The 144,179-nt window shown below is 40.4% G+C and overlaps 4 protein-coding genes across 10 annotated transcripts; 1 reads left to right on the forward strand and 3 right to left on the reverse strand.

The window, feature by feature from the left end:
• Positions 1 to 8,328: 8,328 nt before the first annotated feature.
• On the reverse strand, positions 8,329 to 14,402 carry ABRACL (ABRA C-terminal like). Its single transcript, XM_044448908.1, has 3 exons — positions 14,250 to 14,402; positions 10,515 to 10,581; positions 8,329 to 8,848 (listed from the first exon to the last, which is right to left on the reverse strand). The coding sequence occupies exons 2-3, from the start codon at positions 10,573 to 10,575 to the stop codon at positions 8,664 to 8,666; spliced, it is 246 nt and encodes an 81-aa protein (XP_044304843.1). The 5' UTR covers positions 10,576 to 10,581; positions 14,250 to 14,402; the 3' UTR covers positions 8,329 to 8,663.
• A 5,751-nt stretch (positions 14,403 to 20,153) lies between these two features.
• Positions 20,154 to 79,288, forward strand: REPS1 (RALBP1 associated Eps domain containing 1). 6 transcript variants are annotated; one of them, XM_044423623.1, is made up of 20 exons: positions 20,154 to 20,611; positions 27,148 to 27,271; positions 28,970 to 29,166; positions 41,156 to 41,312; positions 44,707 to 44,834; positions 45,308 to 45,470; positions 46,128 to 46,191; positions 48,200 to 48,354; positions 51,308 to 51,444; positions 60,078 to 60,158; positions 62,605 to 62,692; positions 65,532 to 65,633; positions 67,015 to 67,087; positions 68,725 to 68,843; positions 70,523 to 70,587; positions 72,691 to 72,873; positions 74,341 to 74,436; positions 76,415 to 76,520; positions 77,437 to 77,542; positions 77,987 to 79,288. In XM_044423623.1, exons 1-19 carry the CDS (start codon positions 20,459 to 20,461, stop codon positions 77,514 to 77,516), a joined length of 2,271 nt encoding a protein of 756 aa, XP_044279558.1. In that variant the 5' UTR covers positions 20,154 to 20,458; the 3' UTR covers positions 77,517 to 77,542; positions 77,987 to 79,288. The 6 variants fall into 6 exon arrangements, with proteins under 6 accessions (XP_044279558.1, XP_044279535.1, XP_044279521.1 ...); XM_044423600.1 differs by having other exon boundaries at positions 44,707 to 44,771; positions 76,415 to 76,563; XM_044423586.1 differs by having other exon boundaries at positions 20,155 to 20,611; positions 76,415 to 76,563.
• ECT2L (epithelial cell transforming 2 like) lies at positions 79,289 to 117,241 on the reverse strand. Its single transcript, XM_044423575.1, has 21 exons — positions 117,004 to 117,241; positions 114,608 to 114,720; positions 112,804 to 112,966; positions 111,481 to 111,733; positions 109,521 to 109,657; positions 107,396 to 107,523; positions 105,246 to 105,315; positions 103,080 to 103,248; positions 101,911 to 102,039; positions 99,864 to 99,956; positions 99,238 to 99,420; positions 97,904 to 98,007; positions 95,861 to 95,983; positions 93,943 to 94,157; positions 89,817 to 89,964; positions 87,595 to 87,668; positions 86,914 to 87,070; positions 86,247 to 86,312; positions 84,718 to 84,806; positions 82,906 to 83,078; positions 79,289 to 80,501 (listed from the first exon to the last, which is right to left on the reverse strand). The coding sequence occupies exons 1-21, from the start codon at positions 117,175 to 117,177 to the stop codon at positions 80,362 to 80,364; spliced, it is 2,901 nt and encodes a 966-aa protein (XP_044279510.1). The 5' UTR covers positions 117,178 to 117,241; the 3' UTR covers positions 79,289 to 80,361.
• A 7,000-nt stretch (positions 117,242 to 124,241) lies between these two features.
• On the reverse strand, positions 124,242 to 133,641 carry CCDC28A (coiled-coil domain containing 28A). Of its 2 annotated transcripts, none has more exons than XM_044423633.1 (6): positions 133,534 to 133,641; positions 130,810 to 130,996; positions 128,972 to 129,135; positions 127,464 to 127,618; positions 126,727 to 126,749; positions 124,242 to 124,694 (listed from the first exon to the last, which is right to left on the reverse strand). In XM_044423633.1, exons 2-6 carry the CDS (start codon positions 130,965 to 130,967, stop codon positions 124,640 to 124,642), a joined length of 555 nt encoding a protein of 184 aa, XP_044279568.1. In that variant the 5' UTR covers positions 130,968 to 130,996; positions 133,534 to 133,641; the 3' UTR covers positions 124,242 to 124,639. The 2 variants fall into 2 exon arrangements, with proteins under 2 accessions (XP_044279568.1, XP_044279578.1); XM_044423643.1 differs by having other exon boundaries at positions 130,810 to 131,001; positions 133,534 to 133,630.
• Between the last annotated feature and the right edge of the window lie 10,538 nt (positions 133,642 to 144,179).

The following is a 144,179-nucleotide window of genomic DNA, read 5'->3' on the forward strand; positions in this document are numbered from 1 at the left end:
GCAAAAGATGACATAGTGGCATGTCAAAGCTTGATTTGGTGGGTGGGGTTCTGCTGCCTATCAGCCATTCTGCTAGCAGTTATTAAGTGCTTCATCATATCCTTTGGCCTGCTAAACTAAATGCAAATCAACAGCTGTATTTGACAACAGATGCTCAAAAAACTATTGCTTTTGCTGCCTGACCAAACATAGGCATTTATCTAGCAGCATCAGTACCTGTATTTTTTCCTCCCTGTAAAGAAATGATTTCGATCAAGAAAAATTTTCTCCTGCATCAGAATTTGAGTTTTGAAAAGCAAGGGGGTCCAACACAAATTTTGCACTGGTGTGTCCTTCTGTCTTGGAAGAGGTGTGTATTACAGCTCCTTTGCCCGAGTGTTCTCAGCCATGTTCCAGTTTTAATTTCCAAGATGCAGTATCAGGAAGAAAGGACACCTGTCTTTGCTGGAAGCTTGTTAAGGAAGACACCTCTTGGGAACATCTTTGATTTGATAGCTATTGGTTTTGCTATCAAATCCTCTACACAGTTATTTCCCTTAATTCTTTAATGTCCACAAGCAGATTCCTAAGATCCCAAAGCCCTTCTTTCGTAAAAAAAAAAATGATATAATTTTAAGGCATATAGAATACATGCTGCATAAAACCATCTAAAAATGGGTCGCTGTGGTGAGGGTGAGAGTCAATCATTGACTTAAGTTGGACATTTAAAAAAAAAGTTTAATTCATCATGGCCCCAAAGTTCATTAGATAAATGGAACATACCAGTGCCTTGTATCCCAAAATTTCTTTCCACATTATCCCATGTGGGAAAAGATGTGAATGTCTTTTCTTTTCTTTTCTTTTGCCTAGTTAAGAAATCTATTTCATAACTCAGCCCAAAGTCCTTCACAGAGATCGCTACTACTTCCCTTTGGACCAATGTTCAAAGCAGCAAGTGTCTTTTTGAAAAACCATTATAACCCTCTTTCCACATATCCCACCCTTTTACAAGACTTTGTTTGCAAGAGGAGGTAAAAATTGGAGTCCTGGGGATCAGGGTGGTTCAAGAGCACAATCAAGACAGAGAAGCCATGTCCCCATACCCTGGATCAAGGAAGTCAAGCATATACAGCAGCTTTCACCAAGCGGCTGCCCTCCAAATGTGTTAAACTACAACTCCCAGCATAGTTGGTTTGGGGGTGATGGGAACTGTAGTTCAAGACATCAGGATGTTGGGTTGACAAAGGCTGATACAAAGGGCTGCATTCCGTGTTACAGAAGCAGATGGATCATCTCATTACAGAACCTCCCATTCCACTCCACCGCTCTGCATCTCCCTACACAACTCCAAAAGTCCTCCAGAGCAGACCTGGGATGTATGAGGGAGGTTTGGGGGAACAGCCAGTCCACTTGCAGAGAGTCAGCACTAGGTACAGCCTACCAATTATTTTTAGAGACCCTGAGTCTCTTAAAACAATTGAGTTTAAGTATTACTTTTGCATCACATGCCCTTGTCTTGTAGATCACTCGCTTCATGTGCTACATTTATTATTGCTTCATTTTCTTGCAACTACATCAGTCCTATGCTCTCAAGGCTTTATTTTGGTTTTTGGTTTTTATTGCCATTTGCTAGCAAAGGCAGCCAACAAATCCCTATTATTAAGAAATCCATAAACATACATTATAGCCTGGAATGCAAGAATAGTCTGGTTTTGATCTACATGTTTATGATTTGTTTTCATTATAATGGGTTATTTTTACTGTTCTGTCTAAGCAATAAGTGGACACAAACTCTTTTTACGATTAGTAGAATGGTGGTTTGTACATTATACCTCATTACATTTTTTATTGTAGATCCAGGATAGTCCAGTGGTTAGAGTGTTGGACCAGGTTCTAGTCCCCACTCAGCCATAAGTTCATTGTGTGATTTTGGGCCAGTCACTGACCATTCTTGTAGGGATGTTGTGAGGATAAAATAGAGAGGAGAGTGATATACACTGCCTTAGGTTTCTTGAATGAGGAAGAAGGCAAGATATAAATGTAATAAAAAAAATGAATTTTATTCAAATTGCAAAAAAATACTGTGGATTTCAAATTGTTCTTAAAAAACAAAAAGAACCATAACCCCTCTAATTTACCCTTGTTCTGCTTTAATTATCTGTGCAATACCACTATCTACTTATACTGGCAGTACATAAGTTCATTCCTCTACCATTAAGCACTGATTTTCTGTGCATTGAAAAATATCTTCCCTGCTACTGATGGCCTTAGGGAGGGAGGAGGAGGAATAGTTCTAGCTGTCACTAAGAAATGATCTTTGAGAACTAATCCAGGGTAATCTTTCTGAAAATGCACGTCATATATAGGGTCCTGCATGTCTGTACAGATATTCAATGCATGTCCTTAATCTGTTGCAGACAAGCTTGTAAAGTATCTTCTGCATATTTTCATATCATAAGGCCAGCCTATAGTCCTAGACAGAGGCACAGTTTTACTGCAGGCATATTTTGGTACCAACTTCAATTATTTTGTGCCTATAAAATGGGGTTTGAAATAAGTCCTTGCCTCCTTTTTGCTTGAAGGCTTGTACAGATCTTTCCTTTCTAGACATCTGGAAATACTACCTTGGCCTTCATTTTGTGCCACTGCTTCTGTAATTCAGTCAAGGGCAATTCTGATTAAAGCAGAGGTAAGCAAGTTGTGGCCCTCCAGATGTCGACTGAAACGCCCATCAATCCTAGCTAGCAGAGCTGATGAGAGTTGCAATCCAGCAACATCTGAAGGCTCCCAAGTTGCCCACCCCTCAGGAAAGCATGTTGCTCTCAGGCCTGGCTTTTACTATACCACTGCCCTTCCTTGCAAACTGAATTTACTAGACAGGTTTCCAGATTAAGTTATTTTCCATTCATAACCTTCCAGTGTTTTCCCATTCCTTCTGCCTTTTCCTTTCCATGAAAAAGAGGAAACTATCAGGGAGGAAAAGTTAAATAACTCCTCAGTATCCTTAGACTGGTAACACTAGGAGCCCTCCAGCTGGGAACATCTTCTGTCATAGCTGGGGGTCTTTTTCCAGCTCCAAAATGCCCCCGTGTAGCTTCTCAGATTAAGCAGATAATGCAGTCATTACACTTGCAGTGGGCTCAATAAGCCTGAAAATACAGGCTGGAAACATGTTATACACGCCTCATTCTATCAAGTGGCAGGAAAACACCCACTTTATCAATTCTATTTTAATCCTAATATGCCTTGTCTCATGCTTCCCTTGTCACCTGTAATAGCTTTCCTATGGCAAATCGCATACATCACTACTTCTTCATGCTTACAAATGGGTCGAACGAAGGGCTGAAGAGACCAATTTGTGTATGTATGCTGTGTTGTAACTTTGTATCAAAATAAGCATACAAGAATGACTTCACATCTACACTGTGTCCTGATCTTCTAATACAGATGTATGTAGAAAATGTTTAACAAATTAATTTGGAACAGATCTCTGTTAGCTGGCCACTAGCAATGGACTCCTTCATAGCCAGAGGTTCTAGGTATCTGCAGCAGATCTAGAAAGGTCTCCTAGAAAGGAGAAAGGTCTCCAATCTGAGGAACTTTCTCCCTTGGAATTATCCTTCAATGGGGAAAATTGTGTTTCTTTCCATTGCACTTGGATCAAGTACAAACAGCACAGCTTTTTTAAAGGATTCATTGTTTCTTCTAAAACCTATTTTTTCTGGTGTGGAAAAGGATATTAAAAGCAGTAGAAAAATAAAGGAGGGATCCAGACTTTAGACAATGGCATCTGGACCACTTCCGGCCTTGAAATTGTGTGTGTCTGCCCAAAAGCGGTGTGTCTGCACAAGGAGAGCTCTGTCTGGAAGTGCCCATTATTTTCTGGAACTGAAACTGAAAAGCTCCACCCAGCAACTGTTTGAGGCATCAAGATTGCTTCATAAAACCTGCTGAATACTATGGAGCATTACTGAAAGGCACTTGAATACAATCTGATGCCACTGTTTGCTGACTCCGGCAATATGGGAGGACTGAATCTGAAACAAGAATGAGAGGTGGCCATGTAAGCAAAGGAAAGGTGGGATCTATCAGGCTACCAAGTCCTGGAAACTATACCTTGAAGGAAGGTAGCAGTAGTTACACACAGCACACAGTTAGTGGATTGAAGACTAATGGCATAAGTTGGTAGAAGACTGGGTAGAAACAGAAGCTATTCTTGAACAGGATATGGAAACTTCTAGAGAGAGGCAAAAGCCAGAGTTTTAAGGAAGTTAATATGCAATCGTTTTCTACAATTCTTATTACTACTTGAGCGAAGGAGTTAGCATCTTGCTTTCATTGTATCAAATCCAGATTAATGCAATTAAGAACAAACAAGCATTCAGAATGAGGGTGCATGAAAGAACAGTACCATTCTAAACTGCATTTCCTGTGAAAAACATTTAGTTAACTGTAAAGCAAACAAAAGCCCCACCTTAAAATATGCAAGCCTATTTGTGTAGCATACATCAGTTTCAAATCTACAAATGCCTTTATTTCCATTTATTATTCATTCTGTTTATTATTAAATATACTCCTAGTTATTAGCTGCATAGGAAAAGCACATTTGTATAGCATGTGATAATACTAATCACTACATTTAAATTACAATAATGGTGTGCTGGCTAATGTATTGTTCAGAGCAATTCCCTATTTATTCTATTGCTCCCTCAGAATCCTGTTTACTTCCCTCCAGCTGTGAAAGGAAATATAAGCCTCTAAACCTCTCTGCTTCTCTCCTAAGATTTATTTTGAGTCAGTGAATGCAAAGACAAGCATTGTTGATAACATTCCTAAATTCATTTAGTTCTCCTGGCTACAACATAGCATATTCCTCTTGTTAGGAAAACAGAAATATAGCCTAGCACTTCTTTTTGCAGGTGACAATACTGGGCACTTTTCTGCACAGATTTATTGTGCACTCATGTTTCCTTGCTCATGGTAGTTTGTGAAAGCTTCACACATCATCCTCATCCTCTAGGGCCTTTTCAATGGTTTGCAAGTGCTCCCATTTTTTTTTTAATGAGGAAAGTATAGTATTATTTAGAAATTGCACTGCAAGAAGTTTGTGTATTTGCACAATGCTGTTATACTTCAGCACCAGCTAGTGGTTGTGTAATGGAACTTATAGAAAGGCAGAGAAAGAAAACCCTGAAAAAAAGCACACATAAAGGAGTCCGTCTTAATTCTGTAAAAAAACCTGAAGCAGACGCACCAATATAGTGGCAGGTTAAAAGTTTTAGGTAGAGAAGCTCTATGTGAAAATTCAGCAACAGGGTAATGAAGCCAGTTTTCAGGTTTGCCATCCTCTTCACAATTTCCCTGAAGCTTAGCTGGAACCCTCAGAGTAGCTGGGAAGAAAGCGGATTTTCCTAACAATAATATATTTTTCTTGCTATAATGTACTTTTGCACCTCTTGGTTCTGAATGGACAAAGAAGACCCATTAGCTTTACGAAAAACCTACTTGTGGCAGATGAAAACTACTAGGATGGGTTTGCTGATAGGGATAAACACAGCTACCTGCAATTTTGTACTCTCTCTGGGGGCACGACTGTGGAAATGTTTCGATGAATGTCTGTACACCTACACAACCACACTGAACATTGCTGAGCAAATCAAGAGCCAAGCCACACTTCCAGCCTGTATGAATTGTGACACTTTCTGCTCCCGTCAAATGTAGGACATGTCAGTAGGGCCGTGTATCCTTGCCTGTTTCCATCAGAACTTTAAAGGAGCTAACCAGGCTGCTGAATCTATATTGTAGATAAAAGTTCACTCGAAGGATAGCTTCTTAAAAGTTCAGGCTGAAGTGGTACCCCGTTCACAGACACTGGAACTATCTGCCTCCCGTGATGGTAGTCATGTCTGGGAGCCCACCAGGGGCTTCTTAAAGGTCCCTTTTCAGCATATCCAAGAGTGGAAGCAACAGCAATTTTTTAGCACCTGTCAGGTTATGGTATGTGATATGTCCCATGTTCTCTAGGCCAGCTGTGAGGCTTTTAACCTGCCACTTTACTGAGGCTTCTACATCTTCACATCTGGAGGGCACAGGAAAAACTTATAGTTTGTCCCCTGTGTTTATAGTTTAGTTCTTTGCATACAAATCCTCTGGGGACCACCTGTCACAAGATTGCTAGCAGTGCAACAATAACAGCAGGGGTTGTGGGGGCAAGGAAACAAACAGACCTCAAATATACCAGCTAAAACAAGATGTTCCAGGCAACAAAAAGCCTCTCTAGGGACTGCGATTGATTTACCCTACATGCGCACCAGTCACTGCTCTCTGCTCTCCAGCTGTTCTTTTTATTTGCTCCAGCAGGTTTTCTACTACTGAAGTCAGGTCAGCAAGATTTGAAGTCAAACTATTATTTATCTATATGGAGTTCAAAACCTGTGTGTATGAAAGCCTTTTGAGAACAGGTGTGACTAGCATATGAGTAACACTATCATCTTAATCCTCTGCCACTGCGCTTTTGTGGTATTTCCCATTTTTGCTTGCTTCAGAGCTAGTACATGCATTAGTGTTCCACGTTGTTCATAGATCACAAAAAGCTGTCTAGCCTAGATTAAAAACTGCTGATCATTTGACATACCTCCTTATTAATATGATCATGACACTCCTACCCTCATTTCTTCTCTTTCCATTTGCATTTCTCTCCCTGCAAACAGAAAACTAGCCTACCAGAAAGCAGACTGGGTCTTTGTTCCCTGTCTTCCAGTTGATGTTTCGAGGGAAGTAATCCACTTGGTAGAACATTCAAAAACCTAAAGTAGCTCACTCCCAGTCCAACATGGTCTAGTTCCCTCCATCACCTTTCTGGCCTGCATATATAGATCCCAAAACAAGCCAATATACATAAAATACCCACAGGAACAAATTGTTCATGTCACCTAACATCACCTTAGTGACAATACTGTTCAAAAGAAGCAAATCACATTTTCACCTGTTTGTACAAGACTTCCTGTCTTGAGGATGTCAGTCGACATGCATCTGGAGCAGGAAAAGGAAATCTTAACAAGACAAAACAAAAGTGTCTACTACTCAAGTGAAACCCTCAAGTGTAACCCTCAAAGAAACCTTAGTGTGGCTGAGCCTTGTACATACTTTACAGTAGACAAAAACAGTTGTACATGTTTTTGGGCCAAAGTCTGTTGGTGCAAATATACAAAGTCAAGCCTCTCAAAAAATCCTACTTTAAAAAAAATGCAGAATCAGATAGCTGAAAACAACTCACTTCTTACTAATGATGTACTTTAGCTACAGTTCTCAGGACCTTTTCAAGCTTTCACAGAAGACCAATTTGACATTAAATTTGAGGCAAAACTAATAGATTGATCACTGCATTTGAATTGCATGTTTTAATTTTACAATAAGGTTCACCACAGTCTTCAAGCACAAGCAGCAGAATTCGTAAGTGTATAGTATGGTCACTTCATCGGATAGCATTCTGTCCCTGAATGTTGATTAGGACAGAAATGCTATGCCAGCTCACTAAGCAAGTGGCGGTAATGGGAAGGCACTTCAGCTACTCTGAGAAGTGAATCAGCAGATCATAGGATGCTCTTGCCAAATGATTTCACTGCACATCCCTCCCCACTTTTTTTTCCATGCAAGTCTGCTCCTATCCTTCTCAAGCTGGTGTCACATCCTACTTGCCCAGCCTTTTAAAAAAGCATTCACTAAGGTCGGTCCCTTCCAGATATGTTGGAGTCCAACTCCCATAAATAGCCATGCTGGTTGGGAATAATGGGAATTGCTAGTTTCTGGAGAAAACATGTTTGGTGCTCTCCTATTTTTGTACCTTTGCCCCATTCTAAAAAATTGAAATGCCTTCCCTAAGACTTAGTTACTGGTGGTAATATTTTTATGCTGGCCTTTTGTCCCCAGCCACTTCTGAAATGTAGCCTCTGAGAGCTCCTCCAAAAATGAATTTGATTCTTGAACTGAAAGGAAAATAGACGTGGGTTTTCTTACAGAGAAAAGAGAGTCTCTGGTAATATCTATTGAGGACTGTCTTCCCACTCTGCAGTGATTCAAAATGAAAATGTTGTGGCAATCATCTTCCTTTCTGGCCACAGTCTAAAAACTCAAAAGCTTTATGCCCCTCTGCAACAACTCTGAAGTCTTCAAGTTCAGAAAGAGACTTATCACAGGAAACTGCTGAATATAAGATGTGTCACATGTGAGAAAATTCTATTAAATATTGAGTTTCAAATTAATCCCTTTCTAATTCTGATTTACTAGTACATTTTGCCTAGGGCAACTCCATTACTAAGCAGAGAAATAAAAGCAAGTGAAAACCATAAATCTGGCCATCTGTTTTTTATCTTTGCAGCATATAGTAGATTGCAAACACAGCTAAATTATTAGCATAATCTTCTTTTCAAACATAAACAACAATGCAGACCATTTAAAATGCAATACCTGAGACCAAAAAAGGGGAGTTGTTTCATTGTTTGATCTAACAGTCATTTCCTGAAATGGGTTCACTAAAGATTTTTTTTTTAAGATTCCCAAAGAAAAACATTCAATTTTTATTAAAAAGATATATAGGAAAAATACATTTTCATGCAAATATGCCTTGGACTGAGGAGAATTTTGTATATTCATTTACCTGAAAAAGATAATGCCATATTACTGAACTAATCCTGAAGTAACAAAATATCAACATTGTCATGAACTCCTTGCAAAAGCAGCTCTCCTGGATAACTAACAATCTTCCTCCGTTTTGCAGCTTTAAGAGTCCCCACTAAAGCTTCAAAAAGGTTGGCACATTTTTCATCAGCAAAAAGCACTCCAAACTTCACACTCAATGTCCCATCAGGATCTAGACAAAAGAATTACAATACAGTGACATATAACACTGATTCAATCAGGCATTTGTGAAGAGTTCATATTTTTAAATACTTTGTCTTGTTTTTCCATTTTGTATGACTCACTTTGATTTGCGTGTTGAATTGCTGTAAATCACCTTGGTTTACAGCAAAAAGCAGTCAGTAAATGTTGCAAATAAGTAAACATTCCATCACACAAAAGAATCATAGTGGTAGCATTACTAACCATTTAGGGTGAAAAACGTAACACCATTTAAGCTCAATCCAGTTAAGTTTAGTCATGATGAACAGTATGAAACTAAACTGAATTTATGGCCACTAAGAAAGAGCCATGTTTTTAAAGGTTTTTAAATTATCTTCCCTCAAAGGTACAACAGTATATTGAACATATATCACTACTAGCAACATTCTTACACCACCAAGACACTGGCAATGCAAGAGGGGGAAATTTGGCACAGCTGAGGCATCAAAGGAATTGGCAGAGCTAAGGAATGGGGCTTAGCAGGAATCCTACAAATGCTCAAGGCTTGGGCTTGTCCCTGTGCTACAAAATTGGTGGAAGTAAAACACTTTCACTTCATTCAGTGAAGAACCTTGCAGCCTTCCCCAAGCTGGTGCCTCCAGAGGCATTTGGACCACAACTCCCAGAATGCCCATCCAGCAGGGCCATTGACTGGCAACTCTGGGTGTTGCAGTCCAAACTTGTCTGGAAGACACAAGGTTGGGGAAGGCAGTCTTAGACAATTGGCCTTTAGGAGTAAACAAGGAGGAGCGAGTATAAGTTGATATATTTCTCCAAGATCTCTGCAGCTCCTCCATCCCAACTGCCCAAAGTATCCCAAGGAATGCAGAGCACTCAAATAGCCCTGGCGACATAGCTCCACACACCTTAGCTTTGAATGTGGGCAAATAGTGTGCCACTAAACAACTCTGCATTATTCAGCAAGTAGTGGAAGTGTTCCTTACAAAGGAAACAAGGAGCAAGAAGACACTGGGTGAGTTTGCATGGCAAGCATTGGTGTTTGTTTGTTTGCACAAGTTGATCTGTCATGTTCTGCTCCCACTCCTGTCCAGGATCCCCTCTTACAGCAGGAGGACTGGGTGCCCGATCAGCAACTTCATCCTCCCTGCTACATTTCAGGGTATGAGCCCTGTTTGCACACAGAGACTGACAGCTGCAGGAAGCTGAACTGGGTCAGGATCACAGCAGCCACAGAGAGAAGCCTTGTTCTCGAACATTTGTCCGGCAGCTGTTTTGAACTGCTACCCTCATAAGCCACTGCCAGCATGGCCAGACAGTCAGGAATGATGGGGCTTGTAGTCCAAAGCAACTGCAAGGGGAAGGTACCCTTGTGGAGAAGTGCACCTGTCATCAGCTTTCAAAAGCACAGATATCTTAAAAGGAAAAGATTGGCTTCCCCATCCTAAATAATGCCATCAGAACCCCAGAGGCATCTGGTGGGCCACTATGCAAAATGGATTAAATGGACCGTTGGTGTGAATCAGCAAGACTTTCCTTGTGCTGTTCTTATTCAGTTATTTATTTTCAGTAGTTAAAGGGTACCAGATAATAAAAAATGCTTGAGTGAAGCTCTCCACAAAGTTCCTATTGATTACTATTTTTCTTCCTTTTTTAACCACCAAGTTCTAAGTACTTACTTTTGGTCCCCAGCCGCCGAATCTCTTCAACTAAAAGGCTGATTTCATGATCAACATTCATTGTCACCTACAAAGAAATCATTTTTTAATGAGTTACAACTTGTTCCAGTTCATTGCCTTTCACATCTGCACCGTATCTCCTGAGACCTTGAAGCCAGAATCATTTACACACTAGTTAGGCAGCAGTGAGCTGTTCACATGTAGCATTTGGTTTCAACACACAATCAGTGGGAACACATAGTGTGTGCGGTGCCTCTGGTCTTCTGATGCAAACGTGACCACCTTGGCCTGTAACCCAAAGTTAGCCTAAGAATAAACTGCAGGTCTGTGGTGTGTGTCCTCACAATTCATGAAAACACTTCAACCTTTGAGAATGGCAGGTGGCACTACAGGAAAAACCAAGAAATCACCCAGTGATCAGTTGTTGTGGGGAGAGGGGGTCAGGGGCATGTGATGGAATCCCAGGGAGCTTGATTTGGGCTACAGCCTTCAGATTTACCCCCTAATCATGTCTACACTGATTGGCAACAGCAGCTCTCAAGGGTTTAGCAGGAATTTTTCCCGCCCTACCTAGAGACGCCAAGGATCAAGCCTAGGACTTTGTTAGCTACGGTCTTTCCTTCATGTATATTATCCACAGAATGCACTGGGATATATGCAGCAGCTGAATGTTTGGGCAGCAGGAATGATATGTCTGCAGAAAATTTGAGAACAAACCTAAAAATAATGGCTGCCACATTGAAAATGCCTTAGATTGCTTTGATGACAGTAATTACCAAGCCAAACATATTATTACTATTATGTATTATTATTTGTTTTATAAAACTGCCTCCAATAGTCCCATTTGCTGAGGTCTGGCAAAGCCCACCACAGATACCTGCCTTGTCCAATAGGGCAGTAGGGTCTACAAGCCTCCATCTTAGTTTCCCATAATGCACCGGAGTGACACTACATTGGGCACTCTGATGAGGCATTGTGAGAAATTGAAATGGAGGTTCCATCCAAATCACCTGAGAAGCACTGCTGCAGTTGCTAATGCAAAGTAAACCAGAAGCGGGCCACTAAAGGGCACACTTCCCAGGCTGCCTCACAACTGAACCTGTCTTCCTGTCACTCATGTAGCAATGCTGTGCAGCAGTTCCCCATTGAGTCATGCAATGCTGACAATGCTACCATAACAAGAGTGTTCTTCATTGGGGAAATGATGCAATCCGTGTGCTAAGCAAACTGATCACAAATAGCTCTGCATTGCAGAATTGTGTCTCTTCATTATTTTAATATTGCATAGCTTTTATTAGTGCTTAACTGTTTGAGTAACTGTATATAAAGTCTGTTTGAAAAATGTCAGCAAGCAAATAAAATGGTACTCATATCACTCTAACGTCAGGTGCTTTAACAATACCATCTCTTCAAAATGTTGTATCTCATTGCAATCACATTAACTACCTGAAGCAAATTGTTTGCCAACCAATCGCATCTTCATCAGATAAAAATAAGTATAGCTTCTGCATATGAACCACACAGGTCTTCCAGAACTTTCCAGAAGAATAGGTCTTCCATGAACAGGGTGCAATAAACATCTAAGTATCCTATGCATATTTAGAGATTGAAAAGTCCTACAACTACATGGGCATCATCATCATCATCCCATTACATGTTATGATTCAATCACATTTTACTATTATTATTTTATATTACTTTTTTCCTCTTGCAAGGAACCCCAGGCAGCTTCATGATTCTCCTCCACTCAGTTTTCATTTTCACAACAACCACCCCATGAGATGGGTTGGGCTGAGAGTCCATGACAGGTCCAAAGTCACCCTGTGAGCTTCATGGTTGAGTGGGATCTAGATCTCCCAGGTCCACAGCCCAAGACTCTTACTGGCACACCACATTGGGCGTTATAGGACCTTCTGTCTCAGCAAGCATAAGTTCCTGGGCTGTAAGTTCCTGTGCAGTTCATAAACTACCACTGTCCCTGTCTGTATGTCATGTTTCCACAGCACATGTGGGGAAGCTGTGGCCAATATGCCCCATGTGGCCCTTGGCTGCTATCTGTGCAGCCAGCAGTACCTCTGGGAGCCTTAGCACCTACGATCAGCAGTTCTCTTGGAGAGAGAGCTCACCATGACCTCTGGGAGAGGGGAGTGGATTTGCAGCAGGGAGATCACAATCTTGTTCAAGGATCACAAATGGGCAGGGTAGGTTTCAGTCTCAATCTCTCCCACACTAGAGACTTTCAAAAAGGCCATCTGAGTGGGATGGTGTGACCTGGTGTCCTGCAACAGCAGGGGGTTGGACCCCGATGGCCCCTTCATGGCTCCTTCTAGTTCTACTACTCTATGATTCTATTATTCCCTGCAAAGCCTGCAAGCAAGCAAGATTGTCCCCACGACACGCACCCAAATCCCCTCCCATCGCTTTCCATGCTAGGGTTCCAATCCAGTCTGCAGCCCTGTGCCTACTCTAGAGTGAACGAGAAAAGCTGCTGGAGCCACATTTTAAATGCCTGTTTTGGCCCTCATAGGTGAACACACATGTGCTCGTGGGCTCCTGGAGAGGAGGGTGGACCTTCTCCCCAGCGAGCGAGAACGGGAAAGCTGGCAGAGACAGGCAGGCCCGCAGAACCTGAAGGCGCTCCTGTGGAGAGCAACCAGAACGCCTGGAGCTCCCCGTCAAGGGTTGCCAACACATCCTTTCCAAGCGGGTGACTGCGATGCTCTCTACGAACGAGTCGCGCTGGCGCGATTAGCAACTTCCCGAGGCGGTCGCCACATTCACACCCTAATTTGGTCACGCTGCCTCCGAGTTCAGACAATGCAAAAGGCTTCGACCGGCTCCCGCAGCACGCCGCCGGGCCTCCATCTTCCCCGCGCTTCAGGCGGGAGCGAGCAAACGGCCCCCGTGTCCTCGGCGGCAGCGCCCACTATTCTCGCGTTGCGCCCCCGAGAGCGCAGCAAGGCGCAGGTCGCAGCACAGCGAGGATGCCGGAGGAGGCGGCAGCCGGCTCGACAGGAAAGAGGGCCACGCGGGAAGAGCCGGCGCTGCCCTCCGAGCACCCGTCACGCGTCCGCCCGACGAGTCCCAAGCACGTTATGCGGGGGCACAGATCTCATTGTTTTTAGTTGGAAGCCCGTTCAGGATTGCAGTCTTAGTAGACTCAGGGATGATAGGCAAAGCACCAGCACCATTAGCATGAGCGCTATTAGTGGGCGCTAGGCAGAAGTTCAGCCCTAGTTAAATAGGAAGCCCCAAGAAGGGAGCGTGGCCGCTCCCCAGCACCACCAAGCCGGCATCAATCCCATGCTTGGCCACTCGGAAGCAAGCCTCATTGAGGTCCATGGGACTTATGCCCGTTAAGGCCGTATAGGGTGGCGCCCTGCGCGTGGCAACGGTATACCTGGGAAACCCTTTGCCCTCTACCAAACAGCAAAGGGCAGCAATAGCGCTTCCAGAGCGAGATCGAGGGTGGGCTGGAGGCATTGCGAGCCCCCTCCCCCGCCGATCACGCTCTTGCCGGTCTCCGACCGCGTGCGCTGTCACATGGATCCCGGTGCGGAAGTGCTGGATTGATCCCACCTTTCCCTTTTGCAGCAGGCGACGCCTTGCAGCTCCTTCGCGAGCCGGACGCCCCCAACCCCCGAACCCCGCGCCTCCAGCCGCGCCGCGCACAACCTGCTGCCCGAGCGCGCCTCTTCGCGACCTCGTGGCGCGTCCCTTGCGCGCTCCACTCACCTCGCTGGATCCACCACGCCAGCCGGCTCAGGAGGATCTTGACTTTGGGGTAGCCGGTGGGGGATTACACAGTAGCCGCCTTCGGAGGCTAAGTGCAAGAGGAAGTGTGGCTCACGGAGGGAGTGTCAGAGGAGGGAAGCTGATGCCAAAAAAAAAAAAAAAGTGCAAGAAAGATTGAGCGTGAGCAGAATCGTAGGTGTCGCCCTCGTAGAGGAACAGAAGCCGGCGACAGAGGGGCGAAGGAAGAGAGGGAGGGCGGAGGTAGGCTCGGCTTCTGCAGGGTTCTCGGGAGCGGCTCTGCTGACTCCGTTTTCAACAAGTGACGTGTAGCTCTGCGTTAGATGAAGGCTGCTTCTGTCGCACCTGTATGCCCGCTAGGTTGACCCAAGAGCGCCGATCGGTGATTCACAGGTAGGAAGGAGCTTGCCGTACATCAAAACGTGCGGACAGAACTTGGTCCGTCGCCTCTCAGCCACACAGCGCGTTTCAACGGGCAGATGCCACGCATTCACCTACGAATCAGCAGCTGATTTACATCCATGCGGCAACGGGCAAGATGTATTCCATCGGTGGCCCTTCCCACAACATCAAAGCTGCAATCCCATACGCACTTAACCTAGGAGCAAGTTCAATAGGAGTACCGACTAGATAAATACACGGAGGGTTAAGTTGTAAAGGGTTTTCACATCTTTATGGAAGGGGAAATGTGAAAACAATTCAGAAATGTCCATTCTTTGCTTTCACCGCTTTTTACTTTCTAATTAACCTGCCCCTAAATGCAAGATAAAAATGAGTACAACAGGCAAGGGAATCTATGAGAGCAATGCAAGTTTGAATGCACTGTGAATTTTTAACCTTTAAAAACCCTAATCCTTTGCTTTTCTTTGACTATCTGTGCACATACATACAGGCACTTCTAGGTGGAGGGGATCCTAGCACTGCCAGTTAGAAGACAATCTGCACCATTTCATCTTTTTCACAGTAACAGATTTTCTGTGGTAAGAAAAAGGATAAAAGTAGTAGCAAAGAAATACCAGAGGACTGTGAGTGGCTAATGGCCTCCATAAAATTCCATGAATGAGGCAGAGCAATGGCACAGTAAAAGCCTTGTTTGGAAACACCCTCAGTTTAATTCAGGCAGGTTTGTATACATCTCTTTTCAGAGCCAGCTGGACACAGTGAAAGGAAAGCTTTCCGGTTCAACCTTTTGCCCCACATGAACAGATGTGCTCTTCAGAGAGTACAATACATGTTTCTGTTTATGGGAAGTAATCATAAAGGCTGAATGATAAAGGCTGTAATTCTGTACAAACTTACTCAGACAAGTGAGGCTTACTCCTGAGCAAACAGGCATAGGATTGAACTATTGGACTAGAAACAGAAGTCTAGGTCTCAAGCTAGGCCTAGAGGCTCCTAGCTAAGGCTCAGCATCCCCCCTCCTGCCAGTTCAAAATCCCCTTCCACTGTCAGGCAGAAGATCTTAGTGAGTTCCCCTCCAGGAGGTAAGGTGATTGAATGCATAGCTGCAGAGGGCTCTCAACTCTATACAGGTACAGTAGGAATTGACTTTTTTTAAATCATGGCTTTCTTCAAGGCTGCTGATAACAATCAATCAAAAGTGCAGTTCCATAAACAACTGCACAAGTAAAGCATCAGAATGTAAAACCATTTCAGCCCTAAAGCTTTTCTAACCCTGCTTGTGAAAAACGATGCCTAACCACTTAATGTTACTCTGTGCAACTGTTAAAGGTACAAGAATCTTGTCTTCCTCCAGGCATCTTTAGCAACAGGTAGTTTGGCAGAGCCCTTCCTTGGTTACACAGCTTTACTGTGTGCTGCTGGCAAAAGAGCTCTTTAACCCCTCCTGCATCAATAGTAGAAGAGGCTTAATCAGAACTGCAGCCAGGAGGAATTAGGGGAAACATTTGTCAAGACCATACTTCACTAACTAGGCACAGGTAGGGAGTTAAAGAATCTTGAATCAGTATGAGCAGGTACATAATATAAGCAAATGCCTAAAACCAGGTGCTTCAAAAGCAGAAACATTTTGAGCAAACAAGTGACCAGGTTACTTATTGTTTCCTTGCCATGCTGTTTCTCCACACAAAATCCAAAAACTTGCTAGTGTTTTCAATAAAACCTCAAATCTTCAATAATTTCACACAGTATTTTCTAAATCTTTGGAGTCACAGAAGTCCCATTTTGATTAGCCACACAATCACAAATTTTGTTGATATTTGGTTGACCTAATAAAGGTATTACACTAATAGGTATTTTGGCACATTTTTCCATTCATTCTAGCAGGATGATCAATGGTCAGGAATGCTGTGATTTGTAATCCAAACATCTGGAGGACACCAACTTGGAAAAATCAGTAAGATGTGAGTTGTTGGTTGCCTATGAAGTAGTTTAATGTTTTTAAATTCAAGCAAACACCTCAAATATAGTACTCCATGAAGTTATGAAGAGATGCAAGTGGTAATGACATACCTAACACCAAAAGACTGAAATTTTGCTTCATGCATTCATTTCTAAAGGAAAGTACATTTCACTGGGTTTTACGGTTTATCCAAATTGTTTCTAAAGTAAGAAGAACATGTATGAGAACATTCACTGAGGTCAAAGGTCAGGAAGCAGATACCACATTTCCTTTAGAACAATATAAGCAGATAAGTACACGGAAATTGCTCTAGCTGTTTTTGTCATAAAGCTTCCTATTTACTCTTTAGCATAGTTAACTTAAAGAATCAAGTTCTCACCCTTTACGTAAGTTGGTATACTATGGATATGTTCTAGGAAGTCTGTATCGCTGAATAAACATGGTGGTCCAGACAACTTAAGGGGATAACACAAGATGAAATCACTTGGTGGCAAAGAATAAAAATTCAGATTTGTATCTTTTAAAAGTAGCCATCATTTCTAGTCAGAAGATCAAACAAACATAATGCATAGCATAGTAATATATTTTTTAAACAGTTTACTAAAAGATAAGTCCTATGACTCAGTAACAGAGTATATGCTTTACGTACATGCAGAAGATTCTAGGCTTAATTCCTTAATTTCCATATTAGGCCAGGAAAGGCCTGTGAGAAGACTGGGAAAGTCTCTGTCAGTCAGTATAGTCAGTAGTGAGCTAGATGGAACAAAAGCCAGATGTGATGTAAAGCAGTTTACTATCTCTTTCAGAAGTGCTTGATCTAAGAACAGGCATGATATAGCTAGAACCCCTCACTGTTCAGTAATACCAAATTTATTAAATAGCCTGGGAAATTTGTTATGGCTCCCACAGTGACTAGACATAATGATGGTCCCCAAGTGTACAGAGATTGCCCAAATTGTCCATCTGGAATGATCTCTACAGTGCAATCCTATGCATGTCTACTCAGAACTAAATCCTATTGAGTTCAAAGGGTTCTTTCTTCCAGTCAAGTGTATATTGCAGGTATAATTTTAATAGTCTGCAGCTGCAATCTTATATAAGAATAAATTCTCCTGCATTAGGGTGGCACTGTGAGTTGAAATGTTAGAAAGGAAATAATTAAGGAATGATAAAAGTGTGTACACAAATTATGCAACAGAAACCAATGGAGTTGATAGTTCTTGTAGACTCTTTTTTTTAAACCCCTTCACAAACACCTGCTTTTAGTGGAAATGGTGACCTGACTGCTGCTGGGGGGAAGGATTGTGTCTCACTTCCTTTTTATGGTTCATTCTGTCTCATCAACCTTGAGAATATTGTGGTTAGTCAAGTCCTCTAGAAAAGTTGATAAACACACAGCTACCTCTGATGCATTGGTGGGCCAATGCGGGGTTTCCAGAAAAGGAAACAAGAAGCAATTGGTGTGCAGGTCTCTGGATACTTCCCTTTTGCCATGGTAATCATATGCATGAACTAACTTGGCACACCATCCACAGCCAAAACCAAACTATTGTAATCCCTCTTCCCCTCCACAGTCTTAGAGTCTCCTTCCAACAAGCCCTATCCTCATTCTTCAGAAAGTGCCCAGGCCCCTAATCTGCCTAAACCTCTGCAATTCTCAGAACAATTATATAAGCCTTCAAACCCAAACTCATCATGTATGCCTATGGTCTTATCTTCTATGCTCAGCAGTCCTCAGTTTAAGGCACTGAATGGGCCTTGGTGCTAATCACCCAAAATCCTGTGTGTGGATGTCTACCATATTTCGTTTTCTGATTTGTATGATTAATAGGTCCAGGACTGTTCACCTTATACAAGCTGGATGAATCCACATTAGACTTTTTATAGTGTCTTATTGCAATAAGTTAATTCTGCACAACTGATCATTTATACATTTTAATTCTTGTGTAGACAATAAGCAAACTATTTTTGAATCAGACCAATGTCTGAGTCAGTGGGATAAATATGCCCAGAAGTGCTCTGGCCAAAGTAAAAAAATCCATTAGAACAGCTATCTCGTAAGGTGTGTACATGTGCCCATGGAGGCCATTCATTAATAAAATTTTAAAAATATTTTTGGCCTACCAACTTCTATCAGCCCTGTCAGTCATAGGCAAGGGATTATGGGAGTTCTAAGCCCAAGCTTCTGAAAGCCACAAGTTATTCACACTTGGCATAACTCTTGAAAGTTACTACTATAGACCATTTTGGACGTTAAAGCTGAAAACCTATACAGACTTACCTTGGCATAAGGACCATTGAATTCAATAGTATTTACATCTGTGTAAACATGCACAACATTGTACCTTAAATCCAAAGTACATGTACTGGCAAGTAAGCTCCAATAGGCCTTGCTTCTGACTAAGTATGTATACAATTAAAATAGTGCTACAAAAACTGTCAGTGAATTTCAAGCATGCTGATCATTTCACTTTTTTCAGTGTCATTTGTCTCACTTACGAAGCATTATACTGCAATACAGGATTTAATCAGCCCAACTGTGTGGCTGTTTAGTCTGAAGCTGAAACCAAATGAGAATGAGAATTCTGCTCATACCTTTTAGCTGTTGAAGTGTACAATGAGGTTGCAAGCTTTGAAGCAAATAAAATGAGTTAAGTGTTACCAGGACAAGAGTGCTAGTAGTCTTCACAGACACAAACCTTCCATAGGCCATAAGCATGTAATATGACATCAACACAGAACCTTAAATATATTAGCAATTGATAGCCTGGTTTGACCATTATCACTGAGTGAAGGACTAGCAGAGATAAATAACTGTGGAAACCTGTGTAAGCGAGCCATCCAGACACTGTGGTATTGGACGGCACATAAAAACTTTAAATAAATACATTCATATACTCTAGTTGAAAATGCACTTGCTTCAGGGATAACAAATCCAGTATTTCCTTCTGTACTTTTTGCTCTACTCGCTTCTCCTTAAAAAAAAAAACAACTGACCAGTACCGCGGCTTAACTTATTTATTTATTTTACGTATATTTATTTCATGTTTATACCGCCCCACAGCACAAAGGCTAGCCTATCAAAGGGTGAGGCGGCCAAAAACAAAAAAACAAAACAAAACAAAAAAACAAGTGGGACTCGGCCTTTCCAAGAGCACCCGCCCACAGCCGTCCTCCGAACCGACAGGGGGAGTCCAAAGGGCCTCCTCCCAGTAAAGTATTTATTTGATTTCCGAGTTTTTAGTCTGGGAAACCTTAATGAAACTCTATAGTAGCTTAGCTTCACATCCGGGTCCCGCACACGCGTTCCCTTGAGCTGTTTCTTATAGGAACAGAATGAAACCGAGTTAGCCGACATTGGACCGTCTGTTACGCGTGACTTCTTACGGAGGCGAAGCGGGCGTGGCTTAGAGACTGGCAAGGGTGACGTACAGAAACTTTTTTCAGATCTTACGCACGCACGCACGCACGCACGCCGTGTTCTCGCGCGCGCAGGCACGCCCCCTTCCTTGGGGTCGCGCTTCCTCCAAGTCGTCCAACCTTCTCCCTGAGCCCCCCCCCCCCCCCCCCCCCCGCTCTCCAACGGCTCCTTCAGGCTGGCTGGGAGGCTTCGCGAGATTAACAAGCAACAGCTGAGCCGGCGCGGCGGCGCGCACAGGCGCGCGCTCAGGCTCGCTCGCTCTCTGCGGAAGGCCTCCCCTGCTGCCCAGCCGCCACCGGCGCAAAACGGCGGCAGTGGCGGCGTGCGAGCGCGGTCCCGCTTCAGTCCCTCCTTTCACCCCACCCAGTCGCAAGATCGATTCCCGGGGCAAGGCCGGGCTAGCGTAAGATGGAGGGTCTGACGCTGAGCGAGACGGAGCAGCGCTACTACTGCGACCTCTTCTCCTACTGCGACACCGAGAGCACGAAGAAAGTGGCGTCCAACGGCCGGGTGCTCGAGCTCTTCCGCGCCGCGCAGCTGCCCAACGAGGTAGTCATGCAGGTAATACGCCGCCTCTTTCTCGGCTCTGCTGCCGCCTGCCTCCTCCGCACGGAGGAAGGCCGGTCACCATGCTTAGGGGAGCGGGAGGCGAGGAGGCGCGTCTCGTTCCCCTTCTCCCTCCTGCCTTCCCCAAAAGGCCAGGACGTCGTTGCAGCTGCTTTCCCCAAGCACCCGCTCACACAGCGCCCGCCCAGGGCCTCTACTGCCGGCCAGGGAGTTCCTGCCCCTGAGATGTCGTGTGGAGGGTTGAGGGACGTCCCGGTGGAACAAGACGTGCAGCGAACGGGGAAAACGGGAGTGGGGTCCCATCTGTGGCTATGAGAGCCTCTAGCCGTACAGCGTTTCCAGTAGATACTGTACTGCTTTTTCTAGACAACAACAACAACATACTCCTTACAAAACTTAAAATACTTACACAGCACAAGGTTTGTGTGCCTTCCCCCCCCCTTTAATACTTCAAAGAAAGGAATGCGTGTCATTGGTAACTTGGGAGAAAAAGATTTAATCTTTACTCGATTTATTCCCAGGGGATTTAGAGGTAGCTTGGGCACCACATAAGAAGGGAAACCTCTTAACTAAACTTTAGGATGAAGCATTGCTCAGATCCTGGCATGATGGTATACGAACAAGTATGATAGCTGTCTACTTAGTTAAATTTGTAGGACCAGTATCCAAACTACAAGGCATGCTTTCATGAAAAGAGTAAGATTAACTCCTTAGATGCCTTGATGCTCTGCTATAAGATTAATTTTGCAGCAGTTGAATATTCCTTTTTCTGGGATTCTGTGACGGTTGCACCATGCTGTTTATTAAAAGTACTGTGCCTCAGACTGAGTTCAGTATGGTGAACTAAAAGGTAGGTAAGCATTGCTCATTTTCACTTACGCTGCAAACTTATTTCAGTAATTTAAAACATAATCTTCACTTGCAAGTAAGCATTGAAATATTGGGATCGTCCATGGTTTGTGTCAGCATGCAGCCATAGACATAAGACTTGATTTTCATGCTGATATTGGATCCCATAGTATTATGAGCAGTTATTGTGAGACACTGTTCTCAAATGTTTTATTTATTATTATCTTGTAGTACAGATATTTATAAAAGTGATTAGAAAGATAGTGATTAAAAAATTCATTTGGCTTGTATGCTGCTCCATTAGCCATACGCTCTCTGGGTGGTTCACAACATAGCAATTAAGGGCGAGATGTTAGTATGCAGTGGCAGAGTTCTCATGAGGAGAAACACTTTCAAGCTAATGGATAAGGTTGGGATGTAAATGGGTGTGTTACATTGTTTCAATATATTTGGAGGCTACAGTATGAGTTATGAAGTTGTTAAAAACCACATACTGGGCAACTTTGCTAACACTATCAGGTTAGTAGCATCACACCTTCTATAAAATGGGCATGGCCTTCAAGCTTGACACAACTGGAGTTCATCTAAAAGATAAATGCTTTGGCAACGTTAATTCTGTTTGCCTATGAACACAATTGTTATGTCTAAAAGGACTCTGTCTTGAATTAGAGTTGAACAAGACCTCAGTTATGATAGCTTGTGAAATGAATACAGTTGTGTTTGATCTTTGCTTAAAGTGTGCGTGGTTTGGTACTGAAGTGTTTTCTGTATGGTTACCTCTTTGATAAAAGTAATGAGCTGGAGGTTCGAGTAACAGAAAGCCTTAATATAATAACAACATATACTATGAAAAACAGCACTAACTATTTGGTTATGTTAATCACTATTTATTGTAATTTCCATTTGTAAACTTAGGTTCTCAGAGTTTTTGAATGATGCATGACTCTTGTTAATACAATTTGAGGCAGCATTTCATTGCAAATGAACAAACCATGATTTATTTTGTGAGCATAGGTAAGAAAATATGCTTGCTCCCACATGCTCACAGTGCTGTTTTCTAATGTGTGAACCCAGAATTCTGAGGTGTTTAGAGTTAAGCAACCTAGATCTTCAACCCAACATTGAGTTAAAATGCTTTTTTTAAAGCTCTAAACAACCCAGCATGCTGATTTCACATGTCATAACACAGAAATAAGGGGCTTTCCTGGGTTGTTTTGGAAAGCAGAAGTGGCAAGCAAGTGGGACAAAATGCACTCGCTTCCGTATGTCTATTCTAATTTCTCAGAATTACACACAAATAGATGCTTTTCTAGAGTAGTTGCCTCTAAGATCTAAGGTAACACTTATGTTTCCCATTGATGGTGAAATTGTTCCCCCAAAGTGCTTCAGGCACTCCCTGAAGTCTTAAAAGTTCTGCAAGTCTAAACTTCTGCAAAATACAGTTTTTTAATGCCATACTGCAGATAAACACTTGATAATAGTGTAAACCAGTAGGAACAGGTGTTGAAATGGAAGTCAGAGCTACTAACCCTTGTTAAAATGGATTGGATAAATGTGTTGTTTAACCCTTGATTAACCCACAGTGGGTGAGTCACTGCAACATGTCACAACCCGTAATTGCCCTGATTGGAGCTTTCATATTCAAAATGGTAGCCATATGCACTGGAACTAATTATGGCTTACGTAACTCATGCAAAACCACCATATCATGCTACCTGGCCTGTCTTGCATCTTTAGAAAAGCAGGAGGATGTCATGGAATGCCTCCTATTCCCAGAAAGAGTATTGAATAATCTGTAGTACTAGTCCAGACAATATTGCCCTGAAATTGGTATGTATTACATAGATCACCCAAGTAGTAGTCAATATAGCTAATGTTCATCCTGTCAACCAATTCCGGCAGTGCAAGCCACCTTTGTGACCTTAAGTACAAAGATTCATGGCTAAGTCCTTTGGCTGACTGCTTTAGTATCTCATTTGTTTCTCTGCTTCTTGCTCTAAATAGCTAAAGAGGAATTACCAAATGCTGATTTAAATTCTGCTGTCTTAATTTCTCTTAGGATCCAGCTTCAAATAATATGAAGCCCATTATCAATAAACATGGAAGTAAAATATTGTCAAGACAGACTGGGAGGAAAGTGGTGCAGTAGAGATGAATATTAGTAGAATAGTTCAGGAAAATTCAAGCAATAGCACTGTTTTCAGAATAAAAGGAATGACTGAAAATTAAAATATGGGAAGTTGAGACTAGCAGAGATGGATGTTTATCATAAAATTCAGTCAGGAAATGGTAGAAGCTTGGTTAGGCTGTTCATTGGGAGATTGCACTTATCCTCATACAACTCAGCAGTTGATTTAAAGCAACTTGTTGTGATCTAGATGCCTTGGCTCCAGTGCCCAGCATCTCTAGTCAACATAGCCAATGATGAGGGAAAATAGGAACTATAGGCTAAGATACAAGCACATGTCATATACTTGGTGTAAAGCCTGCTGTTACTGATAATAATCTAATGACTATGATCAGGCAACTGGGCATATAACAGCAGACTGTAAAATCACAGTATCAGGCTATTTAGAGGAAGAATAGTGTTGTAAAATGATTGCACAAGGGCTGATATTTGGTAAGTCTTTTTTTTTAAAGCTCTGTCTTAAATTCAGTTTTTCACCATCTTATCTTTGACAGTATTTTTAGAAAATGATGTAATTTATAGAGAGGTGGAATATGAGTACATCTGGTGCAGTAAGTAGTCTTTTAAAAATGCTGGATCACGTTTAGCTGCTATTCATTGAATGTGAAGTTTATGAGCCTTGCTTAAGTGGCAAAGAGGGTTCACTTTCAGTTATTGGCATAATATTTCTATGGCTGTCTCAAGCCACTCTTAATTAAAGCTTTTAAAAACATTGCTCAAAAATACTTTCCCATGATAGAGTAAAAGTGATTGCTAGCCTACATACTTTGTAGAGCTACAAAGGGAATTCAAGAAAATGAGACATTGCTGTGTCTATGGAGTATTCCCTAAAGCATGTCAACTGTTAGTGACATGCTTTAATGGATGCTATAAATGACACATTTCAAACTTGGTTATTACTAAAAGGAGCTACAAGAATTGGCAAAGTTAGTATAATTCAAAGCATAACATTGCCAGTTGTGTCTGTAGAAAGTTATGTGGAGACTTTGAATCTATATTTAGTATTTACAGAGAATCGCTGCAACAGTGTAGCTTTCCATCAGTAAATATTGGGGAAGTATTGGTTGTACAGTATTCCTTTTTCAAACTGCCTACTCTAATAAAATCTGCTTCTGTCTGTTACTTTCTCCAGTCCTGTTACAGCTGTAGCTCAATGCAGACAGCTCAGAACTAGTTCTAACAGAAGAAGATATCTCCTTGTAGTTTATTTTCATGCAGTGCCATAAGTAACAGAGCAGGCTTTAGCACTGAGGATCCTTACCTTGAGGTAAGGTCCTCACTCTTGAGGACCCGATCATTGTCTCCTTGAGGCTGGAGTTGCTCGTGCGTGCATCATACTTGCACATATGGATGTGCACACCACTGTCTCAGACTGTGCTTGTTTTCTATTATTTTATAAATCCTTACCCATCTGAAAGGTGGACAAACTTTTTTTTATTCCTTCAGGTATAATCTACCAGGGACCAAGATCTTCATGGGTCCATACTCTAATCCACTCACTTCTTCCTACTCACATATATTTATGCTCATTCATTGCTTTAACCCTTTACTACTTCTGCTACTGCTGGAAAAGAAAAGAAAATACTGCAAGAATGCGCTTTTATTCTTACACGAAAGTTTCATTCCTGTAGCATTCTTGGAAGCTAGCAAGAATCTTCAAACACTACTTTCAAAGACATTTTAAGAATAATACTTTTGTATTAGAATTTTAGTCTCTTAGGTTTCTTTCAGCAACAGCAGGTGCTGTGTGTCGGGGGAGGGCACAAGACTTGCCAAACTTGCCTGGACCACTGCCAGTGTCAGCAACTCCAGCAATGCCCAAGAAACACTTTGGAGCAACCTTCGCTGACTAAAATCACTGACTGATTTTAAAAGGAACCCTTTCTTTTGACAGCTGTCGAAACTCTGTGCTGTTGTAAATAGGATGGGATGCACTTTCCCTTTACTGAATATCTAAGATTCTCTGGAAAGGGTGAAAAAGGTGAAGGACATTAAGAACTTTCAGGCCCACATGTCAGAATAAGAGAATCTAATTGTAGTATCCATTTCACAAGCAAAAACCTTTTTGTGGCCTTGCTTTTTGCTTGACCAAAAAAAGTTGCAAGCTATTGACTGTTGTTCCAGTGTGCTTTCTGGGTATTTTGGCAGACCTGTCAGTGACTACCTAAGGAAGAGATCATGAAAAGGGATGAACAGAAAGCAGAGTTGGAGAGCTGACAAAGTGGCTTCAGCTGCTGAGTCACCTGGAGTACCTGCTGAGGGTGGGGGGGGGGGGAGAACAACTCACAAAGAAGCTTTTTGGCCAGTTGGCACACTATCAGTTGTTTCATGTACAACCCACACTACATTGCTTATTTGCAAATTATATTTCTGTATCATGGAAACTCACCCATAAAGTATCTGATTACATTTTATGTCACTGTTTTAAAGTAGTTCCTGGTTTCTAACAAATTCTAACTGCAGCAAAATTAGTAATAGCAAAGAATTGGAAAGAGAAAAGGGATTTCCAAATAAGTGAATGATATAAAGAAATCTGGAATATAGCTAATGGTGATAAATTTACATGTGGAATTAAGGTGAAAAAAGGGCTGATGAATAAGAATGAGTTTGATAATGTTTGGGGATTGTTTATTGCAGACTTATTAATAAAAGGAAAAGGTATAAAACCTCTGTGTGACTTAATACAATTTTGAATGGAAGAGGGTAGTGTTCAGAAGAGGGGAAACATAGAAGTAGTTGAGGAGAAGGAAATGACTAATTATGCAGCCAAGGTCCTGGTCGGGGTGCACCAGTCATGTTTGTAAGCTTTGAGGTGGAGGTTGTTTTGCTGTTATATATACGTTATTGTTATTAATAAAATTAGTTCTGGAATTGTGATTCTATGTTATTCATCTGAACGTTAGTCAAACTTTACATTTAGTTTTCATAACAGTCATGGTTCTACTGGTATTCAGAATGTCAGTGAAATTAAAAGAAAATTCAGTGTGCAGGTAATGTGGAGTTGTTCTTTTTCCTAAGTGTACTTAAGGCAAAATGTTGAATAATTTGCATTCAAGAAGTGTATCTGTAATAATCTAACATAATAGTTATCAGTGTTTCCTGCTAGGCAGGATTGTAAATGCATGTAGATTATAATTGAAAAAAATAAGTTTGTTCATTTCTCATAAGTAGACATTCCACTACAGTTGCTTAGATTTCGCTTCACTTGAGGTATCCTACAGTATGCATTTAGAATTGTCAGCTTAGTCATGCACAGAAGAATTAACCCTGTGTAATGCAGCATATTAAATTATATATGGGAAAGCTAGTAACAGAAAAAGCAAGCTCAAAAATTGCTAAATTGTGTTAATACAATATGCAGTCTTTGATCAACACGCTATCACAGGGCCACTACATTAGGTCTGATTTTGTAGCTTTAGTAGAAGTGCTGACTTTAAATCTATGAATTAAGTTTGGTATTAATCTCACATTAGGTGTTTTGTTTTGTCACCAGATTATGGAACTTTGTGGTGCAACAAGACTTGGTTACTTTGGAAGAAGCCAATTCTACATTGCTCTGAAACTAGTTGCAGTGGCTCAGTCTGGGCTTCCACTACGAATGGAAAGCTTAAATTCTGGTAAGCCTCAAAATATTGGAATGTATTTGGCTGATTTATTAAAAATATGGCTTTTGTTTGACACTCCAGTATTTTCCTTTACTGCTGACCAAGAAGTTTTCTAGAATATTTCTGCTTTTAAAGGAATCCTTGTACTCTCAGAAGAGCTTTTCTTACATGACTGATACAGGGTTTTTTTTACAACTATAAGCTGCTCTGCTTTGAAGCAGAAAAGACAATAGCTCCGAAGTAGAAGTCACAGTGCCCTAGCTCTTCTACAGTTTTGGGTTACAAATGTCAAGTTATGTTCGGTATATGTCCTATGAAAATATATGTGTATTTACAGAAAAAAAACCTATGGTGATATGCTCAGGGCTTTAGGATTACCATTCATTTTAAGTGCTAGGAAAATATGAGAAGCTTCAAGCTGGATGCCAATTAAATGTTCATCTAAGTCTTTCAATTATTCCAGTATTTATACTATTCATTTATGCTATACTGTTCTAGTGGAAACTAGATAAAATGGCACGCTTAAACAGAACCCAGGCAAGAATAAGTTAATGATATGTGCATTTATGTTTTTTGTCACTTAAGTTGATACTTTTCAAGTTCTGATGGATTTATTACTGTCTGGAAACTAATAAGAAAGTCTAAGGTCTAAGAAACTCAGATTGTTGCATTTATCTGAAAAAAGAACTTTTAATAGGTTTAATTTTCCCTATAGTAGTTAAGTTTATATTTCCTGAACACCAACTTCCTGAACTTGTGTAATGCAAGAAAAATTACACTGGTATATGCAAACTTATTTGTGTCCCTTCATAGTAGGCATTCTGATCTTGGTCATAACCAGTTTATTTCACCAGCGCTGTTTGACAAGCAGTCCACACTGCTTTATGTTAAATTTACATTTGTAGACTGCTCTTCCTGCATTTGTAAAGTCAAGGATAAGTTGCTGTAGCTTTTTTTACCATGTCTAATTGTTTATGTGCAGTTACAGAAACCAGCAGCCTGATTTCTGATAAAAAGTGGCCACCATAATCCAGTTATTTTCTTGCTCCAGCAGTTATGCTACTTCCTGGTATCTTCTAAATATCTTTGACCCATAAATCTTTAAATGATTTAGCTTCTATTTCAAAAGCATGAGAACTTCTGAAAATGAAATGAGTATTCAAAGAAATAAATCTTTTGGATTGTTGTTAGTCTAATTTTAGGAACTATTAACAGACAGTTGTTTTTGAAGCATTCTTCACAACCAGAGTGATTTATTTTTCAAAATTAAGCAAGGATGTTTAAGATTATAATGTTACAGATTTCCTAAAACAGCTTCAAGGTGACAACGTTCATTTTCAGGTTGTAGACTGCCAGCACTATTTTGTGGTCGCATCTTGTACCAGATTACATTTTTACCAATCCTAACATGAATAAATGGATTAAAGAGAAATTTAAAAGTTGTTGAAGTTGAAAAAAATACTTTACCTAACCAGAATACCTATTTTACCTACATTTAATAATTGATGTAGAAAATACAAGCTGAATAAGTCATTCTCTAAAGGAATTATCACAATCTTAATTGCAATTTTCATTATTATCTTGATATGATATGCAATTATGAAATATTAATGTTAAACAACTCTTTAAAAAGAACTTTTTAATTGATAGTCAAAGCATTTTGTAGCTTAAGTTGCATATAATAATCACACGCATTATCAATTTTAACAGTCAAAGACCTCCCCTTGCCCAGATTTGCCTTGTCAAAGAATGAACAGGAATCAAGGCATTCATCCCTGTATTCTTCTGATGCTGATAACCCAACCTCATATTCAGGTGCCATTCCTCCTCCTCCGGGCAGAATACAAGTTAAAAAAGGCTCTGCAAGTCATGATGTGGCACAGCAACGTCCGACAACAGATCAACAGGTAATAAAATATAAAGACTGACACAAAGCTGGATTTTTTGGTGTCTTACAGTTTTGTGATATATTCAAATAAAAGGAAAACAGTGCAGGCTTAATAATGTCTCATTGGTTTTATAGAATCCCAGAAATTGTGTGAAAATCAAAATAAAATTTGTCTGACCTTATGTTAGAACCTCAAAGTATTTTACATTTACTTCTGATATGTTCTAGTTCAAAAAGTATAATTGTTACTGGATATTTCTGATTAAACTAGTCTTATATCTAGCTCTGTTTTACAATTATATGAACTAGGAGTTCTATCTGTTTTCTCTGTGTTGTTCTTTCTTTTAGAGGAATTGTGCCCAGTTTCATACACTGTGCTTAAGTTAAAAATAATTTTTGAAAGGGTCTTGGTTCATTATTTAGGAAGTTTAGATTTGTGTTTTGTCAGTAAGTGGTGTCAGACCCTTCATGACCCCATGGGTAACATTACTCCAGGCTCTCTTTGTCTTCCATCCCCTGGAGTCCACCGAAACCACACCCACCACCCCAGTGACCCCATCTAGCCACCTCAACTTCTACCATCCCCTTCTTCTTTTGCCTTTAGTCATTCCCAGCATTAGGGTCTTTTCCAGTGAGTCTTTCCTTCTCATTTGGTGGATAAAGCATTTGAGTATCTTTGGTATCTGACTTTCTAAAGAACAGTCAGGGTTGATTTCCTTTAAAACTGACTGATTTGATTTCTTTGCAGTCTAAGGGACCATCTGGAGTCTTCTCCAGCAGCACAATTCAATGGTGTCAATTCTTCAATGCTCAGTTTTCTTAAGGTCTGACTCTTACAGCCATACATTACAACTGGGAAAACCATAGCCTTGATGATACAAACTTTTCTCGGCAGGGTGATGTCTCTGCCTCTCCGCCTTTTAGTACGATGTCTAGATTTGCCACAGCTTTTCTCCTAAGAAGCAAGCCTCTTTTAATTTCTTGGCTGCAGTCACCGTCTGTGGTGATCTTGGAGCCCAAGAAAATAAAATCTGTCACTACCTCCATTTCTTCCCCTTCTATTTGCCAGGAAGTGAGAGGACCAGATGCCATGATCTTAGTTTTCTTAATGTTGATTTTCAAGCCAACTTTTGCGATCTCCTCTTTCACCCGCATCAAGAGGTCTTTAGTTCCTCTTCACTTTCTGCCATTAGAGTGGTATTGTCTGCGTATCTGAAATTGTTGATATTTCTCCTGGCAACCTAAATTCGATCTTGTGATTAATCTAACTTGACCTTTCGCATGATGTGCTCTGCATATAAGTTAAAAAGGCAGGGCGACAATATACAGCCTTGCCAAACTCCTTTGCCAATTTTGAAACAATCAGTGGTTCCATATCCTGTTCTCACTGTTGCTTCTTGACCTACATAGAAGTTTCTCAAGAGACAAAAAGATGGTCTGGCACTCTTATCTCTTTAAGAACTTGCCACAATTTGTTGTGATCCACACAATCAAAGAGTAGTCATTGACGCAGAAGTAGATGTTTTTCTGGAACTCCCTAGCTTTCTTCATGATCCAGCATATATTGACAATTTGATCTCTAGTTCCTCTCCCTCTTCCAAACCCTGCCTGTACTTCTGGTAGTTCTCAGTTCACATACTGCTGGAGCCTAGCTTGTAGGATTTTGAGCATCACTTTGCTAGCATGTGAAATGAGTGCAATGGTGCGGTAATTTGAACATTCTTTGGCATTGCCCTTCTTTGGGATCAGAATGTAAACTGACCTTTTCCAATCCTGTGGCTACTGTTGAGTTTTCCAAATTTGCTGGCATATTGAGTATAGCACTTTAACTGCATCGTCTTTTAGGATTTTGAATAGCTCAGCTGGAATACTGTCTCCTCCACTAGTTTTGTTGTTGCCAAGACTTCCCAAGGCCCATTTGACTTCACATTCCAGGATGTCTGGCTCGAGGTCAGTGACCACCCCATCGTGGTTATCAGGGACTTTAAGCTCTTTCTTGTATAGTTCTTCTGTGTAATCTTGCCACCTCTTCTTAATCTCTTCTGCCTCTGTTAGGTCCCTGCCATTTTGGTCCTTTATCATGCCCATCTTTGCCTGAAACGTTCCCTTCATATCTCCAATTTTCTTGAAGAGATCTCTGGTCCTCCCTATTCTATTGTTTTCTTCCATTTCTTTGCACTGTTCATTTAAGAAGGCATTCTTATCGCTTCTAGCTATTCTCTGGAATTCTGCAATCAATTGGGTGTATCTTTCTCTTTCTCCCTTGCCTTTCACTTCCCTTCTTTCCTCAGCTATTTGTAAAGCTTCCTCAGACAGCCATTTTGCTTTCTTGCATTTCTTTTTCTTTGGGATGGTTTTATCTATTTATTTTTATTTTATTAAAACATTTCTATGCCGCCCCTTGCCGAAGCCTCGGGGCGGCTCACAACACAAAATAAAATACAATAAAATACAAAAATAACAATATAAAATTAACAATAAAAAATAACAATGTAAAAGAAGTCGCCCTGGCCAGGTAAATAAGCAAACATTGTTAACAATTAAAATGACACTTAAATAAAAAGGTCTTCGCCTGGCGCCAAAAAACAAATAACGACGGCACCAGGCGGACCTCTCTGGGGAGCGCATTCCATAGATTGGGCGCTACCTCAGAGAAAGCCCTCCTCCGAGTACCTACCCTCCTAATTTCTTTCACGGAGGGTTCCCGGAGAAGGGCCTCTCCCGCAGATCTCAAGGGGTGGCTGGGCATATATGGATGTAAGTGCTCCTTCAGGTAACCAGGACCCAAGCTGTTTAGGGCTTTATAGGTCATCACCAACACCTTGAATTGAGCCCGGACTTCAATGGGGAGCCAGTGAAGCTGACGGAGGACCGGAGTCATGTGAACAGAACGCCCAGTCCCCGTCAGCAGCCTGGCAGCTCTATTTTGAACCAATTGAAGTATCGGACCATCTTCAAGGGTAGCCCCACGTAAAGCGCGTTACAGAAGTCAAGACGGGAAGTCACCAGCGTGTGTGTCACTGTCGCCAGGCAGTCGTACTCCAGGTAGGGGCGCAGCTGATTAATCAGCCGAAGCTGAAGGAAAGCGCTCCTCGCCACTGCTGTCACCTGAGCTTCCAATGAAAGCTCTGGGTCGAGGAGCACTCCCAAACTGCAGACCTTGTCCCTAAGAGGGAGTACAACCCCATTCAGGACTAGGTCAAATCCACCCTCTCCGAAGCCCGATCCGCCAACCAACAGGACCTCTGTCTTGTCTGGATTGAGCTTCAGTTTATTGGCCCTCATCCAGCCCATTACCTCAGCCAGGCACCGGTTCAGCACAGCCACTGCCTCACCTGGATTGGTGGAAAACGAGAGGAAGGGCTGGGTATCATCAGCGTACTGATGATTCCGCAGCCCACACCTCCTGATGACCTCTTCCAGTGGTTTCATGTAGATGTTAAACAGCAAAGGGGACAAAATGGACCCCTGTGGTACTCCATGGCATAGCTGCCATGGTGCAGAGCCATAGTCCCCCAGCACCACCTTCTGGAATCGGCCATTGAGATAGGAGCGGAACCACTGCAAAGCAGTGCCTCCGACCCCCAATCCCGCTAGTCTATCCAGAAGGATACCATGGCCGATGGTATCGAAAGCCGCTGAGAGGTCCAGGAGAACCAACAGGGACGCACTCCCCCTGTCCTTCTCCCTGCACAGGTCATCGTACAGGACGACCAAGGCAGATTCAGTGCTGTACCTGGGTCTGAAGCTACCTCTTGTACACTGTTGCAAACCTCCGTCCATAGTTCTTCAGGCACTCTGTCTATCAGATCTAATTCCTTAAATCTACTTGTCACCTCTACTGTATATTCAACAGGGATATGATTTAGGTCATACCTGAGTGGTCTAGTGTTTTTCCCTTCTTTCTTCAGTTTAAGCCTGCATTTTGCAACAAGAAGCTTATGATCTGAGCCACAATCAGCTCCTGGTCTAGTTTTTTACTGACTGAATAGAGCTTCTCCATCTTTGGCTGCAGAGCCAAAGACATAGTCAATCTGATTTCTGTGTTGACCGTCTCGTGATGTCCATGTGCAGAGTCGTCTCTTGGATTGTTGGAAAAGAGTGTTTGCTATGACCAGTGTGTTCTCTTGACAAAATTCTACCAGCCTGTGCCCTGCTTCATTTTGTACTCCAAGGCCAAACTTGCCTGTTATTCCAGTTACCTTTTGGCTTCCTACTTTAGCATTCCAATCCCCCATGATGATAAGGACATCATTTTTTGGTTTTAATTCTAGAAGGTTTTGTAGGCCTTCATAGAACTGGTCAACTTCAGCCTCTTCAGCACCAGTGGTTGGGGCATAGAGTTGGACTACTGTGATGTTGAATGGTTTGTCTTGGATTCGAACTGAGATCATTCTGTCATTTTGGAGACTGTATCCCACTACTGATTTTCCTACTCTTTTATTGTGTATGATAGCTACTCCATTTCTACTGAGGGATTCTTGCCCGCAGTTGTATGTATGATGGTCATCTGAATTAAATTCACCCATTCCTGTCCATTTTGGTTCGCTGATTCCTAAGATGTCGATGTTCAGTCTTGCCATCCCATATTTGACCACATCAAGCTTATATTGATTCATGGATCTTACATTCCAGATTCCTCTGCAGTATTGTTCTTCACAGCACTGGGCTTTCCTTTCACCACCAACTACATCTGCAACTGAGTGTCCTTTTGGCTTTGACCCTGTCACTTCACTCTTTCTGGCATTACTTGCACTAGCCCTTCGCTCTTCCCCATTAGCACACTGGACACCTTCCGACCTGAGGGGCTCATTTTCCGGCATCATATCTTTTAGCCTTTTGATACTGTCCTTGAGGTTTTCATGGCAAGGATACTAGAGTACATTTTGAACCACATACGGTTCTGTGGTTAGACACATTTAACTTAAAAAAAAAGCTTTTAACTCAGTGCATAAAATTCAAATATGAATCAAGCAATTAGAAAAAAATGTAAACAGTAAAACTAGTCCCAATTGTGAATATAAAATTCAATGACTCTTTGTTCCTGCTTCTCTTTCACAATTTTGTTAAAACGTGGAACTGTCTTACTAATTGTGCAAGTCTGCCTGTGGATTCAGACAAAAGAGAACTGAGCCCAAATTCGAATAGAGTAATAATAAATAATTTTATTAGTGGAATAATTTAGTTGAAAAAAGACTTCTTTGTTGCACCTCCAAAAATGCCATCTTGTATCCTGGGAGCGGATGTGGGCACCCCAGGTTGGGGACCCCTGTGGGTTCAGTTTTAATAAATGTAAGTACCTAAGCAATGGTCGTAAGTTAAATGAACAGTCAATTGTGCGTTCACATTCTTTCTTCTTTGCAAGAAACAATGGAATTGTAAATATACGCTTGTGTAAGAGTATTGTACCATTAGATCAAGCACAAGAATATATTCAGAACAATATGGGTCAATAGTTTTTTGAACATCCCATTTAGAACTAAAGGTTCTTTAGGGAGATGATTGTCAACCAACAAGTAATACTCCCTAGGTGTGAGAATTCTGAGAAGAGACTATGTGTTCAAACTCTGCTATAACAACCAGTCTGCCCAGAATTCTTCATTTGTCCATTCCAAGAATATGTGTGGTTTGTCTGAATCAATCTGCACTTCACAAGCTGAAGTTTTTTCCTGCTAGCTTACTGTTACTACTCAGTTACTTTAAAGCATTTTGCCACATCATGTCTATTTTATATCCTAACCTGTAGGCAGACTGACATTATAGATCTTTGGGAATCTTTGACAATATTGGCAGTTATGCTATTGCTGTATTACTAGCATAAGCAATCTGTATTGGTATGCTACCACTGCAAGCTGGTGCAACAGGATTTCCAGGGAAGCTAGTTGGTCCAGGTTAGGGCTTGCTTAAACTAGCAGTATGCCCATTGCTCAAGCAGACTGGATAGTGCCCTATGTGCACAGCTTCAGACCTTTTTATTTCTATACAGTGCCTGGTGTATGTTAAGTGCTTTCTAAATAATACATGATGGCAGTAGCTTTTCTCTTGAAACAGATGGATCACAAGGTATAGTTTTCAGTCTTTTACAGTTGTGAAATCATATAAAATACATTTTAACAAGCATCTTCCAACTACAGTGGTACCTTGGCTCACAAACGCCTCAGTTCATGACCGAATTGGGTTGCGAACAGAAATTTCATAAAAATTTTACTGCAGATCGCAAACTCTACATTGGGTGACGATCATGGTTTTGCAGGGTAGGGAGATGGCTGTGGTCGTGCTGGGGGAAGAGTTGGCCGCGATTGCACCTGTGTTCCCTGCCCAAGCATGCCCACCTCCCCCCGCCCCAGTGCGCCTGTAGTTGCACCCTTATCCCCCCACACACAAACACACACAATCGCTGGGGCAGGGGAGATGGCCGTGATCTTTGTTGTTCTTTGTCACTTTGCTTCACATTTTTGTGAGTAAAAAGAAATAGTTACAGAATGGATTAAACTTATTTACATTGAACCTTATGGGGAAATTTGACTTGGCTCATAACCAATTTGGATCATAACTAGAGTCCTGGAACGGATTAAGTTTGTGAGCCAAGGTGCCACTGTATTTGTATTTTGAGGTCACTTGGACATAAAGAAGGACAAGAAGCTTGTGTAATCAACAGGTTATTCAATAAGTGTAAGGAAGATTACTTTTGTATAGTGATTCTAAGCATGTTCACTCAGAAGTTAATTTCACTGGATTTAATGTGATTTGTTCTTAATAAGATGATTATATTAGCAGTTTTTTGATTTCTGAGAGTGTATTGTTTAAAAGCCCAAGTGACCTCTGTCCTTTCACCAGAGATAGTCTTCCCTTGATTATCCATACTCTGGTTGCATCCTGCCCGGATTATGTGAATAACCCTATGTATAACCCTATCATATGTAGAGTTATTCCCAAAAAGGGTGCAGAAGCTTAACTTGGGGCCAGACTTAACTTTAGCAGCCAGACTTTTGACTGGCACTGTTTGGTCAGATCATACCTCACCAGTCTGAAAAGAAAAAAATTGCACTTTTAAAGTTCCAAACAGCTTTGGGTGAAAGTCTTATGTATCAACATGCCAAAATCCTAATGCTCTTTTCTTAATTCCACTTTCAAATAGAAATGTGCAATCCTGGAATAAACCCAGGAAAAATTCAAGAAAAATGTTTCTTCTGCCCCCCACAGAATGTTTTGTTAAGTTTATTAAATATTTTATTTTAGTACTAGTGTTCACTTTGGGGAAAAGACCATCCTGTTCTTTAACCATCTTTCAGAAGACAAATGTGAGCTCTTCAGTGGCACACTTTTGACTCTAAGCCCATAGCAGTGGCTATCATATTGAGACAAAATGTTTGTTTATACATTTATATATTTATGTATTTTAATTTTTATATACTGTTTCCTCAGCACATTGCTCTTTATGAAGGAAGCATAGATATAAATCAAGACTTTTCCCTTTGATAGGGAGGGCTTATTCACTGCTAAAACTTATGGCATGCTCAGCAGATTCAAGAAGTTGCATAATATAGCTCACAGTACACAATGGCCATTTTATATTTGGACTAGGTCTTGGATCGAGTTTATCAAGCTACCAGATATTACATTTCCCAGGCATTCAGTGATCATGAAACTCCATCTCAGAGATTGAAGTGGTCCTTTACCACCACTTCTTCCAACTTTAGAGAAAGATTTTAGCATAAGGTGTCCAACACATTTCATGTTTAACTGCCCCCACATTCTTTCTTCAGAAGTCAACTCAGTATTTCTTCAGTGCCAAGCAACACACTACATCTGATACCTGGGTCCTGAGCATTTTATGTTGTGGTTATGCCATTGAGTTTGCTACTTTTCCATCTACCATTGTACTTCAGCTCATACCAATTTTGCTTCCTCTGGAGACAAAAATATTGGTCTTCCTTCAGGAAGGACTCATTGAGTCTGTTCCAGTAGGCCAAGAGACTACCAAGTTCTATGCAAGGTATTTCATACTGTGCCACAATGCATGCCAGACTTTGCCCAGTGCTATGTGAACTTGTTCATTAATCCCCCCAAAATTTTAAGATGGTGTAAACATTGGATCTCACCTCACTTTTACTATAGTAGCGCAATTAGTTGGACTACATATATCTTCACATATTTCTCCATCCACTGCAGGCACCAATTACCGTATTTTTCGCTCTTTAAGACGCACTTTTTTCCCCCTCAAAAGTAAGGGGAAATGTCTGTGCATCTAATAGAGCAAATGTGTGTGTGCCTGACACCCGGGACACTGCTGGCCCGCCTGCACCATGTGGCACCACCTGGCTGGCACGCGCTCAGCGCGCACTGCTCCACCCCCCCCCCCCCGCCGGCGCAGGTGAGAGCTGTGCCACTTGGGGAGCGGTGCCAAGGAGGAGCAGCCGCGGGCTTTAACCCGCCAGCCGCACGGAGAGACGGACTGCTTACCCCCACTGCCCGGGAAGACCTGCCGTGGAGGAGAAGCAGCCGTGGGCTTTAACCCGCCAGCCGCACAGAGAGATGGACTGCTTACCCCCACTGCCTGGGAAGACCTGCTGTGAAGGAGGAGCAGCCGCGGGCGTTAACCCGCCGGCCGCACAGAGAGATGGACTGCTTACCCCCACCGCCCGGGAAGACCTGCCGTGGAGGAGCAGCAGCCGCGGGCGTTAACCCGCCGGCCGCACAGAGAGACGGATTGCTCACCCCCACCGCCCGGGAAGACCTACCACTGCTGCGCCGCCCGGAAGACCACCACCGGCATGCTGCTGGCCCGGCTGCACCACGTGGCACCACCTGGCCGGCACGTGCTCGGCACGCCCTGCTCCACCCCCCCCTCCGGCGCAGGTGAGAGCTTTGCCGCTCAGGGGGAGCGGTGTGGAGGAGGAGGAGCTGTGGGCTTTAACCTGCCGGCCGCACGGAGAGACGGACTGCTCACCCCCACCACCTGGGAAGACCTGCTGCTGCCACCGTGCCACCCGGAAGACCACCGCCAGCACACTGCCGGCCCGGCTGCACCACACCTGGCCGGCACGCGCTCAGCGTGCCCTGCTTTGCACCCCTCCTCTGGCGCAGGTGAGAGCTGTTAATCACAGGTCGGTGTGTGTTTTCAAATGGCAACCCGTCTTTTAATGAAGCCCATGGGGAAGTGATGGGGAATGTGCCTGTGATTATCAGGAAGCTTTCCATGGATCCCTCCTCTAAAAACTAGGTGCGTCTTATGGTCAGGTGCGTCTTATAGAGCAAAAAATACGGTATTTTTGTTCCAAGTTCTTCCATTCAGTTTAGCCATAGTGCCAAAAGTTTTTACTAACCACATGGTAGAAGCCATTTTCCTTCCAAGTGATCATGATGCTTCATTGTATTTGCAGCTGACTTCTTGTCACCCTCTCCAACGGACCTATGGATGATGTACTTTATAGCAAATTGTGTAAATATGTTGGTTTCCTGCCAGATGTCCAAAGCACATTTGTCTTTGCCAGATGCATTTATCCATGCTATGCCAGAATATGTCCCTGACATTCTGTATGATGTACTAATAGTAAGAATCTACTGGTTTTCAGTAACCAGGATCTTCCATTCTATTCACATGCAACATCTTCCTTGTGGACTGGGAGGTGCACTGCAGCAGTATTCATGTTTATATAAGCTCCTTAAATTTTTCAAATTATTTGTCACCAAGGCCCATCAAGCTTTTGCAAAGGTGCTTCTCAGCCATAATTTATAGGTCACATAGATAATACTGTCACTGTAGTTTACATAAACAAGCAAGGCACCACTTAGTTATGTAAGCTTCACCATTTACCTGCATTCCTCAAGGGCAATGGCAGCCACCTTGCCCCAGAACACATGAACAGCATTCCATGATTGGTGGTCAACTGCCAGAATTATTGCATATTTCTTTCATATACCTTTAATCAGTATAGACAAGCACAAATATGTTTTTGCCGCTGACTACAACAAGCAATGCAACAGTTTATGCAGCATGGGAAGCACAGGCAGAGAAACTTTGGAAGAGGTATTTTAACTTCCTTACCATGATGGCTAGCAAGATTCAGGATAGTGAAGCCATTTTACTCTGCCTTACACTGTTAAAAATTAAGAAAAAAATCACTGAAACTCTTAGTGTGTTCCTTTATATTGGTTATATTAATGCATGCATGTTTCCTATGGATAGTCTCCTGGGGAAAATATTTAAAATTAATGACAACTTTGAAACTGCCTAATCTAACAAGTATTGTACCTGCTCATTTTGTTAATAATTAATTTGGTGAAACAATGCAGCTTATGTCAAGAATACAATATGTATCATAAAAAATAGCCTGCTTCATAATACTGGATAGATACATTTAAAGTTCAGTTTGAAACACCTGAATAATACTGCATGGTACTACCTAAGAAATGGATCTAAGTAGAAAACACTGTCCTCTTATTAAGAAGAACATTTATTTAAAACAATCTGTATGCCGCCCAGTTATGCCACAGCACCTCTTGAGTAGCTCTTTACACTGATTTTAGTGCTCATGTTAAAGTTTCTCAGGCTTGCTTGTTTGTTTAAACTGTTCTCCAGGTTTTGGATTTGGCACTAAATATAAGGCACAGTTTTCTTTAAAAGGTACAAGTGTCTGATTTGTTGCTTGCCATTGAACAACTCATGATTGCTAGATGTGTTTGTCACTGTTAGAGTAATAAACTGTTTTTCTTTAACAGTTAGTGTAGAGACTAAGAACACTATCTATTAAAGTTATGCATTCAAATACAAAATATTTCTACTGCTGTAACTATAGTGGCTCACTAACATGTGTTATCTTCCACTCAAACACCTAATGTGCTGTTGTTGCAGATCTTGGAAATTACATTGTTTCTAATCAAACAGGAGTTGATTCAAAGATTGTGTGATCAGACCATGAGTCACAGAAAGATTTCCTTTTACCTACTTGCTCCATCTAGCTACATATCTCAGAAAGCATCTCTGCTTGAACAAGCTCCCTCCTAACAGCTTAGGCTTCCATGTAGGGGACTGAAAACTTTGTGGAAGTACCTTGTGCAAGCTGAACTCACATTTGAGCTGCAGTGAGAAAGATCCTTCCTTGAATGTCCTTGCTAGACATGTTTTGGGATCCAATCCACAGATGTCTGGAAGTTTTAAGGGCATTGTGTGGTGAGCCAATGTGGTGTAGCGGTTAAGAGCATGGGACTGGGACTCGGACGATCTGGGTTCTAGTCCCCGCTCAGCCATGGAGCCAACTGGGTGACTTTGGGCCAGTCACAGACTCCCAGCCCAACCTACCTCACAGGGTGGTTGTTGTGGGGATAAGATGGAGGAGGAGAATGATGTAAGCTGCCTTGAGCCCTTTGTAGGAAAAAGGCAGGATATAAATCGAAAAATAAATAAATAAAAATAAATTTAACACATTCTGTATATTACTTTCTGCTTTTTTACATGGATAGCCAAATTTGATTTCATTAAATTTTCAGGAGAATTTTGATTTATCATTGCTATCACCTTACCAGAGGCATCCAGCATTCCTGTTTGGAGATCACGGGTTTTTTTTTTTTCCAATGGTTCAGTCATGGGCTGGTATTGATGAAATTTGCTATTGATATGGTTTCTTATATCTAAGCTTGTGCACAGGACATATTACTTAAGTCTAGTTTTTTGTCATGTAATAGGAAACTTCAACATAATTTCGTTGTTCTTACGTCGCTTTTGGAAATGATATGGGGAGAAGGAATAGTGAATTATTCAAAGAACTTACGTCTTGTGAGACATGACTAAATTACAAAAATTAAGCATTCATGCTGTCTCCAATTCTTCAAGTTTCATCAAAATGTATGAAAAGTTGGATTTGAAAAAGTCATTTTTATTACGTTGCAGTTATCTATTAATACTATACCTGTTCAGAAATTGTTGACATGTATTCAGGATAATGGCTTTTAGAGAACTGTTCTATTTACATTGTATAAACAATTTAAAAGTTCCTTTGTTTTATTAGGAGTCCACATCTCCAGTTGTTTCACCACAGCAATCCCCACCAACTTCTCCACATACATGGAAGAAGAAGCACAGCCGCCATCCCAGCGGAGGAAATAATGAGCGACCCCTTGCTGGATCAGGGCCTTTTTGGGCTCCCTTTAGTGAAGCACAAACAGGTAGAAAGAAATGGCTTGTGTTACACTTCAAATGTTGCCTGAAATTGTGGGTTTCAGTGATTTTCTGTTGCATGAGGTAGGGTAGTATTTAGTAAAGCATGGACTGATATCAGGACAGGCCTGTTGTCTCTTGAATAAGCTGACAGAATGAAGAACACCTTCTCTTCACCTTTTTCCAGGCAACTGGGAATAAGTACCCTTGACATCTTTCTTGCCACAGTACAATGTCCAACCCTTTGCTTTGATCTTAATTCTGGAAAATAATTTGGGAAATCTATTTCTTTAATGGGTATTCATTTTGATTCATCTCTTTGAGATCACATGGATCAGATGCTCAAATATCAATTTCTTGGATGGGCTTTTGGCCAGACAGGAGGTTATACACAACTGGTTTGGTGTCACCCACCTTTCTTTTTGGCAATTTCTGCACTTGAGCAAGCATACATTTATTTTCTTGAGGTTCTGTAGTGGCAAGTCACAAATTGAAAGATAACAAAAGTTAGAAATAAAGATCTGAATACTGAATGCCATAGAAAAAATAAAAGTCCTTGAACTTATTGTAGAATAAAACTATTTCATTTTCATTCATTTTTATAAAATCCTATATAAACAACCCTGGGTTTGGAGAGTTAAAGGAAGAGACTGGAAGAACAAACATGTTAAAATGGGGATGCCTTTTCCTAAGCTAGGGGTGGATAGCAGTTTCCAAGTGCTGGAAGAAGCTGTGCAGTCATATTCTTAGTGATTCTCCACATCCTCCATGTGCTCTATTTTTTAGCAGAATTGTACTCCACACAGCCCATTAAACAGTTCTTTGGTGACCCGGGAGGAGTGTGATTGTGCTGGGAATCCAATGTTGTGGCAGGAGGGAACCTAAAAGAAGCTTTACAAAACCAATGTGGGATCACACTGGTTGCCCTTACATGTTACCCTTCTGCTAACATGTAAGGACAATTTTAGGAAAACAAACAGCATCATAATTAAATGAGCAAATTATGTAGTAATTTCAGAATGGCACTCTTAAAAATCAGAAGGCCCAGTTTCCAAAACATTAGAAAACGTATTTAAAGGAATAGTTTCTGAAATTAAAATTATTCCCAGAAATGATTGTTAATATTATGTGGCACTGGACAATGTCAGAAGACTGAGAGCAATAGCCAGAGACTACAGATTGCCTGGCATTTGGCCTGGTGAACCATCTGTGATGACACAGATTCAAGAATAAGTTCTCTCCAGGCCCAGTAAGAAACAGGAACACCCACATTAACTATCCAGATAGTACGCAGGTAGTACATTCTACACTAAAAAAAACAAATCACAAACTATACATTGAGCAAACAATTTATATTTTACATGATTTTCCTAGTTTTTTATTTGCCTAATTCATCCTTTTCTTAACCAGGCAAAGACATTGAAAATTCACACCCAACCTCTAAAAGTTGCATTGTTATCACCTCTTGCATATTCAAGATTTTAGCTGCCGATTTTCAAGTCTATCTTCTAGCCATGAAGGCTAAATTGTATATACATACACATATAGGAAATGGAATTCTGTGCCTAGTATCACATTCTATAGTTGTTCTGCATTTTCATGGACTCATGCCAGATATGTATCCATGGAATTAAGAGTTAATAATAATTCTGAAATTATTAAATATTGTAAAAGTATCAGGATATCTCAATCCTTTTCTGTTTTCCCCTTCAAACTCTAGCTTTCCTGTTTAATAAATAAATAAATAAAATAGCTATCTATCCTCTTCTTGGACCATTCTTTAGTCTCTGCTTTGGCCTACTTTTCTTTTCCTCAAGGCATACGGCCACTTGAGGTTCAAATCTGTTAAAGAACATGATAAACAGATTTATTCATCTAGCTGTTTCTATTGCTGTAGGCCAGGAGTTTTGCTCAGGACTTGCATTCAGCAATCCAAGGCCTTAACTGTAGTCCCCCATGGGTGCTGTTCCCCCTGAATACCCTCCCTCCATACTGCTGTTTCCTTGATGGCATCAGGTGCACTGAAAGAGAGATCATAGAGTAGGTTTTAGAGGCTGTGAAAAGCTGTGTTATTAGTAACTCATAACACAACACACACACATAAAGACATTGCATGAACCTATCCCAATCTAGAAATAAGAATTTGGGCTTCTCATAGGGTTCCCTGTGGTAAGTGCCACAGGACGTTATTAAGTTATTACAGTTATACAAGTGGTGCCCCTTTCCAGTATAGAAGCAGTGCTGGCTGGCTATTTTCAGAACACATTTCAAGTGCCCCCCTCAAAGGAACAATGTGCTTGGATATTGCCCAAAGTAAGAAACAGAAATAAAGTGCCTATGAATGATAGAAGTAAATTCTGATTTAGATACTGTGATTTCTAGAGCTCTTAATTTTCATAAGGTGAAAATGCCTCTGTTTGGTAGATACATTTGAATTACGTATTCATATTTTGAAAACAAATCAGTTCTTAATTTACAAGAAAAACTTCCTTAAACTGACCATAACCCAGGTTTAGATGTGTACAATGAGCTTGTGGAAGACGACTTCACCACCATTTCCTTTCCTGTTGCAGACATTTTCTTGGGTTAATTTTAAAAAGGAAAAAGACCTTTACATATTTTCCTTTCTCTGACAAAATACAGTCTTAAGCTTGGACAGTTGTTATAGCTGGAATGATTTTCCTTTGCATACCACATTTCATAGAAAAGAATCGTAACCTGCCAAAGTTTAATGCAAGAGTGTTCTTCTTTAAGCCATATTCTCTATTACAAACTGTTGTATAAGTGCAAATATTACCATGTGCAAAGTCCTACTAAGTTCCAGTAAAAATGCTTAATTTTCACTGTGGTACAGAAAAATTAAGAACCCAAATCTCTGTTTGTATAGGTCTTTCTTTTTTCCCAAATATGCCAGAAGTCCAAAACATTACTACTTAAATGTGGTTCTGTTCTGCTGAAGTAAGATGCAGGCAAGGATGTAGTACTGAAGAAGCTGCAGGTTCTGGACTGGTGTATGGCGTGTCCTGCTCTAATCCAGAGTGGCGAGAAAAATCCTGTGAATGAGATTCTAACACCAGGATTCAAAGATTTGCTTAGGCTCCTTTGATGATCTTCAGCTAGCCCATAATTTTTTTTATTTCCTAGGAACAGCACCCCCTGCAAATTCCCCTTCAGTTTCAAAAATAGTCTGTAATGTGGCATGAAGGACAATCTTCAAGGGCAATGTTTGATGAAGAAGCAAAACTGGAACCCCTTAGCTTCACCAAACTAGTTTGTAGTCTCTGGTCATGGGTGTTCAGAAGCAATGGCAACTTTATATGCTCAAGGAAAATGTTTCAAGGTAGACGTCCCTTGAATAGGTGGTGTGCTGATCTTGAAACTGAACTATGTTCTGATTTTCAGGCTCCTGTAATACCGGTGATCCAATGTGGTCTGGCCATTCACCACCACCGCATCAAGAAAACTGGGTCAGTTTTGCAGATAACACACCAACCAGTACTATTTTAGCCATGCATCCTGCTTCTGTCCAGGTGTGACATTTTATTGGTATTTTTTAATTTGCTTCATCCCAGTTAATGTCAGTCATTCATATTGTCGCTCCAGATTCGTGCTGTGACTCAATGTGAGTGTGCTTAGATCAGCCTCTGATCCAGTTTTCTTTACCTAATCCCTGCCTCAGAGAAAATGTCTCTGAAAATTCTTCATCAAGGAAATGTTGAAGTTAAAAATCTGCCAGAGTTTGCAAATAGCTTCCAGCTTTTCTTTATGTTTAGATTTTTTTTTTAAAACCTGCATATTTTCAAAACGTTGTGTTGCTTACATGGATGCTGCCATTTCTGTCTTCTTTCTTAAATGTTCAAAGTATTTTCTTTATAGCTTCAGCAAGCTAGCACTAACCAGCAGTCTACTTCAGTAAATAACAGTTTCCTTTCATAAGCAAATATAGAACATTGCAGGCTACTGATAAATTTAGCTAATGATGAAGAAAAATATTTTATTACAGGACCAAACAACAGTACGAACTGTAGCATCAGCTACGACAACAAATGAAATTCGTAGGCAGTCAAGTAGTTACGATGATCCCTGGAAAATAACGGATGAACAAAGGCAGTACTACATAAATCAGTTTAAAACTATTCAGCCTGATCTAAATGGATATATCCCAGGTGAGTTTTTTAAAAACGGAAGTCACAATAGGTATAATAGGAACTTATTTCAATTTTTTGTCATTGGATTGATTCTTAAGCTTCCACAAGGATAACTCTTCACAGAAAGGGTGAATATAACCTTCTTCAACCTGGTATTCTCTAGATGTGTTGGTTATGCTTGTTTTGAATTACGGAAGGTGCACTGCAACATATTAGGAGAGCACTAGGTTGGAAAAGGCTGTACTAATAGAAGTAGGGGGGGCAGTTTTCAATGATTCCCTTCAGCCCTCTGCACTCTCAAAAACCTGTTACACCATCCACAATCATGTGGGAAGCTGAAGAGAAAATAAATCTATTAAAATTGCCTAAGCAGTAGTTCCTGTTCAATCCAAGGCCCTTCTGTGAATGGAAAAATCCTTTCTATTAACGGAAGGGCACCTTAGGCTGCAACCCAGTGTTTTTGTGGACCTGTGTTAACTAAACATTTTGAGATGGGTGCCACAGTTAAATTTTTAGGCCCAGCATAACTCCAGAAAAACATTAAAATTAATTTTAGCATCTATTCTCTTGAATATTCAAAAGTTCACTATTTGTTAAATATTTACACAATATATTTAAGAGCTTCAAATTATAATTCTAGAATTAAGTTAAATATTGTTGTTTTAATATTTTCAGGGTCTGCAGCTAAAGAATTTTTTACAAAATCAAAACTCCCTATTCTTGAACTTTCGCACATTTGGTAAGTGTGAAATATAACTTGGTTGTGGTGGTTACTTTAAGAGTCACAGGTTTTTGGTAATTCAACTAAAGTGCCTAACAGTTAAAGTACCTTTCCTTGTGGCATAAATCATCCAGTTGAAATGTCAGTGTAACTTTGAACATTAATCCTTTTCCCATTTAAATCAAACATCCATGTGATCCAACGCTAACAAAAAAATTGTCTTGAATTTCCAGAAATAATGCATAAAATCTAGTATAGCTGTGTTAAAAATTCACAAAGTAGGACGATTTTTTTTGTGTGTTATTTTTTTTTAGTAATCAGTGGACAGAATCCAGTGGGATGCTCTTGCTTCCTCTGATTTTCTTCCACCCAGCCAATTCCTTTGCATATGCAGTCTCCACTTCTTATGCAACTATATTTTAGTACTACCATGGCAACCCCGGAACAAGGGGAAATGCTAATTTCTGGAAGGAGACAGACTGGCAGAGGTCATATAAGGGACCTCTGTTGACCAACCACCTTTCATTAAAAAGTATTTCCGTTCTTTTAGTTCCCACCCCCCCCACCCCCCGCCGGGCAAAGCACCAATGTCATGCAAGTGAAGAACCCTTCTTATATAATCTAATTGCCAGATGTACTGCTTATGAAAAAATCATCAGGGGAGTATGTGCCCTGTTTAATTGTGCCCAGAGTACCTTAGAGAAATTTATGATAAAGCCGCCCTGAAGTACAATGCTTGATTTCTATTTAGTACTAGCATGCTTACAATTTTATATATAAATAAACTGGATTGGATTTGAGCAGTGGTACAAGTTTATTACCAAGTAGGTCCCATTGATTTGAATGGGAACTGAATGCAACTAACTTAGTCAAGATCCATCCCAGAATCCAAAAGAGATTTTACCACTTAATTTTAGAGGAGGAAATTTTTTTCTACTGAAACAATTCAGTAAATATAATAATCTAGATTGTACATAGCACAAGCCCACTGCATTGAAAAATAAACTTTCTGTACGGTTATACCATATATAATATACCATGCCCATATATGCAGCAGTTTCCCCTTCTCTTCCACTGAAGAGTTTGCTTCCCATATGTCAAAGAACATACAGTTCAAGTTGTCACCTCTGTTGAAGAATCCTGATAATGTAGAAGCTCTGTGTCAGCATCAAAGCAGCAGCAGAATTCTAGATTGCATGAGTGTTCTGTTCAGCACAACTTGCTTAAATGTGATAAGCGTAACAGAACTAAATTATAAGCAACAAGTAGCAACTAAATACTATTGAAATTAATACAATCATTATGTGAATGTGTACTTTGGTTCCATTGACTCTGAAGGGACCTGGTCCAGACTGAAATGCAAGCCTGGTGAACAGTACATCAATGGGATGTGTCTGCTGAGCTGCACTATTTGATTTCAAGTGTGGGAGTTGTGCTGCATTCTGAATGTTCCCTCAAATAAAATATTCACTAGATGGTAGGAAGGAAAGCACAAAGACAGCAGTTTAAGCTTCAACTTTTCCTGAGTTATATTAGTTTTCCTTAGGCAGAAGAGCAATCCAATATTTGGATTCCTGTCTACACTTTTATACATAGTGATTTGGTCCTAAATTGTCATCTGTAAATAGATTAGCCTTTGATCTAGTGCAGGTTCCTGCTGTTGGAAGGAGATGGAAGGTTATCTTTGCCAATTTATCTTTTCCCAGTAACCATGCCATTTCTTTTGAGTTCTGGAGAACTGATAATATGCCCTCCTTCCCTCTTCTCCCTGCAGTACTGGAAATGTGTACCAAGTTCCAGTCTTGGAATCAAAGACACTATGTTTTTTAATCTACATTTCCTAGTATATATTTTTATAGTAAGTTTTTCCAAGTAAAGCCTACCTTTTTATAAAGATCTTCACTAAACATTTCAAATTAATTAAAATTACTGTAGTTGAAGGATAGCTAGAATTATATGAAATCTGATAATAGATTGGATTGGAATAAAATACATAATTTAACAATAATTATTTTTCCCCTTTCAGGGAGCTGTCAGATTTTGATAAAGATGGTGCATTAACACTAGATGAATTCTGTGCTGCTTTTCATCTAGTAGTTGCTAGGAAGAATGGCTATGATTTGCCAGAGAAATTACCTGAAAGTTTAATGCCCAAGCTGATTGATTTGGAAGACTCAGCAGGTATTTTTTTCTGCAAAATTGTTTTACTTCTTTGAAAGTATTGTTAAAACCAGTATGCTTTATATTTAGATAGCCTAAAATTAACTACTTAAAACATGCCTGTATGATTAGTTTCACTTATACAAATATTTAATATTTTCCTTAAGTCCACAATTCTTACTTTCTTACATATGGAAAATAAATCTGTTACTCAGTTAATAGTGCTAACTAATCGAACAGTACCTCATATAGACAGCTCAAGTGGACTGTTTCAGAGAACACAAGATTTGTGTTCAGTTCCCATATCTTCGTCCACTTCTTACTCCCTGTACCATGCAACTTATTTATATTTGGAGTGGATGATATGCAGGGGGGAGGACTGGACTATGTTATGGAGGTTCTTTGCACAGACATAAGTACAAAGTACAGACTTGTACTTATTGTGCATGTGGGACAGCATTCTGTTGATTGCTGTGAAAATTCTGCAGGCACTGTGCCTGCACTTAGACTAGATCAGCCCAAAGAGATTACTGGAAAGTTGTTCAACCTGTTCCATGAAAACATTATGGGTACTTTAAACAACATGTCCAAGCTTTAATGAGAGATAGGTATTTCTTACTCCTTTAGTGGTTCTGTTAGACAAATGCTTGAAAACATGGTAAGAATGTATTGAAGACTTAGAATGGGTTGTATATTTAGTGAATTTACAAACATGATTCCTTACATTTTAGCACCTTCCTTTCCATAGAACGGGCAGCTCTTTTTCTTTGGTTGCTATATTTGAGGCATTTCCAGGGAGTTTGATCTTTGAAAACCTGACAGCAATATATCAAAGTCCTTTGATGCCACAGTTAAGCTAATAGAAACCTTATTTGTATTCCTGCATAATACTAAAGTACTATATATCGGGAACACAATACTGTTTTCTGTATACAATAATAATATACAGTATTTAATCTTGTACAGTATTTTTGTACAGTGCTTAGAAATTTCTTTTAATGTAAGTGATTAATGAGAATTGTTAAATAATAAATAATGCTAGCCAACATTCGTGAAAGACTGAGACACTTTGGAGCAGGATTCCATAAGGGGCTGCTGCTAGAAGACATAATTGGCACCAGCCTCAATCACTGGAAAAGTTATTTGCAAGTCTGTTGCACTTACAGAGCTTTCTGGATCTGGGGCAGTACAGTCAGCTTGTTCATGAGATGTGATTTAGTTGCTATCAAGTACATTAAACTTATATTAGCAGTGGCTGAATTCTCATAACACAGAAACTTATGAGGGGAACTAGCCACAATGGGTTCATGTGTCATGTGAACCTGAACCACTTCTTGCACTGTGGCTTGTTTGTGGGGAACAAGCCACCATGCCAACCCATGGCTTGTTTTCAGGCTTGTTGGACTCACAATGACCTGTTATGCCATCTAAACCCAACCAACAATATTGTGGGCCCAAAGATATAGCACGTGAACCACTCAGCATGAATAGTAAAAACCCTTTGATGAGTTTGCCCAGCTCGCTATCAGTGACTGCCACACCTCCAGGTGCTCCAGTAGTACTATGGAGTGACCGCCGCTGGCTTGCTCTTCCCTACTGCAATTGTAAGCACTCTTACAGTTATCACAGCATTTTCCCTTTTCTTTCCATGTTTTCTGAAGTGGCAGCCCCTCCAAAGTGCCCAAGCAACACATTGGAAAGCCTGTCAGAGGTTTGCAACCTTAAAAAAACTGCAAAGCTGACTATGCAGAAACACTTTCATTATATTTTTCTGGATAGTTTTCCAGAGTTGCACAACTGCAGAACTCTGAATATCCAGAATGTGAAGGCTTGCCTGGCCAATGTCCAGAGATGGGTTGTTGGCAAAGTAGAGCTGGCACCAACCATAGACATTGACCAAGAGCATAGGTTGTTCTGAACTTTGTGTTCACTTGACAGCTGTCAAATGGAGAACTGTCAAAGGAAAGCAAAGTGTCAAGGGATCTTAGGTCATGAAATGGGGTGGTCACTTACCCCCCCCCTTAAGTAAGATCCTCAAAGTTGTTTCCCCCATAGCTACTGACCCCACCATTTCCTCAGTTTCCCAAGTTTCCAGTCAGATGATCCCTACTTTCTTGTCAAAAAAAAACAGATGCAAAAACTTATAAGAGAACTGTGTAGTTCCGCAAAAGAAGTGTTCATGAAAAGGGGGTAGTCTCATAGTGTTCACTTTCCTAAGTAACAGAGAGAGGAGAAAGGGCAGCTGGAATACATTCCAGAGGACTAATGAGGAAGTGTGGGTGGCACCCTTGGTCATGCACACCATAGGTTACTTTGCAAACAATTTACTCTGTGTAGCTTATTTGCACAATGGGTTTCCATGTCATACAAACTCACCTTTTTTGTAAAAAGGCTATTTTTCTATTAGGATTTGTGACATACAAATTGTAAGGATGTTAACTCTTAGAAAAACATTTTAAAACAGAGAATGTTTCGTTCCCTGTACCCCTTGCTTCTGCCATACCTCTTGCTTCTTGCATGGATCCTGGAAGTGAAGACTGCACTTCTTGCAACCCCTCACTTCGTGCAATCTTTATGTGTAGCAGCTTGGGTACCTAACTAGATGAGTGGAACTCTGCTTGCACAAGTCTGCTTCCATGATTCCTTCCATTGTAGCCCCCTATTCCTCCACCCCTCTTCTAGTCATGTCAAGTTGAGGGATGCTCTGGAATTGTAAGTGATGGAGCTCATTGTACTGCAATAAGATGGGAAAATCAGGAGAATGTTGTGGGGTGCCTGTACAAGTGCAAGTTTATTTCTGTTCACACAAGGCATCTTTGGATCCAAGCCAGTATTGTAATTAAGCAACATGTATGACTAGCAAACTTCCATAATTATTAAACAAAGTTGGTAAAAAGAAAAAAATATGAATAGTAAACGGGCTTTAGCACGAAGCTATAAGACATTAACACACTATTGTGTTTGGCTTTCATAGTGGTTCCTGTTTCAGAAGTGGGGGATCAGTCTGGTGAGGTAGGTTATGCAAGTTCACCAGCAGAAGCACCTCCAAGCAAATCGCCATCAATGCCATCACTAAATCAAACATGGCCTGAACTGAATCAAAGCAGTGAGGTTAGCAAAAATATCTTCTCATTTCTAGTAGTGTCTTGTCTTGAGAGTTAATGTATGGCGTAATATGGCCTAGATGCCACTGTGCCATAAACTAGTTTGTTTACCTCATTTTTAAGGTCCACTGCAATCAACAGCAAGTACTTATAGAATTGTTCCTAAGTCATAGGATGAAGGAATATTTTGGGATGATTAACAAATGCTCAATTATATCTTAGCAAATCCAGGATTCTTCATATTTCTTCTTTTCCCCCTCGTTGGTCTTTAAAAGTGGGCTGTTTTGTCAGTCAGTAACTTCTGTTCTAAATGTAGCATTGAAACCTTTGCTACTTTAGTTGTATCATTTTCATATGTGATGTTACACCCTGGTGATACAGAAATCAAGAAAGTCTTGACAGTCCTTTGTAAAAGGACAAGTTCTCATGCCATACCAACCCAGCCTGACCTAGATAATTTGGCTAATGATGGGTTGTTCACCTCCTCCTTCCCCCTCAGTCTTTCCACAGGTATTCCAGGGGACCCTGCTGTAAAACCAACCTTGCTGCTCCCTCACACTGTGATCACAAGTGCTTTTTGCTTCTTGTTCCTTTAACTTGCTTTCAAATATTGCTGTCTCTGGCTTTGACAGCTAGTATATATCCCTGCCAAAAACACCTATTACTTTGTCAAAAACCTGTTTTAAAGGGCACCCAGTGCTAGCTTTCAGAACTCCTTTACCTCCACAAAGGGGTGGGATGTGCTTTAGCGCTTTTTTCAAGCAGCTGGTGGAGTCTCAAGGAAAAGTACAAAATGCTCAAAACTCTGAGAACAATCAGGAAAAAAGGAAAAAGCTGAGGATCTTAGCATGAAGGGGGTGTTAATATCACCACACTAATACCACCACACTAATATCACCACACCACACCACAATATCACACTATTTTTGTAATCAAAGATCCCTTGCACCTTTGCTTTCCCTACTCAGCTAACATTTTGACAGTTGTCAGGAGAAGGTAATGGGGTGGTGGGGGGGGAGGGGGGAGAACACTGTTTGGAGCCAGTTTTCAGGGTTGCTTCTTGTTGCACTCTGATAGCAGGCAACCCCAGAACTTTGCCCTGCTGAGGCACCAATTTTACACATTCATGGAAACCTCATGCAAGTGCAGCTAAAATAATAATTACAAAATACCAAAAATATTTGGGCTCACACTTACAGCAGGAGAGACCCAAACAGCACAATTTGTGGGAAGGTTGATTCTGTGTTGGCTCTGGCAAGAGTAGAAGGAGTTTTTGCCACTCTTGCCAAACAGCTTGCTGGCTAGTTCCTTGTACCCATAATGGAGTTGGTTGTCTGGGTTTGAATGACACAATAACTATTGCTGATGCTTACAATTGCTGTGCTTATAAAAACTCCTAAAACAAGCCATAGGTTGTCAGGGTGGCTTGTTGTCTATGAATAAGCTACTTTATGGAAAATGGCACTGTGGCTTGTCATTTGCAATAGGTTGTCAGGTCATGTGAATCCAGTCACAATTTGGATTTTCTAAAACTGGCTTTCTTTAGCTCCTGAACTGTAGAAGTAAATGCATAACTTACATTGCCCAGTTTAAATATAGTCAGGATACTTGTTTAAACAAATTTGTTTCCCCATTGATTATCTGAGCAAATCCTTTTGATCTATAAGAAATAAAGACAATGTTAGTATCAGTAATCATTTAAGTAAGCTTCTGCTAACCACATAATTAGATATTCACAGTTATAAGGAAATCCTGATCCCCAAAATCATGGCTGGTTTAACTAGATATGTATAATTATGGCCTTAGTAGTGCTGAATGCTTTAATTAATAGGGTTTTTTTAAAGCATTGCCAAATCAGTGAGGGGATATGTATTCATTTTGGAATATATATGTTCAACTGGCAGATATCCTTAGGATAACTGACAATCATTAAAAAAGCAGAAAAAAGATAAAATAACAACCAAAACAATATAACAATGAAAATGTTGAATAATAAAATATTTAAACATGACAAATATTGGAGGCAGCAGTTAATCACCACCATATTAAAAAAGAAATGCCTGACATAAGAGGAAGGTCTTAAACTGGCTAAATGTATACAGTGAAGAGACCAGCCATGCAGAGAACAGGCATGTATTCTAGCAGCTTTAGCTATTAGAATTTGTGTTTTGAGACAGCATACATCCAGTTACAAGGTACTAGGACCAGCCAACACTTTCATGCTCTTGACTCTTGAGAGACATCTTGACTAACGGGTGTTATAGAAATGAAATCAGTAAAGCAAGCTCTAGGCACTTTCTGATGTGCCTAACAGACCATGGACTGAAGGAATACTATACATGTAAACAGATTCCACAAGGATTAAAATTCTCACAAATAGTATTCACGTGCACCATTGCACATTCCATATTGCATGAGCAGAGGGTACTACCTGCAGAACAGAATTTGCTGTGGGCCCTGCAATCTGCTTGGGTGTTCCCTTGTGTCTGTAAGTCTGTGTTTTCAGACATTCTCCAGCAGTAAGTGTTATGTCATTAGTAGAGAAAATATGTAATAAAGACCCTCAAAAACTTGAAACTTGGAAATGAGGAGTGTGAAGCACAAATGTTCAAGATACAAGAGAATGAAATGACCAAAATAATTGGAATTACAAACTGATTGGTGAGATCAGCAAAGAAAAGATGTTTTTTTAAAATTCAGCAAAAGTAAAAATAGTGCAAAAGTATCAAAGAGTACAGTTATCACTACAGTTCACTTGATTATGTATCCTGTTGCTATTAATTAGCTCAGACAAAATATGTCCTGATTTAAGTTGTATTTAGGTGGGGAGGTGGGACCAAATGTACATCTCTGCCTGTCCTCTGCATTTTGTATTCCTGAACACCTGAATTGGTGTTTTATTCCATGTAGGTTTCTCATGTTAGGGAAAGTCAAAGGCAGAAGAAGAAAAGGAAGACCAAATAAGAGATGGATTGACTTCATAAAGGAAGCCACAACCTTGAATTTAGAACAGCTAAGCAAGGATGTCATGGATAGGACATTTTGAAGGGCTCTTATTCATAGAGTCGCCATAAGTCAAAGGCGACTTGGTGGCACATAACAACAAAGTTTATCAAGTATGCCCCTGGACTCTCTTAGCAGGCCCACTTATTACCAGGAAACTGCAAGCAAAAGCAGAGAAGATTTCAAAAGCAACAAGGTAGTAGAACAGTCTTTTCTAAAAGTTCTAGAACAGTACATGAAATTATCACTCTTCCCAATTATCTTATGATCTGCCAAATCAAAGTCCATATAATTTTTTAAGTTGAAATCAAATTGCAGTGCCTCAATGCTTTTTAGAAAAAGGCAGTATATAAATGAGGATGATAATTATAATAGAGTCAGTAGCCTGGTTTGAACATAATAGTATGTCAGGCTTCCTAGTTTATCATTTATGAGTATCATGGTTTGTTAGCATGATTCTTGCTTGCCACAAGAAAAACAAACCAAAGTTCCTATATAGCACATAACACTGAACAAACCACAGATACTCATTCGCCTTGGAACTGTAGTTTATTATTACACCTTATTCGGACCACTCTGTTCATACTTTGTGGACCTTGAAATCAGTTAACTAAGCTATTTCAGTCAGTCTTAACCTGTGACTGGATGAAATGATTTTGCTTAGTTAAGCCTTTTTTTTAGAGATCACCTTTTTGTCAAAAGCTGTCATGATCAAACAGCCCACTGTTTCAGTGACAGTGAGCTGTGGTGTGTGCCAGGCATTATTTTTTTCATCCCAAGATGGTGGGTTGTTGTGTAATGCAAATCCAGCTGTAAGGAGTTTTGTGAGGATTGTTTAACCCTCATGTAATTCTGCTGGCCAGGTTCAGGCAACATATGTAACAGGCCATGGTTGGAAATGGAATATACAGAGTGCTGAATGGTTTATCATGGCTTAAACAACCCACAGTGGACTATTTGATTGTATCAACCAGGTCACTAACATGTTGCTCATTATTTCATATGCCTGTTTCAAGTTACTTCTTGATTTATACAGAAGGGTTTTTTAAGCAAGGACTCTTTGAGGAATCCTGAAAAATGATACTAGAAATGTCTCAGGGATTGCCATAGTGACAAACATAGATTAATAGGGTGAAAATATGTACCTGTTTGGCATTTTAGATTCCCAAACATTGGATGAATCTGAATGACTATGTCATACTGTATATATAATTCAGAACTCAGTTAGCTATATACAATTATTGAGTGGGTTTGAACATCACACTGACCTACCCCGCAAATGATCTAAGTTGGTTTAGTTGGTGTGTAAACATTCCCTGTTCCACCCAACAAATAATTGGGCTCACCATGGGTTGTCTTTTCTCCCAGTCCTCCACTTAGAATTCCAAGGGACTTGGCAACTAAAACCACCTTGTCTCATCGGCCTGGTTCATTTTCTGGTTTTTTTCAGATAATTACCGTTTACAATCTGAGACAGCCAGTGGGTTTGCAATCCATTTCTCATATATACCCACACCAATTCCAATGGGGTGGTTTGTCATGGGCAACATGTCTTCCTGACAACCCATTCTAGGAATTGCTGATGCTCGCAATTGGTGGTTGTGCTGTCTGAACCTAGGAAACTGATGCAACATGGGTACTAGTGAGCCACTTGCAAGAATGGCAAAACTCCTTTTTCATGCTTGCAAGTTTGCCCAGGATTCTACCATGGCTAGACACCCCATAATGGCCCAAGTGACACTTTGATGTGCACCGTGTGTATGTTTTTCACCTCCATTTTTTGGCCAATGTGGGTTTCTTTTTTGCTAGTTACTCTTTCTGGAAATTGCAAACATCAGCTTGATAACTTGCTTTCTTAGTATCCCTTGTGATATCCACTGACATGCCCTTCAATGTGCTCAAGAAGTGACTGGCAAGCCATTAAAAAAAAAAAGCAAATACACTGTGTGCAAGCATGTTTGTTCTATTTTCTAGTGATCACACTTGTGTAATTGCAGAGGTCAGCAGTGATATAAGTGTAAAATCTTAAACCCATTAAAATGGGGACAGAGGACAGTTTATGTACTTTTTAAAGCTAAGAAAAGGAATGGGATATATTTTTGCACTTCCCAAGCAGCTACAGTCTTGGGGAAAAACTGAAAAAATGTACACCATCCCTAGGAACATCGGGGGGGAAAGAGGATTTCACTGCTACAGTGATATAAATTTTGCCCTACTCCCTTTTTTCCGAGCACGGATCCCTTGTGCCTTTGCTTTTATATGGCAGCTCACCCTTTGACAGCTGTCAAGAAAAAAGAAGGAACCTCTTTGGGTCAATGTCTTGCAGCTAAGATGTCGTATTTTGGTATTCATGGAACAGTATGCAGTATGGTTTGCTGACCACTGGCAGCCCTTCCAAGGTGACACTTGGACACATTGAAAGGACTCTTATCATGGGAATTGCAAAAGCTGACTGTCAAAACGGCTTTTGTGATCTCAAGTGTGAAAACAGGCAAAAAAGGATGCTGCCAGTCAAAAACAGTTCTTAATTGAGGTAGAAAGGGGACAACGCATTGTTCTTACCTCAGTGTTATACCTAGGGTAGCAAATGAAGGAGAGGACTAACTACTGCAGTAAACATATTTTTGTCACACTAAGCTGTTTGCAACCCACCCTGGCTTATTGTCAGTGTGGGTTTACACAATGTACAAATGTCATTCAGTGACAAGCCCCTTCAAAGATCCCAAGCAGCACAGTAGAGGAGCTGTTACTGGTTCACCACTCCCTTTTTTGTAGAAAAAGTGTTCCAAATGTACTGAACTACTTTGGCAAGTAAGAAAACTGCTAAATAAACTTGTTCAAGCGTGCGCCTCTGTGGGTCTGAAATGGCAATTTCACTTGGACAATGCCCTGAGACTAGAGACAAAGTCTGTGAAGAGGGGTTTTTTCCCTGGTTTGCTTTCCCCTGACAGCTGTCCAATGGTAAGCTGTCAGGCAAAGAGAAAGCCATAATTATCTTTGCTCACAAAAGGGATGCAGCTAAATCATCCCCTTCATGATGAGGTCTCTACTTTTTTGGCTGAACCTGTTGCACCTTTTTATACCCTTTTGTGAGAAAGTAGAAGCTTGGAAAGGTGGGAAAATGTGTTCCACTCTCTTTTATGGAAGCCAAAAGCTTTAACAGCTGTCAAAACCAAGGCCTCCTTTTATAATTATTTTTATAGACTAAATCAGAATGTTTTCACAGGTGTGTGTGTGTCTGTCTATCTGTGTCTGTATATGCTTATGCTTCATCAAAAAATCCTAACTAGTCATTTCAAAACTCCATTTTAAAAAGAAGCATGTGATTTCACATCTGTTCTCCCATACAGTAGAGCAGCTTGAAAACATGTAGCACACCTATCAGGGAAATGCAAAGTGAAAAATAAACTTTTTGCACCCTCTCTGGGTCAGTGTCAATAATGGGTGGCTGCTGCACTTTGACAGCAAAAATCCCCCAGGTCATGGCCCATGCAAGTCTTCCCATTTCAGTCCTGCAACAATGCACACTTAAACAAGTTAAACTAGAAGTATTTTAAGGATTTGCTTGTCCATTGCCCATCTCATCACCCTTCAGAGCAATTTCATTTTCAGACTGCCCTTGTTCAGGTACCTCTGCTTCTGGGTGAACACTCATGCAAAAAAAGCTAAGGATTAGTCACACTTCTGAGTTCAGATAACATGCTAAGTCATGGGTTTAAAAAGCCACACTTCATAAGAACACAATAAAGTCATGCCTTCTGTTTGTGGCTTGCAGCTAGTTAACAAGCCATGATAGGTTTGTGGGGATGAGTTTAGAAACAGTGACCTGGTTTGTACACCAACACATGGTTACTTAACCATAATTTGTTGATTTCTGGATGTTGTGATATGTGGAGCCATCACAACATCTGGAATAATAAATCATAACCCTGAACAAAAACCCATGGGAAATAACCCAGGGACTGAGGAAAGAACCCATAGCTTATTCAGTGGTTGGCCAGCCACACACCAACCCCAGACATCCCTCTCTGCCTACCAGAGAGCACTCTGGCTAAACTCATGTCAGTCAGAGTAGCTTGGTGTGATGAGTGAGCTAGCTTTTTAACTTAAATAATTCAGAGCTCTGGTATTCATTTTGAATGCCAGAACTGAACAGGACTCACAGTGCATCCATTCATACTCACTCCTGATTACCCTGTGTTTTCTTTATTTACTAGTACAATTTACAGTGGGAAGGGGGAGTGTTGGTTTTTTTGTTTTAACAATTGGGTGTAAGAAATGCTTTCTGCCTTCTGCTAGCCCCTGCTTTAGACTCATGCAAATGATTTGTGGGGGACCAGTGGAGATCTTTACCCTTTAAAACAACAACAACTAGCAATCTTTAACTGCTTTAGAAACTCCCATGCTACAGTATGGTGACTTGTTGTTGAAGAAACACAAGTCTAATGCCTTCTTGAGTTCAGTGAAGTAATTTCATGTGTTTTTGGATGCTGGCAATTCTATTTTTTAAGCTTTACGTAAGTATAAAAGTTATATAATAGGATTTTTTTTCTAAATGGAGCATTAATTTTTGTTTTTCATATTTGGAAGTAATTACAAGATAGAAAATACTAAACTTTTTGAGCTAGTAACAAATTGGCTTGTAAGAACATTTTCTTTTCCTTGATGATTTAAGCTGCCCCTTTATACATTTTCCTTGCTGCATGTGAACTGCTTACAGTGAACAGCTGTTTCTGTAATTAGGTCCCATTCACAAGGTTGGTCAGTTAAATGTTTTCCCAGCCATGTGGCAGTTGTTCATAGATAAGCAGTTGCTTGTTAATAGGAGATTATATAAAGGCCACCTGAAGCAGGTTAGTACAATGTAGTACATTGATTTGACTAATAGTTACTCATTATTCCACTAATTAACATTTCTCTTCTGAGAAGTAGTCTAACTTCCATATCCTAGACCAAATCCTTAATTGCTTTGTGCCTGATTATTCCTGTTGTGCCTGTGCCTTTCTATGAGCATGAAAAACTTACTTGGCAGTTATGTATTATGACAGAGCATGTCCTATACCTTGTTGAAGTGAATTCTCTATTGATTATATAGTGTGAACTTCTAATCCTTTGCATTGTTTCAATTTTAATTATTTTTTTTCTGATTCTGGATAAATTTTGTTCAGCTTAGAATCATTTTTCAGGGATTGCATTGGCAAGTTGAACATAAATTTGTGAATATTTTTGAATACAAAAGATAAACATTTCCAATATCTAATATGGGAAATGCTTTATAAATTTATATCAAGAGGGGAAAATGTACAGAATTCCATAGTATTTACATTGGTAGCATACAATGTTTTTTAAAGGTGTTCTCAGTAGCTTGATTTTGTTAAATTTATATGCTGTCTTTCACATAAGAGAAATTGCTTAAGTTTTTCTCATACAGATTTGTAGCCCATATAGTACTTGGGACAGTTAAAGGTTGCATTGAAAAATTGCCAGAAACTGAAATTCGACATTTTTTTTAAATGTATATTCACAATTTTTGAAAATACAGTAACTGCCATTGCAACCTCTGAACTACACTAAATCTTCTCCAGGCAGCCTTTACTCTATCTCTCATGCTGACTTGTCTCTCCTCTGTCTGTTCAGCAGTGGGAGACATTTAGTGAACGCTCCTCAAGCTCACAAACTCTGACCCAATTTGATTCTAACATTGCACCAGCTGATCCTGTAAGTCAATCACTTAGCTTGCTTGTTTGAAATTAATTTTATTAACTCTGAATTTTCATTAATTGTGTTTTGCCTGTTAATGCATGATTCTACAATGCTTGGTGGGTTGGGGAGTGGTGGCAGACTTTTTAATCTGCTTTCAAATTCATCATAGGAATCTTGTTCACTATTTTAAGATGAAAAGTGGAATAATTTACAAGTGTAACATGAAATCTCTAATTTCTAAAGCATTTTGTCTGCATAGAATATTTTGGGATTCTTAATTATTTCAGCAACCCTGAGGAGTATTGCTCCTTAATAGTTGTACAGATTGTTAGCTACCTTTTCCTGAAAAAGGAAATTGAAACCAGAATATATGTTCATTTGCCAAAGGGCATCAGGGCAGTCTGGCTTATCTAGATCCAGCTCTGTATCCATTGCATATCCAAGGATATTCACACATGCACAACAGACTTTTCTTATGCACACCTAATAATTAAATGAGCTAGTACTTATTTTCTCCACTGGCTTCCTGAGTACATGGTACTGAGTTCATGAAAAAAACTGCTGGTTTCTGTGAACACCACCACATAAAAGTTGCTTCTTCTCCATGTGATCTTGTACACAGGAAGGCTGCCCTGTATATTATAAGTGGCTCTTGGCCCACAGATATCTTAACAAATCATGTATATATCTGTTATGCTGTCAAATACAGTGTTTTGTTTTTTAGACACGGGTTCACTTGCAGTTTTACGCTGTGCTCTGAGCCTGCACAGTATTTAAACAATGCTATATATGCAGTTTACTTCTTTAAGTAGAAAGAACATAAATTTCACAGTTTACAAAGTCAGCAAAAAAGTAAAAAGGGCTTCTCTGACTCTCCCTCAAGGCAAGCCAGGAAAGAGTCAGAAGGCGAGAAGAGCTGGGATGGCCGAAAGCTACTATTCTGTGACACTCTGCAATTTCCATGTTAAATCTGTATACCCTAGGATAGCCTTCACCAACCTAATTCCCCTGCAGATATTTTGGTCTGCAGCTTGTTGCATTTTAGCCCATACTACCAGGTCTGGTTAAATCTGAAGGCTGACCCATCTGTAGGGCAGCAAGTTGGTTAAAGTTATTGTTGGATCTCCCTCCCTGCAGCTTTGCACTCTGCCCCTCCAGATATTGTGATTCTCCCAAGAAAGCCCGTCCCATTGTTTGGCTGTCACCACTTTGAAATCAAAGCCACTGTTGTAATACCAGTTCTAAAATATTAAATTTTATTTTTATAAATCATATGGTTTAAGCTGTAGTTACAACAAACATTTCCTGAAATGTGAAAAAGCATTTATTTGTCACTAGGTAGTTTTAAGAGGTGGGAGAAATAAAAAGAGGCATAGTAATACTATATCACTTTAGGTCACAGGCAGCAGCCCTTTTCTTCCCAGACTGCACCTTGTTTGTTCTTTCCTTTTGCTTGATGTGCTTAGGTAATTAGTACTGATGTGTATCTTTAGAGTCAATAACTGACTTTGAAAAATGCACCAAAAGCAGGTCAAAAATAGCCTTTTTACCCCCATCTTTGATCTTGGCGAGGCAGAAATTGAGCTTTTATATTAAAATTATTTCACCATACAGACATGTATGGCCTAGTGGCTGCTGCTGTAACAGTCCTACAATCTACCTATTCAAATTATTAAGGATTAAATCACGTGTACTCTTGAGCAATTATTTAGAAATATGCAATGGATTGTGTGCAAATTCTTAAGGGAAATATTTGTTTAGTAGTAATTTCCAGTAAACTTTGCCATGATGTACAGAACAAACATTTTTTAAAAGAGTGAAGGCATGTGCTTATGAAGTTTGCTAGGAAGAGAGCAGTAACCCAGTTCATAAAGATCACAATGCCAGTGGCAAAATTATGAGTCACTAATAAAAAGCAAATTTGAACGTTAAAGAGAGAAAGATGTACATGTGTACTTTTATGACAGATTTAAATTTAATGATGTTGATGTGATGTATTATATGCTTAATTTTGCATTATTTTAGATGTGCAGAAGATTTCAATACGATAACAGCATAAACTCATCATCACAATTCTTTATTGCTACACAAACCAAACCCTTTTTCTGTTAATATTGTAAATGGAAGTGCAGTATTGAAGAAAAACTTGTACTGCTTTGCATACTTGCCCTCTGCTTGATGGGAACACCATGCAGACAAAAATCAGAACTAAAGAGAAATGCAGCACCCCCACATAAAGTCCATTAGTATAACACATGACACTTGAAAAGAATGAGAGGACAGGTTTCTGCCCACGATGCTTACAAGCTAGAAATATGCTAAGCAATACAGTGGGAAGGGGATGGCGAGGGGGACAGGATGAGATGCCATTATCCATGTAATGGATCCTTTTAACAGTTATTTTAAAGCTCTAAGCTTTCTCAGTTTAATCTAAATAAGCTTTCTCTGTCTCTTTTCTTAGGATACTGCTATTGTTCATCCTGTTCCTATTCGAATGACTCCAAGCAAAATTCACATGCAAGAAATGGAACTGAAAAGAACAGGAAATGGTAAGAGTTGTTAGCAGTTACAGTGTTGTCTTTAGAGCCATAAGTAAAGAGCCAAGAATAATTAACTATTAGTTGAAAGCTTAATGAATTAAAAACTACATTTATTTCAGTACCATTCAAAATTGTCATTCTGTAGTTCTTGAAGTGATATTTTTCTCCACTTAACACAATGTAGAATGAATTGTAATCTTTGCAATGTATCTGTTTTGCAAATAGAAGAATCTAGGAAATGTTATTAACAGGTCTTAGCACTGGAAGAGGTTGAGAGATTTAGATTGAAGTGTAATGACTGATTGGGATGTTTCCACCATCCTGAAAATGTTATTTGACATAAGTGTGCTGACCACCGTGCTCTTCATCTGAGGTCTTTTTCTGAATCCATTTGCCTTTAGATTGTATTGCCTGAGATGCAGGACAGGGTCCTGGACACTGGACCTGCAACAGTGTCCAGGTTGTGCCACTCTCTTACTTAAGATACTTATTTGTTCCCCTCTATAATGAATTTTCATTCTTGTGATCGCTTCATGTTGTTAAATGGAGTGTGTGGTAAGGATTAATTTTGCTAATTTTGTTTTGGTTAAACCTTCAAGTACGGACATTATTTGCATCTAAAAAGGAAGCCTACAAAGAGCAAACTTAAACACACACAATCTTATATACTGTAACTCTTCTCATTCATTACATTTCTGTACTGCTCAATGATTAAAGATCATTTATAAATTTTATAATTTATAATTTTATAAATTTTATAATTTATAATTTTATAAATTTTATAATTTATAAATTTAAACCATAAATGGGTGGTTTATAAAATAGAATTTAAAACAGTAAAATATAGATAATAGCAAAACATAGTGATCCAACAGCAGTGCAAAACTCCAAAAACACAGAATATGTATAGAATGAAGCAAAAAAATGGGGGGGCAGAAATAAAGCTTTTTACCTGGTGTCAAAAAGATCACAAAGTAGGGGACAGGGAGCCCTTGGGGGAAAGCATTCCAAAACTGGGTGCTGTCACTGAAAGGCTTTCTTCTTGTTGGCCATTCACTTTTCATTTGGCAGTGGCACCCAAAGCAGGGAGTCTGAAGATAATCTCAGGATTATCCAGGCAAATTCTTATGGAAGGAGACAATTTTTCAGGTAAACTGGCTTCATTTAGATCTTTAAAGAGAAATACCAGGCATCTGAAGAGGGCCAGAAATGGACTGGATGCTAATGTAAATAGCAGCACTGGTGTAATATGACTGTAGTAGCCAGTGCCTAATGATAATCTCACTGCCCTGTTTTTCATCAGCTGCTGTTTTTAGACTGTTCCCCACATATAATACACTGCAGTAACCCTAACAAGAGATTACTAGATAATGGATAATCCTAGCTACGTAAGTTGTCTAGGTCCAGATAGGGTAAGTCTAAGTTGATAAACATTCCAGGTCACCGAAGCCACCTGTTCATCCAATGGCCGATCACTCCTAAAGCACTCCAATCTACAAACCTGGGGTAAAATCCAATTGGGTATCCACTGATAAGACAGCATTTGACCATGGAATGGTTTCTCTGTATGGCCCCCAGCACCCTGCCAAATCTGGTCAGGTGATTATATAACACCCCCAAAGCAGATTTTGCACTTATGGGGAAGCGGGGTGGGGGGAAGGAAATTAAATACAACTCCACCCAGAAGACAAAGATTATTAACAGTGTTTCCATGTTGTCTGGACTGAGTCTCAGTTTATGGGCCCTCATCGTCCATTAGCCGTGCAGAGGCAGCAGATCAGAAAACCCTGAGACTCACCTGGATTTGATGAAAAGGAGAAGGAAGTGAGTGTTACCACATACTGGTGACACTTGCTTCCAGTCAGATATTAGACAGCACAAGGGGGACAACATTTCCTCCTCATGACCACATCAGATGAGATGAGAGGGGTGCCAAGCTGTTGTGCATATAATGCTATGTATTGTTTAGTAAGTCAGAAGAAGGCCACTGTTTCTAGGGCTTAACATACCTAGCACATCTGTTGGAAGACTAGATTTGAATGGGGTGGGTGAGAAAGGTATAGCAATATAAAAAGTAATATGAGTTTAAGAACACGTATAATTTCATTGGAACTGCTTTCTGTTAAACTTTATCCATCTTTTTATAATGTATTGTGTACAGTGAACTGAAAATAACTACATTGGCAAGGGAATTTGAATAAAAATGTAGGGGCATGACTTTTCGTAGCATTTCTTATCATTACAATCTCTTTTCTGTAATACTGGCTTTAATATACCCAAAATTTAGGCCTGGATCCAAACTTTCCTTCCATAAACAGCACTGAGTTCATAGCTCCTTTCCTCTATAGCCCCTGATCCCTTTGCTTCTGGTGAGACCATTTTCTAGTAATGCCCATACTTTGGTGGAACCCACCACTAGCACAGTGTGAAGCTAGTGTTTTCTAAAGTAACAGGTCAGAAGACTTGTTTCCATAAAGGAATAGGTCAGCACAGCTAACAAAAGGGAGCTTCACTGATCTGTTCTATTTTGAAAGTGTTTCAGTTGATGTCCAGTACTGCTCTTGGAAATGCTACTAGCTTCCTGTTGCATTAGTGGTAGGTACTGCTGGCAAAACACAGAAATGTGCAGTAGCAAAACTGCCAGGTGTGGTAAGCTGCATATGGAGTAGAGATTTGTCATGAATAACAAATGTGAACAGAAGAGCAACTTGGACAGAAGCCACAGTGCTTAGAATTTTGAGGTTTCTGATACAATAATGTCAGGCTGTCATCATTCATCATGATAAATTTCCATCCCAAAAGCCATAGATTATACCTATTGCTACCCACATTTTTTTTTCCTTTTTAGATCATACAAATCCCACGAGTCCTTTACTTGTGAAGTCCCCTGACCTTGCAGAAGAAAGTAAAATGAGTGCATCTGTAAAATTTGCAGGGGGAAATACAGTTGGCAAGTATCAATGTTGCTTTTCCCACTAAGTAGCATATTCCATTTCTTCAGAATTTTAAAATAATTGTTAACTAATACTAATTTGACTATTCTAATATATTCCATTAGAAAATAAATTATTTGTACTGAAGTTTATTTTTTCTTAGATCTTGTACTTAGGGCTTTTTTTTTCAGTAGTCTAGTCTTTCACCTGACTAATCTGGGTGAGAGTTGGCTGAAAATGTTGTCCCATGGAAGATTTTGGGGGAATGGGTTTTAGACATTAGCTGCTGGTTATGTTCCTGGTGCCATCTTGGAGAAGACTTGAATGCTTCACATGTTAAATTAGTGCAATGGGAAGATTAATCTGTTTGTAAACATCCAGTAGCATGTCCATTTTCTTCATGGTGCATACTAGACAATTAGTATGATACAACTGTGGAGAAACATTCAAACATTACAAAATATAGATTTTTGTGATAGATTCATCTCTGTGTTGGAAAAAATAAATGTACAAAGGATGCTTTAAGGGTATACTCATGGTAGAGTTAATGTATTCCTTAGGTAATTTAACCATTCTTTTGCCCTCTTGGAAATCTTTATTTCTACTTTGAGGAATGTGATTTCTGCTGTGCCAGTAGGATCTTTGCACAGGTATCCACTGATATTGTTAAAGACCTTACCACTAGTTGCGCCATTAGGGCTCAACTCAGAGATCATGAAAAAAATGAGAGTGGCAGTTCAGTAACAAATTTGCCTCACTTTAGCACCAGCATGGGAGTTCTAGGGTTGATAGTTACTGCAGCTTTAAAAAAAACATGCAAAGCTTGAGTGCTAGCCAAGGCATTTGGAAAAAATATATGGCAGACATTGCCGGAGCTTCACTCTCTGCCTAGCTTCCTACTCTAAAAAGTTTATTTTTTTTTAAGAAACCCACTCCCTACTATTACTGAGTTGATGGGAAGGAGGAGAGCAAATGGCCTAGCCAGTGTGGAGAAAGATGCAGAAGAAGGAAAAAAAAACCCCAGCAGATCAGCTAAGGCAACACATTTCCCAAATCTCCCTCAAACTTGGCATTAAGTAGACAGCCTTTATAAGGCTTAGAAACCTTTGCATGTGTCCCCAACAAGCTTGAGAGCAGTCACTGCTGGGTATGAGAAATAGTTTCAGAATCTGGTGGATGGAATCTAGTGCACACCTGTAGGTAAACTAGGAATTCTTTACAGTAGTGGGGGAACAGATTCATTGTATGGAAACTTGTTTTGCTAATTGGTTTTATGTCAGTTTAGCCCAACTTTTGTTTTAATTGATGAATGTTTAATATCTTTAGTTGTGTAGAATAATTATGATGAGGACATAATTAATGGACAAGCAGTGTGAGATTTTATTTTTCTTATGCCAGCAGATGGTTACAGCAGCTCCGATTCCTTTACTTCAGACCCAGAACATATTGGAAGCACTGTAACTAGACAACGGTAATTAGTTGCTAAAATATTAAGGATGTTGAAGTACTATACCCTACCTTCAATTTGACCCAGTAACCCATCTTCCAAAACACACATTAGTAATGATTCTCTCATTCTTTGTTGGAATTCAAATGAACTTATACTTTGTCAAAGCAATGGCATCAATTTTATTTGTTTGTTTGTTTATTTGATATATGAGGTGATGTACCCCTTCCTGACTACCAACTTCCTGGTACAAGCAGTTCATAGGGCTGAGCGGTATTGCCCAGTTAGACATTAGTATGATCAGCAAAAGAAAGTTTAGAAGCTGAGTTGAATAAAGGGAAAGTAGACTTAGCCTTCAGCCTGTTGTGTTTCTGAGATGGTGTCATTAGACCTGCTGTTGGTAGACAAAAATCTCAGCTCTTGGCTAAATTGCCACCACATCAGTCTTGTCATCTTTTTCTTATCAACTTCAGTTGCAACAGCTGAAAAGGGGGAGAAACCTGTTATAGCTAGTCTTTCAGCAAAGCTGATGGAGCACTGCAGCCCTGTCTTTACCTCTGCTGCAATCTAATGGAATGAATGGCTGCTGTTAGATGAGAACTGAGGGAAGAGTAAGTGCAGCTGGTCCAAAGTCAAAGCCAATGGAGAAGCTCTGTAGCCTTGCAGTAAAGCCCCTGGTGCAGCTGTTCTACAGCCTTCCCCCACCCGATAATCTTCATCTGTGTTGGACTACCATGCAGCTCCCAGCATATCAGTGAAGCCCACTTGCTAAATAACTATATCTGCTTTTTCCTTGCTTAAAAGCAAATGTAGATGCAAGCTGGAATGGAATCCTAGCATGGGAGCAAAGTGTCAAACCTGCTATTCCCACGCAAGGATCTCTGCCTGGAATCAGGTCCTTTATGAATGGAAATGCTTTTCCTATGCAGGTTGCAGAGTAAGAGGGCAAAGCAACATGTAAAGGGCTTCCTACCACTATACTAGGGTCCTAGTCTAGAGTAGATTCTCCATCCTTACTACTTGGTAAAGAAAAAGGACAGACATATATTGTTGTGGATTAAAAGCACTGAGTAATTTAGTTGTTAATTATCTGTTTAACAGTGCAGTTATAGAAAAAGATTACTTTTCTGGCATAATAGTGGGCAATGTGCAGCCCTGAGGTCACAGCTGAGATCTATGCAAATACTGTGCGTATGTGCACATGTGTGCGTGTGCATATTTGTTTTTGTATTTACATATTTATGAACTTCAAGCCTCCAGTGTTGTTACACAAAGATGTAAATTGCAGTGGCAACATGCCTGAGGTCCCAGAATCAAATGGAAGGCTGAACGGTCCCAAATATGTTTTCCATTACTACCAAAAATATATATGGGATATTCTTTTTATGTTTGTTTGTTTGTTTGTTTGTTAGATAGTAGAAGAGGCATTGTCATCATTCACAGCATGGTAGAATTTGTTCTCAGTAAAAAAACATACACTGTCTGACAGATCCATTTAAAAGAGGGCCTAGATGTTAAACAAAGTGACTATTCCCAATCTAGTTGATTTTTATTTTGGAGTGTGGGTATTAGTTCACAATTCAGCATAGTGGTTTTAAGTTATCTTAGGAGTTGTGAGCTACAGTTTGCAATAGAATTTCTGTAGTTACCTTGTCTTTCAGATCACATTCAGGGACCTCTCCAGATAATGCTGCTCCGCCTCCACCACCACCACGGCCTCATCCATCACACTCAAGATCATCATCTTTAGACATGAACAGAACCTTCACAATTACTCCAGGTAGGTATAGTTCAATTTACATAGTCAATTTAGAGTATTTTTTCTTATAAGGAAAAAAAGCTATAGAAACATATGCATCTGTTTGAAACACACTGCTTCTAGTGTACATAGAATAACTTCCAGAATGAATTTAATGAAGTAAGATACCTTATACCATTTCTATGCTAGAAAAAATATTTTAGTTTTCTTCAAGTAAAAAATTCATAATAAACTTAGGGGAAATACTTCCTATATTCATAAATTTTCAACTTCGCAGTTCAGAGGTGTCTGTATAAAGCAAAGTGCTCAATCATGAATAAGTTGTTAAAGGACTTTTCTAATTGCAAATCCTTATCCTTGTAACAGTGGAATAACATTATAATCTACACTAAAGTTGGCCTTGTTGAAGCTTTTTAAAATCAGAAGTGTTGCCAAAAGTTTCAGCGAGAGCAAACCTATGGCCCCTGGACAGAGTTAGAGGGACCATAGACTTGTTTGGCGTCCCCTCTCCACCTGTAGCTGTCATAGAAAGAAACATGTCAGCTGGCCACCAAGGTGGCACCTCCATCTCAGAGAAAGGGGGTGTTTTCAGTGGGCAGGGAGGTGAAGATACTAGAGAAGTCAGGACATGTCCTCAGATTCTGCTAGCATCTTCTGTCTTGGAACCCCTTTGCTCGACAGGCCGAACAAACAAACCCAGGGTGGGAAGCAAAGATTCTTGTTGTGCTTCCTGCTTTGCATAGGATAATTGTAAACCTCTAAGGCCAGGGTCCTACAACCATGCAGGACACAATCAGTAGGACTGCATTCTAACTAAAACAGTGCATAAACAGATGGGTTGGAGAGCCTGATAGAATATGTATTTGCTTACAGAAGATTGCTTGTAGCTCTCAAGGCAAGTGGAAATGCATTTCTGAGAGAACTTAGCCATTAAGTTCAGTTGTCTTGTCTAATTTGATCAATTGAAGGAAGGCTGTATATTTGATAATGTTCAAAATCTGGATTTGGAGACTTAAGTATTTCTGTTCTCAAATACTGTACTAGATGCATATTAATATTCTATTTCAACAAAGGAACCACTAAGAAATTTAATCTGCTGTTTATTGTTCCATGCATTATTTTCTTCAGCTCTCTCCTTCAGGCACATGGTCAGCACATATTAGTACAATTGACTGCCTGTATATTCAGAAATATGTCTCAGTGAGTTAAAAGGGGTTTTCTCCTGGATGAAAATTCATAGGATTATAGCCTGTGTGGTCCAGATTGTATTAGCTGATCAATATGGGTTACGTGAGCCAAGAATGCTGCCTTAGGGGTCAGGTTTTGGAGCCTCATGTCCCCTTAAACCTAAAGGGTGCCTTAAGTATGCTCCCAGCCTCCATTCCTGGTGCCCTACTTAGTCTTTTGGACAAGTTCCTTGTCTTTTGTGACTAGCCATGCCTTCCATAGCTGCTGTTTTGTGGTTGTGTCCAGAAAAGTGCCTTAGATTGCCCCCCTGCTCCTGCCTCAGGCCTTTATGAATGAGAGACTGAAAGCCGAACTGCTAATAGTAATGAAGTTTGATCCTGATTTGATAGCTGATATTCAAACTGCTGTTTATTTTAAAGAGAGGCTAGAAAATACCCAGGAGTTAGTACGATTACCCTATTTGAAAATTGAAAAGTCATACCAGCTCTTATCTAAATCTTACTATGCTGTAGGTCAACAGCAGACTGGAGTAATTGCCTACCCCCCTGCAGTGCCTCCAAGACCTCAGCCTTCTCAGGTATACTTTAATTTCTTTCAAATTTCAAGTTAATGGCATCTTTCATGGCATTCTTTTCACTATTGTACTAGTATTTCCACTGTATTCTCAGATACAATTGTAAGCTTAGTATGTTCTTTGAAAAGTCTGAATTTGCATTTGAAACATAGTTTTACATTTGAATTCTGAAGCCAGATTTGCTTAAAGAAATCATAGAATCATAGAATACTAGAGTTGGAAGAGACCATGAAGGCCATAGAGTCCAACCCCCTGCTGTTGTAGGACACCACGTTACACCATCCCACTCAGATGGCTGTCCAGTTTCATTTTGAATGACTCTAGCATGGGAGAGCCCACCATCTCTCTAGGCACCTCGTTCCACTGCTGTATCGCTCTGAGAGTAAGGAAGCTTTTTCTGATGTCCAGGATGAATCTGGGTTGTCGCAACTTGAATTGATTATTCTGTGTCCTACACTCTATCATCATCTAGAAAAGATCTTGACCTTCCTCTTTGACAGCCTTTGAGGTACTTTTAGAGGGCTGTCATGTCCCTGCTCAGTCTTGTCTTCTCAAGGCTGAACATGCCCAGGTCTCTCAGTCTGTCTTCCTAGGGCAGTGTTTTCAAACTCTGGATCATTTTTGTTGCCCTCTGTTGGACCCTTTCTAATTTACCTGTATCTTTCTTAAATCTTGGTGCCCAGAACTGGACACAGTATTCCAGGTGAGGTCTGACTGGTGAGGAGTATAGAGGAACTACTAATTCTCATGATTTGGAAGTAATACTTCTGTTAATGCATCCCAAAATGGCACAGTTGTTTGGAATGTAGCTACAAGAAGACTACTCTGTATGCATATGGCAGTGTCTACTTCAGCATCACAAATAGCCAAAAATTATAGGTGTGATTTGAACACTGCTGTATATCAACAATAGTGACTACCATACCATTGACTATTTATCACCCTTCCAAGAAATCTAACATAAGTATCATGTTTATCTTAACTTCCTCCCTCAGTTCTGAAATTAGGTTACTTTGGTAAATGATGAGTGGTAATCCAGAGAAACCTATACTGAGCAGGCATAATATGAACGTGGGTCTTTGCAGTCTAAATCAAGCAATGTTTCCATCCATAGATCAAGTAAGACATTTTATCTATGACACTGTAATGACTGCTTGTGTGAATCTGGCTGAAAGGTGGGATGTAATTGTAGTCACCTATTTGAATGATAAACCATGGCTCATCATGGGTTAACTAACCCACAGTGTGGCATCTTCATGTTCAATAATTGTTGCGTAATGCAAACCTTGAAAGTGTGGAGTATGTGAGAGATTAAAAAAGCAGACAGTGACTTCTGCAAGAGGTTTTTTTAACCTTTACATAACCCATGTTCTTTGGATTCACATGACAATCCCTGAACAGGAATTGTATATTCAGAATAAGAGTTCTATATATCACTGCTACACTGTGGATTGAAGAACCTCTGGTGGGCCATTGTGTCATGCAAGCAGCACAAATATGTTCTTCTTATACAACTATTTGGAGGAACTAATGAAGGAAAGGTAGTTTTGGGCCCCATTTTCACAGAAATTGGAAATGGGGAGGGTAGTAGCTGTTGGTTTTTGAGTCTTATTATCTATTAGGAAGAAGTAAATTGAATTGAGTACCCTTGAAAACATTTGCTTCAATCAAATACAATAGGTTACAATAGGTCACACTTTCAGTTATGTCCATTCAAAATTATAGCCAGTTCAGCAAGTTGGGATGGTGTTTGAAAATCTCAACATAGGAATGCACTGAGCTGTACAGCATCCATATTGTGAGTCTGCATAAGCCATGAGCAAGGTATGAAGGTAGGTTGGTTTTCACAGCTTTATTCAGACTTTATATGTTTATATAGAAGAAGTCTGCTTAAAAGATGGCAAATTAGCCAAAATGTCTCCCTTTTCTTCCTGCAAATATCTTCATAGCTTTTTCTAATTGCTAGTTTCTTTAATATTTGAGTCCTTAAAAGACAGAGAAAAAAGCATATTTTCTTTGTTTAGTTTCCAACATTAAGATCAAATTTAATAAATTTTGGTAAATGCTTTGAAAGTACCAAACTAATCTATTGGATTTTAATTATAGGCTGGAAGTCATGTTCATCGCCCAGCAGATACTGAAGGACTAATAGCTCATACCAGTACCTCACCTCAGCAAATACCAGAGCAGCCAAATTTTGCAGATTTTAGCCATTTTGAGGTTTTTGCTGCCTCAGGTGTGAATGAAGAAGAGGATGAAGAAATTGAGAAACACCCAGAAATTTCACAGGTTAGCATTAGAATTATAATATTTGCTTAGTATAGAATACACAGGTAGCTCTTGATTACAGTCCTGCTATGACAACATGATAATATCTAATCTCATGATCGAAAGATCAGCAACATACTAACACTGGTTGTATTAAATGTTACTGTAACAAATAAAAGCTATGATCCAAAATGCTAATTTGGACCCAAGGTCTTGGGCATGTGTACTGAAATACTGGACTTTTTAAACCTCCAACCCTAACTCTATCACAAACTAGTCACCAAATTTAAAAAGGCAGCTTCAGTAGTGAAGTTGACTAAGCCTGCTTTGTTCTTCCATTGTGTTCCCTACACTAGGAAGATGGTGGAGTGGTAAGTGACTGACCAGTCTAAGGGGATGGACCCAAGACTATGCAGGCAGATTGGCTAGTTTAGCAGGCCTAATTTGGCCTGTAAGCTGCAAACGTCCTGCCTTAAAACCCAATGAGATAGCAGAGGAGAGTTAAACTAAACCTGACAAAAAGAAGTTTTTACCAAACCACGTAAAACCAGAAGAAAGGGTCAACCAAATTTTCTTGAGTGGGGAGTTTGACAGTCCCAGCCAATGGAACATCCAGCAGTTAGAAGATTTGGAGCAAGCCCTTAGACAACAAATGCAGAGGGGAAGCAGTTTCATTTGAGAAAATGCAGTCCTTCAATTGCTGTGCTTCAGAAACCATGTAGGCTACCTTAAGTAAACAACACACTTTGAATTGAGCCCAGAAATAAACTGGAAGGCAGTAGGGACAAATAAAACTGAAATAATATGCTCCAGGAAGTTTTCCCCACACACAACTCTGGCTGATATGTTTAGTTCCAAACTTACTTCCAAATTTTGTTCAAGAGTATCCGCACATAGAGTATGTTATAGTAATCTGATTGTGGAATTCCCTCCCTGAGGTAGGTCTGCTTTTAGTGCCAAACAAAGGGGTTTTTTAAACTTTCCTTGGCTTTTCAATGTGCTTTTACTTTAATAGCTTGTTTTCTTCCTGTGAACGCCTCTGAAAGTTCTGCTGACTTTGCAGTTTGTACATTTCTTGAAGGCATGTGTGACAATAGATTTGCTTTACCTAGGAAAGGGTTCAGCTGGCACACTAAAGAAATAGAAAGCCTCATACAGTACTTGGTCTCACTGTGTTCTGGCTGCTATATGACTTCAAGGAGTTAAATGCAAAAGTCTAGGGCAGCCTTTTTCAACTTGGTGGCCTTCAGTGGCATTTGGACTGCAGCTCATAGAATTCCCATCCAGCAGGGCCATTGACTGGGAATTCTAGATGTCGCAGTCGAAATGTGCTTGGAAGGCAAAAGGTTGGGGAAGGCTGATCTAGGGTATTTCTTTAGCATTAGCTGAATTTAGCTGTTATGTTTCATGCAGTTTCACTAACGTGAAGGACCTTTGAATTACTCCTTTGCTTGCCATAGTGCATATCTGAGTTCTTTTTTTCTCTAGGTAGAAAAACCTTCTGATTCTGCAGGATCTCTTAGAGTTGCCAAAGCAGATGGAAGACTTGAGGACAAAGCAGCTTCTAGTACTCCTGCAAATGCAGTATGTAAAACTTGCAACTATATACCTACTTTCAAAGGAAGAATATGTAAATAATATTTGCTGTTTTAACAAAAGGAGACAAAGGACAGACCATAAATCCATTCACAATAACTATTCATAATGGTATTAATAAGAAAGGGAAAATATTTCACACTTCTGTTTCAAATATAAGCAGTCCATACATCTAAATAAGCATCCAGACAAAATTAATAAATGGGAGATGTTCACATGCAGCTAGAGTGTCAGATCTTCAGATCATCGAGTGATGAGTGGTAAGTGCCTATTGTTCAAGGCTTGACATGAAGACACTTTATAAAAAGTTATTTCTCTCGTAGAAAACAATACAACATGGCAATTCTCTCTGCAGATAAGCTACATGACGTTGGTTGCTCACAGAACAGCCTATGGTGCACCCAACAGATGATAAGACTTATTGTGGGTTGTCCTTCCACACTGGTCCTCCAGCTGGTATTCCAAGGTTCTGTGCAGCACCTTCTGTCTTGTTTCCACATCCCTGCTGGGATTACATGTGCACACCCCCTTTTGGAGCTGCTTAAGTGGCACATCAGAATAAATGTCAGCTGTCCTTTACCTTTTGGTGAGATGGGAACAGGAGAAATTTACATAATTGAACATTTCCCCCCTTCTTTTTTGGGTGTGCATTTATAGCTGCCTGAATTGAGGAATTTCATGTCCTAGTACTGGCTACTAGTAGGTAGTGTTCATGGATGTAATCAAAGGTTCATAGAGGTTGCTTTACTCACACTTGAGAGATGTCAATTGAAAAAGCAAAAGGGGTTTTGCCCTGAAAAAAAACAAAGTTTCTCCCTTTCTAGTGTGATCTCTTAATTTTTAAGTGTTGCCCTGACAATTTTCAGTGCCTTCCACTTCTCCCACACTTCCCCAAGCCCAGTAAGAACGGATCTACATCCCATTCCATTGGAAGCACTTAAAAAAAAACAAATCTAGCCACTTTGAGCCTTTTTGTGTTCAAGGAAATACATAACTATGAAATCTGCATATATTTCCCTGTCCATGGAAATGCCCAAATTTGTTAGATAAGTGCAATATTTATGGTCAGAATTGCACACGTTTTTCCTGTCCCAGTTTTTACAATGGTAGATACTTTAGCCGCTTGATGAGAAGGAAGGACTCCCTGGAGAAGAACCTAATGCTGGGAACAATTGACAGCAAAAGAAGAAGGGGATGGCAGAGAATGAGGTGACCAGATGGAGTCACTGAAGCAGTTGGTGTGAGCTTAAGTGGACTTCGGGGGATGGTGGAGGACAGGAAGGCCTGGAGGAATTTTGTCCATGGGGTCGCGATGGGTCGGACACGACTTTGCTACTAACAACAACAAAAAGCCAGTGATGGTCACTCCAAACTGCAACTTGGGCATCAGTGGAGTGGTTGCAACTAAGCAGTGGTGGTAGCAAGATCTCCAAGATTGCAGGGGGAGGCGGTTGCAGCTCCTGCTGAACAGCTTATTGGCTACTTCTTGCAACCTATCATGGGATTGCTCTGTCAGGTTCAGACAAGACAGAAACCCTAGAATAAGTTATGGGTCCATTTATTATCCAAAGTGGGAAGCGGTCTAGATTTATGCAGCACAGCAATTCACCATGATGGATGCAAGCTTACATGGAAGTAAGCTGCAGTATGTTCAGTGGGTCTTACTTTCCAATGAGTGTGATTAGGGCTGGAAACTTAATCATGCTTCTGGTGAAATATGGCCTACAAACTTTTGTGTTAGCTGTCCACAGGCAGTTCTAGAACAATTAACATAGAATTTACACAGACTCCCTGGTAGAAATATGATAAGCAATAGAACTGTTATAAGCCCACATTCTTAAAGCTCCTAGATTATTAAAACAAATTTATTAGTTTTATTAACTCGTTAATAATTATGTAAATCAATTTGTTGCAAGGACAAAAGTTTATTGCATTATGTATTAATGAACTATTTTTATTTTTCTAGGGCAAGAGCACTACACCTTTAGCACCACCACCAAAGCCTATACGCAGAAGGCCAAAATCAGAGGATGAATTGAGACCTGAAGCTGAGGAGCATACACAGAAAACAGGTGTCATAGCTGCTGTTCTTGCTTCACAGCCATCTATTCCTAGGTAACCCAAGATGTGTATAAGTACCTCTGATACTGAGACATTTTCATTTTAAATGGCACATATATCCATTAAAGGCAAATGCAAATGGTCTGGAATGCTTGAATCATTGAATTGTTTACTAAAGCCAATGTAAAGAAGTTTCAACTACACATAGGTAATGAATAAAAATACACTAATTTGTTACAGTTGGTAAAGATGGAAATCTCTTAATGCACAGACTTTACTGTCACACCAAGAATCTAGTTTTAGTAAACGTATTGGCAGGGTTTTTCACTTGCACGTCCCAACCAATCTAAGCTTAAAACAGCCCTTTTTTCAAAATATAATTATGCAAAATGTTTAGATACACTGCATATAATTTGAATACAGGCTCATTTGGATAGATCCTTGATTTTTTGGCAAAGAAAAATAATGCAAACTTGGGTTATAAGCTTACATTTGTTAGTATAAACAACTAGTATTTGTGACAGCATAATTCAAGTTGGACCTACTGTTGCAGAAACATGCATAATTATTCTGAGTTAATGGAGAGTTCCTAAAACGTACACAAGGGTCATAGTCCAGAGAATTGTGCAAATACAGTTTTGTCTTTTTTTCAAAGCGTTTTTAAAAGGTCGTTTGAGTTGTACAACGGGGCATCTTCAAAGAAAAAAGGCAAAATTTCTGATTGGTACTTTAGATATAGTTTGTAGACAGGCTACTGACAGGTGAGTGTGTGAAAACTATACACTTCATTGTGGCTGTTTTCTTAACCTCCATGTAACTACATATATTAGGGAGCTAGGAAATTAAGTACTAATTCAGAACAATCTAAATGATTTGAACCAAATACTCAGTGTTTTCTGAAAGCTGTCTTATGAAATAATTCCTCAGATCAGTGGGAAAGGACAAGAAGGCTATTCAGGCATCAATCAGACGCAATAAGGAGACCAATACGGTTTTGGCCAGATTGAACAGTGAATTACAGCAGCAATTAAAGGTAAAATCTTTCACCTCTCTGAACTGGAAACCCCAGACTTAATCATAAGTTGTACTTTTATTTTTTGTATTTTCCACTTTAGTGATTCTGCTGCTTCTTTCATGTATCAGAGTCAGAGCTTTTGCATTGGTTGCTGATACAAGCCAGGTGTCTGCTATTGTAGAAGCACATGCACTATTTGGGAAGCTTCCTCCTTTCAAACTAACATAAAAGAAAATGAGTTATGTTTATTTGATTTTGCTCCAGAAAGATTCTCCAATGTGGCTTACAGAAAATAATTACCTGATATTTAGAATATCACAGTGTGTTATATAACACACATGACATATTTTAATTCTTAAATACTGTATTTAATAGTAATACCTATGTTGATTATAATAGTTGCATTTTATTTGGGGGCATCCTTTCATTACAGTATGTAAATGGAAAATCTTTGCTTTCTAGGATGTTCTTGAAGAGAGAATTTCACTGGAGGTTCAACTGGAACAGCTTCGGCCCTTCTCTCACTTATAAGCCAATTGCCATTAACTGTGAATTAACTCTGAAAGGGGAAATTGGGTAAAAGGCCTGATTAAAAACCCATATGTTCAGCTCAGTGCACTCTAACATTTTTGTGATTGTTTTGTCCTCTGTCCACAGTTGTATTTAAGTAACTTTTATAATTTTAATACAAAGAATGGAATAAATGTTTCCTTGAATGTTCTATATATTGGCACTGCCAACCTTCCCATTTTCTTGGGAGGATACAATTTTTAAGTTGGAGCAAGGTTTGTACAACTTCAGTGGCCTATATCCCAAACTGGAATCGATTACCTGATGGATTTTCTATATTTCATGTCAAAGATGATGAATACAACATCCTAGATATCCAAATGGATATCTACCTTAATGCAGAAGCACATATATTTATTAGAAATGCCTTTTACGCATTTTTCTTCTGACTGTGCAAGAGAAGATTAACCAGCTGTGGTCATCAGTTATCTCCAAGCCACACCTTGCAACCTTGTAAGGCATCTGTAATTTCAAACAGCATGCCATTTTGAGTAACCCTAGATATGCTTTCCAAGTGCCACACACATTCTTTCAGTTCCTTGCCATACCAAATAAATTTTGTTGTCCTTTCCTGTTTCTGTATTTTATACATGCCCACAGCTTGACAGTTGTTGAACTATTTCCATTTATGACCCTGATTTTGCAGCATGCACATGAGTGCATACCTTCTGTGAAAGGATTGGGTGTTAATCTGTCATGCGCATTTCCTGAACACCACCTGTAGTTGCATGCTTTGCACATTGCCCCTTAAATAACTGATGCATCTGGAAGACTTTACTGTAACACACTTTATGATCAAGAAATGTGTCAGTACCTCAGCTCTTCTTTCCCAGCCTCTCACCCCACCCACCCCCAAACCTATTTTGTTCCTTAAAGGGTTGGGTTACCATTTCTCCCTATGTCTCCAAGCCTTATTCTTTCGGCTTGAAGAGAGGCTTCATTATTAACAGTTTCCTAAGTGTATCCTGCTATTCAGGTTGATGTACTGTATTAGGATTTGTTGTATATTGTATAATACACACCTTTTGATCTCATATGTAAATTTGCATTAATGCTGACTAACAGCAGATATTCTATTTAATGGCTTATTCTGGCTGTGGGATCATAGATGTTAAAGTGCATGGATGTATCTCAGCAGAATCAGAACTAGCAATTGTGTGATTTTTACACCAATAAAACAGCACAATATTTTAATTTGACTGAATCCTTTTAATTTGGCTTAACACAGAGAATTACGTTGTCTTTCATTAGGATATAAATGCAGTTCCACATTGGATGGAATGCACAGTTCTACTAAGAACAACTGGAACACCATATTCACTTCAGTATTTAATGGCAAACTGAGAATGTCCTGCTAAAGTCTCAGCCCTCTATTAAGTGCTAATGTTTGAATGCAAACTACTCTTTTAGTACAGAGCAAACATGATCTCAGATTCTTGGCAGAAGTAAAAAGATCCATCTGCAGTATATTCCAAGCTGGAAAGCAGTTCAAGCAAAGCAAAGAGTATGAGAAAAATCATGTTTGGTAACTGCATATGTTACAATAAGTACAACTATGTACTAGCTTACATCTTTTATGGCAGGAGAGAATATATATTGTTACAGCAAATGCACTTTATTATTTGCATAGAACATTTGTTTTTGCTCAATGCATGAAAAGGATGTGTATTACAGAGAGAACTACCCTTCAGTAGTGGAAAAACAGGTTAAGTATGTAACACAGCTTGAAAAAGGCTAGGATTCTGTAACTGAAATCATCCAGTCAATCTTCTGTGAAAATTAGAAAAACATATACAGGACTCCCTATAGTACCTTATGACCAATCTGTTCCCCTTAAATTAGCAAGGGGAAGCCAGTATACTGGATGTCAGGATGCCATGTAAGTCACAAGTGATGGGACTGCCCTTCCTCATCACCTCTAACCTACTGTCAAGATTTTGACACACTGGAATACTCTTCATTAGATATAGCACAGGGGCTGAGTCCACCTAATCAGTACTGGAGCAATATATGGATGTCATAGCAATCATCTTGTTTGAGACAGTTTCTCATTCTGCTGCAGAACTTACAAAGGAAGCTTGCTTCAAATCCAAGTTTTTACTTGTTAAAGTCCAAGGTCTACATTATTAGCAGCTGGGTGGATTTTGTTGGTTTGGGTTTCTTAACTGTCTGCAGTCACCTTTTTAAAGCCAATTATGTTTATATGAGGCCAGTTAAATGATCACACATCTGTGCCCACAGAGGTATTGAGCAACTAATGAAAAATCTCAAGAACAGTTCACATCCTCTTCAATACTACATCTGATTGCCCCTTGCAACACAGAAAGCCATATGAACTTGTCATCATCCTCTGTGGAACAAATCCATTGACACCTGGGTCCTCGCAGATGAAATGCATTCTTTATATCTGTAAAAAGAAATGCTACTAATTGTAAGGATTATGAATTTGGATGACCTAACAATAGGACCAATTCTCAAGATTTCTGTTTACTTAAGACAGATTGTGTAACAACACACACAATGGTTAAGGATTGACATTTACATGAATGTCATGTGCTAATAGGTGCTTACATTCTCTGAGTAGCAATATGAAACCAAGACTTAAAGAATGCTCATTTGTTAGCATTTTCGTATCTTCACTATTCACTGATAAGCTGTCACTTCCTTATCCCCTTTGTCCATTTAATATATGTACACATTTGTTTGTCTCTCTACAATGCATAGCACATAATTGGTGCAGTATAACAGTTGCAAAGAGCAGTTGATGTATAGCTACTTCATTAGCTTCTTGGTTTTAGTGTTTTAACAAGCTGTTCTGAATGTCTTTAGCTCAAGTATAACACAGCATTATTACTATAAATGAAACAATTATCCATACTCAAACTTGCCTCATCAAAAGATAATGCACTCTACTGCTGGTATCCTTGGATATGTATAGCTGTGACTGAAGCATTTCCTGATCAATTGTTCCTCTTCAGACACCAAATCTACCTCAATCTACCTAGACCTTTGAGCACAAATGGTTTCTCAAGTGCTGAAGCCTTATCCATTCCAGTACCATAGCCTTCCTGCAGTACAGTGTTAACAGCCCATTTTATTCCACAGCAGTTACATTACATTTGATCTCTTCCATCACTCCCATCCCATCATCCTTTTCTGGCATATTCTCAAAAAAGCTATAGGCTACTGAGTTAGATTGAGCAATACTACTCAATACCAGGCATCCATGAGTAGACTTTATACCTGAGCTTTGTACATGAAAAGTCCAACATAGACGGAGAGCATGATTTCTGCAGTAAAGAATTTCATAGTTCAGACTTTCATGTGCACTCCTGTGTGAACATGGCATCCACACTGACATTTGGGGGTTCTGCAGAAGTATAGGTTTGTCCAGTCCTGTTACCTCCCCACTCTAGCTGACCTACACACTATTACATCAATCCTGTTTCTGCCTATTTTTTTTCCAAGATGAAATAATGCATGGGTTCTCAAACTACAGCCTGTGGGCCAGATCCGGCCCACCATGCACATTTAACTGACCCACCCCAGAGGTTTTTGTACTTGCTGCATGTGCATGTGGCTTACCCACGCGGAGACCGGTTTGGATTGTCTCAGAGGAATGATCTCCTCGCAAGCAAGCGGCTGCCTCGTCCTGCGCCCACCATGGGCACCTTTCAGCTGACCCCCTGTTGGAAAAGTTTGAGGACCCCTGATACAATGTATTGATGAGCAGAGCTACAGATTGCTCATACTTGCAGTTTTGTATCTGCAAAAGTTTAGAAGTGTATTTATCCTTTTCTCCTGAATTTTTCTGCTCCAGCAGAAGAAAGTGAATGTAAATGTGAGTTGTTAAAGTGGTTTTCCTTATGCTTTTTTTCATTATGTTGATCACTTAGGGCAGGATGCAGCCTTCAGAAACCTATGAAGTAGTGTATGAAGTATTACAATAGTGTTTTTTGTCATGATTTTAAATACACTAGAGTATAATGTAACAAAGCACAATGTTGCTATAGTACTGTATATATAATGTTAAGTATAATATACAACGCTGAACGTATTATATAGCTACCAGGACTAACCAGATTGAACAAGAAATCAAAGCAAAGCTACATGAAGGCATGCTTTTAGTGAAATTATGGCCCCACCGCATTAGTAGTTTTATGTGAAGAATGGAGCTTTGGGGTTCTGCTTTACAGAGTAACAGCTCTATGCTACAGAGCAAAGCATTACTGAAGATGAGCAATTTCACTCCATTCAAATATCTAAGAGGCAGGAAAAAAGGTCTCCTCCTGTAGGACTAAATCCCACATTCCTCCTGTAGGACTGTTGCCCAAGGATGCTTGGGCAACAGGGCCCTTTGTGAAGGATGGGTTTCCTACCCCTATCCCAATTTTAAGAAGAGGATACTTTTCCCCTGCTACGTTGTAATCTTGTTCCATAGATTTTAATAGAATGGAGCATTATCTTACTGCATTATTTTTTTACCCTGCCTTTCTTCCTCTTGCAAGGAACCGAAGGCAGCTTATATTATTATAGTTCCACAGACTTGATAGTGAGGACAAAAGTCTTCTGCCAGAATTTTTTCTTAAATGCTGTAGAGAAGAAAAAAGAATGCAGGGAAAATGTGTTTCAAGAAAAAAATCCCTACAAAAAATGACAAATGTGCCGATGGACATGGAAGAGTTACCTGTCCCTGATGTTGTGAATGTATATTTAACTTTGGTGCAATACTCTAATTTTTGTGGGATTAAAAAAAAAACCTGAAAGATTGTGCTCAACATTTATAATACTTTAAGGTAATAGAAACATACATTTAGAATCCGGAATATCTTCAACAAGAAGCTGGAGAAGTGTTACTACTGACAAGAAGTGGTGAGTAGTCTTTGGGATCCGTTGAAAAGGCTTGTAAGAGATGCTGCGTTGTGAGATAACAAGTATATCATTGAAAAGAAAAAGGCTAAGATTGCAGGTGTGTTGATATATCCTATAAAAATTGAAAGCAAACAATCAGTTTTCCAGACCTTTTTATACAAATTGTATCCACACAAGACTTCTGAGTTATTAATAGGTTTTTTTGCATTTTTAAATATTCTTTAAGTTAGAGCAGTTACATGCCTATTAGGAAATTAATCAGTAAGCCTTATAAAGGATAGAATTTCTGTTCTTAACTAGAAATAATTATTTCTGTACCATTGGCACAATTAAGGTGGAGAAAACATTGGGCAATATCCAATAGGATGGCTACTCACCCTTCTGATTTACCTCCATACTGATGACTCCCTTTCGGAAGTGGTGGGTCCTCCCAGTTGCATCATGCAAGTGGGACCCAACACTGAACCACACAGAGGTTTAGCACTTCCTAAAGGAAACCCTGACATGAGCAGAAACAATGAGCTGCTACTCCTCCAAGCTCCTTTATCTGAGTTCCAGAAATAGGCCTCCTGCCAGAAACAAGCTTTTCACATGCCTTGGGTTGTCCCAAGTTGCATTAGATCTTCCTTGTGTGAGTGGTGGATGCCATTTGTGGAACAGAATCTGCAGGGCACGAGAGTATCAATGAGTCATACACCCTGTTGGATGCTGCCCATTAACTAAAGATTGTCGCAGCTCCACAGTTTAGGCTTATGTGCTGACAAGATTGCGATGCATGCTGTTTGTTTCTAGTCAAAGACAATTCACATAAGTCTGACTAAAGAAAGGAAAACATACAGGGTGCGGCAGAAATACCTCCCACATTTTAAACTTTCACCTATGTGTTGCTAATGAACTTATGCAAGTGGCAATGATGTCTTCATTTAGCTAATGACTTCCCTTTTTTCATATACCCACATCTAGCAATATGGTTTGGACTTGTGCACAGCGTGCTTTTGCTGTAGAAACATTTTTGAAGAATGGTGAATCTGTAATTCCAACACAGAGAACTTTTCGAACTCATTACATGTTAGGTCGGAATGCTGTTCCGGATAGAAAAACAATACTGCTATGGGTTGCAAATTTCAGAGCCACAGGTTCAGCACTTAAAAAAAAGTCACCTGGAAGACCTTGAAGCACTTGAACTCCAGAAAGTGTTCAAGCTGTGAGACTTTCTGTTACTTGGTCTCCTACATGTTCAACTCGTAAACATGCTTCTGCTTGGGATTGTATGATCGAACAGTCAGAAGAATTCTACACACTGATCTGAAGTTCCATCCATACAAATTAATGATTGCTCAGAAACTGCATGAACGCAACTGGGAAGTTCGCTTGTCATGCTGTGACGATATCCTTCAAAATGTTCCTGCAAATGCTGTTCTTCTCACAAGTGATGAAGCTCACTTTCATCTCTCAGGCTTCAGAAATTGTCTACAACAGTGTATAGTGAATAGAGGCCACCATTTGGAGGATGTAATTTTTAAAACCAAATGAATAAAAACTGTAATCCTTTGTTTAAACAATAGTGAAATTAATTTTTAACAAATGTTTCTTTTTCCTTTTTTAAACCTTTAAAACGTGGGAGGTATTTCTGCCGCACCCTGTAGAATGCTAGAATACAAACTTTCAAAACTTTTAAGTAGCCATTTTTCTTAAGTTTTCTTTTGGCTTACTCCATCCCCAACAAATACTTATAATATCAATACATTTACCTGAATGGCAAATCAACTCTCTCAGAATACTTGCTGAGTTGGGCTACATCTTGTGTCCTAATTAGATACCTATTAGCTTTCAGTAATTGCTGTGATTTAAACAGTAGAAGATTAAAATTAAGCAGGCCACATTTGATTCTTTCTATGTAGTTTGTACTTGATAGGTTATGTACATTAATCATAGACTTTTGAATTGTTTAAGCACCAGGATAAAGCTTAATCTGAATGATGGTAAACTTCCACTGTCCCACCTCCTCGTCCCCATCCCCTCTTCCCTTTGCTTCCAGACTGAATCCTCTTCATTCAGCAGTTTTCCCTTGTCTTCTATCTCTCCAATACATACCACACAGCATTTGGCTTTTTAAAAGCCTCTGTTGGTGTGAATAGCATAAGGGGAGGCATTTTTCAAGGGAGACACTGCTAGGGACCAGAGAGCTGTGGTTCCCCCACCCAATACCAGGAATCCATTCCAAAAAAAAATCACACCATCATTCCAGTCAGGCTTTTTAAAGACCTTCACTGGTGCAAATGGAGGCTTTAAAAAACTCTTAACTGCTGCTGAAGGAGCATGGTTCAGGAAGGAGTATGCATTTGTGAGCCTGTGTATGAGACAGAGAGTGTGCAAATGGATTTGGGCAATCAAGCTGGCCACATACCAGCAGTGCAGTGACTTCACCAGCTGTAGCCAAGAGAGCCCCAACATGTTTGTTCACAGCAAATTCAACCCTTGAGCAAAAAGGGTTCTCCACCCTTGTTATTAAAATTTTGACTCGTTTGTAAATATTCTCTGAACACACTTCAGCACAGATGTTCACTTGTGCCCTAAATTAAGTCCTGGGACTTACTGCATCAAACTACACAAAAACCTTTTATTGAAAGAGCTCTTGTTTGTATTGATGCACTGTCTTTTCTAAAACAGATAAAATGAAAAGTGCTTCTTAGGTCAGCAGTATTAAGTTTTCCCAGACCAAGAACCTACTATTACCCTCTGTCTGAGAGCCACTTCTAATTTTTTATCTTATTATATAGGATTCTTTCATAATTAAGCATAAACCAGGTGCCACACTATCCTGTTAGTATCATTGGCACAATTTAGAGCCTGTCCCATATTACCCTCTTCAACAAACAATTATGCAATTTCCCTTTCCCATTCATCACTGCTAAGCACTACTTTAATCCATAAGGCATATTCTAACACTTTGCTCCAATTGTTGATTCATTTTTTTTATTAAAAACTCTGCACATGGTGCCATTATATTTTCATACTCCTTTACTACATCTTTGTGAGCCTTAGAATAAGCATCCCCAAGAGATGTATTGGTTTCAGTTTTCTCCCGCTGTCATGTGCCTTTTAACATGCACTCCTATACTTTTTAAAAAAAATCTCCAAACATCTTCAGTAAAGGTGCTTCTTTTCCTTGTGTTATTTATGAATGAGCACACAGTTCACCTTGTGGCACATTTCCTGGGCTTTATCACAGGTTCAGCATGCAGTTTCCTTACCCTGCACTTAACACAGGCAAACTTACCGGACATCCTTGGATGAGCCTTTGCATGCTTAATATTTGATCCTCTCTGTCCACATTCAGTTTTAGCTAGAGATATAATACAAGGAAGGTAAGACAATGAAAGCAAGTAGGTTTATATCTGTGTTGCTCTCATCCAAAGATCATTCAGATCAATTACACAAATACGGTGAGAATCCTGGATAGAGAATTTGACAAGCAGGTTGTTACCACTTGAAAGGGCTCTGCCGGATTGCCACCTTCCTACACTGATGGGAGGAGCACCTGGATTCTTCATGGGAAACCTGTGAGTGGATCTCCCACCATAATTTTTGTTGAGATAAACTCACTGCATCCTCTATGTCAGAGGGCAAACATACAGGCAGCTCTACCATGCATTTCTGTTGCTACTATTGTGGTTGTAGTTGATTTCTTCTCCAGACCACTCAATAGCCAAAATTATCTGGGCAATTCACATTGGAATTTGCCTCTTATGGCTTATAGCACAGGGAGAAAATGCTGGATTCCCTGCATCACAGGCCTCATCCAAAGAGAGGCGGCAAAGCTATTTCTAGAATAAAATTCCACTCTGAAATCCAGACATAGGTTTTGCATGTAAAGCTTAGTCAGTCCACAGTGTCTGAGTGATTCCTGCAAGATTATCATACCAAAAAGAACATAATTGACAGACCTGCTCTAAATAATCCTTGTATTGTTTCATTTGTTTAATTGCAGCAGATAAGTCTTCACGGTCAGTATGTTCTGGAGGAGTGTGCAGTCTCAGAGCATACAAGAGTGTGACATACGCTTCAACTCTCTTAGAAGGGCACAACAGAAGCTCCTGTAGGCTGTATATCATATACATTATGTGTAGTCTTTTACAAGAGCAATAGGCTAGCATGATGCATTTTCTAATTGAAACTACTAAGTTCCTGAAAATATTAGAAATAGTTTGCAGGTGGTTCCAGACAGGGCTGAGGTGCAAAAAATTCCCCTTTTTTGCTGCTCTGTTCTTATCTCCTACTCATTAATATTTGCAGAATGTACTTGAAAGACCTAAGCTCAGAGAAGCACTAAAATATTGGAACTAAACATTACAAGCCCTGGCTTTGCTAGTTTGCCATTCTACAAAGTATTTCTTATGGGTTAATCAAGCTCTGATTCAGACAGTGGAATCATGTGGTCAGATTTTTTTAAGCTTGTTTAGTTAATTTAACCTAGTGTGTTCTTTCCCTTTTTCTAAGAGCACCAGTCCTGATGCAATGAGCAAAAGTATATTCACACTTAACAAGTAAGAAGCTTGCACTGATCACTAGTATTTTTCCTTACACATTTTAGCAATCCCTTCCCCCCTTTGAAGTACAAAGCTCACCTCCTCATGGCAGTAACAACAGTCTTATCATGTCTCTTCAAGAAGGCACGGAATACTGGAATAGTTTCCCTGCACTGTGAAAGCAAGAAGCCTGGGTTATCAGGGTGAATGTGATTCACAAAACTATGAGCCAAATAAAGAGAAAGCTGCAAAATTCCTAGATGCCATGGTCGTTCCCTGCACTTGGAGGCAGGCTTGAGGCCTGTTCTGCAGTGAGGCTTTTGTCCGCCGCTAGCACTGCTGAGGAAGGAAGCTCTGGAGACGTCACAGGAATGCAGGCAAGTGGTGGAAACAACATAAAAATGGCTGACACATAGCTTCGTAGAAACTGGAGGCCAAACTGTGGTTTGGCTTGATCTTTCAACTGAGCCACCCTAAGGATGCCCTTCTGGCTTCCCTTCGAAGTCTCTACGGGGTGGGGTGGGGGACTCAGGGAAGGCAGTTCAGCCAGGTTCCCAGATCATGAAAAGCTTAGGTGGGTCAGATCACTGATTTGATACTATGAACCTTTACCCATGTTTTCTGGGACAGGGTCTTCTTCTGCTTTACCTTACTTTATAACAAAAGTGGGCAACTTAAAGTAGCTGGAACTTGAATTTTCATTTGTTGTTCTAGAGTGCCATACACGTTGAAGTTATCTTCAAAACAAATTTAGCTTCAAACACTGCCATTTTTATTTATTTATTTATTTATTTATTTTGCTTTTTACATGCAGCCTGAATATTGCCCACCCCTGATATATAAAAGGTTGTATATATGAATCTGTCATATAGAATATATACAGGTATTTGTGGAGATGGGTCTGAAACGGGCCCACATAGTTTGTGCCATGACAAGCTGAATGTGGCCACTGCAGGTTTGATTATTCTCTTTTTGCTGCCTGGATCTGCAAAAGCAAAGAGAAGTGGCAAGGCCAAGCTCTCAGCAAGCCACAGTACATGTTAATAAGCTACATCTGGTATGGAGGATGACAAGTTATGCAAGTCCTGATCAAAACCCATGCAAAGCAGATTTGATGGGGGTGGCAGGCCAGGTAATATGTGGGAGGAAGGAGTGATGGTACAGGCAAAGACATGCTGAACAGAGGAATGGCTAATACTGCTCCCAGCTTAGAGATGAACAAATTAAAAACAGATCAACAATATTACGCATTTGGCTTTATATACTGGCCTCCAGGAGGAGGAAACTGAAGCTCCTTCAAGCTGAAAACATCTCTATTCTGGCTCCATTGCTCTAAACCAGGGGTCTCAAACTCAACTTACCTGGGGGCCGCTGGAAGTAGAGTCTGGGTGAGGCTGGGCCACATCAAGTATTCCACAAAAAAGGGATTTCAAGTATTCCAAAAAGAGTACAACTGATCCAATCTTCTCAATCTTTACTAATAATAATTCAGAACATGAACGGTTCTTCAGAACATAGGCTTCTCTTACTTCTTCCTACTCCTTGCTGCCAGAGATCTGACAGTGCTTCCTCTTACACAGCTGAGCCACATTTGGCTTGAGGGAGGAAGCTACTGAGACCCTCAGGAGCGCTTGAAGATGCTCATCAGTAAGTTTGGACCTGAACTTTGACTTATTAAAGTTCATGGTGGAGAAGAGCTTTTCACACAGATAGGTGCTCCCAAAAAGGCACACGGTCCACTTGAACATCCTGGAAAGCTCAGGGAAGGTAAAGGGCAATTCTTTCAAAAATTGTCCAAGCTTGTCTGCTTTTCCACTTTTCCACGGTGGTGGTGGTGGGCCGCTCATCCCGCGTCGCTCCCGGAGGCTGGCCTGGGCGCCGCTGGAGCTTTGAAGGCCGCAGGGCCCTTCCCCCGTGCCCCGTCCGTCCCAGTGTGCAGCTTAGAGGGAACATTGCGCCCAGGGTAACGACTCACGCCGGTGCGTGTGAGAAAAACGCGCGGGCCACACTATCACTAAACTTTGCTATCACATGGGGGCCACGAAATATCATTCCGTGGGCCGCAATTGGACCGCGGGCTGTGAGTTTGAGACCCCTGCTCTAAACAGAGAGGTTTCCCAGAAGAAACAACCTCTGCCTTGTAAGAAAAACAAAGCACTTGTACCAGTAGCACACTAGACAGCTATCCTAGGGAATACCTACAACCAATTTTAACACTGATGGATAAAGATGTCCTTGAGCATCAACACATCTCTATTAAGACAGAGTGAATATAGAAGGAACACTCAGTTTTGAGTCCCGTGAAGGTGATATATTCTTACCTTGTCTATAGTTTTCAGAATTACTGCATAGTTGTTGTAGAAGTTTGTGTATGTTTGAAGCTGCTGGCCAAATTTAATGAATACATCTCCTAGATTTTGGGCTGGGCTCCATTCTTTAAGTCTTTCTGTTAACTCATCAAAAAAACACCTGCATTTGAAACAGACATAAAGGGTGTTTCTCTCTTCCTATCTGGTTACAGGCAAGTTTCAACAGGCGATAACAAACACGTTTGCACATTTAAGGAGAAACCTCTTTCCCAATTTGAGTGACATGAACAATAAAACTAGTCTCAGACACATTTAATTAATTAATTAATTTCTATACCACCCAACAAAGCTCTCATTCATGTTGTTGCGAGTGGTGAAGCCATTGCTGCACCCTAGCAGAACAACAACCTGGTGTGAATAAAGAAGGCTACTGCCACAAATAGTAACTTAGGTAGTTCAATTATGTGAGAAACTAGTCCTCTGTAAAATCTGTTCCAAAGTATTGAGGACTGGTTCACCATACCTACATATACTGTATATCCAATTAGAAATCAAGTGAATTGGGATGAGTAGAATTTGCCTCACAATTTGACTTGTTATTATACCTTTCTATGAATGCTGATTTATGAATGCTTATTCAGACATCCCACTGTGCTCAGCGAGGCTTACTCGCAGGTAAGTGCACATAGGATTCACAGCGTAATTTACCAAGGGAAGGCATGCATGCTCACACTTGTGTACAGTTTGGTACAACAGTTTAGGATCCTTCTGTATGAAATCACATGTAATAAACATGCTTTGCCTGTAAACCTTCAGCAAATTTGATAACTTACCAAATATTATATTTTAAAGTGTTTCAGGCTGATGCTGCTAGGACATTCTGTTAAGTCATCTGTGCTTGGCTTCAGTGTTGAAATATCAAAGCTTGAGTGTTGATATGCAATTTACCCATGTTCCAACAGCAGTAAAATGAAAAGAACCAGTGAAATAATAGAAAAGCATTAAATGACCCTAGCTTTGAAAATATTTATAGGTTCAAGACTGTGGATAGTCACACAGAATGCCCATTTTATAGGAAGAGCATTCTGGAGGAGATGCTGCTCTGTACATCAAAGAGAGCACAGAATCCAGCTGACTTAAAAACTGAGTAGATGCAGGCTCCTTCGCAGAATCACAGTGGGTGATGCTACCAGGCTCTAAAACTAATACAGTCCTAGGAATGGGATGCTGCCCCACAGACCAGAATGCTCAGGGTGATCTTAAGATGAAATTAGTGCTGCAGCCATGGGTGACTTCAACTACCCTGACTTGGCTAGGTAAATGTATGCCCCAGTTCTGACAGAGGTAGTATGGTTCTTGATGTGCCAGATGACTGTTCTCTATTAATTTTATATGTAATTTGGAAACAGTGCCCTATTATTTTTATATATTGTGGAGCTGAGGGGAGGATTGCCAAAGTGATTCAACACAGTCACATTTGACTTCAAAAGATGAAACTTCTAAAAAAAATTAAGGAACTGCTGAAAATAGGATAGGGGAGTCAAGAGGATAACATCCCTTTGAAATGCTTGGAGACAACTTAAAACTTCAATAATAGATGCTGAGTTGGGAAGAATAACACAAAGTCCAAGAGGTCCCCAGCATAGTTAAAACAATGTCAAGTAAGTCATTAAAGAGCGGCTTCTTTCAGAAAATGGAAGTCTTGCCCAAAAGAGGAAAGCAGCACGGAGCACAAGAAAGATGCAAGCAGATGATAAGAAAGGCTCAACAAAATTTTGAGCAGCTTATTTTGCTAAAAGCATCAAAGCCAATGATAAATAATTCTTTAAATATATCAGAAGAAAGATTCTAGCTAGAAATCCAGATGGATTATAGTGGAATGAAAGGAGTACTAAAGGAGGATAAAGAGATTGCTGATAAGCTGAATGGATACTTTTCACCTGTCTTCACAGCAGAAGACATAGGACAGATACCTGTTCCTGAAGTTATATATTCAGGAAGGGAGTTTGATTAATTAAGGCAAATAAGGCTGACAAAAGATGAAATTCTCAATCTTATTGAAAAACAGAAAGTTAATAAATAATTAGGCGTAGATGCTATCCAGCCTAGAGTCACTGACCTCATTATAAAAATATGTAAACTGTCCTAATATCATCCAATGTACCAGAGGACTAGAGAAAGCCAATGTAATGCCAGTTTTGAAAAAGGGATCCAGTGGGTATCTGGGAAATAACAGGCCAACTGGTTTAATGTATGTTCGGGATAAATTGTTTGAAAGTGTTATTAAAGATACATTCAGTAAAGATATAGCGGGACAAACCCAGCTGAAGGAGAACCAGCATGCCTTCCACAGAGGTGAGTCCTGTCTCATTAACTTACTAAGAGTTATTTGAGAGTGTCAGTAAATATATGAATGGTACACATTATTTACTTTCCTTTCTAAATGGCTTTTAACAAAGCTGCTTACCGAAGACTTCTGAGAAAACTTTGTCATGGAATAGGAGGGAAGGTGCTTTTATGAATCAATAACTGGTTAACAAATAGAAATCTAAGAATGGGAATAAATGGTAGTTTCTCCCAATGGAAATATTTAAACAGAGGAGTCCCACAGGTTTCTGTATGAGACCAATGCTTTTCAAACTATTCCCTAATTATCTGAATTAGGAATGTGCAGTGGAATGGCCAAGTTTGCTGATGACATCAAACTATTTAGAATGTTTAAAATGAAAAAGGATTGTGAGGAGTTTCAAGGGAATCTCTCCAAACTGGAAAAAGGGGTATCAAAATAGCAAATGCGGTTCGATACAGGCAAAGTATCTGGGAAAAACAGTCCCAACTTCAAGTGTAATCTGATGGGATCTAAGCTAGCAATAACTGACCTAGAAAAGCATCTTGGGATAGTGGTTAACAGCTCAAAGAAACTTTAACCCTGCACACTATGAAAAGGCAAGCATCATGCTAGGCATAATCAGGAAAGAAACTGAAAATATAACTGCCAATAAAATACTCCCCTTTATATGGGTGTGACTGCACTTAGAATATTGTATACAGTTATGACTATTCACCTAAAGAAGATATTACAGAGTTGGAAAAAGTGCCTGGAAGGACAACTAAAACTAGGTGTTAGAGGAATTCCCTTATGAGGAATGGTTACAAACCAGTTGAGATGGTTTGGATTAGAAAAAAGGCAAGTATGGGAAAACATGATAGATGCATTAAATTTAGTGCGGAGAGGGAGACATTTTCTCCTTTTCCTATAATACTGGAATCCAGAGTCATCCCATGCAGCTGATTGGTGGGAGATTCAGGACATATTAAAAGAAGTCCTTCTTCACATAGGGTTATGGGATTAAACTATGTTAAACTATGGGATTAACTTCCACAAGATGTTGTGATGGTCACCAATATAGAAAGCTTTAAAAGGGATTGGACAAATTCATGGAGGAGAAGGCTGTCAATGGCTACTAGCCACCATGGCTATAACTTGCCTCTGGTATCAGAAGCAGTGTACCTGTGTAGACTACTTGCTGGGGAACCTGGACAGGAGCCATTTATTTCCTCCTATGCTGCTTGAGAGAATCCTGTTAACAACTGGTGCGAACAGAACTAGATGGACCACAGGTCTGATCCAGCATAGCTTTTTTTGTGTTCGTATGACTCCTATCTGAAACCTGGAGAGCTATTGCCAGGCAATGTATAGACGGTACAGAGTTATACGGACCAATGGCCTGACTCAGAATAAGACTCAAGGAGAAAGCTGCTTAACGATCTTCCTTCAGCCACTTTTGTGCTAAAAAGCATATCCAGCTGTTTTGCCACCTATAAAAGAAAATTAAACCCTTCCTGTCTCATCACCTCATTTCCTGCGCTGAAAACTCCCATCCTCCCATGGCTGCCTCACTTAAAAAAAGGATCACTGGAGACTTACAGTAGTCTGTTTATGACACATTTGTCTGCATGGTATCCTTAAAGGCCTAGACATAAAGGAATTTACCTCCACCACAAATGCAATAACTAGTCATTTGGGGGGGAGGGAAGCAATCTCCTTACACATCCCAAGCACAATTACTTTGTTTAGAATAAGAACCTTGGTGACTTTTTAATCTTTGTGTGTTTCAGAACAGTCAGCTCAATGTACCTATTCAGTTGTAAGATGTTCAAGATATCAGAGAAGATTAGCTGAACACTGGCATAGCTTAAGATGGCTCGATTTGAAGCTAGTGCTGCTTTCAGTGGCTTAACATAAACATCTCTTATAATTTCCAGACTGTCCATGTATTCCTTCTCACTTAACATAAGCTCTCCGGCTAAGATTTTACGTCTGTCTGCTGTGTCTTCAAGAAGTTTACCACTCTAAAATCAAAATATGAGAGATTTAAGTCAGCAACATTTTAAAAAAGTGTTTATTTGGAGAACCTGGGATATGGCCTGGGATACTTGATTATGCATTTCTAAGAGATCTTCAGTCATGTTTGTTGTTGTTTTTGTCGTGAAGTCGTGTCCGACCCATCGCGACCCCATGGACAACATTCCTCCAGGCCTGCCTGTCCTCCACCATCCCCCGGAGTCCACTCAAGCTCCCTCCAACTGCTTCAGTGACTCCGTCAAGCCACCTCATTCTCTGCCGCCCCTTCTTCTTTTGCCATCTGTTTAGGGCAAGCTAAATATCTAGCCACACAAGCATAAAAGACCAGTGTATCGGTTTGCCCCAAAAGGCTCTCTGGCTGCAATCTTATCTGGATGTAAATGTCAGGGTCCAGGATACGAGAGGTAGAAGTCAAGACAGAGGCACCACGGATCAAGGCAACAGAACACAAGGCAAGAAGAAGACAGAGCAAGGCACGGGTACCTTGACAGAGGTTAAATTGGTGGGATTCAGGAGCAGTGAAGGTTTGGCAAGCAAAGTGAGGCAGCAAGGCAAGGCACAATGCGGCAGGGCATGGTAGGAGCAAGTTCCAGTGAGGGGTCAGGCAAAATGCAACTAGAACACACTGCAGTTGGCAGGAAGACCTTCATTGCTGAGGTGAGAAAGCAAGGTAGGAACGGGATGCAACAAGAGGCAGATACAGGAACTGAAACACAGCTAGCAGGAAGGCCTGGACTGCTGAGCCTAGACAGTAAGGCAAGATACAGCAAGGTGGGACAGAGCAAGGAAGGCAGGACAAGAACCAAATAAGGTGAGATACAGGAGCAGAGCTGCACTGCAGCAAAGTCCTGTGTTGCTGAGGCCATTTCTTCAGGAGAACTTGCTCTTATACAGCTCTTTCTCCAGTCTCCTGATGAGCACCAGCAGTGTCTAGGACCAATCCTGCAAATTCTGTAGTAGGACTTCTGGTTCTCTCGTTCCGGCCCCAGAGCTGCCCAGATCCTGATGGTAAATGCTGTTGGACGCGGTCTTATTTCTGAATATAATTCTATAGGATTGCATTGTCATGGCGACTCCTCCCCACTCAACTGTTACCTATGCTATGGAAAGGGAGATGAGAGAGGAAAGCAAGGCCACTCCACCAGCTCTGTTGAAAGATTTAATTTCACCTGCTTCCCTCCTAGTTCCTTTTTTTCTTGTGTGTTGCTGTTATGTCTGTGGGTTGTAAGCTTTTCAACTGAGTAGGATAAAATACTTTTAAAAAAATACTTTAATTCACATATTCAGAAATATGGTTTCTTTAGAAATAGAGTTGCTTAATTGGTCTAGCTGAACTGAATCTATCTTGACTACAAATATCTGTATTAGAAATATTTAGATTTAGATTTCACATCACATTAGCTTTTTTGATTATACTGCAGAGAACTAGGCTGGGAACATAATTCTATAAATTTGTATATTGTCTTTCTCCTCTTAGTAAGGTCTGATGTAATTAACAGAGTATAGTAAAAAGAAAAACATAACCATTAAGAATCACTTCAGAATTGCACTCAACCCCTTAATACCCATTGGTTCACTTTTCTTTGTCCAATCCTGTCAGACAATAATGTTCCAGAACAAAAAAACAAAACAAAAAAAGGAGTTATTAAAGAACTACAGGGGAGCCCAAAGAGTCCACAACTCATGGTACCTTAACTGGTGCAGGAAGGTTTGCTTCTGGATTGCTTTCTGACAAGAAAATCTTGTTTTTGAGCTTGTCATTTGTATTGTATTTCTTCATCAGGAAGTATGATAGAAATTCCAGAGGGTTTTCCTAAAAAAACATAAAAGTACTCAAGGCAATATATGTACTGTGCCCCTGGGGCAAACTGTCTGATCACATTGTGCCCCACCAACCTGGTAGCACGCCTTCCAGTTACCTTTGCACTGGGGCATCCATAGGAGCCCTGCAGAGAGCTGCGGGGCCAGAAGGCATGGTCTCTGGCTCTCATGGGAGACCTGCAGCAACTTCTTCTGGCCATGTTGCTTTCCACAGGGCTGGCACAGTGGCAGCAAAAATTGATGGGGTATGAGAAGGGAAACAGAGGGTGGCCAATGGCCCTTCCACAAGCCACTCTCTTGTGGAAAATGCCATAGGGGTGAAGGGGCTGGTGGGACTCCCTGGAGGAGGGATGGTAGTGATGGCAAGCCTCATTTGGCTTCATAGGAGGGAGGACTGGCCCTTGTGAACCGCTCCTTTCCTCAACAGAGGCCACTGTTACCACCTGTTAACCAATACGTGATATATGCCAGGCTGTGTATCATCCAGCCTTCTTCAGTAGATTTGCAGAGGATCAGTCCCATCGTAATAAATGGAAACTCAGCTGTGCAATAACACCACTGTATGATCTAATTGCACAGAGCATGTAAAAGTCCCCAGAAAGGCAATGATTGCAGATCATTGCCTGCAACAGCAGCTCCATAGTGGGAACCTGAAGCCTGAAACACTCCATAGTGATAGTCACACATAAGAACATGCCACGGCACAGACAGGCAGGACTGCCATGTGACTGGAGCGATCTGTGGGGTGAGCGGCTTGCAGACAAGCACTGCACTGCCCTGTCATGTTGAACTGTTTCTGATAGCCTTCCAGTGGAACTAGTGGTGCAATTGAGACCAATGGCTTTTCCGCCAGGTTCCGTCATTCAGGCATCTTCTAGGCGGCAGCAAAATGTACTGTAAGGCCTTTTTGTTTCTAACAGACTCAGGGTATCTGGGTGGGTGGGGCCAAAGAAAAAGATGTGCCCCCCCCCCATATGGCACATTGTAGCTGAAAGTGCTTGCTGCTGTTTGCTAAGCTTTAGGAGATGCATTGTAACCTTTTAGAAAAGAGAAGAAATGTTGGCAAAAGCTAGGAAATCTCCAAGGGACAGTTAGCTGGAGGGAAGGGGTGTGGTCTTCTGGAGAACCCTGGTGGGCTGGACTGACATTGCAGAAGGCCCAGCTTGTTTAACCCAACCTGCCTTAAACAAAGCAAAAGCAAAAGCCTCCTCCAGATGTTGTCCACGTGTACTCTGTGTACCTGGAGAAAGGGGGAGCAGCATTGTGTTGCCTCTTTCTGCTGAGCCCACTTTGACACAAGTCTATAGCGAAGAGTGTCTGCAAAGGGACACCTGACACAACTAGGCACAAACATCTGGAAGCAAAAGACCACAGAGACACTTGATGCCCAGTGTGGGGCCAGGAGGCATGGCTTTAGTCCCTTCTACATATTTAGCTGTTCGTGTGCAGGGAACTTGGGTAAAGAGCCAAAGATAGTGAGTCGTGCATCTGCTGAGGTGGATTCCAGTCCACAGAAACATGCCACAGTTGATTCTTTAAATATAAGAGCCACAAGACTCTTTGTCATTAAAATAAATGCCACAGAATTCTTGTTAGTTCACTTCCCTGGACATTTTTAAAAAAGCATGCTGGCTCCTGAGCTGATGAGATGAACCAGTACCTCTGGCAGAGAAGATGTGGACACGTGAGGCAAGGGATGGAAGCCGTAGCGATGGGCACAAGGACATTAGCAAGGGCTGCTGAACTAGCAGGATGGTTGGGTCACAGTGCCTGAGTACATTATTTTCTACCCTTGAGTCAGCTTAAACATAGCCCACTGAGCACAGGAACCCGCTGAATTAACCCCTAAAAGTCAAAACTTGAGCACAGAGCAATTTCATTTAATATACTAAAAGCAACAAGCTTCGCTTACATGGTTTCCCCTTGAGGCTTCAACTAATCCATCAGCAAATGCCTGGGCTATTCTTCGGTTGTCTTGAAGTTCACACCAGCTCACAGTTTCAAACATTATCTGGCCTACATGTAGCAGTTTATTGTTGTAATGTTTAAGATGCAAAAGGATTGACAACAAAGCATGGAGTCATTAGATGATCAAGCTCATTAGCTAGTTCCTCAAACGTATTCTAACCTGCAGCTGATCACATGCCAAGCCACTCACATGACATAAGATCCCACCAGCATGCAAAATATATTAATTGTTAGCCTTTCTGCCCAAGGAATGAATGACACCGCATCCAGCTTTCATTTCCCTGCCAAATGAAATCCAAATCGAGTGGTCAGGATTTTCTATTCACCCCAAGAACATATAATACAAATTCCACAAACAGTATCCAATGCATTCAAGAAGTGCATTGTATGAATACAGTGTCCTCGAGACTGCAGATGTATGCCCTACTTCGAGACACAGGGAAAAAGGGACAATCTTTATGCAGCAGGGAAAAGAAGCAGAAAGAAGGTCCTTAAACAGATTAAACTAAAGTAGCCTTCGCTATCCTCCAGATGTGTTGGACTGCAATTACCATTATTCATAGCCAGATTGCCACTGGTCACCTTGGCTGGGTATTATGAGAGCTACAATCCTACACATCTGGAGTGTAGGATTGTAGCTGAGGAAGAACAGAACTGAACTGAACTGAACTGAACTAAATACTGCTGCTAAAGAGAGGCAAATCTCTGTGAGCCTCATAAATACACTTGACAGGCCTGGTAGTATTTAGGAATGTAGTCAGGTAACAAATAACCTAATTGTGTGACACTGTATTTCAGTAAAATAAACCAGAAGCAGAAGCAGAATATGAGAAATATTGTCTTGGAACAAAAGGTTTTTTCCCATCTGTAGTGTGGAAATTACAGACACATGCACAAAATGCATTTTAGATTTATGGAGCTAATTTTTGTGCTCACACAAGCACAAAAAGTTCCTCCATACAACTCACATGAAGAACATGGCATATGCCCTAGGCAATCCTTACATGTATCCAAAGCACAAACTCCACTTGTTTGGTGTTGGGATTTGATTAAATGGATCTGCCACAAAATTACATAATAGATGCTACCTATTCACAGCTTTGCATAAATAAATATTGTACTTCAGTATAACGGAAGTAGAACAGACCATTAGATAAGAATCTACTCATGTATAATACAAAATGATTTTCTACACTCTTATAAAAATGCTACATTTTAAAAATACTTATAACTTTACTTTTAAAATGTATTTTGAACTCAAAAGTGAGGAGAGATTACCAAGAATCTTGCCAGCTATATTCTTCTTCAAATCACAAAAATATGGTCTCAGCTTTTTCTTGACAGCTTTCAGTGCATCTTCCAGCAGTTCTGTAAATCTGAGCCAAATCTGAAATTTTTCTTCAGTGAAGTAGAGAGATGGAGGAGGGCTGTCCTTCTGATTCCCGAGCCATTCACTGAGGACTATAATGAATGATACATCAAGTTATTTCCCCCACTTGAATCATTCTGCTATAGATTTCAGATAAATCTTTCCACCAGCCAGTATTCAAAGAGCACAATTACCTCTAATATGGTAAGACAAGGCCACATATGTTCTTGATGCTAAACTGGATTTTTAATTTCAAAAACAGATTTAGGGAAATGAGAGAAAGAGAATAGTCAATATCTTTCAGTGGGCATAATGCATTTATCAAACTGTGGTTTAAGAACCAAAGCCACTGCTAATGTTCTTTGTGTATCAGGTTGTGCCTGTGGATCAAAGCAGTTCTCCAAATAAAATTGGGGGCTTTTACTCATGTCCCAGCAGTCTCTGAGGAAGAGACTGGATGTAGCAGATTTAAAACACGTAATGAAATGAGACACTTCACACACCCTTGCCAAGAATGTATAGTATTTTTACTTACTATGTTGATACGATCCAGTTGCTATTCCAGTAGGAGCCCTGAAGAGCACTCCAGTTAGATGAGACAGCTGGGAAAGGACCTCCATTCCTGTCTCTGGAAAATTATTGTCTTTTCTACATAATGTAATAATTAGACCTCACTAAAACAAAAATCAATATACGTTTTTACTAATCCAGTGCCTATGCCATCCTGATCCTGTATATTTTTGTTAGTCCATAGTACACAAGAAATGTGTTGTGCCTTTTCCCCTCTATAACTGCATTGCCTATTTTAAGAAGCAAAACAAAGGAAACAAGTGACCATTTACAGTGATCTCAGTCATTCTTGCCTGATTACATTCATATTGTGAGTAGGGCATTATTTCCTCCAAATATAATGAAGAAAAACACTCAAGTAGTTCTGACTTCTTTTCTTTTCTTTCCTCTCCTCTTCCCTTTTTTAACCCATTTTCTGCAATCTCTTTTAGATTGGAAGCATAAGGGCAGAGAACTTTTGTTTGTATTAATCATTTTGTTCCAAAGACCAAGGTAAAAAATGTCTTAAGTAAATACATGTCACTGCACAAATGTTGAAGCAATAGATGAGATCACCATAAATAAGGCAGTGAATAATCTCCTTCACTTTCTTTCAGAACTCCTATCAGAAATCCTCTATCTGGATGGCCAATGCAGGCTCACTGTAGAGACATCTTACAATGACACAAAGATGAAAGCTCATTGCAGATAACTTATCTGTCAGTAAAGAGTGATTTAAAAAGACATCTGAAAGGGAATAGATGCACAAACAATGGATCAGGTCTCTGCTTCTCTGGAGTGCCAATTCCAGCACAATGCCATGCCAACACAAAGTGCAGAGAATAGAATGAGCAGCTACAGGAATGTAATGTCATTGATGTTACACTGATGTTGTGGAGATGTCCTGACAGCATGAACAAGTAATTACTGCTGGTGCACCTTCTGCAAGCACATTTGCTTTTCCTGCTCATGCTCTTAAAAAGCCAGCTCTTCCATGAGGCAGAGCAAGATGGCAGTATCAGGCAAGAAATGCTGAGTGGTGCTGGGAGGTGGGTGCAGCAGCAGCCCAGTGGCCGTTCCTCTCTGTTGGAGAACAGAGCTGTATGTTCCAGTCTACACTCTCTGGCTCAGCTGGCTGTCATCAGGGTCATGACAAGATTCAGGTGTAAGTTCAATTGACTTCCATTGGTGAAATGGGGAAGGTACCATCTTTTTGATTTTTTATTATATCATGAACAATACAACATGAAAATATAACTGAGAGCAAGCATAAAATAATATAGTGACAATAAGCTGCATACAGCACTACATATATATAAACCTATAGAGCTAAACTTTCGCTTAAGGATCTGCTGATCTAGGTTTAGTGAGGGAGTACTTAGGTCTTTCCAGATGATTATCTGGAGGAGGTTTCAGCCTCCATCTCTATGGTTGGCTAAAGAAATCAGGGTTCCTGTCTTGTGTTTTGTTAATTTTTCAAGGAGATAACATCCCAAAGCTTTCTTTGGGAGGGTGCCATCTTGTCTTTCAGCTCAGGTAGCAAGCTGTCTTGGGCCAGCTCCTAAAAGTACAGTGTGCCCAAAGAAGAAATTTTGGTGCTAGTTAATAATCTCAAACTCAAATGTCCTTGGTCAATAACTGACTAAACTGATGCTAAGCAGCTCTAGATCTTAGACATCAGGTCCTTAGGTTGAGGACCTGGTATCTCAGATACAGACAAGAAACCAGAGGATTTATGTATTTATTTGCAAAGTATGTGGCAGCCTTTCCAGAAAAGAAGGTGGCTTTGCTACAAGGTTTTGATGTTTCAAGTTGAATAATCTCAGGGTGCTGCATTAAATTAGACCAGCCTTTCCCAAATTGGTGCCCTCTGTATTTGTTGGATTACATTTTTCATCATGGAACTGATGGGAAATGTAGTCTAACACATCTGCAAGGAAATAGTTTGCAGGAGGTCGGTAAGGCTGGATTTGACCTATTGCAAGCAGACGAAAAGGGTATTAATGCCAAACAGTATGGCATATAGAACTGACCTGATGCTGCCAGAGGAACGAAGATGTTGATATGACTACCTTCTTCTGGAGAGGAGATGTAGTTTCTTAACTTCTCCCAAAATGCTCTCACTTCAGGCTTAAGCAGGTTCATGGTACTGATTCTATAACCTGAATAAAACTGTCAGCTAGTAAAATGATTGCTTTGATTTTTCTCTATTTTCTGGGATCAAGAGGGCATAGTCAAGGTGTTGAACCCTCCCTTAAGAATCATCTGGATATTCCACAGAAAATGCCCAAAGTAGTGCATGTCTCTTTTAATGAAAAGCTTGTATGGTGGGACTGTAGTGCACAGTGGCAGGAGATGGGGAAGTTATGCTTTCCCATCCATTTGCTCTCAGCCTCTTTCCCAACTATATTTCTGTATGAGAAAAAATTACATTTTTTGCCTACTGCTGGTGGAAAACAGCTTGTTGTGAATGGAAAAATAGCTAAATAGAAAAATGGCGAGCTAGGAAATAGTTACACCAACCCCTCCCTTCTCCATCACTACTCCACTCAAACTCATAGGCTCCCACAGCTCTTTTTCATGCTTAAAATAAAGGTGAAAGGCTAACTCAGCCAAAACTACTGGTTGTAACATGGACAAGTTAAAACCATCTCATAATGTTAAAGCTGACTTATGCAGGGATTGGCAACTCATGGCCCTTCAGCTGCTTGGGCTTACAGCTCCCATCTGCCATTGCTAGTAGAACCAATGAAAGGCAAGCACTGATGGTTTTGAACTAGGTATGGAAACAGAGGTTTGTCAAATGCATTCCTTTGTTCTTCAAGATTCTTGGATGTGGGGGGATCTGCAGGGATTTAGTGTCAGTAATAATAATTCAAACTCTGCCAACTCTTTTAACAATAATACTTCATACAATTTTATTTTTCTTTTCATTTGGAGATAGGGTGAATCAGAACATGAAAGTCTGCAACATATCTCTAGGTCCTGAAGATAAAAATTCTTATTAACAAACTTGCCAAATATATTAATCAATTCCATGCTATACTGTTTTACAACACCATATAATGTTGGAATAATTAAAGTGATGTACTATTTTGTGTGAACTCAACCCTTTTCATTTCATTTATTAAATATCTTTGGCCAAAACTCTATTGGGAGTTTACAAAGAATACAAACTGTAAAAATGTAATATTTTATATACCTTGAAGCAAGTTAATCTCTCTGGAATCTCCATCACTAATAATCCCAATGCTCTTCGCTTTTTGCCCATCCAAGGCCTTCTCTATGTAATAAAGAAGGCAATCCAAAGTGGTGCCACAATGTTCATACAAAACAGGTACCACTCCAGGTTTAAGACTGCTCAAAATCATCTAAAATGAGAAAGAAAAGTGAACAGAAAAATTGTCATATAATTTGCAAAACATGAAGGAAACAGAAATGAATTATGTTAATTTTGAAGCATCAGGCTCTTTTTGTTATTGTGTATATTTAAAAGCACCTGCTATTAGTTGCAATGATTAGTTCATTAGGTTTTCAGTTGAAGGAAGAACTTTAATGCTTAGACAGAAACAAGTCCTGCAGCTCCCAGCAGGCCCGAGGCAGTACAGATGCCTGAAGGAATGCTAGCAGTTCTCAGTCTTTTTTAAAAAAGTCTAAACCTACATAGGTTAACCCCATCAATTAAAATTGAAATATGTATTATTCACACTGGGAATCATTCCAAGCTATATTGTTTTACAAGTCACAAATCTAGTTTCAAATAAACATTATTTATTTAAATAAGTTAATAGAAAAATGATTAACATTGTAACTTTTAAACTGACAAATTCAAAACTAATTTGAGGAGATACTTATGAGCCCCTGCCAGTCCCCTGTGGTAAGAAACTGCTCCTTATAGCAAATTATGTTTATGACTCCTATGTTACGTATCTGTCAGACTGTTCAAGAGTTTGCTGCAGGTGCCCTCCAGATGTCACTGGACTGGAATTCCCATCAGTCTTAGACAACATAGCCAATAGTGAGGGATGATGGAAGTTTCAGTACAACATCTGGAAAGCTACACTTTCCTTATCCCTTGTTATGGATATAACACAGGCAACTTTTCAAATCTTGCATGTTGAAAAACTGTGTTTCTCCATTAAGTGAGTTCAGGCAGAACTCCAAAAATTAAAAAAATGAAGTATGGCTATTTTAGCTGCAGTACAGTCTTAAGTTCTGCACAAGAACAACTGCTTACCATGCAGAAACTCCAACAGTGGCCCAGGGCTCAGCCCTAGAACCAAAACAGCTTCGGTATTTGTGTTGGTAATGCAAACAGTTTTGCCTTGGCTAGGAAGGGCAGATTCCTTTACATTATGCAGCATTTTATCATTGAAGAACCACTAGTGCCAAACTGTTAGAGATGAAGGGGGTGGTGTCCAGTTCTAGCTGCACTGGCCCAGGTCACTGTTCAAAATTAATTGGTAGGCTTGAGTGCATACATATAAATTTTACAACTGTGTTATAATTGCATTTACAATTCCAAGACTTCTTCCTTGTCTTCTTGAGTAACAGCATACATATCTCAAATGTTTTACAAAGACCCTTAATTGTCTCATGAGTGTTTTAATGCTCATATATTTTCAGTAGCACCTCTTATAAACCACTGAATTGGCATGTCATCTTCTTCCTTCAGTTCCTGTTATTTATATTTGCACTAGCAAAATGTCCATCAGAGACAAAAGTGTGAGAGGGTCTGTAGATCACCAAGTAATCTACAGTATATACATGTGCTTAGCCAGCCTTTGTGTCTAGGTTTATAGCATGTGCAAGACAAAGCAAAACAATAGAAAATTTGCAGAATTGGGCATGCTTCTCCCTCCCCCCACTTTTTTTTTTACACTCCTTTCCCCAGGCTTAGCTCAGGGTCGTATCCACTCCACTGCTGCTGGTTCTTTCACATAATCAGAACCCACCACTTGAACAACAGGTCTTTGTTGCTTCTAAAAATATAAACAGAAACAAATGGAAATACTTGTTTCCCTGATCAGGCCAGGTCAGTAGAGTTCCCTGCTGCCAGCAACACTGATTTGCCCTGTTTTGGAAATTAGTCTTTAAAGAGTCTTAGAAATGCCTAAGTTCTGGGGCACAAGCAGTAGCTGCTGCAAGTGTGAGGTCACAATAGGATACTACCCAATGATGACATGTCTGGTGAACTATATTTTTCGTTCTATCCCTGTATTTTATCTCATTTTCTCTTGGTCTGGCAAGGCCAGTTAGTTCATTCTTTCCCTTCCTACCACAATACATTGAAAGTAGAAAAAGCAGATGAGATCAAATCCCCTGAAGATAGGAGGAGAAGACAAAGAGGCCAGAAAACCAATCAAACCTCATTAGCAGGAACATGTGATGATATCAGGACCAGGTGTGGCTGAAGGGAATGCATTCCGTTAGGGTACCTTTGGGAAACAGAAAACAGCTGTGAGGTAAGACAGAGTAAGAACTGTTCTTATCCGCATTATGTTATAGAAATAGAAGAAGTGGAAATTTAGAGATGAAGTGAGATACGAAACTGGGTATTTTTAATGCAAAAAACTCAGAAAGGAAATTTGGAACAGTCAGATTCTAGCCTACCTTGCCCTCTTAGTTATAGAGATAAAAGGAAGGTACCTCACTTCAAATCTGGAGCTTTTCAGTGTATAAAATATTGTTAAGAAGTTGTATTCCCATATTGCATGTTTACAGAAGGCATCCTTCCCTATATTTTCTAAGTAACTGTATATCAAGCACAACACTTAAGATTCATCAATACCTTGCTATGTCTTTGAAATTCTCAGTGAACATTGCACTAGACACAGACTTGCTGAGTTAATTTGTGCTACATGTTGGGAACTTTTCTGTTGTTCCATGTCATGTAAGTTACAAATAATTCAACATCTTGAAATTGGGCCACTTTGTAAACTCACTTCACTACAGTACCTGCCCATTCACAGAATCAGAAGCCGAGCAAGTCAGAAGAGGCTTCTCAGGCCATCTAGTTTGAGCCTGGCTCCAGCTGGCTCCACTCTTGACATGGCACCCTAACCCCAGCCTGTGCTTGAACACCCTCACCAAGGGGGCTTCAGCCATCTCGCATGGAAGCCCATTCCATACCCTAGGAATTCAACAGCCATCTCTTTGGCATGCAAGCACAGGGGCTCCTTGTATATGGTTCCGTGTACATAGCTCACCACTGGCGCAGAAGAGTCAGTGGATGTGACTCAGTTTCAGTTAGAAGAACAGGGCATATCTGACTCTTCCTTCACACTAGTGAATCAGGCAAGGAGACAGGAGGTGATTGCGCCACAGGCCTGAAGCCCCCTTGGGTTCCTTTCCTTTCTACAACTTCTGAGGTTAATGAGTAGTTTGATGGACACAGCACTAAGCTGCGCTACAACAAGGAAAGTAGGTCTGCTTGCCATAGGATCCTCTTATTCCTGGGAGAAGACAATGCCCCAGTCTGAGAACCACTGGCTTATTAGCAAAGCTATTACTTTGCTTGGGTCTCCACTTTTTTGAAAGCAGTGCTTCCACTCTTTATTAACGTCATCAGAGAAAACAGCATGTTGATCATTCAGAAGGCCCTCTTGGGGCTGACTTCAGAGCAAGTGCCTCGTAGTGCACAGTGCCAATCCTACAGCATGGAAGCAGTGCCCACACTGGTCCATAACACTACTGGCTACAGCAGTGAAAATTGTGCCACATTGTGCCAAGTTGCAAGCAGATACTCCCTGATTCATGCCAATGCGTGAATGTGAATTTCCACAGCAACGAGAACAAAAGCTACCAAAGATGTGCTATGTGCTCATTCAGAGCAGACGGTTCATTGTGTCAGGCCAGAGGGCATATCGTGTGACTGCGCCACAGAGCAAGCCATCTGCTCTCTCAGATTTGGCATTGGCTATGTAGCAGGCAGGACCAAATTGGCACCTATAAAAAGGAGGGAAGGAAAGAGGAGAGGAGGAATGAAGAGGATTTCCCCATCTCAGTTCCTCACTCAACAATCATAGAGAACCCAAAGCCAAGTCTCAGTGTAGGTAAGGCAAGGCTCTTTGGAGCCTGCTGTCCTGCACACTTTGTAGAATCAAAGAGGACATGTCCCCTGAGGAGGCTGCATCCCAGGATGAAGCGAAGGGCCTCCCTGCCAGGTCTCTGTAATGGATTCAGGCTGCAGAGGAGCATGAGGTGCACTTGCACTGCTTCTGCCCCAAGGCTGTTGTAGGAACTTGTTCTTGCTCAGGAGTAGAACAGAGCAAACAGGGATTCCTGATTGCAAAGGATCCCACTCTGATTCCTTCATTGCAACCCTCAACCCAGATGATAACCTGTTTCCCTTTGGGCAAACAAGCTTGGACCCCCTAGTCAGCCAAGAAATTCATCAAAAGCTGTTTTCTGCATGTGCAAGCCTCATCCCAGCATCCTTCGCAGAGGGAAAATTCAGGGGTAAGGATCCTCATTGGTCCTGCAGGCTTCTACTGCCTCCCACAAGGTACTGCTTACCTTTTTGGAAAAGATTTTAAAGAGGTCAATGGTATCTGGGCTTCCAGACTGAAGCTTGATGCAGATGGAACATCTTCAGAAATCTGTTTTGAAAGCATATCTTTTGGTGAAATCATTCTTTTCTGAAGCTTTTAGGGAAAAAAAAGATGAGTGAGATGTCTGAGTGGAGGCATGGCCCTAGAAGATGGTGAATGCGTACCTTTGGTACTTCAGCCTAGAAGAGCCGGCTCAGCCAAAACATACTGACTCCATCTTACCCAGGTATAATAGAAATACATTTTCCTGTCATAATTAGTTGCAGGCTTCTGCTAAAGCTCAAGGCCAAGCCACCTGGATGCTGGCATTACACTGTGAATACCCTGACTGAGGTCATCTCATGGCCTAGTGCCTTTACTTAGAAACCCATTGAATAGTAAACTGTTGAGCTGTCTTAACAATGAGAAAACTCCTAGATTCCATCTCAAAGCCGACAATGAGAACTTACTGGACAGTCTGCAGACAACTCCCCACTCAGGCAAGGGAACAAGGCCAAAGTGCACTCCACTGAACACGGAACCAAAGGTCTTGCTCTCTAGGTACTAATGCTAACAGAATTTCTTCCAGGAAAGAGTGAGGAACTGCCCACAGAGGAACTGATTTTAAAAAAGATTCTGGACTGTGCAGAAATGGACAGATTGACTCTATTACTGAAGGAGAAAGAAGATACTGACTTCTATCAAACTTGGGATCTTTTTTATGATTGGCTGGAGAAACGGGACTTGGCTTAGATTTAAAAATGTTTTTAAATTTTTATAAATCCATTTCAATATGATTACAGAATGTTAAAAAGATATGTTATAGGGGGCTGACCCAGTACGTCCAATGTATTTGATGATTGATGTTTTTTAGTTTAAAATCTTAATAAAAATCTTTATTAAAAAAAGTATCTCTTCCAGGAAGTAGACAAGGTTGATACCAGGACCAGAGGAGATTGCATTGAGGTTTTTCTTAAGAGCAGGTTCCCAGTTGTAGCTTCCCCCCAGTAATATTGTTTTTATTACACTTTTGCAAGCCATGAAGTTTCCCCTGACTTCCTGATGCCTACTTTTTGTGTGTATAGTTGGTATCATTCTGGCTACATGGGGTTCCACACTCATAGAATGTTTAGCACATTAAGAAGGGTTCAAAACATATAGCTTCTCCACCTCTGTATGTTATCTTAATTAGGGGCCCTTACCTACCTGCTGACTCTACTGCTACTGAATTCTGTTCTCTCCAACTGCTGGTAATACAGATGGTCCTTTTCCTGCCATAGCTAGCAGTGAAAGAAAAGCCATTCCAGGATTGCTGGAAGAGCAGATCTGAACATCAGGGTAAGGGAGTTGATCTCTCACTTCATGACCAAGATCCAACTCCTGTCTCTGTGCAGGGAAGAGGAGGCTACCCTCTTCTCTGCCCATAGAAAGACAATCTGGACAATGGTGGAAGAGAGCTGATCTTTTCCTCCACAATCCATCTCTCGCTATCTTATGGGGGAGGAGGGAATGAAAGTGTGTGTATGTGTGTCAAAGTCATGGGTGGATGTGTATGTGCAGAACCCCCAGCCAGCACTGCATGTGGCCCTCAGGGACAGAATAGCTGTGCACGCCTTGCTTACGAGATAGACATCCTCTATGTTGTGTGAAGGTCCCTTCTGTCCTTCTTAAATGCATCACCAAAGCAGTGTTTGTGTGTGTGTGTGTGTGCGTGTGCGCGCGCGCGCGCACGCGCTATGAGAAATGAAGAAACAATTTCTCTTGACTTTCTTCATACCACTCATTATTTTATAAAACTTAATTATTATAAATAAGAAAGACACCAAAGAATCAGGCAGATAGGGTGGTTTCAGCAACAAGGAGGAGAAGCGGAAAGGTTGAAAGGTGGCAGTGGATTTCCATGCTAAAGCATAGTAAATATATAAAATAAGAATAGGCCTGGAAACTCTGGTGTCTCACAACAGCCCTGCTCAGGTGCACCCTTCCTATATTTAAGCACTAAAGCCACTTTTTTAAAATTAGTTTCTTAGACAGGGACTAGACTCAGATTAAGTTCTGCATGCACACAGAAGTCAACTATGAGAATCAGTAATATGATATGGGAAAAATACCTTCATTAGCAACAACCTTTCTGGCAATTTAGCTTTGTCACGGACTGTATGGGACAGATTTGGCTGAAATCCAGATTTGTTAAATCCTGAGTTTTGTGTTCCACTTATCCAGGGTGGACGAGCCTTCAGCAATTCTTCTGAAAAATAAGCACCATGAGATGATGCTGTTTAACCCAGGACGTTCAGGAGGCACATAAATCTCTCTCAGGATACCTCTCAACTTTTAACCACCTTAAATAGTTTAGCGTCATCAGCATACTTAGCCACTTCACTCCTAATTTCATCTCATCTATGAATACAGTGGTACCTTGGCTCATGAACTTAATCTGTTCCTGTTCGTGACCCAAATTGGTTGTGAGCCAAGTCACATTTCCCCATAAGGGTCAATGTAAATAAGGTTAATCCTTATTTATTAACTTTTTTTTTTTTACTCACAAAAATTTGAAGCAAAGTGACAAAGAACAACAAAGATCACAGCCATTTCCTCCCCCCCCCAGCGATTGTGCGGGGGGGGAGATGGGTGTGATTGGGGGCGTGTTGAGGGAGAGGTGGGCACGCGGGGGACGGAGGCAGGGGCGGGCGTGCTGGGGGGGAGGTGAGCATGCTTGGGCAGGAAACACATGTGCAATTGCGGCCTTCTCCCCCCCCCAGCATGAATGTGGCCATCTCCCCTGCCCCCCATGATCAGGCTGGTGCAGGGAAGGGGGGCATGCTTGCGATCATCACCTGATGCAGAGTTTGCGACCTGGGGCAAAATTTTTATGAAATTTCTGTTCATGACCCAATTTGGTCATGAACTGAGGTGTTCAGGAGCCGAGGTACCACTGTAGGTTGAAAAGCATTGGCCCCAAAACAGAACCCCGTGGGACTCTACTGGCGACATCTCTGCACTGGGAGAAGTTGTCATTTATTCCTACCCTCTGTCTTCTGTTTTTTAGCCAATTAGTGAACCACAAGAGGACTCCCCTTTTATTCCACGACTGTTTGATTTGCTCAGGAGCCTTCCGTGAGGGTCTTTGTCAAAAGCCTTTTGGAAGTCCAAGTAAACGGTGTCTACTGGATTGCCTCTGTGTACATGCTTATTGACTCAAGGAACTTAAACAGGTTAGTGAGAGAAGACCTCTTGCAAATGCCAGGCTGACTTTTTTTCCAGCAGGGCTTGTCCCTCTGTGCTTACTGATTTTATATTTATTAATGTTTTCAAGCAGTTTACCCAGAACAGATGTCACACCTCCTCCCTCATGAATCTGTCCAATCCCTTTTTAAAGCCATCCAGACTGGCAGCCACCACCACTTCTTCTGGCAGCTAATTCCATAGTTTAACAATATCCTGTGTGAAGTAGTGTTTTCACACAGCTTGTAATTTACCAGGTCCCCCCGGATACCTTTTTAAAAATGGGTGTTACATTGATCATTCTCTAAGCCTCTGGTGCAAGGCCTGATTTTAGGGACATGTTAAATATTTTAGTAAGGTGGTCAGCAATTTCATGTTTGAGTTCTTTGAAAACTCTAGGACGAATACTATCTGATATGGTGATTTGCTGACTTTCAGATTGACAATAAGCCTGAGAATTTCATCCCCCCCCCCCCCGCACTACTATCTGTCTTGATTTCTCAGACTGCCTTCTAGAATACATGAGTTCAGGAAAAGGTATCTGCTCTTCATCCTCTGCTGTGAAAACTGAAGAAAAGAAAACATAATCTCTTCTGTTTTTTGTGAAGTGGTAGCAGTTATTACCATCATCATATATGTATGTGTGTCTGTAATTTATTTCAGTTCAGGAAAAGAACACATTTGACTCTTTTGGGATACATTTATAATGCAGACCTGTACTTGTCTGCTTGGAAATAATCCCCATTCAATTATATTTATTCCTAGGTAGGTTAATCTGCACTTACAGTAATAGAATGAGACTTTCCTTTTCTGATAATTAAATCATATCAGTTTCATCCAACTTACTCTTCTGTAGAACCAGTTTTTCTCGAATAATTTTTCGTAGATATTTTGCACGTATTCTTTCTTCTTGATCTTCATTTTCCATTTTAGGATCATTGAGCGTCTCATAACACTCAACAGCTTTCCTGGGAGCTAAGCAATCCAAGTTCATTGCACAGGCAATATAATATTGCTTCCAAGCACTATATTCATTTTTTTCGGGTGTATAGGGAAGAAACCATCCTAACTTAATGCATTTTGGCATCCACACACAGTCCTTTAGTAAGAAAAGAAAAAACAAAGGTTTATTTGGAAGTGAAGACTATTTGTAGCTTCTAGCATTACTGGCTATGTGTTTTCTCCTACTGGTGAAGTAGAAAACAGAATGTTTGCATACGCAAGTTGATGAGGAGCTTGGGCAGGTGGAGGTCTTGTACCCGTCCTGTAAGCAGCTGGCTGCTACTGTGCCACCATCCAGAATGCTGGATTAGATGGCTCTTTAGTTGGCTCCAGCATGGCTTTTCTATGTTTCAATAGGCGAGCCAGTGTGATGTAGTAGTTAAGAGCATTGGACTAGTGCTCAGGTGATCTGGGTTCTAGTCCTAGTCAGCCATGAGCCAAGTCTGAGCCTTCGGGCCAGTCACAGATCTCACAAGGTCAGGTCGTTGTTGTGGAGAAAAACAGAGAGCAGGAAGAGGAGAATGATGTACGCCACTTTGAGTTTTTTTAAAAGAAAAAGGGTGAGATATAAATCTAATAAATAATAATTGGAAGCTGTTATCTAAACATTAAAGAATAGCAATGTACAGCATCATTCTTTAATGAAGCATCATAACCTGCCCTAGTTCTAATAAAACAAGGGGTTAGTGGAGAAGATCAGGCCAGGGGATCATGTTCACCAATTCCTGTTGCTTCCGTTAAACTGGGTTCAAAGTTACATGCAACCACCATCAATTCAAGTTTAAGCAAGCCAAGCACACTCATGACTTGGAAAGCCAGGGTTGTATCCCAGCTTTTACTGGCAGAACAGTGAGTTCTAACCCATTGTTTTTATGATCACATATAATTCAACCAATCTTTTATAAGTGCTATGCTTACTTTGAATGATCAAAGTAAGACCATTCTTACCAGTGGACTCACAATCTAATAGAAACAATACAAAAGAGACAGAAATAGGAAGGGGAATGGGGAGGGAAGAGAAAATCAAGCACTGGAGTAACTGGACCTTCAGTAGCTAATTGATGGGGCCAGGTTAAGATATACCAAGTGAAAGATCCAGACACTTTCTTGTTAGACTTTCAAAAAATAGTATTGCTCCAATGTAGATCTTATGCAATATGATCTTACTTGTTCAGTTAAAAACTTCCAGTGCCAGTTGACTTGAGCTGCTGCACAGAGATCCTTTGGGTTGAGAAAAGAGAATATATACAGTGATATGAAACGGGGTAGCAAGGTGGTGAAGTCCACTTTGGTCAGTGGGGTATTTTCTACAAACCATTTCTCAGCAAATCTGCAAAACAGAGAGAAGAAACAGGATGATCCTTAATGGGTGGTTGTGACCTTTTTGGGATTTTGACTACTCCCTTTCAAGTTCTAATGAAGGATCCAGAAAGATGATTCTCAGGAGGCCCAGAAGAATATGACTGTGACATTGGCTGAATTCAGAGTCAGACTTTAGATGAAACCTTTGTTTCTGTGAATCATAGGCCCCACCATGGTTTGAGTTTCAAAACAGAACAGGCAAACCATGATGTTGTGCTTCTTGCCTGCTTTCGCTTTTCATCTACTCAGCACTCATTTTCCTGTGCTTACTCTGTGGTTACAGATCTTGTTCTGTTTTCTCTAGAGAACATACAGCTTGTGTTCAAACTACAGTTCAGACATGAAAACAAACCATGATTTTTATGTCTGAACCTAGACTCTGTGCTTCACAGCAGCCAACTACAAACTATAGTAACATTTTGTATGTTCCAACTCTTCCTTTGGGAAACTCAGAGCAATTTCTTTATATGCTCAGAGCTGAAAAAAACTCAAAGGTACATGACAAGATCCAAAATCAAACTGTACCATTACTACTGTGTATGCCCAATTTCTGCTGATCAGTTCTCTGTTTAAGATACTGACTTTCTATCACATAGAATTGTACACAACCCAAAGGCTTGCTTTAATTTACAGATACCATTGGGCCATATGAGAGAACTAAATTCTCTCAGGTAGACGTCTTCAGTCTGGCAGCTTTTGCTGCAACTGCTGCCATCCCCAGACATTACACCCAAATGGATAGGTTGGCTGGAGATAATGGGCATTGTAATCCAACACATCCAAAAGTGGGGCAGTTAGTAACCAAGATAGTAGCCAAAATATATCCATACTTTACATTGTTTTAGAATATTCTACTATGTTCTAAGCCAATTCTCCTGGCTATTTTACAAAAGGTGTTCTCTTTATCAGGCTGCATTTGACAGATTGTATTACTGTTGATTTGCAATATATGACTGTGAAAGTTGGACCATAAGGAAGGCTGAGCGCCAAAGAATTGAGGCCTTTGAATTGTGGTGCTGAAGGAGACTCCTGCGAGTCCCTTGGACCGTAAGGCGATCAAACCAGTCAGTCCTAGAGGAGATCAACCCAGACTGCTCTTTAGAAGGCCAGATCCTGAAGATGAAACTCAAATACTTTGGCCACCTAATGAGAAGGAAGGACTCCCTGGAGAAGAGCCTAATGCTGGGAACAATTGAGGGCAAAAGAAGGGGATGGCAGAGGATGAGGTGGCTGGATGGAGTCACTAAGGCAGTTGGTGTGAGCTTGAGTGGACTCCGGGGGATGGTGGAGAACAGGAAGGGCTGGAGGAATGTTGTCCATGGGGTCGCGATGGGTCGGACACGACTTCGTGACTAACAACAACAACAATTACTGTTGATATATTTAGGACTTAATTTAAACACATATCTAACAGGAACATAAAGTGGCCTTAACCCCTGAATTTGGATCTGGATAAGCAAATGTTTTACTTGCTGCGAACACATCTCATGTCAGTGTTACACTGAGCAAAGGTGCAAGATTGGCTCAGGTAGAAGATCCATTTGACAGATGTCCTTGTGGAACTCTTTTCACAAAACACCACCTGAAAAAGAACTTCTGACTCACTTACCTCAACTGTGACTTATTGCACTTAGTCAGTATCCAGTGGAGAAATTGCTTGCGCTGCTTGTCTGTCCACAGATCAAACCAATGGCTTATAAGCCTGACTCTTTCCTGAAAGAGCTAAACAAAGCCACAGTGGAAGGACTGTTCAGTAACACACAATTAAGTAGGCCTTTCCATGATTTGCCAGTGTTCCTTGTAATGCAGGCCATTTAAAGTACTCTCTTGAATGTAATGTCTTTATTGGTAATTTTTGCCTTTCTACTTTTTCTGTATGTATCTGCCAATTGAAGGTTATGCTTCATTTACTGACAGAGGGCACTAGTCCTCAAGATCTTATGCCATATAAATTTCCAAAGTACCAACAAGATTTCTGCTTTTTTCTCCCCACAACAGGCTGTCATGGCCACCTCTTCAAAGAAGACAATCATACTCGGTTGCACAGAAAAACCTCACTTGTTGACTTGTCACGTTTTTATTATCATTTGCAAGATCCCCTTTGTTCTTAAATCTTCTCCCATTTGTGTGAATCTTTTGCCTCCTCTAGTCAGCCTGTTTTACGAAATATGCAACCTTTCCTAGACACTCATCACTGACAACTCCATATAAAGTCATCTTTTGTACATTTCCCTTTCTCTGGGAATCTCCAGGAAGTTTGTCTCCTATTGCAGGAAAGCATTGCTATCAAGTCCCCTCTGCATTACTGTTTCCACTGTCTCAAATTCAAACAGCAGCCAACCTCATTTCTGAGAGAATGATTAACCCCTCATGTTAGGGATATTGAACACCTTTCTTGTGACACTGTACTTAAAACTGCCAGCAAAAGGAGAAAAAGCAGGTTTACCTGGGTATGAATGCAAGACCTATACACACACGTGTTCATTAAGCATTGTGAGAACATACTATTGTAACTGAAAGCGATGTTGAACTTGCATCCTTTGAGTGCAGCTGTTTTGTGTTTTCTAACTGATAGAAAGCAGAGTATCCTCTTGGTCAGAAGTTCTACAGCTCTGACACAGGCATATGTGTGTAGTTCTGAATTTTACTTCTGCTATGAACGAATGTATTTCCAATTCCTTTTCCATTCACCAGTGGTTAAGTCTATTAGGGGATGATTTTGTATAGGAGGACTTGGGGCTGGTTTGGAAAAAATAACCAGGAGCAATCACAACTGGAATTTCTTTTTCTCAGTCAATGAAAGGAAAAAAGTTGAAAAAATTTGTGTAGTGGAGCAGATGGGAAAGTATAATCAAGATAGCAGTTACATCATCTTCACTGCACATGAACTCACTTCTGTTTGTCTGTTTTGAAGCTTGATGCTGTCTCTTCCAGAATTCAAACTGTATTGGCAGCAACATGACTCATACAATCAGAAGCCTGCATGTACTGGTCACAGAGCATGGGTTACCATGTTTTTTGAACATGTGAGGAGGGTTGTCATGAATAGATTTTAAACAACCCTAGAACGAGTTATGGGTTGCAGGGTGGTTTAAAACTTGCACTTGGCATGGGTTATTCTGAAAATGAGGCAGCATGCAACCAACATGCCAGAACAGGGAAAAGAAGCCACCATAAACTGCCCAAAGAGCTTTGGCTATTGTGCAGTGTAAAAATAAAATACACAACAACAATGATGATAATGATGATTTTTTTCCCTTCCTTGCTTGTATGAACCTGAAATTTCAACCAAGGAATAAAACAGGCCACTCAAAATGTCTAATAAAAGTTTTCAGTTGCTTCTCTCCTACATACCTTTTCCCAGTTTTTTTGCTTATTTAAAGTGAAGGAATTATGCAATTAAAATTCAGAATAAAAAAGGTTCCTCAATATTTCCAAGTCAAAATATAGAGTTCCATTAAAACCCATTTTGCAATAAGAAAAGTTGATACAGGAATGCCAAATTGCAATACAGTAACATATATTGCATCATATTGTGAGGCTACACTTATTCTCAGATGTTCTCAAGACCAATGATAGCAAACATATATGTGCTACTCTATAGATACCACAGGTCAAATATGCCTACCCCAAATATGTCTACCCCAACCTGCAGCAGTGCTTTATTGCATACACACACTAATTCCTTGCAGTTGTTTGGGAGAAAGGCAGATGTAATTTTGACCTGAAGCAAAGCAGTAGCAGCAAGGTTGGTGGTCAGAACTCCTTGTTACACCAACTGTTGAAAGCAGTAGCTGCCATGTACACCTGTGTTGTAATGACACTGATGTGCATGGTTCATTTTACTGGGAAACATGTAATTATTTCCTGTTTAAATTATAGCAGTATGAATCAATATACATTTGGGGTAGCCATGTAAGTTATGAAAGGAGTAATTAAGATGAATAATAAAAGCACAGTGATTTAAACTCATTGCTTGTGTAGATTCAATAGACTTCAACTTACCTGATTATTAAGAGAATGGTTTTCAATCGGTGTCCAAGTACTAAAGCGTGTATTCAGTATTTCCATTTTTTGGTTCTGAATTGGGCTCTTTGTGTCTTCTGCAAGGAGCCCTAAGCTTTCCAAGTGCCACTGTTTAACACTGTGTGGTGTACATGTGGTATAAGGTGTGGTCATTGTAGAGCTGGTTTCACAGTTTCCTTGCTAATATTTCTATTGTAAAGTTCAGATAGACTGCTGTTGGAAACTTCCTGAAAACAGAAGTAAAGCATTCTTCCTAGAGAGCAAATTTAAGGTTCAGAACTTGATTTGACTTTGCATTCCAATCACAGAAGCCCTAAAGCCTAGAAAGCATGGACTGTTTAATTTTTTCAAGATCCTTCTACTTTCTTACCTTTATTGTCAATTCTCTCTCTCTCTCTCTCTCTCTCTCTAACACACACGCTCACTCAAAAACACACACGGGAAGGACATAAGAATGAAAACCCTGTAAGTTACATTCTCATGTAATTGAATTGCCACAATGATGTCATGTGTCAGTAGCTGTAAAAGTCAGGGCTCCCTGGTAGGGATACTTCATCAGAGGAAGATCATAAACGAGGAATGCAGGACCCCTGGTCCATGAGCACCCCAAGCTAGGATGTGCAGCCCTTTGAGGTTCCTCCAAGGGGAGATGCTTAGTCTCCAGTTTCCACTCTACTATCCCCTTGAACAGCAATCTTCCACTACAGTCACTGATCCGAGATTGGGGATCACAGCAAGATTTCCCCGGCTGGAGCTCCGTTGTTATCTCCAATCTCAGATGGGAGGCACTGGGACTCCTCTGCCCTGTGGAGAGCACTTATACCTGCAGGGGAAAGTCCTCGTCTGCTTTCCTCATCCCTCTTACTTCTCCCATTATGGGAAAGAGGAAAGGCAGGCAAAGCCAACCAAGTTCCCACTGCTCCCAAACTGGAAGAGTGATGGGGTCCCAGCTGGTTCTAACTGAAAGAATATTCCCTGAGCCAAGCAGTGGGTGGAAGATCCACTCAGCACTTGGGCCAGTGAGCAAATGTCAGGTAGGCCTGAATACATCCTCTGATGTCATATGGCCCACAGAGGGCTACACGGCAGATCATCTTGCCCCTCACCTAAAACTAGTTCTGAACCTTCAGAACTAGCTGTCCTATGGAAACAGGCCACTTCAGTGGAACCCAGAAGTGCCCTAGACAGTCATGGGCAATTCAAGATCTGCTTCCTTGGAAAGGTGTAACATTCAGCTTTGAGGCTGAAGGGCTATCACCTATCCCTGAAAATCCCAGTTCCCAAATATTTAAGCTAGCTCAGGGGCCAAAATAAAGTGTGCATGCTTCTTAAAAGTCTCAAGAGTAAAGGCCTCCTCATGAGGCCTTTCTGATACGTTACAGATGAAGCCTGGGTGGGACTCAGGAAACTCCAACTTAGTGTCTCTTAGTTGAGAGTTGCTACTTGCTGGAACACCATCTTATTTCAACACCTGGCATTCTGAAACATTACTTCAGCTACTCCTGGATCATTCTTTTGTGCTGTATAATCCCGATAAGGTCTTCCTTCCAGGCTACCACTTTCTCTGGTTCTGGTTAATACTATGCTTTGAACTTTAGCCTGCTAACTTTGCAGATTTGCCCCTAGCTAGACCCAGGGCTAAGCCCAGCCCAACCATAAAAGGACTATGGTGGGAGATTAGGCTTGGAACTGATGGATGCATTTCAAAGATTGCATATTAAAGCTTTCTAAAAGTCTGACAAACTTTATGGATAGCCCCTGTGGCAAGTATGTTTTACTTTTATTTTGCAGCCTGTTATGCTTACCTCCTCCAAGGGGCCCAAGCTGGTTTACACAATCTTCCTACTCTCCATTTTATCCTGATAACATCCCTGTGCATTAGGCTAGGCTAATAGATAAAAGTCATCCAATGAGCTTCTTTGTCAAATATGGTCTAGAGCAATTTTGGGGGCAGGTGCCCCTTCCTCCTGGGGGACAACCCTAGCACTCCCATGCCTATTCCTTTGTATTAGGTCTATTGCTCTACTGCAAATTTAAAGAAACCAGTCACTGCCCCCCTGGATCTTTCTATTACCCCCAAGGGATGGTATCCCCCACTTTGGGAACCACTCGTCTAGAGCCTGGATCTTTCTGAAAATCCTAACAGCTATGCCACACTGGCTTTATATTTCCTATGGTCCTCTACATTGCACTCTCTCTTCTGTCATCTTTCATTTTCAATTACTGCAAGGTCACAAAATCTTCAGTTTGGTAAGGTTGGTTAAAAGTTTGGTCAATTTGTATTACCTTAACAGAAGGATAAGATACTGAGGCAAAACGATGTGTGAGAGTTCAACATCATTAAAATTAATATTAGAGCTCACAGTTGCTCTTTCTTGGAAGTCACAGTAGTGCTATCTGCTTAAAATACTGAAAAGACATTGCCACGATTATCTTTACATTTCAAAATGACCAGCTTATTTACTCTGAGCTTATTCTCATTCCACTTCTTACATTTTCACTTACATGGATTTCCTGTAAGTTATAGAATCCAGGGGGTTAACAGTAGCTTAGTCCACAGCTATAGGAAAAAATCATTGTAGCTTTTGCAATATTCATTAGAAAGATTCTCTTCTAAAAGCTCTGTTGCACCAAATGATTTTGTGACTTACTATGTTTCAGTAGATTGATCAGAAAAAGGAGGAAGGATGGAAGGATGGAAGCCCCTTAGGAGCAGTTGCTGGAGTAAAAGAGCCCCAGCCTTCCTTTTGCTAACTTTTCTATTTTATTTTCAATTTCTGCTGTTATTAGATTGACTTTAAAATACAATTTATTTAAAAAGCCTTAATTAAAACAGTTCTTATTCCTCTATTTTGTAGGTAACCGAATATTGTTGAAGGGATTGTAACTGAAATATGAGTTTGAACAATTTCCCACAATTAACCTCAAACATTACAAATTAAGCCTTTGTGCTTTAATCTAGAATGATTATACTAACATGGGTTTTTGTTTAACATGGGTTATCTAGAGCCTACCATGTCTTCAGTCAACTGGATCTAAAGAGCAAGAGAATATCAACTTCTGAAATTGCTCAAGTACACCAAAACAAGGCAAGCTAATATTTTACTTACCCTCACCCATTGAACAAAATAGGTATTCAGAAGATTGGTAATCTACCTCAAGCGACAAAGGCTCTTTCCCTGCGAAGAAGGCACCCAAAGATCTGCTATGTGAAAGCCAGAACTGCTGTAGGATTGGCTGAAGGTCAGTGCTTCCTTACATCTCCATAGGAACCACAGTGCACAACATAATGCACTCTGGGCTTGCAGCCAAGACTAGCAGAGGCAGGACCAGAGGAAAAGATTCTCTTATCACTGGGGACTAATTCTGAATCTGCTTTGAGTAGTTCCTTTAATCTGAGTGACATTGAACTTGCACGGTTGTGCTTTTCTTCAGATTGCTACCTTTTTTCATCTGGCTGGACTTCTGTGCCTTTCACAAACACACAGCAGCAGGTGAAGCTTGTCCTTGAATAGAGATCAGCACTATAAAAGTTTCACCTATTAATTTCTGCCTCTAGCACAGCTGGTGAAGATATGTACACTCTGCTTGGGGAAAAAAGGCAGCAACTCTTACAGTAACTTTATCCAGATAAGTAATATGTCAACACAAGAGAACACGACTAAGGGCATAAATGTGCTGCCCCGAAATGCTGGGCCATCATTCTTGTACTAATGAATATCCACTCTCAGTAAGAAATAAAAGCAGGCACCTGCAGGATCCTCTAACACTATCCAAACAGTTCCTTAAGTGGAAATCACTTAAATGCAAATCAGACACTCCCCTACCTCAACTTGTATAAGCAGAACTACACACACTGCTAATGCTGATGTTGGATTGTGAGTCATTTTGGAAATTCATGACCCTCAGGATTGGCATATTGAGGGATGGAAGGGGCAAAGGGGAAAGCTCCATGCTGTAGGCAGAACTCCACCTATTTCTGGCATGATGCTGTCAGGAAACAATGCCTGGGGGCACACAGGTTGTTTGGGATCATGTCAGTTATGACTGCTGAAGTGGAGTCATGCCAGGTAAATGGGAGTTGGGGCAGTATGACAGGCAAGGGAAGAGCAATCTGGACCTCAGATGATACACTGAAAGAGGTCCTAGCTGGAGTATTGACCTTCAAAGAGCTGTTGTCTCAGCAAAGACAAGCAGTCAAGTCATGCTTTTAAGGCTGGCAGTGCCTGGCTGACCAGTGCCTCCAATTTTGCTGGATGCTGGCTGTAGTTCTTAGGGGCCAGCATCTGTCTCTGCAGTCTCATGTGTGCCTGAGGGAGCCCTTCCTTGGATGGTGATGGGAGAGCTATGTCCTCACCTTGAGAAGGTATAGCAAAGGTGTCATAAGCTCCCCTTTAAGTGCAGTGTTACTTTTTGATAGCAAGCTGTGTGACACTTCACAGCCATAGATGATGATGATGATCATGATGAATGAGAAAGGCCCTTAAGAGCAGTTTAGGCCACTGAAATCAGATTTTGGAGCTGTTAATATATTACCATGTAGGTATGGCAAACTGCTTCCCTTTAGCTTTTTTTCACATCATGTTGCATTGTACCTCTCAGGGAAACCTCAGCAATACAGATTGTGTACACTCCAGCAGTGGACACTTCCATGAAGATACAGTGCTATTACACAAGTTCCACATCCCTGATAGTTTGTAACATGAGGTGCTGCTACAGTAAAGCCATGGAGAAATCATTCAAATAGATTTCAATCAAAATAACTATGATTATTTTTGTCACTATTGTCTGAAATAATATAGACAAAATCTGATACATAATTATTAGATTTTAGTGTGACAATCTAATCAGTCCACTGAGTAGTTGAGGCAACTAAGTTGCATTCTTTTCTCAGCCCTGCACACCACAGCCTACCCCATTCATCAGGGTACCCTGACTGTCTGGGCAGCCTTTTGCATACCTACTCTGTTGTAAGGATTGCCAAGACAGTATCTGTCTTCAACACAGTGACTTTGTCTTAAATTCCTATTTTTAATCATCCCATTTCGTAAATTCTTTGAAGTACTCCATGTCTACCTCAAGCATAATCCTCTACACTTAAATTGCAAGTTGCTGCCCTGACAGAATGACCTTCTGTAGGAGACATCAAGTTTGTTTCAAAACACACACAGACCCTAACATTCAACGCAACTTTGTTCAAAAGGCCTTTTATATTTTTAGGATAACTCAGTTGTAAGGAAGATCAACTTTTATGAAGTAGTAATCTTCAAAATAATAGTCTCAGACTGAGGATCCCAGTTGACATCCAGATTCAAAGGGTGAAAACCAAGCATGAAGAAAATAAGCCTTGTCAGTAGCAGATCTGGAAAATACAGCTTTAAGGACTGTCGTTATTCTGTATATTAAATTGTGATGATAATGACCTTTATTTGAAGTCAATGGCTCTCTGACACAAGAGCAACTGGTTTTCACCATCCATTTTGTCAAGAGTCTGAAAAATAACCAGCCATCACACATATGCAAGACTAACTGGATGCTAATGACTGAAAGTGGGGACTCCATGTAGTACATGTTTACACTTCCATATTTTAAATATGAAAGAGTCTAAAGCTTGAAAATGTTTAAACTGTTATAAGTGTGCATAAATAGAAATCAGTTTTCAATAAGTTATGACTTCACAGTTTATGTTGTTGTTGTTTGTCGCGAAGTCGTGTCCGACCCATCGCGACCCCATGGACAACATTCCTCCAGGCCTTCCTGTCCACCATCCCCCGGAGTCCACCTAAGCTCACGCCGATTGCTTCATGACTCCATGCAGCCACCTCATCCTCTGCCGTCCCCTTCTTCTTTTGCCATCTATTGTTCCCAGCATTAGGCTCTTCTCCAGGGAGTCCTTCCTTCTCATTAGGTGGCCAAAGTATTTGAGTTTTATCTTCAGGATCTGGCCTTCTAAAGAGCAGTCTGGGTTGATCTCCTCTAGGACTGAACGGTTTGATCGCCTTGCGGTCCAAGGGACTCGCAGGAGTCTCTGCCAGCACCATAATTCAAAGGCCTCAATCCTTTGGCGCTCAGCCTTCCTTATGGTTCAGCTTTCACAGTCATACATTGCAACTGGGAAAACCATAGCCTTGACTATACGCACTTTTGTTGGCAGGGTGATGTCTCTGCTTTTTAGATTTGCCATAGCTTTCCTCCCCAGGAGCAAGCGTCTTTTAATTTCTTGGCTGCAGTCCCCATCTGCGGTGATCTTGGAGTCCAGGAAAATAAAATCTGTCACTACCTCTATTTCTTCTCCATCTATTTGCCAGGAAGCGAGAAGGCCGGATGCCATGATCTTAGTTTTCTTAATGTTGAGTTTCAAGCCAACTTTTGTGCTCTCCTCCTTCACCCACATCAAGAGTCTCTTTAGTTCCTCTTCACTTTCTGCCATGAGAGTGGTATCATCTGCATATTTGAGGTTGTTGATATTTCTTCCAGCAATCTTAATTCCAACTGGTGATTCATCCAGCCCCACCTTTCTCATGAAGTGCTCTGCATATAAGTTAAATAGGCAGGCGGCAGTATACAGCCTTGCCAAACTCCTTTCTCAATTTTGAACCAATCAGTGGTTCTGTACCCAGTTCTCACTGTTGCTTCATATGTTGGATCATGGAAAAAGCTAGGGAATTCCAGAAAAACATCTACTTCTGCTTCATTGACTATGCTAAAGCCTTTGATTGTGTGGATCACAACAAATTGTGGCAAGTTCTTAAACAGATGGGAGTACCTGACCATCTTATTTGTCTCTTGAGAAACCTATATGCGCGTCGCAGTTTATAGAACACAGCTATTTATTCTGTTTGGCAGTAAGACATAGCGCTTGTACAGTGGAGATTTAGTGATTCTGGAAGTACCCAGAAAAAAGCTGAAACATTTCTGGAACAGGGCTAATCAGCAGAGCTCACATAAGTAAAATCTGCTGACCAGTCCTGATCTAGAAATGAGCATTTTGACTTGTTTCAGGCCTCTTATAGGATGCATTATATTCTTGCACAATGGAATTAGCATGTGAGGAAGCTTGTGCAATGACACCATTTGATAGTATCTCAAAGGTTCCCAGGTATACATTAAAGTAAAATGTACAGTGCAAACTAATGTACACTAACCAATGTGAAGATACAAGCCGCACTTAAGAAACTCAGTGGAGGCCAAATGAATTGTTTCCACAGAAATACTAGTAATCTTTAAAACATTTTTATTGCTAAAATAAATTAAACACTCATTTAATACCATGACAGGCCAATAAAACAACCTACTCATGTGCTGATTGTCTAAATTGTGAGAAAGGCAGCAAGTACATACCACACTCTGTTACTGCTTAATCAAAGCTGAGCATGTTATATTATAAAATCACACTTTCAAGTTGTTTCAACACTTCATAGTGAATAAGGCAATAATACAAAGCATAGCAGCAAGACATGGACATACCGTACCCTGACAAAGTTGCTGTGCTTACATCTGCTATGATAAATGCATGAGTATTTTCACTTGCATTTGAATACTCTGCCACAAAAGCAAGATCGTCCACTGGAAATTAAATAAGACACCTTGGATTTCCAAAACAAAAGGTGTATTTTTAGCTTGTACTGGTATTTGGAACATCTTGAACATCTGCTAAGTGAAGTTTTTGTCTGCAACAGGAAGTCAAGGAATTGTATTTCATGGAGGCGAGCTATAAAAATGTTATGCTTTTTTGGGATTATATGTACTTCAGAAGCAACAGGATTTGAGATAATGGCTGGAGAAGTGAGGCCCTCAAGCACAAGGAAAACAACCATATTATTGGTAACATTTAAATTCTACTCTTCCTGCATGGATCTTAGGAGTAGCATACATGGTTCTCCATCTCCCATCTTATCATGCTCAACAACCTATGAGGTTGACAGAAAGAGCCAGCTTATTTTGAATGTTAGAGTGAAACATGCAGTTTGGGTTGCATAATTCTTTTTTAAACTACTCAGGATTGAAGAAAGATGTTTTTGGTCCTCTTCTCCTTCTATGGCATCAGTATAAATCTTTCCTTCCACCCCTACAGCTCAAATTTAACTCCAAGAAGAAGTTGCCACTGGCCTGTGCCAAACAGGAGCTGCAGGAAGTGGGAGGAGGAAAGGAATGGATCTATCCTGGGCCACAGTGGGAGATGCATAACCCTGCCCATAGCTACGCTATGGTCCCAATCCTAAATTTCCTACTGCCCCATGGTTACTCTTTAATATTTAAAAAGAAGCAGTGACAAACTACATATTTAACACAGCTTCATGGCTGAATGGGTATGTAGACCTCTAGAACCCTATTCTCAATTTCTAAACACTGGACCACAGTTTTTCTCATCAAGTTATTGATGAGTTGTTTCAGAATAAATACCAAAACAGAATTCCTGAACAGTGCTGAGAGAACATGGTCCTCAGGCAGGGCTGCACAATGACACCCCTACCCCACCACTTATTGGCACTGCTACTTTCACATGGCTGATGGCAGAGCAAAAGCAGCACAGCTTGTTAGGATCACTGGGTGGTGGCTTTAGCCTACCCCTCTTCCCACAGAATCAGCCTCCCCTACAATTCATGTACATAAGGGAAGTCCCCAGAAACCCTGCTCACAGCCAATATGGCCTTTGGGAGGAAAAAAAAGTGATGAGCAAAAGGTAAACCTGCACCTATTGGTAGACTTCTGGATGATTTGCAGCACAGAAGCAAAAATTTCTGACTCCCAATTGTTTAGCAGGAGCAGCAACAAAATGATGTCTGCTGCTACCTTAAATTATACTGCTGAAGTTCTTCTAAGACAAGGAAATATACATCTGCCTGGATGAGAATGAATTAACAAGAAGCCACTTCAAACTTATGAAAGCATTGGGTATAAAGTGGTACAGAAATAAAATTATTATGACAGATGATGATGATTAATAATAACAACAACAACACATCTGGAAAAATTGAACCTGATCCTGGTGGCATTGTGTAAAAAATCACTAAGAAAAAATGGAGTGTGAAAAAATTGAAAATGGTGACACTTCTGTATAAGCTTGTTGTAAAAAAAAAATCCTTGTACATATACAATTTAATGTATTTGCTTTAACTATTTAACTATTTTAAAATATTTTATGATGGAGAAAGAGATAAAGAAGAAACACGGAAGATATTAGAACCATTAGAACTATGGTTAGGACCTTACACTATCAAGTGATTAAAAAAAAACAAACCCAAACCACTTCCATTTCTGAAAAAATGGGTCTGTACTGTATTGATATGGAGGTTTCATATTTAAAACAAATAAATAAACAGTTCTCAACCAACCTTTTCAGTTTTTTAAAAATGTATTTTTTTTCTATTTTTATCTTCAAAATTCACATCTTTCTTATGGCTGGAGGTATTTAAAGATTTTATTGTTACTGTAAAACAATGAAGAGTTAGGGATTTCTCTGTTAAGACCCACCTTAATAGCTAGCTCCCTCAGCTAGATATAGCCCACTCTTCCCAAAGCTTCTTGTGGTTGTTTCTTCTCAACAGCCACAGTTATCATACTGAAAATTCACAAATCCACAAAATAAACCCTAAGCTTCATTATGGGAATTACACAATATTTTCCAATGTTATTTGTAGGCTTCAATTTGGGAAATTAACACCTGTTTGGTAAGAACTCCATGTTTAACAAAAAGGATACATAGAAGAATTCAGTTCTTCTAGCTGCAATGTAAGGAAGACAAGAAAGTTGTACTTAGCATAGTAGTGATAAATTATCTCAGTAATTAATTTCCAATTAGTTGGGCTCAGAGTATATCTTCTACAAATGGAAGAGGTCCTTCCATTAATGGGACTTTGTTCCTAAGAAGTGACTAAGATTCAGTGGGACTCCCAGTTGGAGGAAAAAGGAGATGGGTTTGTCATGAATTTCCCCTACAGTTTTTATTTGTGCTATCTCCCACATTGTTCAGGAAGGTTTCTACCCTTCCAAGCAGCTCTTCAGGGCTACATGGAGGAGGAATCAAAAACATATCCCCTCATTCTTCATCAGGCCTGTCCCATGAACAGATTCCACTCATGGGAACCTTGCATTCAACAAATAGCAATATAAGGTTATTGCAAAACAGAACTCAGGCTAACAGTAGTGAAAGATTAAATCAGGATTTCTATGTACTTTTCAAAAATCTTCTGGTCAAGCTAACAAATGCATTCTAGTTCAGAACAATAGTGTTTTCCAAAGTTAGGTTAGACAACTGTACACCCAAGCAGTTTCAGAATTCTGTTCAGTCAGGCAGTTATAAAAGATTGTTTAAGAAAATTAGTCTTAAAATCCAAAAATTATCCATTTCTTATTTAATTTTTTTCATTTATCACTCCTGATGCCTGCCTAAATGCAGATATAGCTGAGTATTGTAACAGTTCTCTGCTTATACTTACATCTGACAGAAGTCTATCCAAATTGGAGTCACTAGCTAGTTTTCTCTTATCTTCAGGGAGTTCTTCCAATTCTCCATAAAGATCCAGGTTTAAGCGAGCCAGTTTCTCCTGCATTCCTCTCACATGCTCCATTTGTTCTATGGAACATTCATTTCCTGAAGCAATCAGAATGCAGAGGTACTAACTTAAATATCAGATAAGCATAAAAGGATAAATCTTATTTTATAATATATCTGTATAAACAGAACTGTTACTCAGATAACATCAATATATGCAGTTTTCTTCTTACAGTCCAGAAAAAACTAGCACTTTATTAATAGTTTGATCCTAACTTTGATGTTTATTACCTGATGATTGTTGAAGATCTTTACCAGAATATTCATGAATGATATATACAGAACAGGGGTGGGTAACCTGCAGCCCTAAATTCACATGCAGCCTGAGGTCTGATTTACTATATTCCTCAGCCAAATTTCAGCAGCTTTCTCAATACAATCAGTTCAGACTTGGGCAAACCCAGCTGTCCCCTGGCACCCACTGTGTGGGAAGAAAGAGGAAAGGAAAAAAACAGGTGGCAAAGGAAAAGAGGTAACCTACCTCTTACCCTTACTTTTAGTGTTAAGGAAGTTTAATCTCCCTTTCTGTAGCCTCACTGTTCTTCACACAATCAGTCTGCATTTGTTTCATGCAGATTCAGATAACTCAGCAAAAATGTTTAATGGTAGATACAAGGAAGGCTATATTTCATCTATCATGTAACCTACTTTCCAGTTCTGACATATATACCCCTCCCCAAGGACAACAGTGCACACTGTATGACATAGGGACTGGCAGTGAAGTGACAGCAATCTAACAGCCAACCAGATGGTAGCTTGCATGTCCTTTTGTGTTTAAAAAGTACATTCAAATACAGAGCTGCAGATACTGTCTTCCAAAGGCTTTTATGCTTACAATGGTGCTTCCTAAACATGTGCCATTTTTGCCACTATAATTCAGACTTTCCCAGCTGCTGTTTCTCCAGGTATGCAAAGTTATTTAGCAGGCAGGATGGAAGTTGAAAGGAACCATGACAAGAAATGGTGAAGGACTGTGTCATATTCTTAATGGAGATATTCGTATTGGCAAAGACAAATAATGGATTAAGCAAAATTATTTCAGATATACGTTAAGTAAGAGCAGGCATGGGCAAGTTACAGCTTCCGGATGTTCTTGGACTGCAGTTCCCAGCATCCATCACCACTGGCTATGCTGCCTAGGACTGATGGAAGTTGCAATTCAACAATATCTGGAGGGCCAGGTGTCCCATCCTAGCACTAAAATCTACCAATAAAGACCAGATCTCACTCTGCCATGGAAGCAGAATCTGCCTTGAGAGAGGAAATTAATGAGACATTTCCCAACTTGTACAACTAATTTTAGGGAAGTGGATATCCGCCATAGTGTATACTATGCACATGTGAAAGAAATATTTATTTAAATTCAAACATTCGTTTGCAGGAAAAACGTACCAAATGCTTGAAGTTTTCCAGAATGGAAGTCATTTAGAAGACTCAGAAGTCCTTTTTCCATCTCTTGAACATCTGATACATCTGTGAGAAATGAGTGCTGGATTGGAGCTGCCTGTGCTCCTTTGTTTTCTGCTCCTGGTGCTTTGGTTTTTTCTTTTATGCCTCTGAGAAGAAGACAGTTCAATTACAATTGTCTACTTGGTGCTCGCAATCTTGCTGCTAACATCAGCAAATACCTTAAAAAGAAAGTCATCCTAGGACAAATAATACATACATCATGTTATAAACAAAACTATTATTCTATTTGTGATTTGTAGTATCAACCTCTGAAGCTAATCACATGGCAATCCGACAGTACTACTAGCTTATTCAGATTTTGGTTTCTGTTATCAAAAGAAAAATCAGGAATTAATTTTCATGTATTCCTGTTCTTCTTAACTGAGAATATTGCAGAATCTTGGGAGGGGAGGCTTTTTCATTTATACAGGGAGCATAGCTTACGTCACTCATTTAAGGCAAGGGGTCAAGCGGGCTTATTGCCCTACCAAGATGCCCTGCTTTTATAGACAGGAGGCAGTGCTGAGCCCAGCAGACATACACTGTGTGTGTCCTGCCTTTCTGCTTCACTTGGCTCTTTATTGACACACTGTCTCCCAACTACAACTGGTTGATTCTGCATTCAATGTGGAACAGCTAGAAGAGCTAGCCTGATAGCTCTGAGGTCCAAACCAAGTGAAGCTTCCTCTTAGAAGCACTCCTCTTCTGACATCAGGTGCCTACTGAGAAGATCCAGATCTACTTGAGTAAAGGGCATGGGTTTCCCTGGCTGGGTCAGAAATGTAACCTAAACCACAGAAAAAGAATAATTTGTAGTGAGACCTGAAACATTGTGTTTGAGCCTGGCCCTTCTTCTAGCTACAGTTTGTTCTTGCCTTTGAGACATTCAGAACTCAGTGGGCTTCTCCTATAGGATTTAACTTCCTAACTTAGAATTCTGCATGAAGAGATGAGTGGCACTGACCATGATGAAGGCTAAAAGAGTCCCTATCCCCCAAACAATGGTCATACCTTTGGTTATCTTATCTATCTTCTGCTCTTCCAGCATCCATCTATCAGGACTCTTGGAGTTCCCTAATGTCATCCCCTGCTTGCCATGTTGCAGGTTACACTGCTGCACAGCCAGATTCTCTTTGGAAGGGATGTTCTGGCACTTGTGTTTATGACACTGACACATGAGGGACAATAACAGTGAGGGAGTCACCAATTATTTTCTCCATCTGAGGTATACTGTCCTTTCCTGACTTTAGCTAAGATGATGACAGATGGGAAGAAGAGATCAAGTCTTGGAGGAGCAACTGAAGCTGTTAGGTCCTGTTACCTGTACATGTGTAGGACCATCTTATAACATCCTCCATGGTCAAGGGAGAAAAGTCTGTTTACATATCATGCAAAATGTCCATTCCAGATTTATGAATAATAAAGGTAATGTCCCAATCATCGAATTAGTCAATGCTGTTATTATTTTAGTAGGTTTATGTTATATGCTTATATATAGTCTTTGGTACCTTGGCTTAAAATGCAATTGATTTGTAAATATAAATATCTGATGTCCTTCTGGTTTGATTCTTTAAAAAAATGTTTGTGGCTTTCCTAAAACTGGCACTGGTAGTACAATCCTATACATGCCTAGTGAGAAGTACAGCATCAAATTCGGAGAGAAATTAATTCCAGTTAGGTGAGTATAGGATTGCAATCTGAATTTCCTTGTATCATCTACTCCCTGCCAGCAAATGTTAGAACCCACAACTGTGAATAGCAATCATCATACCAGTACTTACCTCTTAAACTTTGGTCTCTGTAAAGGTGGCTGGGGAGCAGAATTTGAAAATGCTGTACTTTTGCTAGGAGGCACCGAGTTCTTCTTATTGTTGACTACCTGACTGATATGAGAACTGGATGACTTAGGACTCCTCCTCTTGGTTTTTTTTTCTTCCATTTTCAGAGAATTTGCTGCTACAGCTAATTCTTTTCCAAATTATGTAGAGAGAGAGAGAGAGAGAGAGAGGAATGTATGTGTGCCTATAAAGAGGAATGTTAATACACAAAAATGCACTAAAACTAGAGAGTATGTTCCAAATTCTGTGAGCTGCTTCAAGAGAACAATTAGGAAGTAGGTTACAGATCTTATAAAATGAATGAATAATAAGGAAGCCTAATAATTTTTTATGTCCACTTCAGAAAATTATTTGAAAATCTCTCTAATCAGCAGAAGAAAGTTACCATACTTTGATAAAAGTCAGACCCCTTGTGAATTTACTCAAAAGTAAATAATTTAAGGGTCTTACTTCTAAGGCAGGATGGATAGAATTGAAGCTTTGTAGTCTTAAGACCTTTATTGACAATGATTGGTCAAAGATATCTTTAACAGTCCATCAGACAGTATTTATAACTATGGAATGATAGTGTGGGAAAAATATTCTTGCATTATATATTAATTTATACCCTAGACCAACAGAAAGACAAAAAAGGGGGGTCCTAGATCAAATTAAGCCAGAACTTTGCCTAGAAGTAAATATGATTAAAACTGAAGCTGATGTACTTTGGGCATGAGAGGCCTTTGTGAGAAAGAAAGTCTCATGAAGGCAATAATGCTTGAGAAAGTCAAAAGTAGAAGAAGAGGAAGGCTATGAGATGGATTGATTCTGTAGAGGAAGCCAGAGCCTTGAAGAACTGAGCAGGGCTGTCAAGGACAGGACATTTTGGAGGGTCACCATAGGTTTGAACACTATTTGATGTAAGAACAATAAATTTGTGGATTTAACACAGCATGCAAAATGACCATATTGAAAAGTCACCAAAGATAGAAAAAAATACTAGGAATTATTGACTCAGCTATACAAGACCTTATGACTCTATATAGATCACAACAAATTGCAGCTACAATATTACCTGGAAGTAGGTACCACTGAACTCAGTGCGTCTACTTTCTAAGTAAAGGTATAGGCTGCACATTTCTAAACTTATAAATAGCAAAGAGTTTTAAAAGAGGCAAAAGGTTTCGACTATCTATTAACCCGCCTGCTATGGCTAACAATAGTCTAAAACAACACCCTATTCTGACAAAACAGGCTCTTGTCTGTAAAAGTTCACGCCATAATGATTGATAATGTGTGTGTGTGCATGCGCATGCGCGCACACACACACACACATTGGAAACAATGAATGCTATCTGAATGTCCATAAGAGAAAAAAAGCTGTAAATGTCAGCTGACTTGATCGGGCTCCACTGAAATCAATGTACTACAGATAAGGCAAGAAGAAATCAGATGACATAGAAAGGGTCATACGTACATAAATAAAATGAGATGCTTGTAGTTTTACCATTTGAAGTGTTAGTTTTGATGTTTGGTTTGATATGATTTATTAAATTCTGTGCTCTACACTGGAAGAATTTGAAGCCATTTCAGAATGGCTTTCATTTCATTGTTTGCTCTCAAAAAATAAGCAAACAATATTAACAACACTGAAAGGAAACACTTTTAGGGAATAGCAATGAAAGGCCATGAGAGCCGAGACAGCCAACGCCAAGGGCTGAAGCGATGGTGCATGGGGCCACTGGATTCAAATGACTGCCCTGTAGCTTGAATGAAGTGGGGCTGTGGGGAAGCCGAGCCTAGAAAAGTGCACTAGGCCCATTCCAGTCCCATAGACCTCAGGCTCCATCATTCCCCCTTGGGTGCTCTCACTACCTCGACATCTGTTATTTCAAGTCCCAGGAGCTTCAAGTTCATCTTCCTTCCTCACATGAAGGAGCTCTATGCATCCCAAGCATATGGCACAGAAGGCACGTGACAACTGACTCTATTCAATATGTTTCACTGCAATGAGGGGTGTTCAGGAACGCCAAAAAGAGACAACCTTTTGGTAGGCAGTTGTGGCCGGAATATATTATGTTCTGACTGACCAAAGATGACAGGTATATGCTTCTGATGCTAGGGTAGCAACCTTACATCGACTAGCAACTTGTATCTCGGCACAGGGTCCCTTGGCAGAAAGGCTCTGGTTCAGGTCCAGTGTCCAGGCCTGTGTCTGGGTAGGCCTCCCATGGCTTTCCTACTAGTTCTTCTGACAAGCTGTGCCATCAGTAACACTAGACTGCAGACATCTGCCTTCCTTCACAATTAGTATAAACGTAACAGTATATAAACCGAATAGTTTATAGTTTATAAACGGGAAATGTAATAAACTGAAATACGATTGCTTTCCTTATTTAAAATGCAAATGACTGGGTGCCTTTGCCATATCATTCATAAATCTACTGATCTGGAAGACAGTTGCATGTAAACAAACAGACATACAGACAAAAAACGACACGCCAGCACGTTGAATTTATTCTGCGTCAGTTCTGAGCTGAAACCCGCCGATAGGGCCATGTTTGTCGGCCCACTGCCGTAGGAAGACCCTCTTTTTACAGGGGAGCGGAGCGGGAGCATGCCCGTGACGGGGCGAGGGCGCCCGGGGAACCCGCACTCCCCCCAGCCCGATGGAGCCCCGTTACCTACTGGCTGCACGGGTCCCTTGAAGAGGCGCTGCAGTTCGCCCGCCACAGCGCGACCAGCAGCCGCGAACTCGCGGCCGCAGCCGGCCCGAGGAGCGGGAAGGACGGCTGCAGCGAGACTTCCGCGCCCGTCATAAGGAAAGGGCCAGGAGGAGGCGGGCGAGGCGGGCGCCGAGAGGACCCGGAAGTTTTTATCTACCGGGCTCCGCGGGAGCTGGGCAATCATATGTTGGGGGGCCCTAGTTAGACGGGCTCAAAACAGCCTTGAAGGAAGCCACCGGGCCCCGCTGGTGTTCACGTCCCAGAAGGGTTCCTTGGGCGTGTGGCATTCACTTTGTGCTTATTCTCCAGCCCCAACTTTTTCCTGCACCTTTTGTGCAACTAGGTCACCGTCACTGAATAAGAACCCTTAAGGTAACGTTTCCCAGCGCGGGCTCCCTCAGATGTCCTTGACTACAACTCCCATCATCCACTGGCAGAATGATCGTGCTGGTTAGGAACGCTGGCGGCGTTGGAGATGGCAGCTGTAAGGGGTCATAGAAGACTTGCCTGCCTCCTCTCCTGATCACAGGAAAGAGCAGAACTTCCGACGCAGTACCTGCCACGCTGCCCCGTGCCTTACTCCTCCCTCACCACCGCCATCAGTGCTTCATCAGACACCTTCACGCAGCCTAGATCACTTTGATACTGCTGACAGCCACTAACAAAGCTGGTATGGCATTAGTTTTCATGAACCACCAATTATTGGATAATTCACCAATGATCCGATGTACTGTACAAATTCTTTCTTGCTAAGAAAATACAAATACACAATGGATTATAGTTGAAAATTTGTGCCACACAACTCTTGGCTGGTTTTGCTGTGATAGACTTACACATTCATTTGAGGAGAAAAGCGGATGCAGAGATATAGTGTTGAATTCAGAGTCATAGTACACTGCTCTGAAAGAGGTGGACTTTGCTACACAGGGAGGCAGGAAATCCTGCTGAATGGGATAAGGTGTGGTATGGAGCAGAGAGAGGAATCTCCCAAATCGGGCAGTGCTACTTTCCATGCAGTGTTTTTCCTTTTACAGAATGCAGATCCTAGATCCCACCCACAGTGATCAGAACAATGAGACCAAGAAGAGGGCATAGCTTAATTCCTTGTAGAAACCAGACTCATCTTTATTTTTGAATCTGAACAAGGCAGGGAAAAAAATCTGATCATTAGTGTGACTTGTCTGCAATTCCATTTCTGATTCCAAAATTTGCCAAGAAAATACCACATTGTCTATTCTGAGTTTATATTCAGTTAGAGTGGGAAGGGATTCGTACTGTCCAGTGTGTAATTTAGGGTGGAATTGTGGCTCTCTGTAGAAATGATTACTGAGAATTGTCAAAACAGTTCTTGAAACTGGCAGACCAGTGAAAAAACAACCACTTCACTGCAGTTACAAATTCTTGTCCTGTAGTTCACCCTGTGCTGAGCTGTGGAATCTTGCTCTTTATTATTTATTTCATGCTAGAGTCCACTTAACCAGTTTGTTTCAATATGAGGAGGAGAGATAGACCGACATGGTGCAATGTAAAGCTATTGTGAAAGCTCATTGACTTCACTGGATTTTAAAATGGAAACTACCACTGCTAATGGCAAGTTATTATGATAGGGATAAGATAGAGATAAATGGTGGTATTACTTGGTGGAAAGGTGGCACAAACATAAGTCAAAGGATACAAATTTATCTGAACTAAAGATTTGAGTTGATTAAGTATTTATTTATTTATTTATTTATTTATTTATTTATTTATTTATTTATTTATTTAGAGCATTTGTATGCCATTCCATTGCATAGCCTCAGGACGGCTTATACTAATACCTATATTCCAGCTACACCCTGCTATCAAAGGACAGTCCTTTCATAGAAGGAGTCTCCCCCTGCTGTCAAGATCTGCAGAAGAGCCCTTACTGAGGCATCATTACCTGCAGATGCCTGTTTGCAAGACACATGTAAAAGGTGTTTTTCCTTGTTATTCCCACACTGTGGAATGTAGTTCAAGTACTTGGTCAGGTATTTGATCCTTACTTTCCTGGGTTTCAGAAAGGCCCAGAGTATAGGCTAAAATCACATAAGGTATCCACCACATTGATGACTTAAATCTGGGGCTGGCCTGAACTTGGATGGGAGTCCACCTGGGTACCACATGTAGCCATCTGTGGAAAACTTGTGATACTTTCAGAGTAGTCAACTCAAAAGACTGGAAAAATAGTGTTAGATTTCTAGAAATCAAAGTTGGCATTTTAAAACATAACATTTGTCCTGCATAATTGTCTTGGCTACATGTTTGCCTGTTTTGAAGGGTTTTTATTTTTCAATTATGTTTAATACCTCTCACAAACACAAAGACCATTTTAAATTTCCTACTAAGATGTATTTAAGACATTAATACTTTTATAAGAAAGATAGAAACAAAGTGAATCAGAAGGGGTCTCCCGGGCCATCTAGTCTGACCCCCAGTTCCAGCCGGTTCCACTCATGACATGGGTAATTTTTCTTTCATAATTCTTTTTTCATACTTTCAACTTGATCCATTTTTTTGTTTTTGTTTTAACCAGTCAACAGAGAATATCTGGTCAAGTTATGAACAGCCTAGACTTGGATCCTCCTTTGATTCACAGAAAGCTTTCACTGCCAGAAGGCAGGAAGGCATGTTTGTCCTAATTGCTAACTCCCACACTGTTCCAGAGGATCCACCAATCCTCTGAGGCAGCTTTACAGGAAGGACAGTACAGGAAAGGGGGAATTGGCAAAAATTCCCTTCTTTCCCAATTCTGTCTTTCAGAGTATCCTCATATGAAGTTAGACTGAAACTGAGGCATGATGTATAAAAATTCCTAGGAATTCCTGTTGTTTTATATCTTGACCAGTTAGAACTCAGGAAGCCCTTTGATGGTCCATAAACCAGAACAGTCAGGTCATGTGAGGAGGCCCGATTTTGCTGGAAAGTTCAACTTAGGCTTGCACTTAGGTTTGGTGCAGCAGTGGACTTAACCTGTTGCTCTACATCTGCTTCTCCTGGCTTTGTTTCTTCCTTGGCTACAGAAATAGTTAGGCTATACAGGCTGTTTTTACAGAGAGGGCTCAACTGATAGAGGGCGCTGTTATTACTTCATTTCTATACTGGCCCATAATTGAATTTCTCTGGGGGTTTATATCAATCCATAAAAAAGCAATAAACTACAATAAAAATATCACAAAAACAAAGAAATAGTTAAAAAAAGTTTTAAAACTGGAAATTCAATTCTTTTACATTATTACTCAGTCTAAAACTTTAGAATATGGGAGAACTAAAACTAAAAATACATGAGTAAATGGAAGACTATCTGGGCAATAATTTTAGGCTGATGTACTTGAGTGTAAGGAGGAAAGGTCACATTCACACAACATGCTAAACAAACCTGTGAATCACTAATGGTGGATTGGTTGTCTACTGAACCTCCCATGATTTGCCTGACAATAGGGCTCCCTTTATCCTTAGAGACTTGGTAACTGAAGTTAGCTCTCTTCTCGTTCCATTTCTGAATCCTTTTACACTTGCCATGGTCTTTTTTGTCCTATTTTCCCTTTCATTTCCAGAGATCACCTTTCATCTTCTCTGATGTGAGAGCCACAGACATTCCCTCCAGAGTGCTCAAGTATATCACATTGGAGGGCTGTCAGTGGTCCACCACTTTTTCAAAATTAATTTTCATGTAATAGAATGTATGCAAATATTTTCATTTTAAAAAAAATCTCAGTTTTCTGGAACAAGTACATAACTGAATGGCTGATAGGATAAGGCTTCCCGGGTCCTCATGCCTGCTGTCAAATTGCCACAGGTATGGACAACAATGGATAATGACCAAGAGAGCCTGCAAATAGGTTATTCTGTTACTTTGCCTTGACTTGACAGGAATCCTGTGAGGGATCTTTGCTTGCAAAATGGGGTGGTGACTTTTCCTCGCAGTGAGATGCTCAGTGTTTTTAGTATCTGCTCCATAGCTTCTACTGCCAACACCTTTTCCTCACTTTCTTGAATCTCCGGTTACTCAGGAAAGTTTAGATCATGAGGCTGTGCCCTTTCACAGACACTTCTTTTGATAGATGTCAAATATGCAGGTATGAATTTGCATTTATTACCCTGTCAAAAAACAAATGCAAAGATTTGTTGGATGGTTTTAAGAAGAAACGCCTTTTTTGACAGCTGTGGCCTTTCTTTTTGTGGTGGTAGCTTGGGTGAGGTTGGCAAGATTGGTAAGAGCTTTTGCAGCTCTTGCCAAGTGGCTCATCACTCACTGTTACCGTGGATCCATCAGAGGGGTGGTTGCCTCGGTGGCATGGCAATCTACAGTGTGTCCAGCAAACCCAGGACAAGCCCTGGGGTATCAGGTGGGCTACTTTCCCATGAACATGCCAACCTGTAGGAAATGGTCTAGGTTTGTTCAACATAACACAACTCTGGATAGTTACACACGAATGTTTTCATGTTATATAAAACCAGTAAGTGGTTCCTGTGGGATTCACCTTGAGCAACTGCCCGGCCATTTATTTTTCAGGTGAAGTAAACTGACATGTTTTGCTTTGGTGAAGAAATAACTGAAGCAGGCAGTGCAATAGCTGAATACACACAGGCAGGTGAACTAACTGCTGAACTATCTATAGTTCCCCATCCAAAACAGTTTGTATTTGTATGACTCTGAGGAAGGATTACTGCACATATAGAGCAGATTAGTGCTGTCATAGGAGCCTTGATAGTGGAAGAAGGAACTAGAGTAAGTTTATAGAGAGGTTCACATTTAAAATGCTTCAGAGAAACAAGTCCTGTAAGATTTTCTATATCCAGAAATGCTGAACATGCAGGGAAGGAAAGGATGTTCTCCCTGTTCTCATTGTGTTATCTCACTCTGTTTCTGGAGGGCAACTTGTAAAAAGAGCACCTCCTGTATCAGTGTATATTCTTGACATGATCAAAAAGGTGGTTGTGTGGTATCATAAGGACATTTGTACTTATTTGTACTTACTTGACTTTTGCAGGTTTAACTTTCATGTATTTGATTATCCACATGTTTGCCATCAATAATTAAATGGAATTCTTTGGAATTTTGTGGTCTATGGCACAAAATTTATTTTGGAATTGCAGACACAGAAAGGCTATAAGTCATAAATGCATTAAATATATCTAAATATATACAACTTCATTATAAAAGGAAGAGGGAGAGTCTCTAGTGGCCGGGTCTGAAGCACATCATCACATGAGGGGCACTTCGTTACCTTAGGTTGCTGAAGGGGCCAAACCATTGGGGATATAGGGGAAGGCCAGCAGTGGGCCAAAGTAAGGTGGTTGTGGGGCAAGAAAGAGGGACCAGTTGGCTTTCTGAGCATGCTAAGGCAAGGAGTAAACCATGTATGTGTGGAAAATGGGGGAGGAAGCAACATTTAGTGGGTGAAACCATCGTGGGCGCTGACAGGACCCAGTATTAAGCGTTAAGATTTGGGTGGAGGGCTAGAGATTTACTTGGCTTTTTAAACTACTTTACATTAAAAAGTGATTTAAGACATTCTCCTACATCTGCTTTATTGCTAGATATTTAAATAAGCATTGTTTTTCTTTCAAAGAATGACCATGGATTCATAGGAGAAAAGAGCATATTTACAAGAAGAAACCCACTTCAATAGTTTCTGTTACTAGCACGGCTTCTGTCCCATTTTATCAGAGGAGGGGAGAAACTAAACAAAAGAGCGTCCAGTTATTGGGTCATATCAACCTTTCCTGTGGACAATATTTGACATCTAAATAGGGGTTTTGCACCAACAAGGGAAGCAGGAGGGTTTTAAGCGGCCGAGGGTGCTATGTTGGTAGGAAATGGATATATTGAGCGAAGGCAGGTTAGACAACTTCTGTACTGACTCTACTTCTAGTTAACCTCTCAGTCTCAATTAAGATTGTTTCTCAACTCTTGGCCTTAAGGTTCTACTAAGGAATGGCAAGTTGGCCAGTGGGAAGGTGATAATTATCTCTGACTTAATCCAGGATGAACATGCTAACCTGGTATGCATTCTTGAAACCTGGAGGGAGGTACATATTTCTTCCAGCTGTGTGCACCAAGTTATGAGATGCAAAGTGAAACTCGGCTTGATGTGGAGGCTGGAGTGACTGTAAGGATTCCCTATCCAACAGTCAGCTAGTTTTGAATGTCTGAACATGGGGGTGTAGGCTGCAGGAATTCTGTTGGTTCATCATTTACCCCAGTTCTCCTGACTGAGTTGAGAGAAATAATTCTGAAGGTGGAATGGAGGCTTCCTAATTTCTGATCGTGGGGGACTTCAGCCTACATACAGACCATATAGGCTGCTATAAAATCATGGGCCTGCCTCAATATCTGTCCCAATGCACATGCCAAGACTCAGACTGGATTTTATATTTTGCACTGGTTTAAGCAGCAAATGATCTGTGGGTGGGATGGTGGATGGTAGCATAGGCAATCTCCAGGGGTTGTCCCCCTGAGTGGGGCAACTGAGCCAGGGTGACTCTGAGGAGAGCTACTTTGAGAAGCTGCTGGTGTAGCTGCAGAAAGCCTCGCTACAAGATAACGCATTCTAAGGAATCCCCAGAGCAAGGCATGGAGCAGGAAGGGGGCAACACTCCAGGAAGCCATCTTGCGCTAACCCTTGCTGCAGCCTTTGCTGCAGTAGGCAAGAGCCAATAGCTGACTGGATCATGCTACTCCCCGAGTGAAGCATCAGGCGGGCAGCAGGGCAGCCGTTCAAAGAGGCGCGATGGCTGCTTTCTTGCTGCAGTGTTTGTAGCAGCAGGGCAGTGGCTAGCAGGGCTCTCCAGTGTGGCCATGTGCCTTGTGCCTCACTTTGAGAGACGTAGGGCAGCGGCAGCAGTGGGGCCCATGGCCCGCCTGGTGGCACGTTGCATGATATTCACTGCCTGAAGCAGGACATTCCCCTGCCTCATGGGAGGGCCAGCCCTGGGCCCCTGACACAATTGATAGGAATTGCTTAACCGTAATAAATCTGTACAGTTATTAAGATCTGTAGGAGAGGCCCTCCTGAGGAAATTTCAAACACAGAGGCTCATTTTTCATGTACGTATAAAGGGCTTTCTCCTTTGAGTCGCTTGCAAACTGTGGACACACTCTCCAAAGAACTACAATTACCCCACTCTCTCCCTTTAGTAAGTGTGTGAAGGCACATATCTTTTTAATTTAGTTTTTTAACTTAGTTGTTTTTAATGCTTGAATGTTTTGCTGGTTTTAATATTCTTTTTATTGTTATAAATTATGCATGGTATTGATAGCTTTTTTTTAGAAAATAAGGCAGTGCATACGTGTTTATAATACATCATTCTGAGTTATGTATTATTAGGGATGATACTCAGAAGATGATGCTGGGTGACTCCTGTTCTGACCCATGAGATGTCTCAGGGTTTATATGATATTCAGCATCCCACATGAAGCCACTGCAAGAAGGCAACTGGATATTTGGACTGAAGTGTTATTAATATGCAGAGAATACCAGTTCTGCCTCTTTTTCCCTCCAACTTGTCCCAGAGAAGGTGTGGAAACCCTGAACAGGTGTTGGCACTTTTGAGATGGGTGAGGGAAAGCAAACAGGCTTAATCCAGATAAAATGGAGGCAGTGTGGGTGGGGAAAGCTTCTGATCCAAATGGTGCTCTGAAGCTGTTATTGAATGCATTTGCATTGATTCTGAAGAACCAAGTGGGAGTTTGGAGTTTTCTTGGACTCGTCACTATTTGTGGAAGTTGAGGTTATATTTGTTCCTGGATGAGACTTTTATCAACTTCATCTGATTTGCCAGGCTGCATTCAGATCTGGAAGAGCCAAACCTTGTATACATTAAGGTTTTTTTTCGTAAGTGTTTCATGTATGCACATAATCATGTACTATATGAAGGTAACAACTGCATATAAAATATAATTTGAACAGCAAAATCTAGTTTACCAGAAAAAAGTTATTGAAAACACATGTCACTGATGGTAAAGATCTAAATTAAATGTTCTATCTGGAAAGTATACATTTTGTAATTAAAATCTGCTCAGACATTACCCTAACTTAACTTTATTGATCATAATCCATTCATGAATAACCTTAATTTCCCTGCCTATAAAATCTTATGAAGGAGAGCAGGAAAGGAGTTTCTGCCTTTCTCTTTTTGGAGAAGTGGTAATTTTGCAAAAGTGCAATCCTTTCTACTAATTAAGTAAATCATACTTGTTTTAATTTTTATTATAATTGTTACCTTGAAAAATATTTATAGGTAATGTTCTGACACTGCTGATGACACAGATGAAGAAGACTCAAACCAAGAATGGGGAACTAGGTGCCAAAAGTCATAAACTAGCAGACAAAAGAGGGTTACCGAAAAATATATACACATAACACAACTAACCCACTCCAGGGTGCATACCTTAATGTGATGAAGGGGTTTAAGAGTGTCAGAAAATCTGGGAGCAATGCCACTATGAGACCAAGCTGTCTCACTGGGATGGTCTCCTAGCAGGGTCAGCTAAGGCAGAATGGTCAAAGTGCAGACACCAGACTTAGATGGATCCAGAAGGGAATGGATATCTTTAATGAAGATTGAACCAGAAAAATTCCTGAAGGGCAGCTACTGTCATTGTCTGTGGAAGTCCAATAGCTAACCATTAGCTAACTTCGCTTAGGACTGCAGAGAAGGTGGCAATGGTAAATCATTTCTAATTTACCATTTGCTTATGACTGCACAGAAGGTGGCAATGGTAAATCATTTTTGAATCTTATTTTGAAAACCCTATGATGAAAGCCCTCCTCCCCAAGGTTGGAAGGCTCTCAACATGTTACAAGGGAAGAGCAGAGGACAAGTAAGAATGGTTCTGTCACCAATGATGCAACTAGATCAAAGTCAAAAGGAAGTCTAGTAGCTGACATGCGGGGGGGGGGAGGGGGCTGGTGAAAGGAAAGTCTGATGCTGCACAATTGATACCAGTGGCACATGGAATGTAAGAATTATGTACCAAGGCAAACTGAAAACTGTAAAGCAGGAAGTGAAACAGTTAACATCATACCCCTTGGTGTGAGCAAACTAAAGTGGATTGGAATGGGACATTTTCAGTCAGACAAATTTACTAAGTCTGGAAATTACAAACTCAGAAGAAATGGAATAGCTCTAATACTAGGACAAAGACACAGCACAGGCTGCAAGGGACTGTGATGCAATTCTGACTGAATAATATCAATCAGAATTGGTGGAAAACCTGTCAACATAGCCATTTTTTCAAGTTTATGTTCCAACAATCAAAGCTGAGAGGAAGAAACAGAAAACTTGTGGAGGAAAAGTAAAGTAAATCAAATGTCAGGCAATTTGGCCTAGAGGTAAAAAAAACAATGCAGGAGAATTACTCGTAGAATCCTGTGAAGCCAACAATCCATTTATCACAAATCTATCAAGCAACCTGTCAGACAACTATATACATCACCAGACAACCAATAAAGAAATCAAATAGACTGTGTAATTGGAAGCATGAGAAGGAGAAGCTGTATTCTCACTGCCAAAACAAATTGTAGGAATGACCATGGACTTTTAATATCAAAAATCAAAGTAAAGCTGAAAAAGATCACCAACAGAAACCTAGCGCCAAAATACAACTTCAGTAACATGCCTGAGGAATTTAAAGTTCACATAAAGAGCAAATTTACATTATTAAATTGACCATGAACCAGAAGAACTGTGGACTAAAACCAGAGACATCATTAGGGAAGAATGCCAAAGACAATTCCTGTAGAAAAGAAAGAAAAGCCTAGATAGATGACAAAAGAAACATTCACAGTTGCTAAGGAAAGGTTATAAACAAAACCAAAAACCAACAGAAATAGGGACAGAATCCTGAATACAACTTTTCAGCAACTATCACAGAAAAAAAAGAACTAGTGCAAAGGAAGGGAAGAGAGCAACAAAAAGTGAGAAACGAGCCCTCTTCCAGAAGATCCAAGAAATCAAAGGGAAATTAAACCTAGATTAGGAATGTTAAAAAGGTGAGCATACTATCTTACCAGGAGAAAATAAAGATAAGATAGGAAGAATATACAGAATAAGTATACAGAAGAGATGAATGGATGAAAGACTTCTTTGAAGAATCTACAATATTAGAAAGCTAAGTGAAAGCTGCTCTGAAAGCACTTGCAAAGAAAAAAGCACCTGGAATAGATAGAATGCCACAGAATTATTCCGAGCTGCAGAAAACAAATCTTAACAACAATGTACCAACAAATACGAAAAACAAAACGATGGCCCACAGACTGGAAATGTTCAGTGTACATTCCAGTTCACAAGAAAGGAGATGCAAAAGAGTGCAGTCACCACAGGGCCACTGCATCAATTTCCTAGGCAAGCTGACAGTGATGGAACAAAGAATACTAACATATATGGAATGAGAAGTGACTGACATTCAAGCTGGATTCCAAAAAGGAAGAGGTACTAGAGATCATATTGAATATACGTTGGCTACTGGAATGCATCAAAGAATTTCAGGGAAAAAAGTTTAATCCATGCTTTATAGACTACAGCAAAGCCTTTTACTGTGTAGATCACGAGAAGCTGTGGATGCTCCTGAAGGATATGGAG

This window comes from Varanus komodoensis, unplaced genomic scaffold (assembly GCF_004798865.1).
Source record: "Varanus komodoensis strain SLA01 unplaced genomic scaffold, ASM479886v1 scaffold1, whole genome shotgun sequence".
Classification (NCBI taxonomy): domain Eukaryota; kingdom Metazoa; phylum Chordata; class Lepidosauria; order Squamata; family Varanidae; genus Varanus; species Varanus komodoensis.

What these genes read in the sequence shown, in the direction of transcription:
- ABRACL (XM_044448908.1), bottom strand. Translation starts at nt 10,575, where the DNA reads ATGAATGTTGATCATGAAATCAGCCTTTTAGTTGAAGAGATTCGGCGG. An exon ending in TCGGCGGCTGGGGACCAAAA is followed by an intron (nt 8,849 to 10,514) that starts GTAAGTACTTAG and finishes TCTTTTGTCTAG; the next exon opens with ATCCTGATGGGACATTGAGT.
- REPS1 (XM_044423586.1), top strand. Translation starts at nt 20,459, where the DNA reads ATGGAGGGTCTGACGCTGAGCGAGACGGAGCAGCGCTACTACTGCGAC. An exon ending in TCTAAATGGATATATCCCAG is followed by an intron (nt 45,471 to 46,127) that starts GTGAGTTTTTTA and finishes TAATATTTTCAG; the next exon opens with GGTCTGCAGCTAAAGAATTT. An exon ending in TGCAGGGGGAAATACAGTTG is followed by an intron (nt 65,634 to 67,014) that starts GCAAGTATCAAT and finishes TTCTTATGCCAG; the next exon opens with CAGATGGTTACAGCAGCTCC.
- ECT2L (XM_044423575.1), bottom strand. Translation starts at nt 117,177, where the DNA reads ATGACCACACCTTATACCACATGTACACCACACAGTGTTAAACAGTGG. An exon ending in ACAAGGATTATTTAGAGCAG is followed by an intron (nt 86,313 to 86,913) that starts GTCTGTCAATTA and finishes TTATATCTCTAG; the next exon opens with CTAAAACTGAATGTGGACAG. An exon ending in AGATATTCCGGATTCTAAAT is followed by an intron (nt 80,502 to 82,905) that starts GTATGTTTCTAT and finishes TTCTTTTTACAG; the next exon opens with ATATAAAGAATGCATTTCAT.
- CCDC28A (XM_044423633.1), bottom strand. Translation starts at nt 130,967, where the DNA reads ATGGAAGAAAAAAAAACCAAGAGGAGGAGTCCTAAGTCATCCAGTTCT. An exon ending in TGGATAGACTTCTGTCAGAT is followed by an intron (nt 126,750 to 127,463) that starts GTAAGTATAAGC and finishes CTTACATTGCAG; the next exon opens with CTAGAAGAACTGAATTCTTC. An exon ending in GAAGAACTGAATTCTTCTAT is followed by an intron (nt 124,695 to 126,726) that starts GTATCCTTTTTG and finishes TTCCTGTTGCAG; the next exon opens with ACAAAAACTTCACTTAGCAG.